The sequence below is a fragment of the Poromitra crassiceps genome (genome assembly GCF_964638095.1).
Source record: "Poromitra crassiceps genome assembly, chromosome: 2".
Classification (NCBI taxonomy): Eukaryota; Metazoa; Chordata; class Actinopteri; order Beryciformes; family Melamphaidae; genus Poromitra; species Poromitra crassiceps.
In genome coordinates this window covers 57,064,806-57,190,214 of record NC_139624.1, presented here as the reverse complement: position 1 = coordinate 57,190,214, position 125,409 = coordinate 57,064,806, and the positions used below count along the sequence as shown (strand labels likewise).

General features: G+C 45.3%; 3 protein-coding genes and 1 pseudogene across 6 annotated transcripts in view; 1 reads left to right on the top strand and 3 right to left on the bottom strand.

The window, feature by feature from the left end:
* The window catches only part of foxm1 (forkhead box M1), a gene marked incomplete at its 5' end in the record, with an annotated part of 4,382 nt that extends 2,820 nt beyond the window's left edge, over positions 1–1,562 (bottom strand). Inside the window, one exon of the mRNA XM_083662580.1 lies at positions 1,470–1,562. Within this exon, the coding sequence (XP_083518706.1) occupies positions 1,470–1,562 (93 nt within the window). The remainder of the gene's footprint in view (positions 1–1,469) is intronic.
* A 5,545-nt stretch (positions 1,563–7,107) lies between these two features.
* On the top strand, positions 7,108–76,458 carry tulp3 (TUB like protein 3; the record flags this gene model as incomplete). Its single annotated transcript, XM_083653534.1, has 12 exons — positions 7,108–7,166; positions 15,083–15,124; positions 32,017–32,068; positions 52,808–52,970; positions 53,783–53,998; positions 68,206–68,339; positions 70,183–70,374; positions 71,062–71,174; positions 72,507–72,624; positions 72,724–72,822; positions 75,613–75,784; positions 76,325–76,458. The coding sequence occupies exons 1-12, from the start codon at positions 7,111–7,113 to the stop codon at positions 76,456–76,458; spliced, it is 1,491 nt and encodes a 496-aa protein (XP_083509660.1). The 5' UTR covers positions 7,108–7,110.
* Positions 76,459–80,383: 3,925 nt separating this feature from the next.
* Positions 80,384–95,904, bottom strand: LOC310799970 (protein mono-ADP-ribosyltransferase TIPARP-like; annotated as a pseudogene). The gene is made up of 7 exons: positions 95,824–95,904; positions 95,248–95,714; positions 85,988–86,156; positions 85,567–85,789; positions 82,191–82,461; positions 81,450–81,794; positions 80,384–80,500 (listed from the first exon to the last, which is right to left on the bottom strand). The product of its transcript is annotated as a protein mono-ADP-ribosyltransferase TIPARP-like (transcript).
* A 13,941-nt stretch (positions 95,905–109,845) lies between these two features.
* LOC310772527 (E3 ubiquitin-protein ligase TRIM35-like) lies at positions 109,846–116,215 on the bottom strand. Of its 3 annotated transcripts, XM_083632359.1 has the most exons (7): positions 116,175–116,215; positions 115,498–116,002; positions 111,330–111,425; positions 111,004–111,234; positions 110,872–110,894; positions 110,647–110,792; positions 109,846–110,531 (listed from the first exon to the last, which is right to left on the bottom strand). In XM_083632359.1, the coding sequence occupies exons 2-7, from the start codon at positions 115,924–115,926 to the stop codon at positions 109,987–109,989; spliced, it is 1,470 nt and encodes a 489-aa protein (XP_083488485.1). In that variant the 5' UTR covers positions 115,927–116,002; positions 116,175–116,215; the 3' UTR covers positions 109,846–109,986. The 3 variants fall into 3 exon arrangements, with proteins under 3 accessions (XP_083488485.1, XP_083488483.1, XP_083488484.1); XM_083632357.1 differs by having other exon boundaries at positions 115,498–116,180; XM_083632358.1 differs by having other exon boundaries at positions 110,647–110,780; positions 115,498–116,180.
* Positions 116,216–125,409: the final 9,194 nt, after the last annotated feature.

The following is a 125,409-nucleotide window of genomic DNA, read 5'->3' as shown; positions in this document are numbered from 1 at the left end:
TCTCACTCACTTTCATGTAAGCACCTGCTCTCCCTTTAGTCGTTTTACACTACAACAGACAGCAACACAGGCATAAACGCTGAACTTATTATTATTATGGAAAACCAGATTATGATGAAAATCAAACACTTTTGAAGAGAGAGCGTATGAAATAAGATTAGAGCTGGGAAGCATAAACTGTTTTTTAATGCATTTTGTTGGTGGTATAAACACAAGACAGCCAAATCCAACAATTTCGAAAATCCCATTTCTTGCCACCAGGGGGTGCTGCAGCACCCTCAGCACCCACCTTCCAGCTCCGTTGCGGCCTTCCCCCACTCTGGGAAAAAGCTCCGAGCAGGTAGAAGGGGGCGTGGCAGCGCAGGGGGTGGGGTGGTATGGATTAGGGACCATGGTGAAAGTGCTGCAGCCCAGGCAGCCAGAATTAGAAAAATGATTTCACTATTATTTAAAGACTTAAGACGTTGTTGTGCTTATTTTTTGTCTACTATTGTAAAATAATACTAGGCCTATTATCATGAAAAAGTATTTGTAAAAAAAAAATATATATATATATATATATATATATATATTTTACCCTCTCTGGCGCCCCTAACGGCTCAAGCGCCCTTAGCATTTGCCTAGTTCGCCTAATGGACGGCACGCCACTGACTGGGGTTGTGGGGTGTTTCGGGTCTGTCAACATACACCCTCGCCCAGTTGACCCAGCCGAGGCCGATTACGACCCGCGTCCCAGAAGCAGCCGCTCACGGATCAGCCTTCCTACTCTGTCTGCAACGTTGCCCGCGGAAGGGTTGATCATGCCCAATCCGCTGCAATAGAGTTTAGTGCTACATCGCAGTATTGCAAGACCTTCGGTGCATGGAGGTCTAAGGCTCTGTGGGGTGATTCCAGGCCGGGCACCTCCTTCGTCTCACCAGAACCTCCCGCGGAAAAAGGCAATCCTACCATGCCGTACCATGGGCAGGGAGGATGCCTCAAGGAGGCCTGTGCGCTGCACGTCATTCACCTGCGGCGAGCACCTCGCTCTAGCCTGAAGGACCACAGGCCGCGCCGATGTTTACGCAGATTTTCAGGAGGCTGATCCGTAGCGTTTGTGGATTTCTCCCTCACGAGAGAGCCAGGCTGGGGTGCTAAAACCCATCCCGTACCGGATGCCGTCTCTCCGACAAGTATCACGTGTGAAATTCTTGTGCTGTAGACTCCGTTTACAACATAGTGCAAAATAACAGGGCATATGGGTGCAGGAAAACAAGAGAAACAACAAGCAATAAGGTAGTAAAGTGATAAGACAAGTCAAAGACAGTGACATATTCACTGCACATAGGTGCAAATGGCATGTACATACTTTAAACATACTTAAACATAATTGACAATTTTGGTGGAAATCGGTCAAACGGTCTAGGAGGAGATGTCGAAAATGTGTTTTCCAAACTTTTCAAAATATCTCAAAAACTTTCCAGGCAGACCTTGAGGCTCCCACTGAGAAAGCTGTACAGCAGGTTCACCTGAACATGGAGGAAAAACTTGCTTGAAAATCGGACAAACCGTGTGGAAGTCATGGCCTTTAACGTACAACCTTTAATTATAGCGCCACCTTCAGGCCGATAAAAAAAAAAGTCTTCCGCAGAAACTAGCCACGCCCACTTTGGCATGTGCGGCACCCCCCTTTGCTCAAATCACACAATAGCATGCAGGGTTTAAAATTCGGCACGGGATTGCGAGAATCGCACAACAAACGTTTGCTGAATACGGACGAGTGGTCGCCGTGTCGGACACTTAGAGGGCAGACTGTTAGCTCAACGTTACCTCAGGCAGCGGGTTAGCCTCCCCGCTTGATAAGCAGCATATTTGTTGTGACCAAATATCACGCATTCAAAGCACTTCATACTCCCAGAGCTGGCGTAATCCATATAAAAAACCCTCATGTTTTACCCAAAATGAAACGTCCAGGTTTTGTGTCGGTCGGTGGCTCTAGAACAGACGGCTAACATTACAGTGGCTAACCGGAGCTATCGTATGGGGTAAGTCCCTCTATAAACCATAATATCTGTGTCGTTTCACCTTTGATTGAAAACCTGATTAAAGAAAATGTGATTTTATGTAATACATAAAACATCAGTCAACATCACATAATGTCTTTTCTTTAATCAGGTGGAAACACACAGACAGATAGCCTAATGGTTTACAGTATAGTGGGACAGACTGCCCATGCCTGCCCATTCACTTCAATAGAACTCAACTCTTCAATGCCAAATTTGTTACAGCTTTGCAAGTAACATGACAGTAAGAAAGGCAGATGTGGTGAGCAAAGATGGATGATTTAACTAATATTCCAGAGCTCTGACTTAACCAAATCTAACTGACATCACTATTGTGAACACAAAACAAAGAACTTCTGATATAATATGATGAGTGTTTTATTAAAGTGTATCACTCAATACAAAAAAAAAAAAAGGCTTTGATAGAACCAAAAGCCTATGGCTCCTAGGTCTCTATCGTTGCATCGGCCTATAGACTGCACCCAGCGCCCGGCGCAGCGCAGATTAGTGGGCATGGACCGGCCCACTCGATATTTTTGTCTTTGCGCTACAGGCGGCCTTAAGCATTATGACCACGCCTTTTAAGCGTAAAATTATGCACAATCTGCTCATTGGAGAAGTGCAGTAAACAAATCACAAGCTTCCCTTTTAAGCTCCAATTCCACGGAGCGATCCAGTCCGGTCAGAAAAGCCAAGCGCTCTGAGCTCCCCCCCTCCCTTTCATCCCCGTCTGTCTCCAATATATTATTCCATAGCCTACTATTATGCTTCTCAAACCTATCTAACTGCAGTTTAAATACTGCAAGCATGTAAATATGCTACACTATAGCAAGATCAAAGTGAAAAGAATGTTCTAAACGCATTGGCTAGAAAAATATAGCCTATCCCTATGTGGCCTATGTCATGATGAGATTAGATTGGTGAAAGTTTGTCCAGATTAGAATTATATCGTTTTCTCTCGCTACCTTTTCTTCTCCAGTGCTGCAGATGATGCACATAAATATAGCCTACATTATGTAAAGTCATTGCATAAATGTGTTTTTATTGTAAAAGTAAATGTGAAGTAAGCCAAGTCTTATTGGAGCGGAGCGGACATCACAGTAGAACCGTGTTACGCCTGTCTCTCATCTAAATCACGTTATATCTGCGAGGGATATATATACCTATATACCACCTGGGTTGCATATATGTTTCACATAGGGTTGTGTTTGGATTTCTATGTTTTATTTTGGCCAATATTGAAATGTTCGAGAATTGCATGTTGTGTGAACAGAAACATTATTTCTATCTACCACTTTAGAGAGATTTGAGGGAGTGAGAGAGAGAGAGGGGGAGAGAACAGCTTTTTTCCATCTGTCTTTGTGCTGCGCGAGAGAGGGAGTGAGAGAGAGAGAGAGGGGAGAAACATTATTTCTATCTACCACATTAGGCAATTTAGGCTAATTTGGTTGATATTTATTCTCGAAATGTATTAGCCTCAATGCATGCTGGGAGATTGGAGGGAATGAGAGAGAGGGGGAGTTAACAGCTCTTTTTTCCATCGGTCTTTGTGCTGCGCGAGAGAGGGAGTGAGAGAGAGAGAGAGGGGGAGAGAACAGCCTCTGAATGACAGGGGCTCAAAACTACGATATAACAACTTTTTTCCATTGGTCTTTGTGCCTGTCTGACGCGCGAGAGAGAGGGAGTGAGAGAGAGAGAGAGAGGGGGAGAGAGTGTGAGATGGCAGAGGAGAGCTCCGCCAATTACACACAATAGCCTAATATAACCGGCGCGCTGAATAAGGCCTGGTTTTGAAAAGCGATAAGTGCTAAATTAACGCCAGGGGGGAAGATATCGTTAGGCCGGTATTTAAGGCCGAAACGCCCATTCTGGCCTGTTCTGGCACTGCGCCACGCCTCTTCGGCGTAAAGCGCATTTCGGGGCCTAAAACCTTGTTGCTATCTTCCAGAGGCAGGCGCAAGGCGCGTCTTTTTGCGTTTAACGCCAGTTTTTGCGCCTAAGGCCACTGGGAAGATAGAGCCCCTAGTCTGCAGATAAAACACATTGACAAAAGCCATAGTAATTTAGACTCAGGTGTGCATAAACTACAGGAACTTCCTTTTTTAAATACAGAAATGTGAAATTAAGGCTTATCGGACATGAGAAACAAATATTTGTCAGTTATAGTATCGGCTGAAAAAAGCCCCCCCAAAGTCTATAGATCCCCCCCAAAATCTATAAACCCCCCCTATCTGAAGAACATAAGGGGGGAATTCCCCCCCAGTTTGCAAAGTGAATTTTAAGCCCTGGCATGTCCGAAATGCCATTCTAGATGAGGCTGAGCAGTTTAGGACTGATTATGTGAATGGACTTGATTTACCGCTATTACAGGCTTACACCATAGACCCCGCCCACTTTCACCAATGATGACAAAACTTCTGATTTTTACTAGGACATCCTCCTTGATATCTGCCAAGTTTCGCGATCATTGGACAAACAGGTGCAGAGTTACGGCCTTTCTTGTGTTACGTCACGCCCATTTCCTTCTGGGCTTGAACCCCTAAAAACAGGCAGTACCTATGTAGCCACGCCCATTTGACCCGGTTGTGTGGTCGTGTGATGACTTCTGGCTAAAAAAAAAGAAAAAGAAAATGGCTGGCTGCTCCAATATCATCTAACTCATCTAATGGCAATGTCTAAGAATGCAACGCCATGTAACTGGCTCGTTATGTCTCGCATTCCAGAGAATTACGTTAACATCTGCGGGTCTCATAGACGTAAATGGCTCGCGCTGCGCTCGGAGGAGAGAAAACTATCTGAAGCTTTCTTTGTTGGAGTCCAGGTATGTTTTACAAGAAAGTGTCATTGTCAACGATAACGACGATAACGTTATCTGACCTGGCTAACAGTGGATACTCGCTTGCTTGCTGTGTACCGAGCTCAAAGTAGTAGGCTACATTCTTTGTTTTACCCCCTGCACTGTCCGCTACAAAAACAACTCTCTTCTTCATGAGGTTCTTTCATATTTTGCGCCGTGACCGCCGGAAGTGTTAATACGACCTGGAAGACTTTGGCCCACCCCCCCTCTGAACATAAGGTGAATACTAGGGCCCCTCGGGCTCGGGCCAGGATGCAGGGCTCTATCCTGCAAGACAGGGCTAGGAGAGTGGGAGGGTCGTCACACTTTTATGTGTTTTAAAACAGAAAGTGCATGAAATCCATGACCAAAATAGCCATACATTCTATTTCTCATACATTCTCATACATGTTGTCATTGTGCTACTTATGGTTGGAATTCTAGTGAAAATAAATTCTTACCCTTTTTGCTGGCGAGTTGCATTACATTAGCGTTGTAGGTGGAAAGCATTCATCTGGGACCCTAACTGACTGAAAGGGTATTTCAACACTTGTAGCCCATTGTTTTGAGCTGGATAATTGCTCCCGCAGGTGAATGATTCCCATGCTTAACATCAGTTGACTTTCATGCCATTTTACCCCTATCCCACAGGACCACCACATACACACAAACACACACTTCACTTTCTCTGCCCTTTCTTTCTTGCACTCCTCCTGCTAGCCTAAGCACAGAAAAAGAACGGGAGGCTCTGATCTCCTAGCAACTGGACTCGGGTCCCCCACACTTTGCCTGTATTTAGAAAGGGTCATTTACAAGTTTCTGTTTATTGAGTTAGCTACCTAAAAAAAACCTCAGTATTAAGAGGAACACAGACTGGAAGTTATTCATATGCTGACATTCACTCATACCGTAATGTTGATGACTGGGCATGATTTGTTTCAGGAGAGATTTAGGCTATTTAAAGCTTATTGAATTCCCATTATTTCATAATATGACAGAGTTGAACATGATGTCTGGCCTCTGGGTTTGCAATGCCCCACCGATGGTATGAGTCAGAGGAAATGAGTTGTTGCTGTTGGCTGAGTTTCTCACAAACATGTAGTCAGTCTAATAGTGGAACTTTTAGGTGACACTAATGGAACTTTTGAGAAACTGCCAGCCAAAGAGGAGTGCCCCAATAACTTCAGCACGAATGTGCTCAAACAGATGACGTCACGTCACAATCCTGTTCCAAGTAGCTTGATTAAAATGTGAGTAAAACCAGAAATCGTTAATATTAGATGGAGATACACCACTGCAGGCTCCACCAATAATAATAAATGGTACTCTGCTGGTCTCCTAAATGGTCACATTGTCACCTCTCCCCTTGAAGTATTGTGGAAGAGAGAGCCTGGGGACACAGGGTTAGTGCTGCTGACCTAGCAAGCTAACTTGAGCTAGAGGTCGTGAGTTCCCAAACTCCACCCAAACCACACATTATAAACACAAAGCTGCCCCTTGTTAGCTCAATCTAGTTGTACCTAAGTATGTACATGTACATTGTAACATGTACATTAGATTAAAAAAAATCCAACCATAGATTTAGCTACTACATCAACGAACTTCACAAACTAACATGAGTTCCTGTTGCCAAATCTCGTGAGTGTGTTGCTGAGACAGACTGTCTGAAAAATGCCATTTTAGTGTCCGAATGTTCAGAAGATATTTGGCTTGCAGAAAATGGGCCCAATATTTACTTTGATGAATATGGGGGTGAAATAATCTGTCATAATCTGAGATCACGTTCACTTCTCCGATTGACTCCAATAGACTCAGGACCTGCCGCAAATCTCCTAAGTGGGCGTGGCCTTCACGAGACCTCCTGGGGTGTTTTGCTCTGATACTGACCGTCTCTGGTAACACTCAGAGCTTGTTACATCCCCGTTGAAGTGTTAAGGCGTGCCACTTTCATCTACCCCTACTGTAGCTGCATCAAGCGTAGCCTCAAGTGAGGAGTCATGGCAACAGCTCCTAGCCTCCGACCTCAGTCCGCCTCAGGAGTCAGTGCTGGCTGTCAGTCCCCTGGGTGGAACATAGCTCCTCTCTCTCAGTGAGAGAACAACAGGTCTTGGAGCCTGCGGGGCTGACTGCAAGGTAGGACCGTGCAGTGACTCTGGACTCTGCTCTGGCTGAATATCGTCGTAGATACTGTAGATAGCCAAGCCCTGGACGAGCATTCCTGAAGCAGCATCCATGGACACTGTAAAGAGTGGAGGATCTCAGCCTGTTTACAGTCGCTGGTCGTACAGGTACATAATGCTTAGTGCTATCTAGTCTTAGTGATAAAAAGCAGTTATGAAACTTTCTTTTTTGACTTGTGGCTACTTTAGCTGCAGTCTCCAGAGTTAGAGGGCTGAATTGGCTCCAGCAGGAGGAGACAAAAAGTTAGACACATTTTTGCTTGATCTCTCCTACAGTAGCTGTACTGGGTTTTGCTTGATCTCTCCTACAGTAGCTGTACTGGGTTTTTGCTTGATCTCTCCTACAGTAGCTGTACTGGGTTTTGCTTGATCTCTCCTACAGTAGCTGTACTGGGTTTTTGCTTGATCTCTCCTACAGTAGCTGTACTGGGTTTTTGCTTGATCTCTCCTACAGTAGCTGTACTGGGTTTTTGCTTGATCTCTCCTACAGTAGCTGTATTGGGGTTTGCTTGATCTCTCCTACAGTAGCTGTACTGGGTTGTTGCTTGATCTCTCCTACAGTAGCTGTATTGGGCTTGGCTTGATCTCTCCTACAGTAGCTGTACTGGGTTTTGCTTGATCTCTCCTACAGTAGCTGTATTGGGCTTGGCTTGATCTCTCTTACAGTAGCTGTACTGGGTTTTTGGGGCAGAGAATCAGTGGGGTGGCCTGTGCCAGGAAGAGGTCAGCTGTATTGCAACACTTCCTCCAGTCTACCCCATCCCATGTGGCCATTTGTATGGCTAACCTGCTGTCAAGGATCTACCACTTGCTCATGTTTCTGCAGCCATGTTGTTACTTATTCAGAGCATCAGCCTGGGACTCTGTGCTGTAACAAGAGTTGGTGATTTGTGTCTGTGTGTCTGTGTGTGTGTGTGTGTGTGTGTGTGTGTGTGTGTGTGTGTGTGTGTGTGTGTGTGTGTGTGTGTGTGTGTGTGTGTGGGGTAGTGTGTGTGTGTGTGTTTGTGCGCACGCTCCGTTTTCTTTTCTCTTTTTTGGATGCTGTTGGTGGCTCAATTGGATCGCTGTAACCAAGGATGTGCTCAGAATATTCATCTCCTGGATTACTGACATGAAAGACTTAGATACTTGAAATGACCGCCTCTTCTTTGCATTTTCTTAGTGAAGGCCCAGGAATGTCTCCAGACTCATGTTAACAGCACGACTCCTAAAACCTCCTCAACCTTTTCCTTTATCACAGACCTTGTTTGGCAATGTCAGACTTTTTATTTAGTCAATGTGTTTGCAAATGTTTAGTACAACCACCCCCACGCCCACCCCTCTTTTTAAAATACGGTCCAACTCATTCACTTCTGTATGTTTTTCTTCTTACTATAATCACAAAATGTCTATCCGTTTGAGCACATTTATCTCCCCAGCCATTGCTCCGATCACCTCCCAAATTTGCCAAAACCCTTTTCAGGCATCTGGAATGAATCCGGTGCAAAAAAAGAAAGAAAAACAAATCCGCCAACGGGGGGCACTAAAGTGATATTTTTTTTAGTTTTTAGGCCTTCGCAGATATCGTCTCTGCGTTGTTCAGCTCAACAGTCATGGTCAAACCAGACATACCTGAGGTCTTTTGACTGAGGCCCTGGTATGACCAGGAGGGCTGCGCTCTGAATAGTCAATCCCTGACAGCACGGGTAGCGGAGCAAAGGTCAACTGGAAAACACTGACCGAAGTTTAGAATGATGTGATAACCACTGATGATGTCATGTCATGCCCCTTCTTCTTCTTCTTCTAATGGCTTTCCGGCAGACTGGATGCCTTGCGGCACATTGCTGCCTCTCAGAATATTACACAAATTCCAGACTCGGGGGTCCACCCCCTCCTCAATGTTCCTCCCTCCGGCTGCCTCGCTCTCCTATCGACCGCTGTGTTCCTGACCTCTCTGCCCTCGTGCCAGCGCGCCGACCTCCCTTGCTGCTCGACGGCTTCCGCTTCTAATCCTGCTCGACGGCCTTCCCATGCCCCGCCCCCCTCCCAAGTCAATTGTCAAGTGATGTCATACCCACTCACTGATGATGATGTGGATGACATGGCATGAGTTGACATGTTTGGTCACAACAACAACAGCAAAAGTGCACCCATGGCGCATGGCGTCCAGAGTCTCCACCCTAGAAATCGAGCGTGTGCTCTAGTAGGCTACAGTATTTATTTATTTATTTATTTAGTTATTTATATATATATATAATATATACTATATATATATATCCACCTTATTTTTGAATGCCCCACTGTAAAAAAGAAGCGTGGGTACAAGGTCCGGTTTAACGTGACTCATTGTTGCCACTTGCCATTTCCTTTGTTATACTCTGGCTGCAGACCCGAATTATAAACCGGAAGCTGGAGTCCGTTATAAAAGTTATAAATATAGTCACGTTATAAACAACTAACCAACGCTGGAGGTCCGTATGTAAACTCGAAATGTGTGTTACTCGAAATGGTTAAAAGTTAAATCAATTTGGTGGCGTTTTACTGCCATGTAACATAGCTAGCTAGCCGCTAACATTAGCCACAGTTAGTAGCCGACTACCCACAATGCATTACGTTATCCCAGCACCCGAACGACATGGCTGTAGAGCAGAATGGCTCTGCTGTAAAAGGGTAAAATCCTCATAGACGTTTTTTTTGTCAGGGGCTGGGGGGTTATCTAAATTGGTTACACCGGAAATAGAACCCATACTTAACGTAAGGCAAAATGGCCGCCAAAAATAAGGTGGATATATATATATATATATATATATATATATATGTGTGTGTGTGTGTGTGTGTGTGTGTGTGTGTGTGTGTGTGTGCATGTGTGTATGTGTGTATATATATATATATATGTGTGTGTGTGTGTGTGTGTGTGTATATATATATATATATATATATACATACACTAGAACTCTTACGTGCTTGCCCGCTCAACTGGCAGCACCCATTTCTACCTACCATTCCTTGTTGGTTTGTCCTCGCAGACGCTGCCCATGCAATTGTGGGCCGCGGACCCTCACCTTATTATAGTAGTGATATATACTGTATAGGGGCGTCCGGGTAGTGTAGTGGTTTCCCCGCCTACCAACACGAGGGTCGCAGGTTCATATCCACGTGTTACCTCCAGCTGGATTGGGGGTATGTGTTCTGGTCGTTCCACTAGCGCCTCCTCTGGTCGGTCAGGGCCCCTGGTCGGGGTGGAAGGGAAACTGGTGGGAACAGCGTGATCCTCCCACATGCTACGTCCCACCGGTGAAGCTCCCCGTCAGGTGAAAAGAAGCGGCTGGCTACTGCGCATGTGTTGGAGGAAGCAGAGTCTCGGCTCTCCTCAGATCGGCAGAGGGTGGAGCAGCACCTGGGACAGCCAATAGGGCAGCATGGGGATAAATTGGCCAAGCAATTGGGGAGAAAATGTGGGAAAAAATCTGAAATCTATATAATCTATATAATTATAGATGCCAAACAAACAATGGACGAAACTGCGAGCTGCGCTCTGATAAAGAGATCCCTCTGGCTAATGCTTTGCAAGTTTTTAAAATAGCTTTGTCATCTGAAAGGAAGTCATTAACTCAACATGTCCTCTTTTCAACCACTAGGCATCTCGTGCGCTCGATTCTTAGGCTCGCCCGCTGCGTGGGCTCACCCGCCCTGCAGCTCGCCGAGCTTGATTGATTGATTGATTGACTTTATTTGGTGATAAAAACAGGACATAAGACAACATATCACCGAGGATAAAAACACAATAAAGCCCGAAGGCTTATTTCCATTGTGGTCCCCATGGAGACAAGACAGACAACGTAAATACGTGTAACAAAGAAGTGCAAGTGGGAACATAATTTAAAACTAATACAACTCCATTAAAAGATAAATTACTAACTCAGTTTATAATTTACCAAAATAAAAAAATAAAAACTAGAACTAAACATATCAATCAATAAAATAAAAGACCAGCTATACCATAAATAAATAACCAATTCAAGAACTAAAAAAGACAGGATAAAACGGTTTAAAGTGCAGATGTTTGTAACCATTTTTTTAAGCCTTTCTTAAAAGTGCAGATAGACTCACTCAGTTTCAAGCACGAAGGTAACATGTTCCATTGAGTCGCTGCATTATATTTGAACGAGTTCCTCCCCATCAGGGTCCTAAATCTGATAGGGATGAAATCAGTAGAACTGCCTCTCGTAGAATACTGGTGACGCTCACTCACACAAGAAAAGTAGCTTTTAAGATACATAGGAACAAAATTCTTAACAATCTTAAAAGTGAACAGCAGCTTGATGTATAAAGTGCGCTTCTCAACTGTCAGCCAATTAAGACTGTCAAAGTGAGCTTGGTCCAGGTGGGTACGTGGATGGACTTTAAGAATGACTCGAATGAACTTGTTTTGAGCCGTTTGTAATTTGTTTTTGAGTTTCTGAGAGAGACCAGTATACCAGCAGATGGCAGCATAGTCAAAATGACTCTGAACAAGTGCAGAAGCCAAAGAGTGAAGGACTGGACTGGTGAGAAAGGCAGCTTTCCTGGCCAGAAACCTGACATGCATGTTAATTTTGCCAAGGACTTTCAGAGCCATATACCGTAAATTCCGGACTATAAGACGCACCGGTCTATAAGCCGCACCTTCAAAGGTGACTATTTTTTTCTTCTATAAGCCGCACCGGACTATAAGCCGCGGGTGTTTTGATGTTTAATTACCATAATAAAGGCTTCGTGCACAGAGGGGATTGTCGGGAAATAGATGGCTGTTTGGGGAAGCTCCCATTTATTAACATTTCAACAAAACAAAAGTCAGGTCACTAATCCCCAGACAAAATCACACATTGTGGTATTTTTTGTTTTTTTTACAGTGCACACAGTGTCCGCGGTGTGGTGAAAAGAGGGCAAGAGAGGAAATTAAAACAGAAGTGGATTTATAGTTAGAAAGAGTGCTAAAGAAGAGAGAATTCCGTTTTTTATTTTTTTATTTTAGTTACTCACAGTACTATTGACCAGTCCAACTCAAAAGATATTCGGCAGTTTCACTTTGAGCTCTTGTTCCGCCGCTGTCCATCAATGGTTATGACGAGTCTCGCTGGGTACAGTACGCCAAAGCGATATCCATTGACTCGATGATGCTGTTGTATGTTGCGCGTTTCTGTTGCACCAACGCGGACGGTGAGGGGCTTCTTCCCCGCAGCCTGGAGGATGAGTTGACGGTCGGGCCAGCGGAGTAGGCAGATGAAGATGGCCCTCGGTGGCAGGCCGGGGTCTGGACGTGGCCGAGGCGCCCGGTGTGCGGGAGAAAGGAGGAGGAGGAGAAACCGCCACCTCCACAGCCAGCCACCTCACACACCCCAACTGTTTAATAGTGCCCGGCTCGCATGCCTCTCGGTCGGCTGGCCGGACAATATGCACCCCGCTGCAGCAGCAGGCAGCTTCGGGAGGTTTTCTCACTGTGTTCGGGACTTCGGCTCTAACTCGGCCAGATGGCTGGACACGAGTGAAACTCTTCACGGTTGCATTATTTTCTTTAGTGAGTGAGTGGATGGACTTCTGCACGTTTTCAAACTTGTTTTCAAGCTGCTCAAAACCTCTGAGCGATGTCGGACTTAATCGATAGTGTTTCACGGAGTAAAAGTTTAGCCCAAGCGGTGTATCTCCAGCCTCCAGCAGGTGAGTCATTTCCTCATTCATGGCGTGATTGCTTCGTCTTTTTCTTTCTGCTTACCTGTGTTGTGTTATGTTATGTTATGTTATGTTGTTAAAAGAGGGCAAGAGAGGAAATTAAAACAGAAGTGGATTTATAGTTAGAAAGAGTGCTAAAAAAGAGAGATTTTTTTTTTTTTTTTGGAAAAAATCCATAGATAAGACGCACCGTTATATAAGCCGCAGGGGGCAAAAAAGGCCAAAAAACGGGAAAAAAGCCGCGGCTTATAGTCCGGAATTTACGGTACTCACCTGATAGGTATTTGTCTAAAATGCAGCCAAGGTAGCTTACCTTATCCTTGGCATCAATTTGAATGTCACCAATCTTGATGACGAGACCGGGCGATTTAGACAATTTAATTTTAGAGCCGAATACAATGGCCTCTGTCTTACCTCAGTGAAGAGACAATCTGTTGTCGGACAGCCAGTCACAAACACTCTCTAGCTCTGCACTTAAAGCTTTCTCCACAGCAGATTTCTCCTGGTGCGACACCATTAAAACAGAGTCATCAGCATAAAGAAACAAATTACAGGCAGGTGAGGTCGCCGCTCTAAAATCATTAATATATAAAAGAAAAAGCAGGGGTCCGAGGATACTCCCCTGCGGCACCCCCCACCCCATTTCTTGAACTTCAGAAAGCGTTCCGTTAACGTCCACCCTTTGAAGACGGTGGGTAAGATATGATTCGATCCAACGTAATGCTAAAACACTAAAACCCATTGCTTGCCCTGCAGCTCGCATACGCAGCTCGTCCGCTATGCGGCCTTGCCTGCTTGACATCATGGATGACATCACTGATGACATCACATCATTATTAGGTAATTAAGGCAATTGCCTAATTAAAAAATGCAGCTCCGTCAGCTCTTTACACCTCCTGAAAGTTTCAGCCGGATCACACGTAAAACAGCATAGCTGTGGCCGGCGAAAAATTCTTGAAACAAACAGAGATTGCCTATACCTGCTCCAGAACAAACAGTGCACACAGGTGAGGAGGGAGAGACTAGAGAGACACTGAATGGTCTGCAGGCTTTTAAACCCCAAGGAGTACACTGTCCCAGGTGCAGTCCAGCAACGATCCACACCACCAGGCTCCTGTAACACAGTGCCAGGAGAGTGGGAGGGGCATCACAATCTGTGTGGTACCGGCACATGCATAATATTATACTATGTACGCATACCATAATACTCTACACAAAGCACACATGTCCTCGTCTTGATGGACTCCTCACTGCTTGTCAGCCTGTAAATCTGTACAGCACAGTGTAAAGGATGGCCTCCAATTACACTGGAGACAGCTACAATTGGCTGCAGTGTTTTAATCAATGCCGGCGGAGGTGCGCGGTTGACGGAGCACACATCTCCATGGTTACCTCAGTGTGACACACAGGGAAGGGACAGGTCCATGGTTATTGGTTACCTCAGTGTGACACACAGGGAAGGGACAGGAGCGTCATGTCCTTCTCTTGTCACCTAAGCTGTGATGGACTAATGAAAGATTGATCACTCACAGCTGTGACGAGGCATTCTGTGTGTGTGTGTGTGTCTTCCAAGAACAGGTGTGGTAGAGGACATTCTCTTTGGTCCCCCGCCCCCCAGATTAAAGTGGTCAGGATAATAGTTCATGGAGCACCTACTGACCTACTGTCTGTTATTTTACATAGCACCTGGTGCTGTCTTCGGACAAAAATGATCAGCTTTATATGCTTCTTAGTTTATACTATAGTATGCTGATTATACTGGAGGATTACTCTAGTCTAGCCTATAGCATAACCTCTACAAGAGTCTATTGTAGTGATGAAACGGTATGAAAATTTCATATCACAATTATAGTGACCAACATTTTCACGGTTATCAGTATTATTGTGGTATTGTTTAAATGTGCTGAAAATGTCCCAAATGTACTGATACAATCACTGAAATAATTACACACAGTTTTATTTTGAGACTGTTGCTAACTTTGGTTGATGATGGACAGTATTTACCGTGTTTTTCAAAGCGCGGTAATTTAACACGGGTTTGATGATAATTAAAATTTGAAACGGTAATACTAACGTCAGGAATTGTATCAAGGTTCATCATTAAACCGGTTATCGTTTCAATTATCGTTATCGTTATTAGATTATTGTAGAGTCTACAATAGACTTTTCTTCATCAGTAGACGACTATGAATTAGTAGTATAGGAGAATAATGGAGACTTACTCATGCCCCAAACTATTTCTTCTTTTCGAACTTATTCTAACTTGTTTTACTCTTATTATCTACATGTCCTGTGCTGCTGTCTGCCCTGCTGCCAAATTACCCGGTTCCCTGAAGACCCTCCAGTTCTGCCAGCTTCTCATCTAACTCAACAGCAAGGTAGGCAGCAATACCCCCTACACACACACACACACACACACACACACACACACACACACACACACACACACACACACACACACACACACCATCTACCTTGAAAGTGTGACTCACCATCGGTTACCATGCACTTGATTTGGCTGAGAGAAGATTTTGGGCACGCAGAAGGGCTGTGTTGGTAAATCCTGTGTTGCAAAACTGTTGATATTATGTTGATATATTGATTGATATGATTGATTGATAGAATGACCTGCAACATTGGTGTTTGTGTGGTCAGGCGTGATGGTTTGGAGTCAGTGTTTCATCAGTGATTGACGTGATGCTTGCTGAAAAAAACACTAAGCTTCATGTTTAGATTGACTGAGCTCTAGCTGTAAACTGTAAATCTGGCAGTCCTAAAGCAAAGCCCCCACTGGCAGCAGTAACCCCCCACCCTCACACACACACACACACACACTATTCACCTTATGTAGCCCCGCCCACTTGACCCATTTGTGTTACGACTTCCTGTTCAAAACGCCGGCTGTTTTACCTGCTCAAACCAGAGATCGTCTCTGGTCAAAGCTAGTGAATCACTGGAAGCAGGCTGCGGGGATAAGCTCTGCAACAGGAAGTGTAAACACAATCAGTTCTGATTGTGTTTACACTAGGGATGCACATTTTCAAGGGGCCATGGTGGCTCAGTGGTAGAGCTGTCACCTCACAGCTAGAAGGTCTTGGGTTCGATTCCCATCTGGAAAAATCGGGAAAAAAATATTAAAAGGGATGCACATTCTCCACAAATTCCGGAATCGATCATTGGTAACGTTAACGATCAATCAATCGAGTAATTGTAATTAAAAATAAAAGAAATTCCAAACAATAACAAATGTGTTTTTTCCCTCAATAAAACCTTTATTTATACTGCAGCAACATATTGTATATTTCTCACAGCATTGCATAGCATAGCCTACACCAGGGGTGGGCAACTATTTTTCATGGGGGGCCACATGAGAAACCCAGATTGTTGCCGGGGGCCGAACAAATATTGTCATGCCATAACCCATGGATGGGCAACTTTGATGATAGAGAGGGCCAGAAAAAAATGTTCTCGCTACCAGTTTTTGCTGAGGGCTGAACGGCGCCAGCGCGAAAAATTTTGGGCATTTGAAGCCAGGTTTAGAGGAATAACTCATTTTAAATTAACAGTTGTGATGTCATTATTCAGTCTTAACCACCAATATTTGATCCTTTTCTCACTCACTCCTATGTCACCACCTGCTCTCCCTGCAGGGCTTGAAATTAACTTTTTTCACCACCTGCCAATATGGCTGCTAGATTTTAAAGTTACCAGCCAATTCGAATTTCCACTAGCCGAAATGTTTTTCTTGAAATAAACCAGAATATGAGTGGGTTAATTTAAGCATTTAAGTATCAGTAAGTGGCCTGGGATTCTCAAAGCCTGTGTTGAGGGTCACACAAGAACAAAAATGCACTCTTGAAGCTAAATAAATCCAAAACCAACAAGTTAATTATTTAAATTTCTACTTCAATGTAGAACAGTAATTTCTTACACATGAGATTACTTTGAGCCTTTTAGTCATAAATATTATTGAAAGATATTCCATATTCCAGACTGAAATGCTATAACAGAAGAGTATTGGCCAGAATGACATGAACATTTGGACACTTATTCAGCGGGTATCTTGCATGTTGCGTCCAGATGCACTGTAAAAAAATTTTTTTTTTTTTTGCAATTCCATCGCGGGCCACACAGGGGGCGCGGGCCGTATGTTGCCCATGTATGGCCTACACTATGAAACATATAAAAACGTAGAGGCATAACTTTTAGACATGTCAACATTTGCCCAGAATCCACGCCGCAGCCGCTGCCTAGGTCCAACAGGGCCTCACTTCTTTTTTCTTTTTTCAATATATTTTTTTCCAGATTTTTTATCCTCTGTTAGTGCTAATTTTAATTTATTTATCCTGGTTGCTGCTCCACCCTCTGCCAATCTGGGGAGAGCCGAAACTGGATCCATGCTTCCTCCGAGACATGGGCAGTAGCCAGCCGCTTCTTTTCACCTGACAGGGGAAGCTTCACCGGTAGGACATAGCATGTGGGAGGTTCACGCTATTCCAACCAGTTCCCCTCCTATATTGCCCAGATAACTGCAAGTATAATATGAAGACATAAAAACAAAAACATGCCTGTGTACAAAAGCTTCACAGCAAACTTCATTTAAAGTGTAACACCCCCAAAACACTTTTTTCCAGCTTTTAACCAATATATATGACTTTGGGGGTGGCAGAATTCTAGTCAAAATTTCCACATTTGAGACCAAACTGTTGCCATTGTACCATTTGTATCATTTTCAGCCGCGTAACTGGCATAAGTGCCCTCTATGGGTTGAACACTGCTTTTTTTTGCCCTCAAATGAATGGGAGATTTGATACGTCGTGACGTCACGATGAACCAAAGACTATGGGATTTCAAGATAGTTACTCCCCTACTCCCCCTGTACCCTTTCCCGGCTCCTCACAACTCCAAGCCTATTCCCATGATGTCACAAGCATTTTCCTACCAATATGGTGCTACAATACACACAGCTCATTGGCTGTTTGTGTCACTTGCAGTGTTGGGAACGTTACTTTAAAAAAGTAATTAGTTATAGTTACTCACTACTTGTTCCAAAAAGTAACTGAGTTAGTAACTGAATTACTCTATAATAAAACTAACTAGTTACCAGGGAAAGTAACTATTTGCGTTATATCTCCACCTTGAAAATGCCAACTTTTCATCGGATTGCTCCAGACTCGCCATTTCTGCTGCTTCCTCAAATCTGTTTGGTGTGTCTGTGTGTGTGTGTGTCGCGCGTGTGACGTGTCCTGGCTCGTGTGTGAAAACACTGGCTCCGATTGGCTACCATGAAACACATGACTGCCTTAGCCAATAATCGCTTATCTCGTTGTTAATGTCCTGGCTCGTGTGTGAAAACACTGGCTCCGATTGGCTACCATGAAACACATGACTCTGCCTTAGCCAATCATAATCGTTTATCTCGTTATGTTAACCCACCCGGTCTCCTCTTGACAACACTAGTGTAGGCTACGGGTAGTTTACTCAATCATTTCATAGTAACGCACCGCATTTAACGTACAGTAACGGGAACGGCGTTGTAACGACGGAAACAGTAATTAGTTAGATTACCCCGTTACTGAAAAAATAACGGCGTTACCTAACGCCGTTCTTTTAAACGGCGTTATTCCATACACTGGTCACTTGACCTGTTAATCACCTGTTAATTGATTACAATCGCCTGTTATTTTCCTACCAACTCCTATGTAACATAATACTATCAATAAACGCCACTATAATCATAAAAGGAAGGAAATTGCATTGTGTTGCTGTAAATCATTCCCAACCTTTTTCATACTAAGGAGCCCTAATTTAGTTCACATTGTGGCAATGGACCCCCATATGATGAGATTTGGTCTCTCAGATGCAAATCTGATTTTTTTAATTTTTTTTATGTAGCCTAGATATGATTTTGTCCAGAATTCCATATATATTAGGTTGAGAGACAACAGAGAATGCTGGAATCCTCTCAAGGACCACTGGTGGTCTTCTGTGCCCCTTTTCGCTGGGGACACACCGGTACACGGAGCTGCTGCTGCACTGACGCTCTGCCCGCCTGTCTGTGACCAGCTGCTTGCCCAGTCGTATGCAGCGCTTCACGCAAACAGATGCGGGATTCCCACAATCCTGTATCCAATTTCAGATACTGATTGTGCAGAAAGATCGCACACCAGCGATTTTTGTTTGTGTTTGTTTGTTGTTGTTTTGTGAGGGCTACAAAGGGAGGAGGCTGTTTCGCCTCTATGAGCAGCCGCCAGCTGGGCCTGAGGAGGAGGGAGGGGGGAGGAGGAGAATGTTCCAGTACCCCGCTGCAGCTCTACGCTGTGCTCTGCGCTCTGCGCTCGAGAGGAAAAGCAGAGGTGCACTAACTTTTGACAAGAATCACGAAAAAGGCAGAAATGAAAATTAAAAAGGGAGTCCATGGCGCTGTATATGGCAAGTTGGACAAGGGAATAACGTGGAGAAATCTCGCATTGTGATTACATGAGTGTGAGAGCGGGGCATTTGTCCTGACTATTGTGCTGTGCTGCGGTCTCGCGTCACTAGGCTCTTTTAACGATACTTAGAGAGCTACATACACACAAATGGGAGCCAATAAAGTGAATTTCTAGTTCGCCACTGAATGACAAAATTGATATAACTTTCAACCATTTTGAGCAACGCTGTTTCCATACAGGCCACCAGCGTTGGCTAGTTGTTGATATTTATAAAGATTTTGGAGCTCTCATAACTTTGTCTTGTGATGTTTTGGGGAAACTGCGGGGAAACTGTCATGGCGTCGATTTCCGGAAAAAAATCCTGAGCTGAGCACAGCCAAAGAGTATAGTATAGACAAGAGGAGACGTAATTTCTTAGTTTTTCCCATATGTTTTTTCAAATGCCATTTTGTTACATATCTGGGTGGTAAGTCCCCCTTTAAGGAAGAGTGCAGTGTCCTGTCTTGGCTTGTCTGAGGTTAAATGCAAATACAAAAAATCAAACTGCTTCATCTCCACCTTAAACTGCAGTCCTACTGATAATCCCACAAAGCACATTAATGTGAAAGCAATAAGCATAAGCCTACATGTTTCACTTTATGCTCTGAAATTGTAGCCTACGTGAAGGTTCCTGATTCTGATAAGTTCAACACCACCTCCAGCTCTGCAGGAGCCCCTGCTGCAGTGCTAGTGCTGCTTCTGCCTCCTTCTCCACTTTTGTGAAGAAAACCCCAAAAGCAATCCAACCCATACTTTCAGTTTAGCCACTACTGTTTACATTTGACCAATGGGATTCTTTATATAGCCTAATATAAATAAATAAATACAAATTAGTGTTAATTTAATTTATCTCGAATATTCTAGAGGCAATAGACAATTGTCTATGACTGATATTGTAGTTTAGGCCAAGACACAACATAGGCTCCTTGCTTTCCACCTCTCTGCACCTCTTTTCTTCTCCATTTTGGCACTATTGAACAGCAAGTCCCGCCCACCCGCGCTGGGTCGTAGCACCGATGAAAGAGCGGTTCGAAAAATGGGCTGCGCCTCCCGTGTTGTCTGATCGCAAAGTCGTTACTGATTGGAGAGAACTGAAACCATCACTGGCACATGACTGGCCAAGTGAACGGTTCCCTCCCATAACCAGCCCTCTGAGGAAAAGTCCCAGACCCAGAAGCCACTTCTTAACATGCAGTGGAATCCGTATTATAACCTGCTCCTAGCCGGTTGGCCTGCATGTTAAACAACAATTAGCCGGCCTATGCGCACTCCCGCGAGTCCGTATCTTATTCACCTCGACCGCCGGTATAAGATCCGCTTCCACGCAATCGCAGCTCATGTTAAACAGTGGCAGGTCATTATCCGCAGATCCGTCTGAGTGGGCGGGTGTGGCTCTTCGTGACTCACTTCACGTTCACTAGTTTATTAATTAATGAATCGTTCGGGCAATCGCTTATATCAACGAGCAAACTCACGGTTTCCTCAAGTGCTGCAAAAACGGCTTGAATTGTTTGGCCGTGTGATCCCAACGCGCTTCAGCTGCAGGCAGCCAGGTCCAGTGCATCAGGAGGGACGCTTACTGCTGCGCTGCTTGCTTGCTCCCATGTCAGAAAAAGCCAAACTTTTGTGGGGAGAAATACATTTAAAACTAGTCAGATATGACTTGAATGCCACTTGTAAAATAAATCACCCACAGTGATTGACGACAGTCCGACCACTATTTTGACTGGGCGGCTTTATGTAGCCTAACAAAGGCGAAGCGCTCATTTTTGGCACATTGCCACCCCTCGTTGTCGGAATGGACTTTTTGAAGTCTCCAGATTTGTCGCTAACGTGATGCAGCCAATTCTATTGTGTGAGGCAGCCATTTGAAGCAGGCAGTGTTGTGTGACTGTGCGTCCCCACTGCGGAGAGGATAGGAGCTGACTGACTGATAGGCTATCAAACTTTTGCGGGGAGAAATACATTTAAAACTAGTCAGATATGACTTGAATGCCACTTGTAAAATAAATCACCCACAGTGATTGACGACGGTGCGACCACTATTTTGACTGCCTCATTTTTGGCACAATGCCACCCCCTCGTTGTCGGAATGGACTCTGTTAAAACGGCATGTTTTTGAATGGAGTTTGGTTACAAATTCGCTAAAGCTGTGTCCTATCACATTTCTTGTTTTCGATACATGCTACCGCGCCGCCCCCCCGCCCACTGGCAGAAAAAACGGCTCATATCCAGTTGTTTCTTAACAAAGACCCCTCATGTTTAGAAAGGCAAAACCTGAAAATATCCTGCTCTCTCTAGTCTGACATGATCCAGACTCCATGTTTAAAAGGCACTAGAGAGAGCTCTGCAGCATGCAGAAACGTAGTGTATCAGCGTAAGAACTCACATGGGTCTGGCGTTGAGACTAGGGTCTCAGCAGCTTCTGACTGAAAAGTTAACTCATTCCAGCCCTGCCTGGCTGCCTGCAGTCTGCCTGCCTGCAATCTGCGCAACTAGGAACACATACTGGCCTGCTGTTCAGTGAGTGGCCTGGCCTACAAAAAAAAAGAAAAAGAAATTGCAGGCCAGGCCACCGGGCATTGGCCCGAAGAGCCCGATTAGCCAGTCCGCGCCTGCTCTTGTTCCCCATACACATCCTGTTCTACGGCAACTCTTGAGGGGACAAACACAGAGCCTCGCATACCAAACACTGAACAGTCTGTTACAGTGATATCATTGCTGAGGGGAGGATAATTGAAAAATGATTTGAAAACACCGTTCTACTGACAGAATGCACGTTGCTTTTGTAGAGTCAATTTTCACATGCTCGAGTAAATCCTTAACGAGCGAGTAATCGAGCTTCGATTAATTGTGTGCATCCCTAGTTTACACTTCCTGTTAGTCTCTCAAGCCAGACTGTCTCTTCTACATAAGGTGAATAAGAGTAGACTTAGCAACTTTCTCACAGTCTGCCTGCACACCTTTCAATTTCACCTCTACTTTTCCTCACCGTCTTTAATGACAGTCCCACATGTGTAATTAAGACTTACCTTCTTCCTCCACTCTCCAGCCCGGCCTTCTCTCTGTCACCAGCGCCTGCTCTGAGGTGCTGTAATGGCTTCCTAGCCCGGCCTTCTCTCTGTCACCAGCGCCTGCTCTGGTGTGCTGTAATGGCTTCTCAGCCCGGCCTTCTCCTTGTCACTTGCGCCTGCTCTGGTGTGCTGTATTGGCTTCCTAAGCCCGGCCTTCTCTCTGTCACTAGCACCTGCTCTGGTGTGCTGTAATGGCTTCCTAGCCCGGCCTTCTCTCTGTCACTAGCGCCTGCTCTGGTGTGCTGTAATGGCTTCCTAGCCCGGCCTTCTCTCTGTCACTAGCGCCTGCTCTGGTGTGCTGTAATGGCTTCCCAGCCTGGCCTTCTCTCTGTCACCTGCGCCTACTCTGAGGTGCTGTAATAACTTCCCAGGGGACCCAACTGTTTTGGAGAAGGGTCTACTAGTCATGCCACTTCAGGGCTCCAGAGTGCATGTATTTACACGCATTTTCCCACCTTAAAATCTGCCAGTGCGTATAAATATTTTCATAACACGCACTGGTGCACCCTGGAATTTGTAGCGTCTTGTAGCGTCTTCTCTCTCTCTCTCTCTCTCTCTCTCTCTCTCTCTCTCTCTCTCTCTCTCTCTCTCTCTCTCACCCTAACCTCGCGTCACCAGGCTCTTCTCGGCGAGAAAGAGCCTGGCTTCCGTTCACAATTGATTTTGTCACCCTACTTGGTTCCAGCCTAGAGCCCGCCCTAGACAGGAAGGGCAGTGTTTCTAGGTCGTCAACTTTTACGTTAACTTGACAATTTGACACAAGTATCAGAACGGCAAACAACAAAACAAAAGATGGACGTACCGAACGAAGTTTTTGAAGAAGTTCTTTTAGAAACATTGCGGATTCACAATCTCACATCTTTTAAGCCAATACAGAAGCTTTGTATCAGACAATTAATCGAGGAAAGAGACGTCAAGCTAACGGCAACAAAGACGTTTTTTGGCGCACTTCCTTCCGGTGTTCATTCTGGTTCCGTGGTTTACGCCCCCATGACAAACAGCGGGGTGAAAGGTGCCCAGACTACTCTCACCTTGCTCTTGTACCACAGCGCGGTCAATCTAATCTCTCACATAGAAAGGACAGGGGAAATACAAAAATAAAACGTTTTCAATTGCTTCTGAGCGCTTTAGACTTGGGCCGAATCGTTTTACTTTGAAAATCCGACTGGAAGTCGTATCGTCCTTATCGCTATTAGAACACAGGACAGTCCGCAGCCAGCCATCCAGATGATTACTGGTGTGCGGCCAGACCATTGAGTTATAATATGAATGGAGGGAGTGTCCCTATCTCCTCCCTGTATGTTTTTTTGAAGCCAAAATCCGGCCAGATCAGTGAACCAGAGTCTGCGCAGTAGCTCCCTTGATTGAGAACCTCTGAGAGCTCCACGCCCCTCTGAACTTTCTTATGTAGAGCTGCTGTTTCTAGAATGCGCACAGTGCGTTGTGTATATATATACAGTCTAGCTCTGTAAATATGACACTTTAAGTTGTAATATTTTTTGTCTCGCCAAAAATAACCAGGAAGATTCCCACTATGAGATCAGTTTATCAAAATGACGCCTGTACGAAAATCTGATTTTGGTTGTCGGAGATTTCAGACCTCCGGGCTGCTGCTGACTGCTGAGTGCTCTCAGCGCTCTCAGCCCGGACCGGAAGTGGAGGCAGGCCTCACTCACCCTCAGCCTCACTGGGGGGATTGCTGTGTTGACTAAGCTAGCCTAATGTTTTCGTGGCATTTTGATTAACTTTATGATTTAATTCCTTTTGGAGCAAATGTTGGTTTTACAAATCTAACCTTGACGCTTTACGCAACGTTGTTTGCTGGTATAGTGTTGTGGGTAGTGCCGCCTACGTTCTCCGTTGTCGGAGATTGAGTTGTATCAGCCAGACCTCCGCAAGAGGAGCCTCTCAGCCTGGAAGAGGAGCCAGGGCTGCTTGGCTCTCACTCAGCCTCTCACTGGGGGAAATTATCGGATGAACAGCTCTGTGTTGATTAGCCTAATGTTTCCGTGGCATTTTGATTAACTTTATGATTACATTTCTTTTGGCGCGAATGTTGGTTTAACAAATCTAACCATGAGGCTACGTTGTTGTACCCCCCCGGTACAGTGTGTGGGCAGCCCAACCTAACGTTAGCCCAGTGAGTGCGTGAGCCAGGCTGCCTGGTCTATTGCCTGGTATATCGTTACTAAAGCCGTTTTCCCATATGCGCTTTTTACCGCTAAATGACCGGAATGTGGTCTAATGACTTCATGTGTGAAAGTTGTTTTCCGCTATAAGCGCGACCCCGTCATCGCGGACATTTCACCAGTTTCGAGCCAGTCAGAAGAGCGGTATGCGCGATCAGGGACACAAGTGTGAAACGTGTCAAGTCATTTGCCGGTCCTTCTCATGGGCGAGGTGTACACACGTTGCTTAATGTTCCAGCGGGCATAATCTAATCATTCGCGCACATTAAAGCAAACTGGCGAAATTATCTTGTGATAATAAGAGCGGTATGTCAGCTTCATGTGTGGGCGTGCTGATTTCCCCCTCTCCCCTCTCTGCTGCCTGCTCGCTCTCTGGCCAGTCCTTCAGTCCTCCTCCTTCAGTCAGCAGCCCGACAGGGACACAGACAGCTCTGAGAGTCTTGCAAGCCGCCAAACGCTTGTTGAGACAGCAAATGCACGAAGCGAAATGTGGAAGTATTTTGCTTACGTTGCCGACAGCGAAGGCAAGCCCGGACACATCAAACGAAGCCAGTCTGTAAAAAGTGCTTCAACGCGACGCAGGTGAACGGATAAACATCGAACCAGCCAGGCTATTTCTCTCAGACACGGATCCAAACTTCTTCAAATATTTCAGTTCAAAGACTGGTTAGCGAATGTGAAGGATACAGCATACTGTACATGCCCACATACGCATACATGGAGTTTTGCCGACACGTCACTCCCCACCCGCTCTGCAGTGCCGCCCCGCCCCCCAACATACAGGCAATTTCGCTGCTATATTCCCACATGCGAGCGCCCAGGTCTGAAGGGAAATTCCGGGAAATGTCCGATATTGACTTACAGGTAATTTTCCGGTACGCATGTGGGAAAACGGCTTAAGAGAGGAGCTTGTGAAGAACGAACATCCCCACAGTCAAAGCATTTCCCCCAGATATGCATATAAAAACGTTTGTTGCTTTAATAGCCTACAAAAAATAAAACGTCTGTTTGTATGTGATGCTAATCCGTTAGCAATGAGCTAACGGTGCTTGTGTACTACTAGTCCTCATCCATATACCCGGGACGGGAGTTAACGTTATAAAACACATTTCCTGCCAGTTAGACAACCTGGTCAATTCTGAAAATATGTGTATTATTGTGTTATTCCAGCTATCGTTATCGGTTGTTAAGTTATAGTAATATTAAGCCGATAAATAATGAAAAACAGCGGCTAACGCCATTGCTAGCCTGCATGTTAAAACCATTGTGTACCTATAACGTAGCTGGAGTAACTCGTAAAACACATTTTCTGAACTTACTTCAGTCCCCAACCAACGTTAATTCCTCGCGCACCTTTCTCAAAACAAAGTTATTTTTATTGCACTCCATTGATATGTCTGGTAGCCAGCACAGCCAACCCATGAGCCACCCCGACCTCCAGGCCTGCACTACCCAGGCTAAGAGCCCATCTCCCGGCCCCACACACCCAGCAGAGCCACCCGACCTCCAGGCAGCGTTACATAACGATGAAGCCGCGTGTCTTGTCTATGACGATAGATCTATAATGTGAAGAGCCTGTCCAGCCAATGACGGCTTGAGACTGGCTGCCATAGCTGTCAATCATCCATTTTTATCCCTTTTTATATGTCAAATAACTACTTAAAAACAAACTGATCAGAAAAATGACCACTTGCACAGGCATTAGCATGATAATGACTATCTAAAATGATACAAACCACCTTTGGAAAAAAATTATCTGACGTATACTGTGATTATTTCGGTTTTGATTTTCCCATCCACTAACATGGGGAGGCGGGCCTTGTGACCTAATACTGGATTCAACCGCCAGAGCGGCGATCTAACATGCAGCGGCTTCACTGAACCAGTCTGATGCCCAGTCCATCTTATAATAGGTCCATGGGCCAGACTCACTCGTACCGGAATCGGAGTCACAAACAGATGGAATTAAAATCTGTCAGATGGTGGTTTTGTATGCGGGAGACAAAGCTACGGCTTCAGCAGACGAGTTCTGACTAACGTTAGGTTGGCTGGCATGACAATGACATCTTAGTGTCTAATGTTAGCATCGCTAGCGGGATGCTAGCTAACTATTAAGCCAATTCTGGGATTACTAATGTTACCAACATGTAATTCAAGATCGCTAAAATGTGTTGTTGACAATATGACTATGCTGTCTGTTAATGTTAGACCATCTAAGAGCAGCTATCTGCTACGGTTTTTCACTGTCTGCAGTGCACAGTGAGACTCATTTCACAGCACACTGTGGAATATGTCACTAATCAGACAGTTAGTTAATTAATTATTATTATTAATTGTTAATTAACAAATTAGTTTTTCTAGATCCTGTCTGGACATGTATCCCCTAATTCTTGCTATATTTTTAAGATGATAAAAAGCAGATTTTCTAATTGACTTAATGTGGGAGTTAAAGTTGAGATCGGAATCAATAATAACTTTTTGACTTGATCCTTAGGCTTCAGGGATCGAGACTCAAGGCGTGCAGTGATTTTAAGCCTTTGTTCTTTGGGGCCAAACACGATCACCTCAGTTTTGTCTTTGTTTAGCTGTAGGAAATTCTGGCACATCCAGTTATTTATTTGATCAATGCACTGGCACAATGATTCTATGGGGGCATAGTCAGCTGAGGAAAGAGTTATATACAACTGAGTGTCGTCTGCATAGTTATGATAGGCTACTTTGTTTTTTTGCATAATTAGGCCTAGAGGGAGCATATAAAGGTTGAAGAGAACGGGCCCCATAATGGATCCTTGAGGCACCCCACAGGTCATCCTAGTTAGGTCAGATGTGTAATTGCCAATGGAGACGAAGTACTTCCTGTCTTGAAGATAGGACTTGAACCACTGGAGGACCGTACCCGATAGCCCAACCCAGTTTTCCAGTCTGTCCAATAAAATTGAGTGGTCAACAGTGTCAAATGCAGCGCTAAGATCCAGTAGCACTAGAGTCGAATTTTTGCCTGAGTCTGTGTTCATTCTCATGTCATTTATGACTTTAGTAAGCGCGGTTTCAGTGCTGTGATGGGGGCGAAAGCCTGATTGGAGTTTATCTAGGAGATCATTTGAGGTTAGGAATCTATTGAGTTGTAGGTAAACAACCTTTTCAATTATTTTGGCTATAAAGGGGAGATTAGATATTGGTCTGTAGTTACTGATTACCGATGCATCAAGGCTACGCTTTTTTAGTAGGGGTTTAATAACTGCAGTTTTCAGGGACTCAGGAAAAGTGCCGGTCACAAGGGATCTATTAACTATTTGCAATAGGTCCGACGACAGACAGTTATAAACGCTTTTAAAAAGCTTGTTGGAAGGGTATCGAGACAGCACGAAGATGATTTAAGGCCTTGTACAGTTTCCTCTAAGATGTCGTGGTCGATAACGCTGAACTGGGACAAATTTATCGAACTAGGGATCTGCGGGTAGGATGATGTCACAGCATTTCTTGGTGTGGAGCCACTAATAGCCTGCCTGATATTAATAATTTTATCCGTAAAAAAGGCAGCAAACTCATTACATTTGACAGTAGAGAGGAATTCAGGTGCTACACAGAGAGGCGGATTAGTCAGTCTATCAACTGTGGCAAATAGAGTGCGTGCATTGTTCACATTTTTGTTAATTATCTCGGAAAAGAACGATTGTCTCGACCTTTTCAGTTCGAGGTTGTAGGAGTGAAGGCTTTCTTTGTAAATATCATAGTGAATGTGAAGATTAGTTTTCCGCCATTTACGCTCAGCTTTCCTGCAATCTTTCTTTTTGCATCTAACGGATGCAGAATTTCGCCAGGGTGCTTTAATTTTGCCAGACAGCAATTTTAATCTAACAGGCGCCACACTATCAATAGTATTCAGAATTGTTGAATTGAAGTTATCAAGAATCTCATTGACAGAAGCTGATGTGGAAGGAGATAAAGAAAATGTCTCCATAAACAGCGCGCTGGTGCCTGCATTAATGTCTCGTCTTTTAACGGTTTGTGACCTATTAATGATCTCAGGGGAGATTTCCATTTCAAAAAAGACGCAAAGATGGTCAGACAACGCAACATCAATAGTCGACACAGAGGAGGACTTGAAGCCCCTAGTAATAACTAAATCCAGGGTATGGCCTCGGTTGTGAGTAGGCCCTGAAACATGTTGAGACAGATCAAAAGTATCAAGTAAGATATTCAGTTCTTTGGCAAAATTATCCGTCGGGTTATCAATATGAATATTGAAATCCCCAGCAATAGATATACAGTCATGTTCAATGAAAATTAAGGAGAGAAGATCAGCAAATTCAACAAGAAAGCTGGCTGAGTATTTTGGTGGTCTATAGATATTCAGCAGTAACACAGTAGTTGAGCATTTCAGAATAGCAGCAAGGTATTCAAACGATGGAAAGTCTCCAAATGCTACCTGCTTACATTGAAACATATCAGAAAAAGGTAACGCTTAAAATGTATTATTGCGGTGCCAAAAGGCGTGGTGAAAAATGTGGGTGCACCTAAATTATGTGCTGGTGCACCTAAATTAAAAAGTAAGGTGCACCGGTGTACCTAGTGTAAAAAGTTAGTCTGGAGCCCTGCACTTTTAATCTGTGCTCTAGAGAGTGCCGCAGGGATGACGTATTTTTGGAGGCCAAACCATGGATGTATTAAAAGAACTGGATAGGGGACGTGCCACGCCCACCCATGCATTCGGACGGAGGTTGCTCATTGGCGCATGAAGCCATCATGGGGGCTTTTTCTTCCTGGTTTTACTTCCTGACCATGCAGCCCAAGGCGAAGTGCGCATGTGTGCCATGACGTGTTCCATGACGTCTCCCACCCCTCCCACCCATGGATTGTATTACAAGAAGAAAATACCCCCGTATACGGCTCTTAGTGGCTTCTGAAGAAAAAAATGCCCCATAAAAAATTTGTTGATAATTAAAAGAGTCGTTTTATACTTTGAGTGACACCCGGAAAAAAATCCCCTGGGTTTAACAGCTGCCGGAGTCCCCATGCAAGTGGATGGGAATTTTCCTTTCTGGGCTGCATGGCGTCACGTGACTTGCAATACAGAGCTTCGCCAGCATGTTCAAATGGCTTCACAGCCCAGCGCTATTCCTGGGGGCTTGGGTCAAACACAGAAGACATGCACTTCCTGGTTCTCTCATCAAGTCAATGGGATTTTTGCATGGGGATTTCGGTTAAATGCCTGAAATAAGATCTGTGTGGTTAATACAAGTTTGTGAAACAGCGGCCTTTGTGTCAGCAAGATCATCTTCACAAATAAGGATCACTTTTATGATTTTTTAAGCCTTTTCTGAAAATCGCGATTTTTTTTAATCGATTTACGCTTCAAACATCACTGACACAAAGACAGCAGTTGCATCTTGTGTTAACCACAGACCTTACTTCAGGCATTTAACCCAAATCCCCCATACAAAAATCCCATTGACATTGAGAGGAGGGAACGGAAAGTGCTAACATGCGGTTCTTAGGCAAGGCTTGACTCATTCCTGCGCTACTCTCTAGCCAGCTTGGTGTCAAATGACTAAATGAATGAAGCCGTCATGCCTTAAGCCCAGACAGCGCACACTTAATGAGAGTGCAGCAGCATCACTGATATATACGTGTGTGTGTGTGTGTGTGCTTCTGGCTGCAAATGGGTTTCCGCCACTTGTGGCCTCTTGGCACTTTGGTAGCTGTCCTTCAGAGATGAGCTGTGATGTCAGTCAGCCTCAAGCTTGCTGCCCTTGAACCTTGTGTGTCATCATCGCCAGCATTCTTTCTCACACTGGAAGTCATGGACAGGCGATGGGATTTCGAGAGAGTGAGATGGAAGGAGGGAGGGAGGGAGGAGAAGTCTAATGAGCTTCCTCGATGGAGAAATTGCTGTTGAGATAGAGAGAGTGTGGTCTGAAGAGCTCTCATCCTATATCTAACCCGTTCTATCAGAACAGCATTGAAGCCTAGCACGTCACGATATGTGATATAAGATTGATCAAACAGGAAGAGATGAGCGCTATGACAAGAAATAGGACCAGTGACAGTGACCCACACATACGTCAGTCTATGTGCTTGACTTGCGTGTGTGTGCGCGCGCGTGTGTGTATGAGAGAGAGAGGTGGGTCTCTGATTGTGTCTGAATAGAGTCGTGCTTGTTGCCCTTCTCTCTTCTCTCTCTTCACTGTAGCTAAGCAACATGGGCCCACAGTCCCTTTAGGTGTCCAGGAGAAATGCCCGTTGGACCCAGACAACAAGGCACTCTCTCAGCTGGAGCTTTCTCCTTTCTCTCTCTGGCTTGCTCTTTCCCTCGTCGTCTTGACTCTCAATCACGTCATGTCTCATCTACAAGTTGAAAGTCGCTCTGCCAATTTGGCCTATTGATTTGCCATTGTGTGGTGAACCACTATATGAAACAATACTATATGAAACTATATGAACCTACAAATTTAGGTTCAGGTTGCATTTAGTCTCTTTACATTGCTGATCTTATCAAAGTTTTTTCAAAAGCTTTTCAACTTTGGATGAAAATGCTAATACCATTACTAAACCATTTTTCTTCTTGTTTTTAATAGAAGGCCATGCAGGATCCAAACTCGTTGTTTATTAACAGCAGCAATGCCCTCTGGTGGTGTATCACACTCAGTGCAGATGCTCTAAGTAAGAGATTCATGTGTGTGAAATTCCCAGCATTTATTACCCTGGCTTATGCAAGTATGTCAATGCCACATTCCGCTTTGCTGACTACTCTGGTTGCTAACTGTACTTCGATACAACAATAATTGGCTGCCACTTCAAAAATAATTTCAAAGTATTTGTCACGCTCACAACTAATGTAATAAAACATCTCACTTTAAGCTTACCCATCCTATGAGAAGTAGAGGAAATGGCTAGTTGTACTAGTACACCAAGATGCAGCTGTATCATAGTAGCTGTATAGAGAGCCAAAGTCACACCCAATTCCGGGTTAGGCATACGAACCAAGGGATTTCATTCGCCATTTTATTTTCCATAGACATTGCGTAAAATGCGTATACATTTTTTTTACTCGTTTAATCCAATCGATTCAGCTAATTTAGAATCAGGAGAGACATATACATTCCACTTGGACCAAAACTTAGAAAATGTGTTTTTAATCAAATTGTTTTTTTTAATTTTGGGTGAGAGTAAAATGTTCCATGGTCTCTCCTGAGATAAATATAGCGGAATCATTTGGTTTGACCAAGTCAAACTATTTTTATAAGCATTTTACTAAATTTCTATAGGAAGATAAATGGCGCATGAAATCTCTTGGTAAGCATGCTGAAGCAAGAAGTAGAGGAAGCAGATCAACTTTGGCTCTCGTGAGGGCAGGGCAGCGCTTTAGAAAGAGTGCTATTCTTTGAATTGAGCTCTTGGATATTCAGTGATCATAAATTCTATGATGGCAAAGTCACCTCATTATCATGGGTTTGCCAACATAGTTCAAGGACCCTCTCCAGTCAGTCAGGTTGACTTTTTATAAGAGATGTTTCTCCTTTTCTCTCCACAGTGGCCTTGAAGATGACAGCGGCAGTCTTATGCAGCAGAAGCTGGAAAAACAGGTAAGAAGCCAAATTTCAGTTGCACAGATATAACGACACATATGAACTTAACTTACTACGCTAAAGAGGACATCTCAAAATGCCTAGACTTACCGAATGCACCTCTGCAGTTGCTGGATCACGTACAGTTGGCGTCGCTCCAGCTAGAAGTGTTAATTTTGTGGCTATAGACAAAATGGTGCAGGTAGCTTGTGTGAGAGAGACCCGCGCAGTATGCGTGAGGAAGCTCGTGACGTCCCAATCCCCCGTCTGGGCAAACGAAGCGTTTGGGGGTGTGGCTTGGAGGAGACTGCTTGAGAGAGCTGTATAGGGACAAATCCAACTGTGGCAGTTCTGAGCTTGTGACCACTCATTACAGGGAGGGCTGACAGCAGTATATATGCATTTACAAGTAAAAACAGCTTTTGCACGGAATGGGACCTTTAAGCTTTCTTCCACACATGTAGATGGCACTATACCATAGGATGTGATATTGTAGGATTCACAAAGGTTGTACAGGGGTTATTAGTAGGGGACATAGCAACATGTTTACTGGGTGGAGGGCTTGCCTCTGTTGTAGTTGTGATTTGGCATGATGCCGACAGGGAGAAAGGGCGAAGATGACCTTGTGTTCTGCCACTCTGGTGCCACCAAGGGGAGCCCACTGTTGGCAGCAAGACTAGCTTCAACATGAGTGCAATGGTGACGTGCAATTGAATGATTACAGCGCTGGTTCTAGTCAAAAAAAGGGAAAAGAACAGCACTCCAAGTTGAAGACTTTATTGCCACACAGACGTTTCAGGCCAGTCACCCTTCTTCAGCGTGTGAAATGGCAATAACATACAGGTGATTACAGACTACAGCTGAGTCTAATTATAGATCTCCACAGCTGGCACAACACGTAAAAGCCAGCAGGGGGAGTCAGTAATGTCAGTGTATAAACATAACAATTGATCACAGAAATAATAAATCAACAACCATCATGTTCACTTCATAATAGCAGGGGAGTGAATCCAACAGGTCTCCCTCTGAAGGACGAATGTTTGAGATTTTCACCTGTTCTGTCTTGGAATTTGAATGCCTCTTTGTGTCCTTCAGCTGATGTGTTTCCTTCTATTCCACCCACTAGCTGACATAGCCCTTCCTCTGTCAGGCGATTGTTCTCTTGCACACCCTTCCTCCCGAGACTCGGTGAGACGCCTTATCCAGGCCCAACCTCGCTGTAGCGCTGCTTATCCAGGCCCAACCTCGCTGTAGCACTGCTTATCCAGGCCCAACCTCGCTGTAGCGCTGCTTATCCAGGCCCAACCTCACTGTAGCGTTGCTTATCCAGGCCCAACCTCGCTGTAGCGTTGCTTATCCAGGCCCAACCTCGCTGTAGCGCTGCTTATCCAGGCCCAACCTCGCTGTAGCGCTGCTTATCCAGGCCCAACCTCGCTGTAGCGTTGCTTATCTAGGCCCAACCTCGCTGTAGCGCTGCTTATCCAGGCCCAACCTCGCTGTAGCGCTGCTTATCCAGGCCCAACCTCGCTGTAGCGCTGCTTATCCAGGCCCAACCTCGCTGTAGCGCTGCTTATCCAGGCCCAACCTCGCTGTAGCGTTGCTTATCCAGGCCCAACCTCGCTGTAGCGTTGCTTATCCAGGCCCAACCTCGCTGTAGCGCTGCTTATCCTGGCCCAACCTCGCTGTAGCGCTGCTTATCCAGGCCCAACCTCGCTGTAGCGCTGCTTATCCAGGCCCAACCTCACTGTAGCGTTGCTTATCCAGGCCCAACCTCGCTGTAGCCTGTAGCGTTGCTTATCCAGGCCCAACCTCGCTGTAGCGCTGTTTATCCAGGCCCAACCTCGCTGTAGTGTTGCTTATCCAGGCCCAACCTCACTGTAGCGTTGCTTATCCAGGCCCAACCTCGCTGTAGCGCTGCTTATCCAGGCCCAACCTCGCTGTAGCGCTGCTTATCCAGGCCCAACCTCGCTGTAGCGCTGCTTATCCAGGCCCAACCTCGCTGTAGCGCTGCTTATCCAGGCCCAACCTCGCTGTAGCGCTTCTTATCCAGGCCCAACCTCGCTCTAGCGCTGCGGCGCACGTAGCTTTGATTTAAGCCGGGAGCCATATTCCACTATCTCTCAAACATTAGGCTGAGAGGAAGGGGGGACCAGATTGGTGAGTTCAAAGAGAGAAGGATTTAGTGCAGGGAGCCTAGCTTTGTGTGTGCGTGCGTGTGTGTGTGTGTGTGTGTGTGTGAGAGAGAGAGAGAGAGAGAGAGAGATGATCTGTCCCACTGTGGCTCAGCTGTGCCATGCACTGATTCAGCTGTGTCCAATCTGTCCTTACATAACACGTGCACACACTGCACACACACCAGTGTTGTAGTCAAGTCACTATGTGTCGAGTCCGAGTTGAGTATCTAGTCCCCATGTTCGGGCCTGAGTCCAAATCCGAAAGCCGGAGTCCGGAGTTACTGAACATGAGCGTGAATCCACATGTGGTGGAACACACATGCCTGCCCTACAGGAAATTGAATGATGTCACATTATCAATATAGCTATTATGCCAAATTATTAGGGCCTATTACAAAAAAAGAACAAAAACAAAATAAACAGTCTTTATAAATTAACAAGTCCAAGTCCTCGTCTCCAACTTCAGAGTCTGAATATATGAATGCTCAAGTCCAAGTCTGAGTCATCCGTGCTCAAGTCCAAGTCGAGTCCTGGAAAAGTGTCTTTTTCAGTCTTTTATTTTTTCAATATTTCTTTTATTTTAGAGTTTTCAAAACAGAACAGAACAGAACCAAAGGCTCAGACAAAGACAAAGACAACAACATACATATATCAACATTTCTACATATGTGTTGATACCAGCCATGTAAAGTGTCTGTGCTTACAAGAAATGTGCGTGGGATCATCCGTCACCTCTAACCTCGTCCAAATAGGCCAGGAACGCCCCAGACCTCAGAGAATTTCTTAAGTGAATTGATCCTCAGGAACCGGAGTCTCCCCATACGTATAACCGAGATCATGTCCGTCAGCCACAGCAGGAAGGAAGGTGAAGAGGGGGACTTCCACTCCTTCAGAATAAGTCTCTTGGCAACAGTCGTCCCCTCTGTCAGAGACTGTTGCACAGCCGTAGGGCATAGGCGCCGAAACCGTGGGTGCCCCGGGGCCCGAGCACCCATGGAAGGAGCCAAGCATCCATGGGGAAATAGAGGGAGCAGGAGCGAGAGAAAATGCGTACTGCAGCGGGAGTGAGCGAGAGAGAATGCGTACTGCAGTTGCCAAATGATGTTGCGTTTTGAAGTCTACCTGTTGTTGTTTTAAACAGGCACGTGTCTGTCGCTAATGGCAATATACATTGAGAAGGACAAATCCCCTGCTCCCAGCGCTCCTAGGAAGCAAGGAACTAACCATTCTACACTGAAACGGATATTGATGTTTTGGGTATATATCCCACTCTCATACCATGTGTGTATCACTTAGGGTGTCGAGTCATAGTCTATTTTTTATTTGCCTTTATTGAATGTTCCAAAACTGCATGCTTAACTAAGAATAGGCTAATGATTATTTCCACCCACCACTTATTTAATTTGGTTACTTCCATGTCAAAAGTTTGTAAGGAACAAAGCATGCTGGGAGAAATATGCACATGTGTTTGTCCAATGCTCCAATGGCATTGCTCTCTGTCAGAACTTGCTTGGATGTCCTAGTAGCAAAAGTAAAGCATAAATTAATAGCAGATGACGTCAGGGTTTAGTACGCCCAGATTGCATTGCTCAAAGAGAAAGGGGAAAACAGACAGGATGACAAAATATATTATTAGATATATCGGAGTGGGAACAAGTTGGATAAACTGTCTAAACTAAAGGCTAAACTGGTTTGGTCTGTCTGGGCACAAAATGATTGTGTAATCAGAGGGCCTAACTCAGGGCAGGGAGAGGTGACATGGAGGTGAGTGAGAAAAGGCGACTGAATAATTACATCACAACAGTCTAATCTTAATGATAGATAGATAGATAGATAGATAGATAGATAGAGTACTTTATTAATCCCCTGGGGGAAATTCTTGTGTTACAGCAGAAGCCAATGTCAGTACATCTCAGTAAAAAACACACAAAAGAAAAAGCCAATGTCAAAAATATGTCAGACATAGATACCATGTCAGAAACATGTCAAGAAAGTACAGCATTTAAGTTATCCTATCTACAATAATGTTAAATAAAATAAGATAAGAAAATAAATTGCACCTGTAATTAACAGCTGTAGCAAGCACACCTGTTCTATGTGGCCAAAATGGACATTGTGCAACATCATTATAATTATAAAGTGACATACAGCAACAGCAATGATGAAATGAGGGTTCACCAGCGTATCTATGGGAGGGGTGTGGAGGAGAGAGGGAGAGGGAGTGAAAGGAGGAGTCTGCTCTCCCTGCATGTACGCGACTTATTATAGAGGGGGGGGGGGCGTAGGGAGGAGCAGCGAGGATTCTGAGCAGCCGAAGATGGCGAGTTCTGCCTCTGGCTGAAGGGCTACTTTGTAGGCCTTAGAGTACCAGTCAAATAACTTGGCCCAGAATCCGGAAAGTGAAGGGCAAAACCAAAAAGCATGGGATAATGTACCCTCTAACACCTGACCTGACACCTATCACATAGTGGTGAGACAGAAGGGTAGATCTTGTGCAGCCTAGCCTTGGAATAATGAAGACGATGAGTGACTTTAAATTGGATCAGCTGGTGTCTGCTGTTAACTCATTGAGTGCCAGCCACTTTTGGAGAACGGACGCTCCCAGTGCCAGAGTTTTCAGAGCGTTTTCAGTGATTTCTCGAGGCCCACAGAATATTGTGTGATATTACTATGTAAACACCGAACACGCACAAAGAACGAACTGGCTCTATTGTATCATCAGCAAAAAAAAGTTTATTGATACCATTTTCCGTTCTTTAGTTATGAGCCGGAGAAGATAGGCTGTTTTGAGCAAAAAGACACTTTTCAAATTAGAAGCTGAGTTATTCCGCCTTTTGTGAAATGCAGCATTTCAAGCACATTCACTGAGTCTGAAGATAATATTTTCTGATGTAGTGACGTGGTGTAGTTGTGTGATGCCCTGCGTGCCCCACCCCCCTCTCCCCCCCTCCCCTCCTCAGCTGCAAACTCCTCCCCACACTACACAGCCTCACGCACCCACTCTATTTTCGGAGTGCTCCGTTTGTGTGTGCCGGGCGGCTCCCAGCGCGATAGAGAAGAGCCAAACCGGACTGCTGAATGGTTTGGCGTCGGGTGCTGCTTTTCTGGTGGCTAATCGTGTGGAGAAACTATACAGACAGACAGACAGAGACAGAGGGGCTCAGTTGTGTGCGCGGATTGACTCATGTTCGCAGCCAACGTCAGCTCCAGACGGAGCAATCTATATGGCTCTGGCTGCAGCATGCATCGGTTTCTCTTTGATCACGGCTTTTTCCTCCTGTTTCTCAGGACCTGTCTCTAATCTGGAGAGCACTGTCGCCACCTAATGGGTTTGTAAAATAGGTTATAGACCTCCAATAGCTACAATATTTGTACAGGAGATGCAGAAGGCTTTGATCGACGTCCCACCGTCAAAAAACGCATTGGACGTCGAAAGACGTCCTTGGCACTCTACGTCACTATTTAATTGGACGTCGAAAGACGTCCATGGCACTCAATGAGTTAATTGAGCAGAGTTGGACCAAAGACAGACTCCAGTCCCATATAATTTCAGACAAGTCAACACCAAGCTCCTCCTGCCACGCCTCTATTTTCACACATGAACTCCGGATCAGGTGAGGGCCCCCCACTGAGCCTGCCCCGGATGATACGTGAAGTGTACCCTTTCACACATGAGGCATGTTGCTTTCACACATGAGTAGCACCTCCGCAGAGTTTGTAAAGTAGAGAGGGGGCGGGGGTGGGGGTGGGGGAATTTGGGCATGACCACACGAGTTGTGAAAACGAAAAATACATAATGGGCGTTAACTGCCTAACGTTCACGGCATATAATCGTTTGCGCATAACGTTAGTAAGTAATTAATTAAACAACCCTACAACTCACGCCCAGATGCATCGATTTCCTCGAGTCGCAAGCACTACAAACAAAACAGGTCTTTGCTATGTTCAGTCCTAAAATGCATCCAACCTACTAGAATTATACAGAATACAGGAAGCTAGACGTTTTTACCTTCAAAATAAAATAAATGTTGTATTACTTAGTAACAAAAAATCAGAATGTCGACTCACTACGGGTTAAAATTGACTTTTCGAAGGGAGCAGATATTCTTCCAGTTTATCTCCGTTCTGTATCTTTCGAAACACACACAAAAAACATTACACGTGCATTTACTTTATTTAATTGCCATTATTGCGAAGGTTATACCCGGAAGTTTTCGTTTTATACTGCCTGACTTGACGCTACTTGGAATTTGCGGTTCTGCCATTGAATCTTCACAAACGCTGTGTACACGTTAAATCAAAGACATGAACGCAACCAGATCCAGATACCCTACCTAGCGATGTCCAATACTGGGAAGCGGGACGACCCTCGCGTCCAAAAATGCTTATTAAATGTGTGTGCTGTGCGAAGCAGACATGAAATCAGATCAGAGCCATGAGCCTTTCAATCCAGCAATCCGCAACATGTTGGCTGTCGCACACGGAGCAGGTTTGAGCTGGCATGTGTTTTTTGCTCGCTCATTCACATCGACTATTTATATAATAATAATCTGTCACGATGTCTCTGTCCTCATGCACTCACGAGCTGACTACTTCACGGAGCTCTGGAGGGGGGGGGGGGGACAATCCGCCCCTGTGTGTACCCTGAGCCCAAGACTTCCCTCCGGCTAGGAAGAGGCTCCGCGGGAGCGCGCATGAGCCACATGCACACATTCACACATGACAGCCATCCGCATGGCCTCTAGATAACTCCTGAATTCCAAACATGTGTGAAAGCAGCAAAGTGGGGGCAGGGCTCCAGAGTGTGTGTATTTACACGCATTTTCAAAAGGTGCACTGGTGGTACCTTGGAATTTGTAGCGTCTCTCTCACCCTGCTCTTGTCCCACAGCGTGCGGCGGGGTCAAGCTAAATCTCTCACATAGAAAGACAGGGGAAATACAAAAATAAAACGTTTTCAATTGCTTCTGAGTGCTTTAGACTTGGGCCGAATCGTTTTACTTTGAAAATCCGACTGGAAGTCGTATCGTCCTTATCGCTAGTAGAACACAGACAGGACAGTCCGCAGCCAGCCAATCCATTACCAGACTCACTCGTACCGGAATCGGAGTCACAAACAGATGGAATTAAAATGTGTCAGATGGTGGTTTTGTACGCGGGAGACAAAGCTACGGCTTCAGCAGACGAGTTCTGACTAACGTTAGGTTGGCTGGCATGACAATGACATCTTAGCGTCTAATGTTGGCATCGCTAGCGGGATGCTAGCTAACTATCAAGCACATTCTGAGATTTTTTATTTTTTTTATTTAACCTTTATTTAACCAGGAAAATCCCATTGAGATTAAGAACCTCTTTTTCAAGGGAGACCTGGCCAAGATAGGCAGCAGCAAGTACAAAAGTTACAGTTACAAAAATTTCACAGATAAAACAAACAACATAACGTATTGACTTTTCAAGCAGATCATGAAAAACAAGCACATGTAGTGGAGTCGGCCACAAGTACACTCAATTTGGATTTAAAGGCGTTCAAAGAAATTAACCCTGTTAGTTTCCAATCATTCTGCAGCATATTCCATGCTAGAGGTGCAGAGTGGACAAAAGCCTTTTTACCCAATTCAGTACGAGCATATGGAACAGAAAGCAACAAGTAATCTTGAGAACGGAGGGAGTGAGGACCAGCACTTCTCTGTGCAAGTAAGGCACAAATGTAGGAAGGCAGTAGACCAAGCAATGCCTTATATATAAAAGTATACCAGTGACTGAGCCTTCGGGTGACCAGAGCAGACCATCCTACCCGAGAATACAACTCACAGTGGTGTGTCAGTGATTTACAATTAGTAATGAACCTCAGAGAAGCATGATAAGCAGTGTCAACCATGTGAAGACATTTAGCAGGAGCATTCATATATAAAAGATCTCCATATTACTAACGGATTACTAACGTTACCAACATGTAATTCAAGATCGCTAAAATGTGTTGTTGACAATATGACTATGCTGTCTGTTAATGTTAGACCATCTAAGAGCAGCTATCTGCTATGGTTTTTCACTGTCTGCAGTGCACAGTGAGACTTCACAGCACACTGTGGGATATGTCACTACACTAATCACAGTAACGTGAACGTCCACAATCATGACCACCATTACATAATGTACAGATGTACAAACTACAGATGACTAAATAAATGGTTATCGAGTCATTCTTATCTGGTAAGACCATAGTGCATCATGAGAATGGTAGCCTACTTTAATTGAATTAAACTAAATTTGAATGTATCAGAGATTAATCATTGTGTCCTTAAATGTGCTCCTAACTTTTTCAATTTAGGAGCATAATGTAAGGTGATAATCACATCACAGACACCCAGTTCATAAATGCTGCAATACTTAAAATGCAAAGGCTTCTATCAGTGGGCCATAGGCTCAATCCCCACTGTGTTAACTCGGTTGGTGATAGTGACTTTAACAGACATTTATTGACATGAAAATCTTTGATCGTATCATTTAATAATTTGCCAATATGTGTACAAAATGACAAAGAAGGTAACACTTAAAATGTATTATTGCGGTGCCAAAAGGCGTGGTGAAAAATGTGGGTGCACCTAAATTATGTGCTGGTGCACCTAAATTAAAAAGTAAGGTGCACCAGTGCACCTAGTGTAAAAAGTTAGTCTGGAGCCCAAGGGGGCCCTGATGCAATCATCAAACGGACACACAAATCTGGAAATAAGATGCCTAGAGTGAGGGGGTTTAACAAAACGTTAAAAAAAAAAACTGGTTCAAAAATGTTCACTTGGGAGAGCTTCAAAGTCCCGAATCTTGGATCTAACCTAGTAGTAGTGTCTGACTTGTAGGTATCTAAGCCAGTGTGTGTTGGGCAACTCAAATTTCCTTCTTAGAAGATCAAAGGATGCAAAATTACCATCTATGTAGAGGTCCCTGATGGAAACCAGCCCCTTCTCACTCCAGGCATGGTAGATTTTGTCCATGGTGGTAAAAAAGAATGATTAAAACAAATTGGTGTGAGGACAGAAACATCAGATAAACTCAAAACACTTCTATTTTGGTTTAGAATTAGAGTTTTTCACAACAAAACTTAAATGTTGTAAAGTCCCATGCTGCTCTAGCTTAGAAAATAACATAAGAGGAGTGGGAGGAGAAGAGAGGAGTTCACAATAGAGCTGGCCTCCATTTTCAGCCACAGGGGAGCCCCGAGAATTAGACTGCCGGGAGTCCCAGGACTTTTTTTTAAGAACAAAAAAATCAGAAACAAAACAATGAAAAAATCCTACCCACCTTCAGAATGTTTTCTTTTTTAAATATATACAGTATCTATTAAATGTTTGTCTACCCCCATATTAAATCGTAAATATAAAACCACAACTACAACTACAACCACAACTACAACAATAAAACCGTTAAACAGTAATATGTGACTGTGACCGTATCCCTCTTTAAGCACTTCACCTCTGCCCCCCTCCCTCTCTCTCTCCCTCTGTCTCTCTGCCCCCCGGCCCTCCCTCTCTGTTCTGGAGCTGGAGCGCTAATAACTGCTGATTCAGTTAGCAACAGTGACCACGCGCACACACACACACACACACACACCGTGTGCTCGCCCGTCCGCACGCGCACACACACACACTGTCACTCAGTCTTTGGCTGAGACGCACTCCCTTTCTGTTAGGGGACCATAGTGCAGAGGAGGCTGATCCTCAGACTCTGTTGCAGACAGGGAAAGAGGGACAGGGAGACGGAGCTACATGCCCAGCAGGATTGCCGCTCGGGGGGGGGAAGTGTAGCTCTGCATGGCCTTGAGGGGAATGGGACCCGGAGTGTTTGTTCCATTTTGTTTAAACTTGTACACTTTGGCCCTACGCGTGTTCAGGATGTCAATGGAACGGGTTAGTAACTTCTAATGTTTCTGTTTCTGATATTTTATATGTATGTTTTTTTTATGTTTGAGGGTGATGACTTGAGTGCACCTGAATCAGGTGACCTGATACAGGTGTCTGCCTGTTTTTCCCTCCGTCTTCCTGTCTGTCTGTTCCTGTGTGTCTTTGTGAGATAGAAATCCGGACAGCGTTTCAGACACTTTGCACATGTGTTTGTGTCTTGAGAGTTTAAGTTGACCGGACGTTCATGCAATGCTTTTGTTTGCTTCTTCTGTTAACTTCTCAGTGTATGTTGTGTATCAGCTCTTCTCAGTCCTTCCAGGTCATATCACTGTTATCAGGTTCAGCACACACTTCCTCATAGTTGAATATCTCCTCAAATTAATGTATGCTATTTACATTAGGCCACTTTCCTTGTTTTTTAACTCCATGTTTTGGCTCAGACAGGAAGGAGCATGAAAGCCTGAATGGAGTCACATCCTGGTCTGAAAATGCCAAGTACCCCAGTCTTTACAAAGGAATTACAATGGACTGTCTTAAAATAGCAGTGTTCTCACAATTATACCGGGCGGGAAGACAAAACATACTAGTCTGACTTTGCCGGTATGAAGAATTAGCAGTCTGTAAGCCTACACCCCCCACCCCCCAAAAAAGGCCATCCTACTGGTAATGCGTTATTCAGTCTTCAAGTCCAAGTCCATTTTCATTCAAAAAATGATGATGTAATTCTTAGTTTCCAATGCAGTTTCACTTCTTTCAAATTGTCAGTACCTTGAAACAAGGCAGAAGAAACCAGACCACTCTATTGTTATCAAGAAAATACAATTCTTACAGCAACATTTTAATACACAATGCTAGCCCAAATTTTTTTTTTTCTGTAGCCACAATCCAAAGGAGAAAAAAATAAGAGTTTGAGAAGAGCTTCAGACTAGATCCATCTTCAAAATGAATGCCAGTTTTAAAATTTGATAATCAGCAAAGCCCTTGTCTATTTTTTCATCACCATTGTTGTGCTTCTGAAATGTTGGCAATATTTCCAAATTCACTTAGCACACTAATGATGTTCATTATGATAATCCTGCTCAATGTTTTATTCAGTTGTCATTTTTATTTCTAGCAATAAAGAGAGCCACATGCAAATCCTGGTCCTACAACATCCTTTGAAATGATAACGAATCTAGGTCTAGATAATAAAGCTCCCAGACCTCTGCGTACTTGGGTATAAAATAATTAATGTATTCAATAATACCCTTTGTATTCCTTAAAAAGACCACTTTATTTTGGCTCTTGTTTATGCTATTCAGTTTTCTTAGCTGTTGTTCTGTGTTCCATGCACATCCTGAGGCTCATACAGTAGGAATATATTGTCCCATCCATGTATTGTCTGGAGGACTCTATGGCTCTGGCGCTGTACTCATTTCTCAGGCATGTTCTCAGTGCTGGCACAATGACAGATGAGTTATGAAAGCTTCTTGTGCTGGCATATATGAGACAGGACCGACTGCCCTCCTTCCCAGCTCACTAAACAGCATCACTCCACAGGACCTCCTGTTCTCCTTCCCAGCTCACTAAACAGCACCACTCCGCAGGACCTCCTGTTCTCCTTCCCAGCTCACTAAACAGCATCACTCCACAGGACTTCTCCTGTTCTCCTTCCCAGCTCACTAAACAGCACCACTCCACAGGACTTCCTGTTCTCCTTCCCAGCTCACTAAACAGCACCACTCCACAGGACTTCCTGTTCTCCTTCCCAGCTCACTAAACAGCACCACTCCACAGGACTTCTCCTGTTCTCCTTCCCAGCTCACTAAACAGCACCACTCCACAGGACTTCTCCTGTTCTCCTTCCCAGCTCACTAAACAGCACCACTCCACAGGACCTCCTGTTCTCCTTCCCAGCTCACTAAACAGCACCACTCCACAGGACTTCTCCTGTTCTCCTTTCCTGCTCACTAAACAGCACCACTCCACAGGACTTCCTGTTCTCCTTCCCAGCTCACTAAACAGCATCACTCCACAGGACTCGTTGTTCTTGCTGTTGAGTTCGGCGCGCTAATTAATGCACTTACATAATCCATCGGCTGCTTTGACCACAGAGACGGAGGCTTGAGTGACAGTTGACAAAACATGACCAGGGTGGATTTGTTCTCCTCAGTAAAGCCTCAACACAAAGTCACTAAACTCTATCCCGCACAACACACCAAGTCAGCATAGTCACAAGTGAAGCAAAAGGAGTAAGAAAGCTCTCCCTCACATCACTCTGTTTGTGATGGATCTGAGAGTGCAACTGTCAACTCCAATGCCCACTGGCTCATTGCTCTCTCAAATCCTCTTGGTGTGGAGAGTTCAGCCATTCTTTGAAACAGACACCAAACAAGACTCTCTCACAGCACCCAGGATTGCAGCTTTGAGCTATTCAATGAACCCATTCAAGGCACTCAGTGGGATGTGAGCATGATTATAGGGGTTTGTGTTGGCTTTATTCAACAGTTTTGAGGTTATTTTGTTGCCTCTATATAGGGTTTATCCTTCACGTTATTTTTTCAGTTGTGCATGTCATCCGATATCTGCAAACCATTACCTGTAGTACTTCTGCATTGCATTGCAGTGTAGAGTGGCAATTCATCACTGCACTTATTGTTTGAATAGAGCATTTTTCAATGTCACACTTTTTCTAAGAATATTAAAATGATGCCCTTACTTTTGTTTATTATGCAAAACCTTGATTTGTTTATTCCATCATGTAGCCATCCATTCTGACCAGTGATGTCATTCATGCACAAATGACATCCATCACTGGTCCACAATTTAACTCTAATAAACTCAATAACTGTCAAACTAAATGAATGCCTGCAGAACTGTTTACAGTTCACGGATATACTACTGATTTTGTAATGATGCAAAGCTGGTTGAAAATCGATGGAGTGTACCTTTAGGCAAAATAGTCAGAGTGATGTACTGTAGTTAGTGGCAATCATTTTACACTGCCTGTTAATTTTCCCAGATTCTCACAAGGCAATGGAACCGAAATTCCTAATTTAGGTGGTATTTTTACATCAGGCTTTGGTGGTCTATAATAGGAAGGAGCTAAGCAAAGCAGGGATGATGACAGTGAGGTGACAGCGAAAGGACAAAGATAGATAGAAAGGAGGAAAATTCAAGCACTTCCCATTGACATTGGAATGTAGTCCGTTGCCATGGAAATGCTCCTTTGCCGTTGGGGCACTGACGACACAGGGCCACAGTCAGCCAGTAGTCTTTTTGTTGGCAAAGGTACAGTCATCAAAGGTGCAACACAGGTTATGTCATGACCTTCCTACGTCTGATGAGGATGAGTAAGGACACACTGATTTTGAACAGTTTAACATGGCTATACACAACCTGTCTGTTTGAACTGCCCATCTGGGGTTGAGGGCTGAATGTGGAGCGTTGTCCTTAAACCTATCTGTCAGTGTATCTTTCTGGCTGTTTCCGTTATTAGGCCACCGGTGCCAATGTCCAGGAGCAGAGAGGACAGCTTAATGCGTTTCTGACAACTGTATAAAAGCACAATACTAAAAGCCATTCTAGCTCTTCTCCTCCCTTCTGGCTGGAGTCTGGACGTGCTACGGTATAAAGACACTAGCCCTCCCTCTTACTCACACCTTCTGGCTGGAGTCTGGACGTGCTACGGTATAAAGACACTAGCCCTCCCTCTTACTCACACCTTCTGGCTGGAGTCTGGACGTGCAACGGTATAAAGACACTAGCCCTCCCTCTTACTCACACCTTCTGGCTGGAGTCTGGACGTGCTACGGTATAAAGACACTAGCCCTCCCTCTTACTCACACCTTCTGGCTGGAGTCTGGACGTGCTACGGTATAAAGACACTAGCCCTCCCTCTTACTCACACCTTCTGGCTGGAGTCTGGACGTGCTACGGTATAAAGACACTAGCCCTCCCTCTTACTCACACCTTCTGGCTGGAGTCTGGACGTGCTACGGTATAAAGACACTAGCCCTCCCTCTTACTCACACCTTCTGGCTGGAGTCTGGACGTGCTACGGTATAAAGACACTAGCCCTCCCTCTTACTCACACCTTCTGGCTGGAGTCTGGACGTGCTACGGTATAAAGACACTAGCCCTCCCTCTTACTCACACCTTCTGGCTGGAGTCTGGACGTGCTACGGTATAAAGACACTAGCCCTCCCTCTTACTCACACCTTCTGGCTGGAGTCTGGACGTGCTACGGTATAAAGACACTAGCCCTCCCTCTTACTCACACCTTCTGGCTGGAGTCTGGACGTGCTACGGTATAAAGACACTAGCCCTCCCTCTTACTCACAAAACATATGTGACACAACCTGAAAGTCAATGGATACATTTGACGAGTATGGGGTCCTTTTCTTTCCCTTTTTGAGAAACCTGAGACTGTCATCTCTGAGTTAAGCTGCATTCACACCGACCTATTAAAGTTTGTCGCTGGCGTTGAGTTTACATACAAAGTCAATGCAAACGAGCGATTGAGCATACATTCGCCTGGGAGAATAATCACTGGGCGTCCGAGCGGCAGAGACAGAGCGATAGGGAGAAAATACGCTCGTCGCTCAAGATGAAATATTCCAACTCGAGCGAAAATACGCTGGCATCAGTCGCTCGCTGTTCAATGCTGATTGGCTGCCGTGTGAGAGCGAGTCAAGGATCACTCTGGCTTGGAACAAACCGCTGGTTTATTGTGTGGCAACAAACCGCATTGACAGGCTGACAGCTGACATGAAGTGAAGTCTGTACTACCGGTATGCAGCTCGCATTAGGAGCACGCTGATAGGCTTAGCTTGTAAACAATGACGGTGGCTCGTAGTGGACAAACAGCATGACATTGCGTAACGTTATATCCCCCACATGTCCGTCATTTCGTGTGCCTGTTGATGAGCGATTTAAACAGAGCGACAGAGCGATTCCAAAGGGTTGACTTGAGCGACAGTGCGAAAAATAAATATCTCGGTGTGAATGCACCTTTAGGGATGTCGACGGTTAACCGTTAACCGTTTAACCGCCGACAACGTCATTGGTCGGTTAAGCATGTCGGTCAAACGGTTAATTTGCATATTAAATTGGCATACAACGTGTTGCCAATATGGTGTTTTTTTTTTCTCCTTCGCGGTAAGCAACAATGTTAACGTAGCTTAAGTAGTTACTGTAGCAGCATTATATAGGAATGAAAAGCTCCTGCCACTGCCTGAACAACATTCATTTAGAGAAAGGCTTTTCCAAATGCAAAAGCAGTGTGCATTGTCAGCACTGACTGTCTCTCTCACTGTCCGCCTCTCCCCCCGCGTGCGAGATGTGCTGATGTGCTCTGTGATAAACTCAGCTCCACACATGCGCCACACCCCCGCCCCCCCTCTGCTTTGACCAGACGGGAGAAGACGCCCTGCCCTGTGCAGACTACAGCGAGCCAGTCAGTCATGCTCCTTCTGTGTTCCAGCCGCTGTCATGAAACCATGAGGTTACTTTCAATGACATGTTTCAAAACAAGCTGCGTCTTCCACATCGATTCACTGAGGAATCCACACTTTTACCGTAAATTGAGTTCTCTCCGGGTCTGTCTGTCTCTCAGGTGTAATAATCCCACAACGATTACAGCAAGAGTGAGAATGCTCTTCTAAACACATCGGCTATTAATATATAATTATTTCTCTGCATCTCATATTAGATCGGTAAAAAGTTTGGACAGACTGCTTCATTTGTTCATCCTCCCGAGTCCCGCAGTGCTGACAGCTGTCAGCGTGCGGACTTGCTGCACTCGTCATGTCGTGCAGCCAGACACAGAGAGCATAATAGCCACCTACAGCCCTTGTCACAGATAAAGAGAGAGAGGGAGAAGCGTGGAGAGAGAAGCAAACTATTTTTTGCAGATCTCAAAAGCAGGTAAACCACTGTTGAATTAGTGAGAATGTCAGAAGGAGGAGAGAGCAATAAGCGCTTCGTCAGTGCGCCCTGCAGCGTGGAGGCTTGGGGCGGTGTCGTGATGTGATCTTCAAAGTGGAAATTCGTTCAATTAGCGACACGTTTCGTTCTGAGCTTTTAAAATTAGTTTCTGCTGGTTTTATTAGACTATTTCCGACACATGCAGTAAGATAATTCATTTAAGAATTGTGAGCGTGAGTATGGGTTTTTTCCCTCCGTATTTCCCCCTTCTGCAATGCGTGCAGCTCCTATCATAGCCTATCTGAGGAATGTTTTTGTTTAGATGGAGGATTAACTTGTCTTCTCGTTTTGTTAATGTGTTTTTTTCTGCTTGTAGATGTAAAAATAAACGCTTTATCATGAAAAAAATCAAGCATTTGTTGTGGGAATGGTTTAATGGGGCACAGACAGTCAAATAGCGCATTTTAATCTTCTCGGTTAACCGTCAGTTGTCGGCTAATGAGGGTCGGTTGTCGGTCAAGAAAAATTATGATTTTCGACATCCCTACTCTGAGTAACCGCTCCTAACATAATTCCTAACATAATTTTAAATATATATATATATATTTTTAACACTTTGATGTTTATTAAGTTTCAGTTTTTGCATACAACAGGTTTACATTGCATGTTGATCAATAGTTTTCTGTCAATAAAAAGGATAGAAAAACACAAACATAAACGGAAGTCAGATCAGGTATAAATTAAAACATTCAAGGTTACTGGTGTGTATTTTCTATTGTTTCATAAGTCAACCATTTCTCCCACTTTCTATCAAAATCATCCTCTCTCACTCTGATCTTATATGTTAGTTTCTCCATAATACATATCTCTTTTACAATTTCCAACCACTGGTCCGCTGTCGGGGGTTCAGTTTTGTACCACTTTCTGGTTATTGCTTTCTTGGTAGTGATCAGTAATATCTTGGCTAGATACCTATCTTTAACATCAACACAGTCATTTATATCTCCGAGATACATCTTCTTGAATTCTTTAGGTACCGGTAGTTCATATCCCAGAATGTTCTTAATGGTAACAGACACATTTTCCCAGAAAGAGTATAATCTTTGGCACTCCCAAAATATATGTAGGTGACCCACCTCTCCCTCCCCACATAGCCTCCAACACGGTTGCTGTGAGTTGGTCTGCTTACTCTTTATTTTTGGTGTATAATTTTAAATATTTACTTTATTATTTATCTATGCATTATCTTTTTGTCATTTGTTGTTGTTTTTTCTTCTTCTGATGTTTTTTTTTTTTTTTTTTTTTTTACATCTTTGTTTTGTCTTAGGTGTGTGTGGGCCTTTATCTATTCATTTATTTGTTTATCTCTTTGTGTGTGTAATTTTCAACACTAGCTTTCTGGTCAATGTCTTTTGTATGTGGCGATGTGTTTGTCTTTTATGTTATGTGCCTGTATATGTCAGTGGGATACCTGGGTTTGGGTTAATATGGGGGGGAATAACCTGTAAAATGCATATTATTTTGGAGTGTTCTACACATTGTCATCCAATAAACAAACCTTGGAAAGAAAGAAAAGCCATTATACCTGAGAGTGCTCTTTACTGTGATGGTGGATACTCTGATGCTGAAGGTACTTCTCACTGTGCGTCACCATCGATCAGTCCTGTTTGTGATAGTCATAGGGTTTAAGGGGAGAGTTAAAGCAATAGAGCACCACAGGAATGAGTCCAGAAGTAGCATGTTGGATCTTCAGGGGAAAAGTGAATGGGGTTTTAGAATTTATCAAATAAATGTAGGATGTATAAAATAAGGTCTGTGGTTAACAAAGGGTTATGGGAGTGGTAATTTGTGTTCAGCAGGATAATCTTCACAAACGTGAATCACTTTTATGACTTTTGAAACGTAAATGCGTTTTTTTAAGTAAAAAAAGTGATTCACGTTTGTGAAGATGATGCTGCTGAGCACAAATACCACTCCCATAAACTTTTGTTAACCACAGACCTTATGTTATGCATTTAAGCGAAATTCCCATTCTAACTTTCCCCCTGAAGATCCATCATGTCCTGGACTTCCGCCTTCCGTCTACAAAAATATGTCACCATCCCTGTGGTACTCTATATACATACTGATACATACTGGCCAGAGAATATCATTAATACCCTGTGGTACTCTATATACATACTGATACATACTGGCCAGAGAATATCATTAATACCCTGTGGTACTCTATATACATACTGATACATACTGGCCAGAGAATATCATTAATACCCTGTGGTACTCTATATACATGTACATACTGATACATACTGGCCAGAGAATATCATTAATACCCTGTGGTACTCTATATACATACTGATACATACTGGCCAGAGAATATCATTAATACCCTGTGGTACTCTATATACATCAGGGACCTCAGGAGGTCCCTGAAGATCATCAAAGACACAAACCATCCCCACAACAGCCTGTTCTCCCGGCTACCCTCAGGGAGGAGATACAGGGTTCCAAAAACACGCACAAATCGCTTGAGGAACAGTTTCTTCCCGCAGGCCACGAGACTCCTAAATATGCACAAATAGTGCAGTAGTCGTACCGCAGTACCGTACTGCAGCTGCTACTATTACGAATGCCTAACGTTTAATTGTAAATTTAAGTGTATGTTTAATAAGGTGCCTAACGTTTAATTGTAAATTTAAGTGTATGTTTAATAAGGTACATGCTATTTGCACATGTATGTATAAAACGTCGAATTTGGAATGTCTGAACACGTCTAACGTATGCACATGACATGTGCACCTATGTGCAATGAATATGCCACTGTCGTATAAGCCACCGACTTGTCTTATTGCTTATAAGATGCCTATTTCTTATTGCCTTATTGCTGTCTTATTGCTTATTGATGCCTATTTCTTATTGCCTATTACTTATTGCTGTTGCCTATTTGTACTATGTCGTAAACGGAGTCCACTGCACAAGAATTTCACACGTGGTACTTGTACCATGGAGTGACAATAAAAATCTTGAATCTTGAATCTTGAACATACTGATACATACTGGCCAGAGAATATCATTAATACCCTGTGGTACTCTATATACATATTGATACATACTGGCCAGAGAATATCATTAATACCCTGTGGTACTCTATATACATACTGATACATACTGGCCAGAGAATATCATTAATACCCTGTGGTACTCTATATACATACTGATACATACTGGCCAGAGAATATCATTAATACCCTGTGGTACTCTATATACATACTGATACATACTGGCCAGAGAATATCATTAATACCCTGTGGTACTCTATATACATATTGATACATACTGGCCAGAGAATATCATTAATACCCTGTGGTACTCTATATACATACTGATACATACTGGCCAGAGAATATCATTAATACCTTGTGGTACTCTATATACATACTGATACATACTGGCCAGAGAATATCATTAATACCCTGTGGTACTCTATATACATATTGATACATACTGGCCAGAGAATATCATTAATACCCTGTCACATTCACACATTGCTGACCAGTTGAGACACCTATCGATAGCTGATGACACAGGGTGATGAGCTTTTCCAAAGTACTTACTACATAGTGAGGAATGAGGATTAAAACACAATGTAACTTCCTATGTATAAACACCCCATTTACACCTGGTTTTTAAATGCGACCATTATCCAGATAACTTATCCGGACGGATACAGGTCGCATTTAAAAACCAGGTGTAAATTGGGTGTTTGTTATGCCTAGTCTGATCTAGGCATAACCCAGTACTTGCTCTGCCTTGACCAAAGTGAAGAAGAGGCAGTGTTTCTCAAGCCTGGCTAAATGATCCTTGACCTTCTTATGACATTTCATAGATTGCAGCCTGTTATAGATGATATTTGCCCTGGAAGAATGGTTTTCAATCATGTGCCATCACAGGAAATGTGTGCAACTTTTCCATTCCATTCAACACAACACTATTTATTAGTTATACCCCCCATCTCCTAGCCTGGTAAACCGCCCGTCACGTGAACTCATATTTCATTTGATTCTCCGTGACGGTCTGGACCCGCACAGGCAGTTAAGATGATTGGTCGAGCCATGCCGGCTCGACGAATCAGCGGCGGCCGTAGGCGGGCTCTGGCTCGTCTGGGCAAGTAGTGGGTACATGGTCTTTGTAGTTCTTTTCACTCGTCAACATGGCTGCCACCGCGGAAGTGACAGGCAGTCTGAATGAAATTGAATGTAACGTTCCCAATTCTATGTATTAAATTCTAAAAAACGACCCTCAACATTTGGGAAGGCTAAGCCACACAACTAGTTCGTTATAATCTAACTAAATGCTTCGAAGGTGACTTTACGACCGTGAGGACTCAATCAATGAATACCACGGAGATCATCCACAGGCACCTTCGGCGATCTGATTGGTTGAAGTTAACACCCACCAGCGGTGATAGACAGATGGGTCATCCAATCACCTGCCAAGTAGCTTGGAAAAAGTGCCCGCCTCCGTCAGCGGGTCTGGTGACTTCATTCCCAGATCGACTGGTTTAGTGAAACCTATGTGGAGCTATACCGTCCATCTGGCAGCGTCAGGTTACCCATCTCCCCCTTTCTGGTCGAAGTTCTGCCAACTAATGAAATCAGCTGGTGTAGTGTTTGGTTGGAATGAAGACCTGCATACTCTTGGCCCTTGATAGCACAGGATTGGAGACCATTGGAATAGAATGAAGTTCCTCACCATTGCTGTTGACCTTCTTATGACCCACAGAGGGCGCTGCTCGAACAGAAGCAGCGGAGAAAGCGCCAGGAGCCTCTGATGGTCCAGCCCAACCCAGAGGCCCGACCCCGGCGCTCCCGGCCGCGGCGTAGTGAGGAGCAGGCCCCGCTGGTGGAGTCCCGCCTCAGTATCACCAGCGATGTCCTCATTGACGGTGAGGGAAGCATGTTCTAACCGCTTCTTGTAGGCCCTTTTCACAGCGGCCGTTAACGATGGTTCCATTCCAGGTAGGCGTTCCAGTGCCAGGGCCCTCATTAATGTTATTGGTTACACCTGCTTTACTCCATGCTTTACCACCTCAAAACGGTTGCTGTGAAAAGGGCCCGTGACTGTCAATCAGGGAGGATGGAGAGGAGTGAAAGCTGGCGGTAGGTGATGCAGATGGACCCTGGCAGACCCATGAAAGAGCCAATCAGGGATCCTGTGATGGATGACATAGCTTTGACAATACTTTTAGTTAGAGCTAGAGACCACGGGAGGAGTGATCAGGAGAAGAGCTTTACTCTACATTAGCAGAGTGAATTACTGTAGGGCAGTGTTTCCCAAACTATGGGTCGTGACTCAATTTGCATCGCGGACCCGTGGGGGGTGCGTCACCAACTGGTTGTCATGGCAACTCATTATGTTTTTTGTGAGTTTGGGTCCCAGGGAGACACAAAATGTATCTTTTGGGTCCAAAGATGGAAAAGTTTGGGAACCCCTGCTGTAGGGTAAAGTTAAAGCCGGGATCACATGACGCCACTGTGTGCAGAGTTCTAGGCAAGGATCCCATGGTTAAAACATGTTGAGATCAAACACACAGGCTGAGGCCAATCAAAAGAAGCTGTTGATTGCTTTCACTCAACAACAGGCTGACTCTCAGATCCAGCCAGAACAGATTAGCTGCCACACTCAGACGAACAGGGCCAGATCGGTAGCACAAAATGAGCAACTTACAAGCTAACTGACTGTTTTCCCCTGCTATAGGTATTGATGGCCCGGCAGCGTTCTTGGGTACAGGAGACGCCCCGGATCTGGGTACGAAAATCCAAATACTCTCGGTGAACCAACCTCAGTGCCGACCCCAGTCCCAATCCCAGTCCCAAGCCCAGTCCCCTGCTGCTGAGGAGCCTGAGAGGGATGGGGACACTGAGACGCTGCTGGAGCCCAAGACGGACATCCATGAGTTGCTACAGAGACAGGGTGAGTCCTCCTGGCAGAACGTAGCTATCCTTTTTTCTCTAACTTTAAGCAGAGGGATGGTGAGACACCGTTTTATCATTAAAACATTTAAAACCCACAAAACTCTATATCAAGTCTACTCAGTGCACAGGGAAGATACTGTACCTCTTGGAGCTGAGAAGGTCAAGCAAATGTAACAGCCGCTGCGGCCTCGTTTGCACACCGTTGGGTTATTTGCCTAGCTCATTGACTCTGAGTCTCCTGATGCCACTCTACAAACACAAACTAGTAGCACCACACATCCTGTCCAGTGCACTGCTGCTTGGCCTGGGTATCTGATTCACTTCCCTGGGCTTTCAAAACAACACCTTGGAGTTTAGTAGGAGGTCTTATGACATCGGGTGAAAATGAAAGTGACAGGAGTAGAGAAACAGACAGAAAAGAAAGAAGGTAAAATAGACCCCCAAAAAAAGAAGTATGAAGTGAGAAGAGTGGTGAGGGAAGAGGAGGATGAGTGCAATCAGTGTATTTCGGGTCAGGACGACAATGATTCAACTGACGTCTGACAGCTTCAAGGTTTATTTATCCACTTTGCATTTAGGTCATGAGAGTGCTTTTAATTAAATTCCTCCAACAATAAAAACAAGTCTTTTCTCATCCCTAGTAGAGTCTGAAGCCCTCTGCTGCAGCAGTATGCAGCAGAGAGATTGATGGTGACGCAGTGAGAAATGGGTCATTTAATCATAGGCCAGCGCATCGTTCATACTGCAGTGCTCATCTATGGCATCAGTACAGCCGCTGCCACCTACCCTCTGACAAATAGGCTGTTAAACTTTGGCTGATGGCACCAGCCACTTGGCAGGTGTTTCTGAAGTGTATAGAAGAACCATTGTATTCAAGCCCAGATTTTGAACGGGGCAAAACCCAGCGTGAGTTGTGGAACTCCTCAAATAGAGATAGGGATGAAGGGAACATTTTGGATTGACCTGCTACTGTAGAGCAGGTAGAACAAAAATACTTTCCCCACCCTGAGTACATATAAACATGTTCAGTTTCATTTAAAGCAAGGAAAGGGTCTAAATGTTTTATATGTTGGTATTGCATAGCTGCACACTTGGTCGATGATGTGAAATTGATAGACGTTTAGTTGAGTTTTAATTGAATCTTGGCTGGAATGATCAAAGTGCAGGTTTTTTTAATGACCTTATCTGTTTCCTGGGCTACAGTGTGACATGCCACGGTAACAGATGTCACTCTCCTTCTCAATAATGCAAGGCCTCATTGTGAAGTCAGCCCAGTTTAGCACAGAGAGACATGTCCTCATGTCCTCAGGAGTTCCAGCAGGTATTTTTGGATCTCTGTCCTTGCATATTACCCCCCCAGCCCCTCAGGAAACCAAGGAGACAGAAATAGGAAGTTCTGAGGTACATTCATATTTGATCACCCCATTCAATCAAAAGACGTATTTTTGGCTGACTGCAAAATGTAATATTCTATTCCTCACATGCTGTGTGGTAATTATCGTGCTGACGAGTGTTTGCATTCATGTTGGCGTCCATGCTTGATTTATCAGCTTTGGGTCTGGGTGTTGAAAATGTTTCTGGTTAGCCTGTTATGAGTCCTCTCTGTCTGACATTTCCAGCTGGCTGATTTTAATAAGCTACTGGTATACATAACTTTGTTTGGGTGTTTTAATTTGAGCCCTGGACTCAGTTAGAGACAAGCTAACATTTGCAATCTGTATTTCATGATGGATCTTACGTTGGCATTGGGAGAGCTACATCTCCAGGGCTTCTCTCTTGTGAATACCCCCCATATAAATATTATGTTTGGCTTAGTTTATCTCTCATTATCCATCTTGTCCACCATGCATAGGACAGTGGTTTTCAAAGTGGGGGCCGGGGCCCCCTGGGGGGCTCCCAGGAGGCACTGGGGCCTCAGCAAATTAATGGGAATGCTTAAAAACATCTTTATGGGGAAGGAAATGATTCAGTTATATTTGTTAATACTACAATATAATAAATAAAGAATTAATATATTTTTACAAAATGTTATAATTATATTTAGTGTAGTATTAACAAATATAATTGAATCCTTTCCTTCCACATAAAAATCATATTTGCCATGCCCATCTGTCTAATTGCCTGCCAATCAAAACGTCATCACATTCATGTCATTTCTCCCTGGTGTGGGTAATATAATCTGGACCGCTGTCACCTCACAGCTAGAAGGTCCTGGGTTCGATTCCCACCTGGCTGGGACGCTGTGAGCGCTGAAGGAGTGCGTGCCCGTCCGCATGTCCTTGAGTGCCCACTGCCCGTTTGGGGTCGTCAAAAGGGCCTTTCTGTGAGGAGTTTGCATGTTCTCCCTGTGCCTTCATATAGGAACCTCTCACCAAAACATGAAATATCTTGGTCGCTGAAGTGGTGCCTCCTCTGGTCGTTCGGGGTGCCTGTTCGGAGGGAGGGGAACTCGTTGGCATAGCGTGATCCTCCCACGTGCTATGTCCTACCGGTGAAGCTTCCCCTGTCAGGTGAAAAGAAGCGGTTGGCTACTGCCGATGTCTCAGAGGAAGCATGGAGCCAGTTTCGCCTCTCCCCAGATCGGCAGAGGGTGGAGCACCAACCAGGATAAATACATTAAAATTAGCACTAATGGGGGGGGGGGGGGGGGGGATATATATTTTTTATAATGTATATAAATATATAAAAAAATATATATAGTCTGGAACAATGTTTGTAATGGAAAACAGAAATCTTGAATATGAGTTTGAGTTTTAACAAGCCTTTAATTAAACCTCTACCTACGATATATACATCATGTACGGCAACCATTTTAGGCCATCCTTGTCCGTCAGAGTATAGGCTATCGTTCCTCAGTCTAAGCGTTGTCAGTTGTCATGTCTCCTATAGTAAACCGTCGAGTGTGCTCTGAAACACCTTCAGTCCTCACACGAAAACGGTGTCATTCCTCCTGCCTCACTTATCACTCAAACTAGCTGTCAGGCATCACTCCTCACGTCTCACACAAAAACGTTGTCATTCCTCCTGCAGACTAGCTGTCAGACATCACTCAAACTAGCTGTCAGGCATCACTCCTCACTTCTCACACAAAAAACGTTGTCGATCCTCCTGCAGACTAGCTGTCAGACATCACTCAAACTAGCTGTCAGGCATCACTCCTCACGTCTCACACAAAAACGTTGTCGATCCTCCTGCAGACTAGCTGTCAGACATCACTCAAACTAGCTGTCAGTCATCATATGAAAACGCTGTCATTCGTTGTTTTTGGTTGTTCTTCCGTGGTGATGGGGAAACCGCAATAATGCCTCTGTGAAATGAGCAACAATTTCTTACAACTTTACTTTCGGTTGAGGGATTTTGCCTTCAAAATAAAAGCGTGTTTTATTTTATTTACAATAGATTAAAGTAGTAATCCATGAGACCAACATAATTAACATCGTAACACTAAGAGGAACATCTAGTTTAATAATCAAAGATTAAACTAGATGTTCCTCTTAGTGTTACTATGTTAATTCTCCTCCCACACAGAATTAACATAGTAACACTAAGAGTTACATCTAGTTTAATCTTTGATTATTAAACTAGATGTTCCTCTTAGTGTTACGATGTTAATTATGTTGGGTCTCATGGATTACTACTTTAATCTATTGTAAAAAAAAAAACACGCTTTTATTTTGAAGGCAAAATCACTCAACCGAAAGTGAAGTTGTAAGAAATTGTTGCTCATTTCACAGAGGCATTCTACACGGAAGAACAACCAAAAACAACGAATGACAGCGTTTTCATGTGATGACTGACAGCTAGTTTGAGTGATGTCTGACAACTAGTCTGCACTCTGCAGGAGGATCGACAACGTTTTTGTGTGAGACGTGAGGAGTGATGCCTGACAGCTAGTTTGAGTGATGTCTGACAGCTAGTCTGCAGGAGGATCGACAACGTTTTTGTGTGAGACGTGAGGAGTGATGCCTGACAGCTAGTTTGAGTGATGTCTGACAGCTAGTCTGCAGGAGGATCGACAATGTTTTTGTGTGAGACGTGAGGAGTGATGCCTGACAGCTAGTTTGAGTGATGCCTGACAGCTAGTTTGAGTGATGTCTGACAACTAGTCTGCAGGAGGATCGACAACGTTTTTGTGTGAGACGTGAGGAGTGATGCCTGACAGCTAGTGTGAGTGATAAGTGAGGCAGGAGGAATGACAGCGTTTTCGTGTGAGGACTGAAGGTGTTTCAGAGCACACTCGACGGTTTACTATAGGAGACATGACAACTGACAACGCTTAGACTGAGGAATGATAGCCTATACTCTGACGGACGAGGATGCCCTAAAATGGTTGCCGTAATCATGGCAGAGGACAAACAATTTTCACAAAAAACTCAAAAAACAGAACCAATGCAACCCCTCCACAAAAACATTTATTTTTTCGCCCTTTGACACAGCAACATCAAACAAAACAAAACCGACCGGTCATGGACAATCATACACTTTGTCAAGCCCTCCTCATCCCAACTCTGTGTTTAAAAAGCAGCTCACCTCCCTCCAGCCTGCACACAGCTTCCCCCAGACACCACCTGCTCTGAAACACATGTCCTGCATTATTTTGTAATACTAAGTAAGTAAGTAAAAGTTTATTTCTAAAGCACCCCTCCCAGCACGAGTGCACAGAGTGCTGTACATAATATGTCAGTCAAAACATTTAGGCCTATATGGCACTAGGGCATACTAGTAACATAGCATAACAAAACAGCAAAAGTAGGATAAAATCTTAAAAACAATATACAAACATAAAACCAAGTGCAAGAGGACAGTGAGGTGATGATCAGCCTAAGACTGCTCAAACGCCTGCTTAAATAAGTGCGTCTTCAGGTGTCCCTTGAACAGGTTGAGGGAGGCAGCCGATCTCAGGTCATCTCAGGCTCATACTCAAAGTCAATGGCTACTCTCGCCCTAACCAGAGCTTTAAACAAGACTACAGGGTCTACTTGGACATCTGCATCTAGTTTCCTCTTTCTGCTGAGGTACACCGCCATCTTTGCCTGCCCCAGCAAGAAATTTACAATATGACCCATCCTCTGTTTACTCTTGCCATATTTACTCTTGCCATACTGGAAAGCAAAAATAAAGCCAGAAAGAGTGAAAACAGCACCAAGAAGAGCAAACAAGCAAGCCAGCACATTGAAGAGAGGCCTGAGCCTCACACAGTCTTTGAAGCAGTGAAATCTTGAATATGAAGAAATATTGAATATGAAGAAATTAGAAAATATTTGAGATACAAATGTAATTATTCAGTTATTACATTAATAAAAGTAAGGAAATATATTCTGAGGTTATATGGATTTACCATATGGATGTGATTTTTGGCATTTTCAATAGTATTGTCAATGGGTTTCTTTTCTTCTTGCAATAGGGGGGCACGGCCAAAGGCTAATGCTATTTGGGGGGCCTTGGCATGGACACGTTTGGGAACCCCTGGCATAGGACATTGCTCTCCCACCCAACCCCTTCCGCTCCCGGGTTGAGCCTGCCCAGCATAGGTTAGTCCAGGTGAATGGCACAGAGGAGGAGGTGCCAGACAGATCAGAGGCCAGAACATCTCCCTCCTCTGCCAAGGAGAAAAGAGAGCCAGTGGTGGCACAAACGTATTCTGGTTGTTTCTCTTCAATGCTAATGATAGTTTTTAGCCCTACGATGGCATAAGCTCTATGTGTCCACTTTAAGCTCATACGGTTGAGAGTGTGCTGCATGGGGGAAAGATTGTAGATTCTGAATCTGGAGACGCTTCCATAAAATTCAATGACGCAGTTTAGACTCTTGTCTTGTCAGATTACTGGGCAGGAAAAACAATATTATTTATTCCTACTTTTCTCGAATGTGGATAATGTTCTTCGAACCTGACACCTGTCACCTTGGGTTCAAAAAGCGGCCAGAGAGAGGTGTTATTATAGATTATAGACAATATACAATGATAAGCTTCTTATGTTTGTGGAAGGAATGTTGTTGCCAAAGAACAAATCAATTCTCTCACTAAACCATCCCTCTCTGCTCTTGGAAAGGCAGTAAAGACCTGTTTCTATGGATGAATGGATGAATGTCATTTACTCTTTGTTGCTTTCAAACAAAATTGTCTGATGACAAAAGATTTGCCTGGAGTTATGGCACTGATGATAAGCAACACGATTATTATTATTATCCAAGTTGTTTGATGTCAAGCAATGCCAAATCATCTTTCTTTGCAATAAAAAGTGGGGTCGCCTGGAATTCAAATAGGGTCGCCTACATTTTTTTTTCTTTTTACACCAGATCCAATTTAATACTGTTAGTCCTTAATAAACACGACGTTTATATCTTTAGTCTTGATTTATTCAGAGTTGTCACAACACACCGGCACCGCCATTTCCACACAACAGACTGAAGCGCACATCTGCGCATGCTCACATAGACAAGGTGAAACTCCTATTACCGTAAGGAACACAGTAGATGGGAAATACAAGTTAACAATCTCCCTATACTTTTTAGAAAATAAAATAAAAGCCTTTCAAACATTTCACAACACAAAGGCATACAGTGACCATAAAGTAAATAAAACAATTCCTGAGTCCCTCCTGTGAGTATTCAGAATATCTTTGACAAAAGTGCAACCCTTTACCTATGCATTGGCTAGGCAAACATTTTGTGCTTTCAATAGTGCATGTATTTGTTTATTTTATTTGTATTAGTTTAGATTCCAAAGTCCTTCACTAAGTGCTTTCAAAAGCACCAGGGCCGATGCTCCCTTTTTAGTCAGACAGTCAGCGAGTTGTGTTTTAGTGTCTGACCAGAGCACCTTCTTGATTGTCTTGCTTTGGATGAGCTCCTTAATGCTGCTTATTTCCAAACGGAGTCTTTTCTCTGTGACCTGCTTGGTTGACTTAAGAGCATCAAACAGAGAGTGATTGTCCGTCACGCAGACCAATGGAGGAGCATTCAGTCCAGCATTACCGGTAGTGAGTTCAGAAAAGAGAGTGGCCAGAAAAACAGCATTGTCTATTCCATCTGACATAGCAAGAGTTTCCCCTGCAAGAGTGCTCCGTACCACACGTCTTATTCTCTTGGATTGCCAACAGAGAGGAGAAAACTTCCCTCTTTCTCCCATGAGGGTAATCAAAGTCCCTCCCTGTGTACCTCCATCTGGTAGGTTACCAAGAGAAGCATCACTGAAAACAATTAAATTCAGAGCATCATTGTTTCCCAAATGCTGAAACCTGAGGGTCACCTTTTCAGACTTAAGCTTACGGATGACCTTATTTGCATCATGAATAGACTGCACAGTAGCATTTTTTATATTGGATGCCAAACAACAAGAATCAAACATAACATCAGGTCTGGTCTGCTTAGCAACCCATAGGATCTGTCCTATTTTTGATCTAAGCTGCTCCTTTTCAGTTTCACTGAGAGGAGCATCCCTCTGTATAGCACGTGCTGGTTGCATGTGAAGAGGTTGTAGATTTTCAATGTAACTGTGCTGATGCACCTGGACCACACCATCAACAGTAACAAAATCCATTCCTACATAGCAGAAACTGTCATGTTCCTCGCGTCCAACATGGAACGCAGACTTCAGTAGAGGAAGCACATTCGTTGAAAAGTTTTGGGAACCTGCCCACAAAAAATCATCTACATGACATGCAAGTACTCCAGTGACCTTGCACTCCTCATCCAACCAATAAAAGACTGCTGGATCCACCTGTGACACTTTACCACCTGTGCTCAGCATGATTTCTTTCACTTTGTTATACCAATACAGTGATGCATCTGCCAGACCATATACACATTTCTTTAGTTTCCATAGAACATTTTCACTGCCTGCCTCAGGAGGAGGGCGAATATAAATATCCCTGGACAGCTCCATGCCCTGCAAGAATGCAGATTTGATGTCCATAGAATGGACTTGCCACTGATTTTGACAGATCACTGCTAGCAACAGCCTAAGAGATTCTGAAGCACAGGTTGGGGAATCTTTCTGCAGCTCTTGAATATTAAGCTCTTCAAAACCTCTGGCTACTAGTCTGGCTTTAGGTACAATACCATTAGGAGTTTCTTTGAGAGTACAGACCCATCTAGTGGAGACACACTTTTGACCTGTGTCTTCAATTTCCTCAAAAACATTATTATTGTGCCAGTTCTTTATTTCTTCTTGTTTAGCTGCATCAAATGAGATGTCTTTTGTGATGAGTACATCAGCTTCCCTGTCTTCTGATTCAATGTTAAGACTATCAACACGTGACATATCAACGGACTCCTTTTGTCCATTACTGCCATCAGGTTCAAGATGTTGCAGGTTATACCAATTTTTGTGTTGTCCTGTAGCTTTGCCTGCTCTGCCTAACACTTTGGCTCTATGTAGACCACTGTCATTTCTGTTCATAAATGTTACAGTCTGGCCTGGTTGTAGTTTTACATCTGCAAGAGAGACAGGGTTACCACAAACATTTTGTTCTGTTTCAGTTTGTGTCACATTAGCTTGTGTCAAGGGTGGGTGCACCACTTCTCCTGTATTTAACTCCCTGTCATTGACATCCTGTTCATTGTCTGTATTTTGTTCACTATCTGCTGCTTTGTTTATGATGCCTCTCACACTTTCTGTCTCTTCGTTAGCATCATCTTGTACAGTGTGCTTATCCTGATCCTGTGTGTTCACCTTAGAAAGCCTAGAGTGGTGCACTCTAACTAGAATTCCACCATGCCTTATGAACACAACAGCTCCATCCTGACCAATAACTACGCCTGGTCCCTTCCACTCTGTACAGTCTGCTCGTTTGTAATATACTTTGTCTCCTGTCTCATATTTGTCATCTGTGGGTCTGAGCTGCTTACGCAGTGCTCTCCTTATCCTCTCTGAACATTCAGCTTCAGTGAACGCTTTCCTAGAAGCATGTAAGGCTGAGATGTGCTCTCCTACTCTAGTACTTACGGTAGTGCCCTCTAGAGCAGGTAGCCTATCAACTAATACAGAAGGGAGGTTAGGATTTTGACCGAATACCAGCTGATGTGGGCTATATCCATGAACATTGAGCATACTGTTCTTAGCCATGAGGGCCCAGTCTAGGGCAGTGTGCCAGTCACATCCATTTTCTCGTTTCACCTTCTGGATAATCTCGGTCAGAGTTTGATTATGTCTTTCCAGTAGTCCGTTGCTCCAGGGACTGTATCCCGCTGTTGTTTTTGTCTCGATGTTGAAGTTTTCTGCCATGTCTCTGATCTCTTCATTATTAAATTCTCCCCCATTATCACTGTATAATCTCTTTGGGGGGCCATGGACACTTATCCATGTGTGAATGAAGGAGTTGACTATTTCAGAGGACTTTTTCGTCTTCACAATATTTCCTGCGCTGAAACGTGTGAAATGGTCGATGATATGTAGATACCATACACATGGTTCCAACTCGTGCAGGTCCACTGCTACAGTTTCGTTATACTCCGAAGCTAAAGGCAAGCCTACAGCAGGCTTCGGCTTTGTCTTGCTGTACCTCTGGCAGATGTCACAGTCATGTACGATTTGTTGCAAAATAGTAACACATTCTTTGTCTTTATTTCCCGAGCTGTGGATGAGCCTCTGCAGTCTGTCTGCTGATGCATGGCCAAACTGTTTGTGAAGCTTCAGAAGAACTTTGCGTTTCTCATCTGGAGACATGTTTTCTGTTACTGTAAGGACCTCATCTTCAGTTTGGCTCTCTCCTGTATCTTTGTCTCTAATGTCCACACAGTAGTGCCCCGAACTGGTGAATTCAAGAGGTATCTGTTGTTTGAACATCACTACTGTGTCATTTTTCATGTCCAAAACGGTTCCTGCCCTTTTCAAAGACGTTTTACTCAGCAGTAGTGGTATATCAACTTTGACTACTTCAGTTTCGACATGACATTTTGTTTGTCCTATTTTGGCAGGTAGTTTGACTTTTCTGCTGGAATGTACTATGTCCCCAGCTCCGAAGCGAAATGGTCTGCAACTGGGAACTTCTGTATCCAATAACTGCTTGACTTGCTCCTGGTTGAGGTCATCAACATAGCTTTCTAGCCATTTCTCCCCACATACTGTACGAGTACAAGCAGTGTCAATGATAGCTGATCCCAGGGATTCAGCCAGGAAAATCTCTGAGTTAGACATGGAGGCTTTTGTAAACAATGTGATATTGCATTCCTCTACATTTTCATCTTCAGTTAATCTTACTTGTTCATTCTTCTTGTGCGGACAGTCTCTAGCCCAATGAAACGTGCTCTGACAAACGGCACATCTTGACCTCTTACCGAATTTATCCAGTGGATTGGTACCCGGTAATGGTTGCCGTTGTTGTCCACTTTGTAACGTTGTATTCCGTCTGTGGAAGGATCCCCTTCCTTGCGTTCGCTGTTCTGTGAAGAACGCTACGTCCTGGTTCACTTGTATTCCACTTGACGAGCCTGGCGTTTTCCCTCCAAAAATCCTGTTCAGCGCTGATTTCATTGAGGAGAACGTTAACTCTGTGCACGCTGTCAGTGCTAATTGCCTGTTTTTCTCGTCTAGACAAGCAGTGTCCAACAATTTAAAAGCTAACACAGCATCAGGAAGTGTCATGTTATACTTTTTCATCCGGTTGTATCGCTGTTCAAAGTCGATGATGTAGTCCGCCATCGAAACGGAGCCGTCTTTGTTGATGCCCTCAAAATGCGAATACGCTTCGTACGCGCGATCCTTTTCTTCCTTCAGGAACACGCTGTCCAATTTATCTATTAATGTTGCCATACCGGTATCACTGTCCAAATCCGCTGCGGATATTTCCATTGCAGTGTCCCGAGCTCTTCCTTCAAGCCCCAAAGCAACAGCGAGTGCTTGTTTCTTTTTGCCGAGTTCGGTAACCCGCATCCATATGTTGAGTTCATTTTTCCAACACTCGTACGGCCTGGCTTCATCAAACTTCGGCGGAATCCTATAGTTAGAGGCCATCCTCTAACCATCCTCTGCTACCAATGTTAGTCCTTAATAAACACGACGTTTATATCTTTAGTCTTGATTTATTCAGAGTTGTCACAACACACCGGCACCGCCATTTCCACACAACAGACTGAAGCGCACATCTGCGCATGCTCACATAGACAAGGTGAAACTCCTATTACCGTAAGGAACACAGTAGATGGGAAATACAAGTTAACAAATACTACCGAAGATGATTAGGGTCACTTGCGATTTTAAATTTTTTTTACTTATTTTTTAGGTCTGAGACTGAGTTTAAAGTGATAATCTCTAAGATTTCAGCTTTGTTCTCTGGGGTGACACCTATGGCGATGAGTGGTAATTGCAGGTGACATCCAAACAGTGTTGCATTATGTGACATTACTAATGTCACATAATGTCACTATATACTGCAAAGGCTTCCATCAATGGACCATAGCCTCAGTTAACATTGTGAGTGACTCTGGACCATCGCCTCAATTAACATTGTGAGTGACTCTTGATTATATATTTTTTTATGAAAATCTTTGAGATTATAACTTTAAATCAGGATTCTGATTAAAGTCAGAATTCTCAGATTAAAGTCAGAATTCTGTGGGGAAAAAGAAGCATACTATGTGACATCACTGACGATGTCACTAGCTGTGTTTCCATTACAGTTTTTTGCTAAATAATTGCGATATTTCTAGAACTTCGACAAAGTACAATTGCGACTTGCAGGCGTTTCCATTGAAGTTGAGTTTGAAATCAGTGACGGCGCACACACCTGGAACGCAATTACCCGTTACCAGCAGCTGCCACAGTGATTACGCACGGGGATCTGCCCCATATCCCGTCCCCTGCATGCTCAAATCCAACCAATGGTCAATGCAAATCACAACATGAAGTTACAGCGCATACTGTATAAACAAGCCTTATTGTCACTTCAATAGACAATGTAGAGTGGCAACATGTTGCTGGCTGCGGTGAATGCAGTGAGCGCAACAGACAGATGAAAAAACGAAATAAAACTGGTCCGATTTAGAGATGGAGGGGGAAAAAGGCTGATTTGGTGCAATAATCAGAATGTCGTGTATTATAACATTGCACCTGAAACATGTATTAGCCTACTCACTGTATTCACTTCAGTCAGCAGCACCGGTGTGTGCCTTTCATCCCCTCATCTCGCCGCTGTGCCAAATGCGCACAGCACACACACAGGCAGCCTGTCACCATGGACCGGTTTCTGCCATTAAAAATTCTCTGTTCTTCTCCCCTGGCTCCGCTTTTGCACAACACTCGTCTTTCTGCTAGGTAGCGTTGTTTCAAAGTTTTCCACTTGCTGCGGAGGTTTTGCCACGGCTTATCGAACCCTTTCTCCTTCATTTCCTTACAGAAGATGGGTCACATGACGTGCAAATGCGGAAAATGTGTTTCCATTACACTTTTGCGATAAACTGTTATATCGACACGTCTTAAAAATCACCTCATGAGAGCGCAAACACTTTTTGCGATATTTGGGAGGTTTTTCGAAATGTACGTGTTTCCATTACCTGATTTTTATTGCGATATTTAGATTTTGCCCATTTCTGAGGGTAATGAAAACACAGTTACTGATGACATTATTGATGGTGTACCAGAATTTGAATGTTGCGGGTCCCTAGATTTTTGCAACGTCAAAATAGGGTCACGAGCCAAAAAAGGTTGGGAACCCCTGGCCTAAGGAAACTAAATTTCTCCCAGTCAATTATCATCTGTGGTTTCAGAAATGACCAGAATTTAAGGTATTTAGAGACTGAAAGACTCCTGTCTTGTTAGAAATTGCTGGGGTTTAGTTTGTAAACATTTGTAAACAGCTTCTCAGAGCCAATCAGGACTCTGCTATTTCACATACCCCCAGGTTGGTCCCGCCTACATTAGTTAACCTTTGACTGGTTGTTTTTGAGACCCTTTTGACAAGAATTGATAATTTTTATTGGGTGAAAAAAATATGATATATCTCCCACGATTAATCAACAAGTCTACTACTTTTTGGGAGTAGTGGATGACTAACATGCAGTAGTGGTGAATGCCATCATACTGTAGGTGGTTTAGTTAGTTTCACAAGGCCTCACTCATCCTTTCCTTCCTCCTGTTGCTTCTTGTGTCATAATAGATGTGAAAGCTGTCTGGCCCATGAAAAAGAAATACGCCTTTGAATATTTCAGAGAAAGAGAAAAGGGAGTGATTTTAACTGCATAATGGACTATTTCACCATAAGCCTTTACCCTTTACCATTGCTGAGCTGTTGCATCAGTTCTTGAGAATTCAGTTAGTCGTACATCAAAGACCATTAAATAAGACACATAAACTGTAACAGAGTGGAGGGAGTCTCTTGCGCTTCAACCCCTCCACATAGGGAGGTCGGTGATCACCTCCCACTCTCCTCTATCCAATGAGAAACTACCATCTCATACTGGAGGCTTTTTAACTGCTGAATGTTTCTGCCTGTACTGTTTGACTCTGAAGAAGACGCTGTGTGCGTCGAAACGTCAGTGCTTTGTACCTATTATTAAATAATTTCTAGTGATTTCGTGTGCTCCAGTCCTCTCTTTGGGTTCAGTCTTTACTGAAGTGGCCCATTGAACCTTTTCCACAAAAACTGTAACGTTAGATACTCTTACTCCTCGGATACAAATCCCCACCCCCCATGAAAATTAACGAATTTCTTCGGAATAAATGAAATAATCTTTGAGAAAAGTATATTAAATTATGTTTTTATTTAACCTTTATTTAACCAGGAAAGTCCCATTGAGATTAAGCATCTTTTCTTTTTCAAGGGAGTCCTGGCTAAGACAGGCGGCAGCATAATGTTTTGTATTGTCATTCTTATGATGGTTATTTTTGTGTGTCAAGGACTACAGATGGAAATGAGCTTATTGCTAAATCTGGTGCCACCCATCTTTTTATTTCCCTTTTTCTAAATTAAATAAACTAAACTAAACACTGGTCATAGACAATAGACATGCTGCCATCTTGGAAAGGGGGTGTTGTCCATGAGGTGCCTGGGCACTGAGCCTCGGTCATGCCCATCGTGAATAAGATTCCCAGCATGAAGGTGAATCATTGAAGCTTTTCTTCTTCTTCTTTGGTGTTTTATGGCAGTTGGCATCCTTGATGTTGCATTACTGCCTCCTTCTTGATTTATCCATCCACTGTTGGCTTACATTCTGTACGATCCTTCTCATTGAAGCTCTCTCACACCGCTCCCTCCTCTCCCTCCCCAGGTCTGTCTGGCAGTATGAAGTTCGATGAAGCCAGTGAGGACGAGGAAGACGTGGAGGAAGAACACACACGTTCTCTGTCCCCTAACGTGGACACCACCAGGCCCGCTTCCGCCACCAGTGGCAAGTCAAATTCAGTACGTAATAAATTCACTTGGCAACACCCTTCTAACCAACGATACTTGATCTGTGTTTAGATTGCTTTTGGTGTTTACTGTGGCTACAGTCAATGGAAATTCAATCTATGCCAGTATACTCCTCAACTCCCCACTCATCACCATATACTGTGTATATTAACTCATTGAGTGCCAGCCACTTTTGGAGAACGGACGCTCCCAGTGCCAGAGTTTCAGAGCTTTTTTCAGTGATTTCTCGAGGCCCACAGAATATTGTGTGATATTACTATGTAAACAATGAACACGCAAAAAGAACGATGAGACTCTTTTCTATCATCAGCAAAAACAGGTTTATTGATATCATTTTCCGTTCTTTAGTTATCAGCCGGAGAAGATAGCTTGATTTAACAAAAAAGAGCAGTTTTTTTCTAGAAGCTGAGATAATGGCTCTTTTGTGAAATTAAACATTTCAAACACATCACTGACTCTGAAGCTAATTTTCTGATGTAGTCACACCTCAAAAATAATTTCCTTCAATAAAACAGTGAAAGCCAGAGAATTTTGTTTGGCAGAATAATATTTTTAGCTGCAACCACATGGACATGGAGGAGCTCAATTGTGGGAGCAGATTGACTGCTTCAGGCACATCTGACGTTAAAACGCTTCATGCATATCGATGCATACGGATGCGATGCGATTTCCGTTTCCCCAACGACTTATTCTCTGTTTTTCTCTGCCTTTCTGTTAACCTGGAGAGCACTGTCGCCACCTAAGGGTTCTGTAAAATAGGTTATAGACCTCCAATAGCTACAATAGTTGTACAGGAGCTGCGGAAGGCTTTGATCGACGTCCCACCGTCAAAAAACGCATTGGACGTCGAAAGACGTCCGTGGCACTCTACGTCACTATTTAATTGGACGTCGAAAGACGTCCATGGCACTCAATGAGTTAAAGCCCCTGGAAACCCAAATCCACAATAACCTTCTAACTTTGTAATTTAGGGTATTATGTGCATAATATTAGTAAGCATCTAAAAGTATCAATCCAGTTTCAACAGTTTCAATCCAAATCCTAAATATTGCCATTACGTTTTTGTACTGTTCCAGATGTTGGGTTTGAAGTGGCCATGGTTATGCTCCAGACTTATTATACAATCAGCTCTGTGAACCAATCAGGCTGAAGTGCCTCTACCCTGAAAAAAGAAAAGAAAAAGTACAGTGCTGGGGGGGGGGGTTGTGGGGTTAGCATTGGGAGCACTTCAGCAGACAGAGAATACTGCTTAGTTTTTCATGATTTTGAAACCTAATTTTATTTTTTATTTACTGTGATAAATGTGTTTTTTATTTAAAATAAAAAAGACAACAACAGAAAACACAAGCAACAACAACGAACAATAGAACTACTAACAATAGAAACTAAAGTAATAATGAAACATACAGTACATTCCAATTCAAAAGGCTAATAACAGTATACTTTGAAAGAAAAAACAAAAGAAGAAGAAAAAATTAGAAAGCTTTCAATGTGGAGTTCGGGACCACCAGGGGGCCTGACTATAGTGATGTCACACAGCTGTTATGATAAATCACTGACGATGTCACAGGCAGTAGTAATGAGGTCATAAATCACCAATGACAGCAAGTGGGATGTGATCAGCGATGACGCCATCAGTGATGTCATTCAAGCAGTCGTGACGCCATCAGAGGTGCCACCAGTGAGCAAAATTTGTATATACTTTGCAATGTCTTTAATCATTCAAATTTGGCTGAGTGGTTAATAACAAATTTTTCTGTGGTGTGACGAACTCAAAACAGTTTTATTTTTGGTTTCCAGGGACTTTAACAATTTGTGTGTTTATTCTCTCAAGGAGCTGGTAACCTCCGGGTCGCCCACAGGGGAGTGCTCTCTAATCGATGTGGACAACCTGGAAGAGTTTGTGTTGCGTCCCGCTCCGCGCGGCATCACCGTCAAGTGCCGCATCACCAGGGACAAGAAGGGCATGGACCGTGGCCTATACCCCACATACTTCATGCACATGGAGAGAGAGGACGGCAGGAGGGTGAGACCATTGGCCATAGGCGTTTCAGTTGAAAGGAATGTTTTGTTGAAGAAGTGTTTTTTTTAGACGTATACAAAGAAAATCAATTTGATTCTTTTATCTTGCTTTGTTATACAATTAAAGGGAAAATTAATCAACACTAATATTCAATTTGCCTTTTATGTTTCATCAACGAACAAGGTCGTATTCATTCGCAATAGCTGCGACCACATAATGCAAATTTCCGAAATCCAGGAGGCAGGGGGAGCCCACCCTACTCTGCCTCTACCACCTTGCATTTCGAAATCCTCGAAAATGTGACTCGACGCAGCTGACGTGAACAGCGTGAATATAATATAAAGTAGATGGGGAGATAACAGGAGAGAGTGAAAGCTATGACCACTTGGTCATATGCACTACATTCTCTCCTTGGGCTAACTTCTAGTCATTGAAATCCTAGTGAAATCACACAATTTACTCATTTTGCTGGGGACTCCTCTGCGACCCCTCGTCAAGCTGACGTTCGACTACATGGGACTAGCTGCCACCGGCAAGGCTCCAAGTCGAGGCTGAAACACAAGTATTTTTTCCACTTTAGCCACAGCGGTATAGCGGTGCAATCACAGGCGTGATGATGACTAAATAGATTTGTCTCTTTCTCTCTCCCTCTCTCTCCCTCTCTCGCCCTCTCTCCCCCTCTCACTTCAGGTATTTCTGCTGGCAGGAAGAAAGAGGAAGAAGAGCAAGACATCCAACTACCTTATTTCAGTGGACGCCACTGATCTGTCACGGGAGGGGGAGAGCTTCATGGGTAAACTGAGGTAAAAACACGTTTCCTCTTCCATCCACCTGTGCCCACGAAGGAGGACTTCGTTCTGCGGGACCGTCTGGCCTCCAGTCCTGGGTGGGCCCTTTCAGATTTAACAAAGGACATTAGCCAATCAGGGACCTGCCTCGTAGTTGACATCGTAACCAGCCAATCAGGAAAGCCGCTGGCAAAACAGTAATGGCTGCCTCCGTGGCTGTCCACCTCGAGGAGTAACGTCAACGTTCGTAGAGTTTAAAAAGCCATAAAATGCAGTTATTGCAGAAATAGACTCAATAACAACAATTAACCAAGTACAGGAGTATGCAACAGCGGCGTTTGTTGGCGGAAAATATGTTTTTGCTGTTCTCCCGAGTGGATTTGGATTTGACTAGATCCAACGCTGATTGGCTGAAGGAGTTGTCTGTCGAGGCAAGTACTTCCACCCACTGAAATTGCTGTGCACAGCGCTGAGTCCAGACAGATCCACCAAACAAACAGGATGTGAGTTCACGGATCCAGATGGTTTTAACCCAGTCTAATGGAAAACTGCATTCAGTGCTGATAATAAAAAGTGGTTCACACAACACACACTTCACTGTATTGGCTGCCACTATGAGCAATTCAAAATACATACTTCGGCATGCGCTGGGACGCGTCATCAGTGATGTTAGCTGGGGTCGTAAGGTGTTTCGGGTCTCTCAACATCATACACCCTCGCCCAGTAGACCCAGCCGAGGCTGATTAAGACCCCGACCCGCGTCCCGGAAGCAGCCGCTACGGATCAGCCTTCCTACTCTGTCTGCAACGTTGCCCGCGGAAGGGCTGATCACACCCAATCTGCTGCAATAGAGCTAGTGCTACACCGCAGTATTGAAAGACCCTTCGGTGCATGGAGGCTCAGGCCCTGTGGTTTTCCTGGCCGCGCTCCTCCTTCGTCTCACCAGACCCTCCCTGGTAAAGAAGGCAATCCTACCATGCCGTACCATCATGGCGTACCATGGGCAGAGAGGATGCCTCAAGAAGGCCTGTGCGCTGCACGTCATTCGCCTGCGACGAGCACCTCGCTCTAGCCTGAAGGACCCCAGGCCGCGCCGATGTTTACACAGATTTTCAGGAGGCTAATCCGTAGCGTCTGTGGATTTCTCCCTCACGAGAGAGCCAGGCTGGGGTGCTAAACCCATCCCGTACCGGGTGCCGTCTCTCCGACCGTCAACTGTCTCTCCAGCAAACAGTACTTATATCTAACTTATGCCGCTCCCATTGTCTTAATTGTAAAGAAGGTACCGAGTTGGGGGGAAAAGGCAGAAAAGTGTGAACAGGCCACTGCTCTTGTGTGTTCTTACAGGTCCAACCTGATGGGTACCAAGTTCACGGTGTACGACAACGGCACCAACCCCTGCAAAAACCCCGGGACACTGCTGGAAGAGAGCAACACACGGCAGGAACTTGCCGCCATCTGCTACGTGAGTTAAAGACAGACACACACAAGCAATGCATTTGCTTCGTCCCGTTCATTCATAAAATGTATGTGATATGATCCCAGTCTCTGGTCCATTTGACAGGAAACAAATGTGCTGGGATTCAAAGGCCCCCGGAAGATGACTGTCATCATCCCTGGCATGAACATGAACTTTGAGAGAGTCCCAGTACGACCCAGCAATGTGAGTCTGATGCTCCTGGATTCATCCTGTAAAAGCATCTAAATGGCGAACTGTATACAACCTACATAATGTGTTAGTAGCCAAATTATATCATATTCAGGGACAATTCTCCTAAACACAATGCTTTTGTTTTAGCTCTCATTTTTCATGAGTTGAAATAAAATATTTCTTTCTATGTACACAAAATGCTTATTTCTCTCAAATCTTTCTCAAATGTGTTTAAATCTTTGTTAGTGCCTCGGAAAAGTATGGAATTAGATGTTAGTCATTTCCAGGTCTGGATACTTATGGGAAAAAGAAGAGAGTATGGAAAAATAATTGTGTTTCCAGACTATTGCCACTATTCTGTTTTCTAAAATATAAAATTCAGAATTTCAAAAAATAAAATAAAAGGATGATACAAGCAAGAGTGTTTTTCATGGCGTTTGGAGCAGACAGTCAATGCAGCCAAAATGTTCTCCACTGTGTGAGTGAGAGCGGGCCAGAAGCAGCTTGATGTGGTCTAAGGCAAGGTGAGAAGTATGCCATGTGACTGAACGCACACTCCTACGCTGAGCTGACTCGACTGTACCTCACAGCCTGCAAAACAGTTCTGCCACAAGAGCCTTATAACTACCACATCCAGACATCCACCACAAATATCTATATAATACAGCAGTATCTAAAAATAATAAATTAATTCTTATCATAATAATAAAATCCTGTACATTGAACTTGTCTGGGTTTGTTGTACTACTTATCTACAAGCTTCTGACAATTATTCGGAAACATAATAGCACAGATACTGTAGTCAGAATCTAACATGCATTTTGACGATTGGATTTTAAACCATTTCTTTACATAATGATAAACACCTAGCTATTACCGTGTGTGGGCCAATGCAAAATAATGAAAGGAAGGAAAAAAAACTGCACTTGTTGATCAAATCAAACAGACAAGGAGAGCCTACAACTGAGATATGAACAATATCCCACTCTCTCTTGCTATCTCTCTCCATCTCTTCCTCACCTACCCGTCTCTTTCTCCATGTCCCTATCTGTCCCCAAGTGGACACATGGACGGAAGTCAAAAGTAGATTACTGTAGGGCTGGGCAGAATAGGCATATTATGATATGAGACTAGATATGGTGTTCGGTATCTAATATGGTGACATGACATGTATAAGCGCTGTCTTTTGCTGCTTAAAGGCTGCATTACAGTAAAGTGATGTCATTTTCTCAGCTTACCAGACTGTTCTTGATGTTCAATTATTTGCCTTTACCCACATCATAGTCATTATATCCACATCACTGATTATTATGTATCAAAAATCTCATTGTGTAAATATTTTGTGAAAGCACCAATAGTCATCCCTACAATATTGATGCAATATCGATGTTAAGATATTTGGTCAAAATATTGATATTTGATTTTGTCCATATTGCCCAGCCCTACATGTTCATTTGACTTGCACCTGAACATTTTGCCCACTTCGTATATCTGTGTATCACCATTCAGCCTAAAAATACTAAGATATGATTGGTCCATGTCACCCAGCCCTATGCCAGAGAAACTGGGGCTTACCCAGATCAACATAATGCATGTGGGGCAAAAGGTTGTTGTTTCAATCCCTGCATCAGCCTTTGGCTTCTGAAATGCTCACATGATAAGCTGCTGATTGTAAGATACCAGCAATGATGCCTCTTCATCATCAGTAGTTTGAACACTGATATAAATACGCTGATGAAGCAGACTGGACAGTCACTGGCTCTAACTCAGTGAGATAAACAGCTGCTTGGCATGTAGTTGTTACTTTTCGTGCACAAGCTCAAACTCACCATCTTAGTGAAAAGTGCAGCTGTCTGTGGGTTTCTCTCTCAGAATCCGCTGCTCAGATCTCTGTGGAGGCTGAGGCTCAAACCCAAAACCTCCAAACTGTGGTGTGGCCATAGGTGTCATTTACAATGGGGACATGTCCCCACCACTTTTCAACACAAAGCAACGCCCTTGTGTACTCAGAGGAGGTCTGAAAATTCCACAGAGAAGTTTGGAAATTTGAGTCTGGAAATGTATGGAATTTTGAAATTGAAAATGATAATCCATCCACCTGACGGTTGTGGCAGATCAAGATGCTAATTAAACAGTGTAATTATTGCACATGTGTGCCTTGGGCTGGTCACAATAATGCTGCATTCAAATGGGGTCGTGTTTACCGTGTTTACGAGATGAGTCCATATGAATGCCCCCCTCCTGTCGTATTTACGACTTTGGAAGTGGACATTTTCAGAAAGCTCCAAGTTCACAATATCGTGTACATGACTTCCCATGTCGTAACCTCGTCATAACCATGCCGTAACCACAAGCTCACAACTTCCATTTGAAGGCAGCATAACACATTGGAGATGCATGCAGTCAGCATGCCAATTGCACGCTCCCTCACAACTTGTGACATCTGTGTCATTTTGTTGTGTGATCAAACTGCACATTTTAGAGCGGCCTTTTATTGTGACCAGTCCAAGACACACCTGTGCAATAATCATGCTGTTTAATCAGCATCTTGATATGTCACACCTGTCAGGTGGATGGATTATCTTGGCAAAGGAGAAGTGCTCACTAACATGAATCTAACAAATCTGTGAACAGCAATTGAGAGAAATAAGCCATTTGTGTGCATAGAAAAAGTTTTAGATCTTTTATTTCAACTCATGAAAAGTGGGAGTAAAAAGAAGAATTTATATTTTTGTTCAGTAAATGTGACATAAGTGTATGCGTTTGACATGTATACTGTAAATCACTCTGTCTGTATTACAGGAGCAGGAGAGCCTGCTGAGTAAGTGGCAGAACCACTCACTGGACAACCTGATCGAGCTGCACAACAAGGCCCCCGTGTGGAACGACGACACACAGTCATATGTGCTCAACTTCCATGGTCGCGTTACTCAAGCCTCGGTCAAGAACTTTCAGATCGTTCACGACAATGACCGTAAGTCTCAGTCTCTCTCTGTCTCTCTCATTAACAGAACCAAAACATTTTAGCTCCAAATCATTTTGCACTAAGTTGAGTTCCATGAAGAGGGAGCAGAGTACATGATGACGCTACTTTTCCTCTATTTATTTGTTTCATCATTTATGCTCTTCTTCTCTATTCCCTATGTCAGTGGTTCTCAAAGTGGGGTCCGGGTACCCCAAGGGTCCTTGAGGGGGTTCCAGGGGCCCCCCAGCAATAAGGGGAATCATTTATTTTCACTATCATTCCATCCATAACACAATGACAGCATGTATATGACTATTTTGGTCATGAGTTTCATACACTTTCTCTAATAAAACATCTAAAGCAAAAATCGTATCAGATGGGGGACCCTGCGACAAAATCTTATCAATTTGGGGTCCGTGGTCTAATTTGTGTCCTTGAGATGAGAAAGTTTGAGAACGACTGCCCTATGTTACACGTTTTCTCCACTGCCCATGCTTACATGACATTATTGATTAACATGAGTATCTCTCTGTTTCCCCCCGGCCCCAGCCGACTATATCGTCATGCAGTTTGGCAGAGTGGCAGAAGACATCTTCACCCTGGACTATAACTACCCCATGTGCGCTCTTCAAGCCTTCGCCATTGGCCTGTCAAGCTTTGACAGCAAGTTGGCCTGCGAGTGAACCACCACCAGTCCTACCATGACTAGCTCCCTCACCACCAGTCCTACAATGACTAACTCCCTCACCACCAGTCCTACCATGACTAGCTCCCTCACCACCAGTCCTACAATGACTAACTCCCTCACCACCAGTCCTACCATGACTAAGTCCCTCACCACCAGTCCTACCATGACTAACTCCCTCACCACCAGTCCTACCATGACACTCCCTCACCACCAGTCCCACTTTCCTGTCTCCCCTCAAATCTCTCATCACAGGACCATTTGGGATTACATTACATTACATTACGTCATTTGGCAGACGCTTTTATCCAAAGCGACTTACAATAACACACTTTTTGTCAGCAATAGAGCAATCAGCTATGGAGCACAGTCTATGACAACTACAAATCCTGAAGGAACAGTGGTACGAGTTTTTAGTTTAGGGTTTTTTTTTTTTTTTTTTTTTTTTTTTTTTTTTTAATTAAATAAAGAGAGAGAAAGAAGAGAGAAAGAAGTTAGATCAAGAGGGGCCCAGGTGGAGCCTGAAAAGGTGAGTCTTTAGTCTTTTCCGAAAGATCGGCAGTGATTCAGCAGTCCTGACCGAAGGTGGCAGCTCGTTCCACCATTGGGGTGCCAGGGAGGAGAAGAGTCGAGATCGGGATGAGCGACTTTTGAGCGCCCGTAGCGAAGGAGGAGCGAGGCGACCTGCACTGGTAGAGGAGCGAAGGGAGCGGTGAGAGGTTTGGAACCTGACCATAGATTGCAGGTACAGGGGAGCTGACTGGTGTACTGCCCTGTAGGCCAGTACCAGTGTCTTGAATTTGATGCGAGCTGAGATGGGAAGCCAGTGGAGGTCCCGGAAAAGGGGAGTGACATGAGAGAATTTGGGTTGGTTGAATACCTGCAATACCTGAATACCTGGGATCACTGCACGCACACTCACACATTCACCAAGAGTTAAAACACCCCTTTGCAGAGGACTGGGAGCCATTTATATGGTTGTACCTGGACATTTGTATGGTCATAGTCCCCAGCAAACCTGCCTCGGAGGAGAACCATGTACAGTAGCTGCCGGTGACCCATGATGTCTTCTTTCAGTATCCCAGCTCTTCACTGGACTCTGTTCACACTGATGACACAAATTATATGATGCTGCAACCCCGTCTCACCCCATGGCGTACAAACATGGGTTTCCACTTTCAAAACATGGTGGCGTGGCATGAGGTTGTTTCCTGGTTGAAAATGGCGCCAGTTTCTTGGTTATGTTTAGGCAAGTAAAACTACTTGGTTAGGTTTATAATATGGAATGAGGTTAAAAACGACGCTACCCGTACGCCAATCCCACCCCTACACCCTTAGTTGGCAGTGGCCGATTTCAACCTGAGACTTTGGTTACTCAAACAACCACCAGAGGTCGCTGCGAGGCGACCTCTGGTGGTTGCCTCAGAGCATATCAACTGCATGCATTGGAACGTTTGCTGTTTTAATGACACATAATTTGAGTCTTGAGGAAGGAAGATCCCGCACACTGCTGTTGCTCAGCATCACAATTTATTGATCAGCACACGTTTCGGCCTCCCTGGGCCTTCGTCAAGTCTTTTACAACATGTCTGCCACAATGATGTTAAAAAGACAATGCTCCACCCCCTCCACTCCTGTGACACATCATTTGAAAGTGGAAAGTCGTATTATTTGTATGTAGAATGAAGACGCTGATAAACAATCACCCCTTAAAAACGTTATCATCAAAGCTCCTTTGTCAAGAATATTTTTTTTGTCTCTTCCATGCTATTTTAAAGAAGTAGTTTTAATGTTGGTCTAGCCATTCTGTGCATATGCACATGCATACAAACAAAAAGGGAAAAGAGACACAAAGGAAAAAGAGACTGCTCTGTTATGTATTTCATCTGTGCTCGAGACAGGCGCTCTTACGGTGCAAAAAGAAGACCCTTTCCTCAGCTCCTCTTTATAGCCCTAGCCATTATTTGTGACGAGCGGTGACATACGTATGTACTGCAGTACTGGATGCCTTTTCTGTTGCTTGTGTTGCCTTCAAATATGATTTCACTCAGTCGTTACATGTCTTAAATGTGGCTGTGAGTTTTTTTTGATCAGTCATCCACTTATCGGTGATTTTCAAGTCCTATTCATCCAGTAACATGTCATCCATCTCCTGTTTGCCTGTGGAAAGTGCATTATTCAGAGAAGTATATTGTATGTCTTAATGTTTTTGCGTTTTAGTGAACAGTAATTTTTTTATCACGTGATATTGTGACATTCTTTGTCTTACCAAGTTGGATTCTCACAGAAAACCAAGTTGCACAGTGAAATAGAAAAAAAAATGATTTATTATATTCTTATATAGCCTACTGTAAATTCATGCCTTATTGTTTTGATCTCTTCCAGTTGTCTTTAAACAAAACACAGTCTGAATGTCATTTCAAGACATTTGGATTTTTAAAATATGGCTGTTGCTATGCCAAACAAAGCCTAATCCGATCATGGCTACACGTAGAGGCGTGGTTCTAGACTAGAATTGCTGTAGACATTTCCAGGAACTCCATAGTTTTAAGACTAAATGTAATCCTCACTTAATGTAGAACATAGGTAATCCTAATCCAGCTGCCTCGCAATCTTACAACACATCTTGTGATATTAAGCTGCAGCCTCTTTTACTTCTCAGTTGTCTTAAAGTTGAAATCCTCCTCTAACTCATGTGCTTCTCTTTACCTCCTTTGTCATTTGTATAGATCAGGGGTTTTCAAAGTCGGGGGCGGGCCTCGCCAGGGGGGCTCCAAACAGTTTCAGGGGAGGCTCAGTGAATGGCAGTGAAAAAATATTACATTAGTTATGCAAGTTAGCAAAAGGAGGTCACATGGAATAGCCTAAATGTGTGATTTGGTGAAAGAGATATTTCAGAGACACAATTTTACTATTTCTCGGACTGGTATAGATCTACTAAGGGAAATCAATAAGGGATCATGGCTTTTAGCTAGATTCACCTCAGTGTGCTTCATTAAGACTAAGTGTCTTTAATATTTTGTACATTCAGTGCATGTCTGTGAACAGAACTGAAACATATTTTGATGGTCATTGTTGCTACAGAACCGACAGGTAAATCATGGAAAGTGGCAGTCCAACCTCAGAACTTTAAAGAAAAATGATTTTCAATGGGGCATCACACTATTAATGCCGTTTTTGAGCAGGGTGTTTCCCTCGCATAATCAATTACCATTCTCTTTAACATACAATTTACAAATACCCGCTTATTTTTAAAATGTTTAAAATAAAAACAAAACTGTGTGCCAGCATTTTATGGAAGTCATATTTTGTCATGTAATTTAGAATGATGAAGAAAGTGTGCAATGTTTTGAAGAGGAAAAAAGGTTTACATAAAATATTTTGAAATATCAGATGTGCTTTTACTACAAGAGACTTGGTAAAATATTCCATTTTGGAGATATGAATTCCGAAATATGGCTGTTATTTCAATAAATGGAAATAATATCAATGGATCAGACTTGCTTATCACTTTAATATACTGAAAGATGAATGTATTCAGTAAACAGTGTATTTTCATAAACATGGCAGATTTCAAATGTCATCCAGAACATCTTTTGAGAGCAAAACAAACTTAATTTCAGTGTAAAATGTTTGTTTGGTAACCAAAATAAACACATTTTGAAAAATAGCAAGTGCTCGCTTTCGTAAATTTGGAGATACATTGCAACATTGCAATTCCTCTGCTTACATGTCTTCATTGTTGTGAAGTAACTGCATTATCTTTATATATTTATGTAGTTAAGCTGAGGACAGCAACTACTGTAAGCTAACATTTCCCTGGCCTGGGAGAACAGCTGCAACCTCAAATGATTTACTAACAGTTCTGGCAATCTTACATTTACACTTCAAGATCTATCTGTACAATAAACATCAACAACCTACTAACATCCTCTTTTTTGCCCCAGATCAATCACTTTGGGCATCTCTCTGTACTTGATGAGGTAGTACGGGTAGCACTGACAGCTATCAAAAACTACAAACATGAGGGATTGTCCAAGCTGTTAACACATTCACTGCCAACAGTTTATCCAATACAGTAGGTAGCTTCTGCCAAGGGTTTTTTTGAGGATTCTGGCTCATCTTTCAAGAGCCGAGGATTATTTTCTGCTAGGACTTTGTGAACACAAAATATCTCAAAAGAACTAATAGAATGTGTGCTTTCTCTGTCTAAAAGAGTTAGTTTTTATCATGTTCTGTTATGTAGGCATTAGCAGTTATATACAGCATGGTTTCAGCGTCTGAGAAGGAAAGCTGAGATAAATGCGTTTTTGTGAAATTCGATAGAACAGGCAGAACAGTCACTTTAACCATTTATTTTTGGCATCAGTGAGACATCAGACATCTAAACAATAGTTCTGAACATTAATTTCCTCCAATATAACAGCACCCCCACCCCCCTCTCCTTCAAACTCCTCCCTCCGTGGGTGTGTCTCTGGTGGCTCTGCAGCGTGTGTCACAGGCGAGTCTCTGCTGCCTGTCTGTGCTGCCTGGCGGCCGCTCGTCGGGCGAGTCTGGATCGGGCTCGCTCGTTTCTGGGGTTTCGGTTGTGAGCTGGGATGAAGCTGCGTGCGATTCTGGGCTTTCTGCTGCGTGTTTCAAAGTGTGTTGCACCCAGAGTCTATTTTTGGAATCCCCCACCGTTGTGCGCCAGCTCCCAGCGCGAAAGCGTTTTCGCCAAACCATTCTCATGAGAATGGTTTCCTCACGCTTTTTCCTGCTGTTTTTGCTCGGCTTTCTCTAGTCTGGAGAGCACTGTCGCCACTTAGTGGGTCGGTGGAATGGGTTGTACACGTTCGGTGCCTCCCATATTTTTATAGGAGATGTAGGGGGCTTTGATCGACGTCCCACCGTCAAAAAAAAAAAAAATCTTTTTTGACGAGTTAACTCGTCGACGGCAGTCAACCGTTGTTGTTTTTTTGACGAGTTAACTCGTCCAAGGCAGTGAACGTGTTAACACAGGTGTCATAGAGACAGTACTTCTTTGTCTTGGTGAGGGGCGGGGGGCGGCGGTACTCAGCTCTTCCCACGCACACCTTCCCCACCAGCACCTTGGCCAGGAACATTTGGCGAACCTCGTCGTCCCCCACCTTTGCTGAGTAGGTGTTGGAGTAGGAGGCGGTGCAAGCGAAGTAGGAGCCATAACCGTAGGACCTGCCGTTGACCCCGGGCATCCGTGGGTCGAAGTTGTTGTGGCAGATGTCGTCCACAGCGTCGGCCCTCGTGCCGTGGAACAGATGCCTCTCCAGAGGCCCCTTCATCTTGGTGCGGCGCTTCAGCATGTGGGACTTGTACCTTCAATGGAAAGCTTCAAGTTCAAGTGTTTTCATAATATTGCAAGTAACATGCCTACGCAAACATGTCTGAATATACTACTATTAGTAGTGATAGGTGCAGTGGTGGTAGTAATGACTTGAGTGTACTGTGGGTTTCAATTCATTGGTTTCAATTGAAGCGTCCTATGGGTTAAATGCTATTTCAGAGGATTTTCCACCTTCCAAAACTAAAATTGTTAAAGAAACACAGAATACTTGTAATTTATTGGTATGAAAATGGTCACATTTTAAGATGCTGAATATTGGCATAAGAGTTGGTATCAGACATTAAAAACTATTAGTTGAACCCTACTTACTTAGGTCACTGGCCTAATCCATGTTAACACACACAAGAAAAGACAAACAGCAGCCGAACCTTTGGAACTTGTCCCAGTGGAGGAGGTTCTGGACTTGCTGTATGCTGACAATCTCCACCTTGGGCTCGAGCAGGCTCTCGTGGAACAGGTTGTGGATCTTCAGGTAGGCCTGCGTGCGTACTGGGACGTCCACCAGGCTGTACCCCCCCTCTGAGTTCAGGCTCCACACCGGGGGGTACCAGCAGCTGAACTTCTCCAGAGGGTCCACACTGAAATTGGCCACAGGAGGCTCCCCAAGGGGCTGGGGGGGGGGCACTCTGGATTCCTGTCCTGAGTGTGGGGGGTTAGAGGAAGAGGAAGGGAAAGACCAAAGAAAGGGTTAAAATGCCCTATTTTTATTTTTATTTTTTTATTTTTTTTTCTGATTTTAACAAACAAAAACAAGAGCATGGCAGCTCAGACACAACATTGATCTGGACAGTGACAGAAGGTGAAAGAATAAACAAAAATAAGGGAGAAGAAAAATAAGGTCAATCTCCAGAGACATGATGCGCTGCATGATTATTTGGTCCAAATTTCTCTTCTCTTAAATTTTTTCCTTTTCTGTTCCTTTATACCAGAACGAACAAACTCCAACAGAAAAAAAAAAAAAACACAACAAAAACACACGCGTACACACACACTCCAATGCTACAACATGGTGATTGTGGTTGTAAAAATATAAAAAATAAAAATAAATGAATATTGTGAATAGGATCCTGCATAGGGGGATCCAAGGGAGGTCAGTCAGGCGAATTACCCGCCGTCCCTGATCACATCGAGGTAGGCCAGAAACGGGTCCCAAACAACAACAAAATTTCCAAGTGAGTTGGTCCTCAGGAACCTGAGTCTCTCCATCCGTATAACAGTAATCATATCCGCCAGCCACCGCTGAAAGGAGGGTGGAGAGGGGGACTTCCATTCCTGCAAAATTAGTTTCTTGGCAACAATTGTCCCCTGTGCCAGAGCTTGTTGCACAGCTGTGGGGAAGTCCAAAGAGGACTCTGAGCAGCCGAGGATGGCGAGCTCTGCCTCCGGCTGAAGGGCTATCCTGTAGGCCTTGGAATACCAGTTAAATACCTTGGTCCAGAATCCAGTCAGTAAAGGACAAAACCAGAAAGCATGAGACAAAGTGCCCTCGGATACATGACACCTGTTACACAGTGGTGAGACAGATGGATAAATCCTGTGCAACTTATGGTTAGAATAGTGGAGACGGTGAGTGACTTTAAATTGGATCAGTTGGTGTCTACTATTAACTGAGCAGAGTTGTATCATAGACAGACTCCTATCCCATATAATGTCAGACAGCTCAATGCCAAGTTCGCCCTGCCACGCTTCTCTAATCCTCTCAGTCGAGGCTGTAGTGCAATTATCAAACAGGCATACAAATCTAGAAATTAGACGTTTGGAGTGAGGAGGGCTCAGCAATACATCAAAGAAAACATGTTCATTTGGGAGCACTTCAAAGGTGCGAATGCTGGATCTAACATAATTTCTAAGTTGCAGAAATCTGAGCCAGTTCGTGCCAGGTAGTTCAAACTTCCTCTTCAGTAGATCAAAGGATGCAAAATGGCCGTCTATGTATAAGTCTTTGATGGAAACTAGACCCCTCTCACTCCAGGCATGGTAGTTTCTGTCTGACCATGGGGGCAGAAAAGAGTGACTGAAACAGATTGGCATGTGAACAGAAACGTCTGGTAGATTCAAAACATTCCTAATTTGGTTTAGGATTCTAACAGAGTTTTTCACAACAAAGCTTGAATAAGGTCCCAGGGTTCTCTAACTTAGCAAACAATATAGCTGGCAGTGAAGAGTTGCCAACAGAGCTGGCCTCCATTTTTAACCACAGGAGCGCCCCGGAAGTCAGATTACCAGGCGTTCCTTGAAGCAAAAACATTAGAGCTCTAACATTAGCAGCCCAGTAATAGTGCCTAAACACTGGTAAGGCCAGGCCTCCTTCAGACTTGGGTTTTTGCAAATCAATTTTTGAAATTCTATGATTCTTATAGTTCCAGATGTAAGACATAATTATGGAGTCCAGTTTTGTAAAAAAAAAAGCCACTGTGAGAAAAATGGGGAGGTTCTGACACAAATAGAGGAACCGGGGAAGTGAGACCATCTTAATTGAATTTATGCAACCAATCATAGACAGAGGCAAGATTAGAATGCCCTATTAACTTGGCAACAAGGCAATATGACACCATTCCAAAGGCAACATCTCACCAACTAACTATGCATCTGAAACTCATAGACAAGTCAGAGCAGGTGTGATGCATGTTTCGATTTGGCTTCAACCGATATATTGCCATATTTTTTATAATAAAAAAAAAGCTAGTAATACCCAATATTTTCTATATTCAACATTTTATTTAGCCATTTTCATGCAAAAAAGTGTTTCTAGGGTCAAATTATTTTTGGCAGAAATGATAATCCTGATAATGTGCTAGATATTGTGATCAGTTTTTAAATCACATTATTATTTGTGATGATTTGAATATAAATTATTTTACTGCACTTTTATAATCTTATCAACATCTTGACTATTGTAAGGCAACCATTTTAGGGCGTCCTCGTCCGTCAGAGTAGCCTATAGGCTATCGTTCCTCAGTCTAAGCGTTGTCAGTTGTCATGTCTCCTAGTAAACGTTGAGTGTGCTCTGAAACACCTTCAGTCCTCACACGAAAACGCTGTCATTCTTCCTGCATTACTGTTTCACTCCTCACGCGTCAGTCATCGCACAATACGGCGTCACTCATCAATCATCAGTTCATCAGTTCAGAGCACACTCGACATAGTTTACTAGGAGACATGACAACTGACAACGCTTAGACTGAGGAACGATAGCCTATACTCTGACGGATGAGGACGCCCTAAAATGGTTGCCGTACTATTGTCATTTAACAGCTGTGATACAGTTATACACAATTAAAAGCTGTTTCACACCGGTGCAAACACAAAAATGTGGGACAGATTTGCATAAGTGTGTGGAAATCTTCCACATGCAAAGCTTACACACCGGTCCGGAGTGCCACTTTTGCATTCTCTGAAAACTACTGCCTGCTATCAGCTGTAGCCTGTGGCGGACTTCTTTGTACCATTAAGCTTATCATTAGCCTACTTAGCAAGAAAGCTACATGATGATAGTGTAGGCATTGGCATAAGCCTATTATAACGGTACATTTGATATAATTTTAACAGTACAAATAATAAAGCTTCGAATTTCGAATGGGATTATATAGGAAGATTGACAGCCCCAGTGTCTCCAGGACCCCATCCCCCACCCACACACACACACACACACACCATAGACATTCAACTGTGAAATACTGACCAATTTTAGAATGAAGGTGTACTAGTCAAGCATTGTATCCATTATATCAACGTAGATAACACTGGCCGATGTCCGCTTTTTAATATTGGCCCGATACTTCAGATATGGCTCCATGGAAGCAAGGGAGCGGTAGGCAGGCCTCCAGCAAATTTCTCTCTGGTGTCCTGTGGTGACGTTGATCTGGGTCATAGTGGTGAAGTCCACCTGGTACTCCTGTGAACCAATGTAGAAGGAACACTCTGGCTCCATTTCCTTCATCTTCTCCCGCAGCAACTTGGACACGTCCTTTGAAGAGATATACTGTATCAATATCAATGTGCAAGAAAGACTTTTTTTTATGGGAACCAGTTACTGAAAAATGCACTCAACGGTGGAATCCAAATGGAATTCAAAATGAGAATGGCCATTAGAGCAAGAGGCTGTGGAGAGTAGAAATATAGATCAGTGGGAGAGGAAGACAGTGGGAGAAGTAGAAGCCTTCACCTCCTTGTACTCTTCATAGGTGAGGTTGTTCCACCAGTAGATCTGCCACTTGCTGGGGAAGTAAGGGTTCTTGATGGGGCTGTCAGTGTTAGCCAGTCGTCTAACCCTGTCGTACTTGTTGGGGTTGTCCAACTCCATCGTTTCAAAAGTCAGGTTGTAGGAGTCGTTTCTAAAAGGAAGGTAGCACACGGCAGCATTGTGTGATTATGGGTCAAGTCGGTCCAGTTACTTTCTCCTTGTTTTTGTCTGAAGGAGAGCTCCCATTTATCATCATCAATACAATAAAAATCCTGAGCTGGACATTCAATTGCCATACAACACACGTAGTATATTCAGAGTATTTAATAATATTTTCCAAATTAATTATCTATCTATATTTTTCTTTCTATATAAAAGCGAGCTAGGGCTCTGTCTGCTTATCTGTCTGTCTGTCCCACTGATGACATCATCATAAATGTCATAAATTCACTCACACACACACAAGAGACAGACAGACAGACAGACAGACAGACAGACAGACAGACACACACACACACACACACACACACACACACACACACACACACACACACACACACACACACACACACACACACACACACACACACAAAGTCCTAGTGATGATGTCATCAGTGATGAGAAAAGACGGCTCGCAACACAGGTTTCTTCTGCTCCCATGGACAACATTTAATAGACAAACCGTTTTGACCCGAGTTGGATCTTCGTCAGTGTCACAATGACATCACTGATTATGTCATCAGTGATGTCATTAATTGCCCTAACGGTGCATTCCTTTGAAAGTCGGGTATCAGAAGTTCTGACGCAGTATTTCCGTGTTCTGCTCTAAATGCCTTCCAGTGCATCCCACATCCCAGGTGTCTGGAAGGTAGCATTAGGCTGAGGCTATAGTTCAGTGATGATGTCACTGATGACATCATCAGTGATGATGTCATCAGTGATGATGTCATCAGTCTGAGGCTCACGACAGACTGAGGGAGGGAGGGAGAGACTGAGGGAGAGGGAGAGAGAGACTGAGGGAGAGAGGGAGACATTGCGGGCACGCCAATAGGGCAGGCAAGGCCACGCAGCAGCTGAGCTGCGGGTGAGGTCGCGCAGCGTCCGAGCTCCGAGCGTGCGAGAAGCCTAGTTTTCCTATATTATCCAAACACCACACATCACTTTGGTTTTATTTTTTCTTATTTTACATTTCACTTGTTAAATGTGTTCCATGACACATGGGCCGTTAAAATGAAATTGAAACATGAGCATCAATGAGATAGCAGCATCCATTCTTTTATTCCTTCTTGACACTTTTTGCAGATGTGCGATTCTCGAGATCATCATCCAATAACAAGACAAGTTCAAGTTAGTGCTGAAACAATTATTATAAGTTTTATAATTGATTAGAACTTTTGGTAATTTATCAAGTAATAATGCTTTACAAATGCTACAATTGACATGCTTTCCTCCATTTAATATCCTACTAATATAATTGGCAAAAGTTGGAGCGTCACGGAGACCCACAATTGCTCAACTGTGCATGGCAGTGTCTGTGAGCCCGCAAAGTGGGCAAGGCCTGGCGAGCACGTGTAGCATGCGAGCTGCATCTGGGTGAGACCTTGAGGGTAAACCAACGAGGCACGGTAGAAATGAGTGATGAGGAGGAGGCACTGCCAATTCAGCTAGATGCTAGAAAGAGAACGCCATTTCTAGTAATTTGAAAATGAATACTTCTAGGTTTTTGTTCTGGTCAGTGGTCAAGCTACACAAACAGTTTTTTCTTTTTCTTTTCCGATTGCTGCTGCTGTTGCTCCCCCTCATCTGCCGATCTGGGGAGAGTTGTAGACTAGCACATGCTTCCTCTAATACAAGCAGTCGCCAGCCGCTTCTTTTCACCTGACAGGGAGGAGTTTCACCGGCAGGACATAGCACTTGGGAGGATCACATCACACTATTCCCCCCAGTTCCCCTCCCCCATGAACTGGTGCCCTGAACAACCAGAGGAGGAATTAGTGCAGCAACCAGGACACATACCCTTAATCTGGCTTCCCGCAGACATGGCCAATTATGCCTGTGCTCTGGTAACTTGTGATGGCCTTTTGACATTGTTTTTTATGTTGTTTTTTATTCAGCTTATGTTCATAAGCGGGGGTGGGCCAAATTCTTCCGGGTTGTGTTAACACTTCCGCTGGTCACGGCGCGAAATACAAAAGAACGTCAGAAGAAGAGTTGTTTTTGTAGCGGACAGTGCAGGGGGTAAAACAAAGAACGTAGCGTACTACTTTGAGCTCGGTACACAGCAAGCAAGAGGAATATCCACTGTTAGCCAGGTCAGATAACATTATCGTCGACAATGACGAGCACTTTCTTGTAAAACATACCTGGACTCCAACAAAGAAAGCTTCAGATGGTTTTACTTTGTTTCGAACTCAAGCTCTCACTAGTGCCTAACACGCTGCGTACGCAGCCCTATGGAAGACTGTCATTTTGCTCCAAAATTACTTTTCATTAAAACCGACCACCCACCCGTAGGTGGCGTGGTGCCTCCCTGGGGCTGACGTGGATCCACGTGACTACGTCACGTCCTGTCAGTCCAGGGGACGTCACTCATCGCTTCTTCCAGCCGCTGAGAAGACGTGTTTTCTAAAGCTCCGCGGTTAACTCTGAGTTAGCGCTCTTAACATAGCTTTAGATACTAGGCTCGTTCCGTCTTATTTGCCCACCTTAAGAGGTTTGCGTGGAACGGGGTAAAAGCAGGCTTCGGGGACCCGATCCTGTTCTCTCCACCGGCGGCGTCGGAACAAGTCATCTAAAAGCTAAGAGTATCTTCCTTAGTTAACTGTTTATTGCTACCGCCGTGTAGTTGTGCTCGCTACCGCCGTGTAGTGGGTTATTGCTGCCGCCGTGTAGCTCTGCTTCGCTCCCCCGGCTGGGGCAGCGTTTGAGGGCTGACTTAAGTCCGCGCTCAAAACTGTTAGGCTAGGTTGCATACGTGCTGTTAGCTTACAGTGTAGCACTAGAACAATAGGCTAGCTAGCCTGGTTCTTGCGGATAAGCTAGCGTGCACCCGTGTGGTTAGCGTCCGTGTGCTTGTTTAGGCGCCGCCTATATTGTCAGAGCGTGCACATTACTCCAGGAGTAACGTTAGATATATAGTTAGCGAGTTGCTCAGTGCAGCTAGCTTGGACTAGCTTGTAGCACTCCAGCTATCTGGCTGCATCCCCAGATGGGGTAACGCACCCAGTTGTCAGATAGCTAGCGTGCACATGTGCAGTTAGTGTCTGTGTGCTAACTACTTTAGGCGCCAGCTACCTCTGTGTAGGGCGCGCGTTAAGCGAGAGTAGTAGCTCGAAGCCATGCTCTTCAGTTAGCTAGATAGCTAGCTTGCTCCCGTGCAGCCAGTATCTAGTGTTGTGTAGCACTCCAGCTTCTTACCGTCGCAGGCTATAGCTTACACGGTAACCCCGTTATTCCTGTTAGCAGAGAGAGGGGGGAACAGCTAGGTGCTGTGTTAGCTGTGAGGCTACGCTGGCCGGTTACGACCGGCACAATGAAATGTATGTGTGCACTGCCTAAGGCCGTTGCTGGGACCTACATACTGCTTGTAGTGTAGATATTACTGGCGTTGGCCCCGAAGGGGGCACTCTGAGATTTAGCTGAGCGAGTTCGCTAGCTAAAAAGTTGTGTTGACCGCTTCTCTCAGTTCTTATGCCATCTTAGCCAGCTTGCTTGTCTGCTAAGTGTTGCTTGCCTCGTGCAAATAGCATCTACTAGATTGTAACTCCCTCTGAGGAGTTTCTTCTGAGATTGACTAGCTTCGCGGGCTGCTGGCCTCTGCCTGCGGTCACGCTTGCTTCCCCGTGTTACTCAGGGTAGAGACTCGCTGCACCGGCTTGTGCGCAGGCTTGTGTTAGCGCACGCTTGTCTCTCAGTGCTTACGCTAGCTTAGCTAGTGGCTTGTTCACGCCTGTTCTCGCCAGGGTGCGGCCCGCGGGAGCTTGCTATTAGTGATTAGCTTCCGGCTTTCTCTTGCTACTAGCAGGGAAAGTCAGCGAGGGGATGGGCCGTGTGTATCGCTACATTGGCCGAGTATGAACCGGCACGATAAGTGCGTGTTCTGCCTTGGGCATGAGCACGCTGCACAGGCGCCTTGAACCCTCGGTCTTGCAGCTGCTGGGCTATCTTCACGAGCGAGCCCTCCAAGGGAGCAGTTCGTGGGGCGATGCCCAGGGCCGCAGCTAAGCTCTTGAGAGCGGACCAAGGTCCGCTCTCAAAGGAGTGTGAAAGCTAGCTTGCATACGTGCAGATAGCATTAGTACTGTTTAGCACAGAACGACAGTATTGTTGCAGATAGCTGGCGTGCACCCGTGCAGTTAGTATCTGTGTGCTAAGTACATTGGGCGCGAGCTACCTCCGCTACAATAGAAGTACCGCCCCTTGCTGGCGCTACGCGTCCAGCAGGGGTTACAGCTCGCCAAGGTCTGGGCTCAGTGCCAGCCTTTGGCTTGTAGCTCTAAGGACAAGCCCACCGCCCTTGGTGCCCGAGGCCCGGGGTGGTTGGGAGCTCTCCATGGGTCGCACTCCCTTGTTGGAGCCCCCCCTGCAAGCGCAGGGAGCCTGGCAGGGGGCACAGCGCACCTTGGTCCATGGCCACGGCCTGGCCTCGGTTGGCAGCGCTCAGGTCAAGCCCTCCGGTTGGCTCACCAAGGCTGGGCTCAGTTCCAGCCTGCGGCTTATAGCTTTAGACCCACCGTCCTCGGTGCCCAAGGCCCGAGTTCGGTCGGGAGCTCGCCCAGGGTCTCATACCCATCATCAAGGCTCGCCTTGGTCCATGGCTACGGCTTGCCCTCGGCTAGAGGCTCCTAGGACAGCCCACGATCAATGGCACCGAGGGCCCATTGCTGGTCGGGAGCTCGCCTGGGGGCCGCGCTGTCGGACAAGTCCACGTGCGGCCGGTCTCGAGAGAGAACGTTACCGCCGCAGTCCCCCCAGCCTGCGAAAGTCGCACGGCGGGGGGGGGGGGACTTCGATACAACAGCGCGTCAGTAGGCGTAGCTTGCGTAAGAAGTTCTCCCCCAGCATGCACAGCTTCTACGGAACTGACCATGCGGCGGGGGGGCGTAGCCTCTCACGTCCCGCCCCCCCATCAGGGTACCGGATCAAAAGGTCCCGGTGCCCAGCAATATGCTCATGACGGGTTCCGCTCCTTTGGCCACAAGAGACCATCTTGTCCAACAGGCTCGATGCCTGGGAGCATCTATGTTCCCCGTCCCCATTACGGCGCACCCTCCAGAAGGGATACGCTCTACAGTTTGCCAGGCCCACACCCACGTTCGACGGGACCCCCGATCCGGCCGTGGAGGGGGAGGCCATGGACATACTACACAAGGAGGTTATTCGTTCCTCGCCAGAGGGGCGATTCGCTCGGTTCCCAAGGCAGATGGGCGCTTGGGTTTTCTACCACAGGTACTTTATCGTGCCCAAGAAGGACGGCTCTGCGTCCAAAATTGGACCTTCGGCGTCTCAACAAGACGCTGAGGAAGTCCCGTTCCGAATGTTCTCTTTCCCCGCCTGTTCAACGAGTTGAGACAGGGGGATTTCTTACTTCCGGGGATCTGAAAGGTGCGTTCTTCCATGTCCACGTGGTCAGGAGACACAGGAAATACCTGATGTTCTCCTTCCTGGGGAAGGCTTACGAGTTCTGTGTCTTGCCATTCGGCATGTCTTTGAGCCCGCGAACCCTCACGGTGTGCGTGGAGACAGCCTTGGCTCCCCTCCGCGCGAGGGGGATCCGCATCTTCCTATATCTCGATGACGTTCTCTTAGCGGCCGACTCGAGGGTCCGTGCCACGGAACATACCAAGGTGGTGACCGATCACCGGCAAACCTTAGGGTTTTTGGTGAACAGGCAGAAGAGTTGCCTCGTCCCAGCGCAGGCAGCGACCTTCCTGGGGCTCGAGCTAGACTTCCTGCGAGCCTTTCGCCAGAGCGACAGGCTCGCACGGTGCGGACAGCAAGCCAAGGACGTTAGGTCTGTGCCCTCGGTGTCAGTGCATCAGTGCAGTGATGTTGGGCCTGATGGCCTCAGCACTGCATGTGCTCCCGCTGGGGAGGCTACACATGCTCCCGTGGTCCAAATATGGTTTCTCAGGCTTCGCCTGGACTCGGCCGGGGACCGTCGTCGCAGGGTTCCTCTGACAGGTCAGGCCTGGCAGGCGCGGGCCATATGGGCGGACCCCCATTACCTCTCGAGAGGTACTCGGTGGGGCCCTGTCCCGCTCAGGATGGTGATTCGCACAGACGCCTCCCTCTTGGGAGGGGGTGCGATTTGCGGGCATTTTTCGGCGAACGGCCGGTGGGAGGCTCAGGAGCTTCGCCACATAAACGTGCTAGAGCTGAAGGCGATTCGCCTGGCTCTGCTTCAGGACAAGCCCACCATCAATGGCGCCGTGGGCCCATTGTTGGTTGGGAGCTCTCTTGGGGACTGCACTGCCGGACAAGTCCGCGTGCGGCCAGACTCGAAAGAGAACGTTGCCTCCGCAGTCCCCCCAGCCTGCGGAGGTGACACTTCCAGCGGCTCACACATGGGCACCATGTTCTGATTCGCTCGGACAATATGGCAGCGATCGCCCACCTGAACAAACAGGGCGGTGTGCGGTCGGGGGCGCTGAACCATAGCGGGGGTTCACCTGTGGGTGTGTCCCCATCTCCTTTCAGTGTCAGCGGTCTATCTGCCGGGACGGCGGAGTTACGACCGGCCTGCTGTCTCGAGGCAATCCCCGTTATACGGAGTGGTGCCTCCACCCTCGGGTGATGGAACAGGTTTGGGCCAGGATTGGTCGCGCCTGCGTCGATCTCTTGCATCGCGGCGCGCGACACACTGCCCACACTGCCCACTGGGGCGGCTTTAGCTCAGGAGGTAGAGCGGGTCGGCCAATGACGCAAGGGTTGGCGGTTCGATCCCCGCTCCCTCCCAGCTGCTGTCGTTGTGTCCTTGGGCAAGACACTTAACCCTCCTTGCCTCGTATGATTGGTATGAATGTAGTCATGAATGATGGTGGTTGGAGGGGCCGATGTGTGGCTGCCACGCTTTCGAACCACCGGTACGAATGGTGTGAACGAATAATGATTCTGTGAAGCGCTTTGAGCACTTGGAAAGGCGCTATATAAATCCAATCATTATTATTTATTATTATTATTATCACTGTGGTTCCCGATCCAGGAGGACAGCCCCCGTTAGGTCATGGCGCGCTAAAAGCGCACGCGTGGCCGAGGGAGGGGCTCTATGCGTTTTCCCCGACCCCCCTGATCCGTCAGGTGTTGGACAGGGTGAGGGAACAGCGCCTCCGGCTCGTTTTAGTCTGTTTTGGCCCAGGCAGACATGGTTTGCGGACCTGGTCTCCCTGGCGCAAGATCCGCCCTGGGCGGTGCCGGTACGGGCCGATCTCCTATCCCAGGCGGAGGGGGAGGTGTTCCACCCCTCCCCAGGCAGGTGGAAGCTAGCAGTCTGGCTCCTGAACGGGACCAGTTGCTAGCCCAGAGCTTGCCTGATAATGTGGTATGCACTATGCAGCAAGTAAGGGCGTGGATCCAGTGAACTGCAGTGTGCGACCAGTTCTCTGTTTCCTTCAGAGCCTGCTTGACGCGGGTCAATCCCCGCAGTCGCTTAAGGTGTACGTAGCCGCGATTTCTGCTTGCCACATGGGAATTGAAGGGAGCCCCGGGGGGGCGTACCCTTTGGTCTCGCGCTTCATGAAGGGGGCGCGTAAACTGCGCCCGCCGTCGCGGTGCGTTTTTTCCCAAATCGGACCTGGGTACGGTGCTGGACGGGCTAACGGGTCATCCGTTTGAGCCCTTGGACTCCGCCGATTTAAAGGTTCTGTCTTTAAAGACCGCGCTGCTGCTGGCCTTGTCGTCAGGAAAGAGAGTTGGTGACCTGATTGCCCTCTCGGTGCAGCAGGCCTGTATTGTTTTGGGAATGATGGGCGCAGGGTTACGTTGCGACCTAACCCGGCTTACCAATCTAAGAATATTAATGTCAGCTTTAGGTCTATGGTCATAGACTTATCAGCATTCTGTCCCCCGCCGTTCAGTTCGGGTGAGGAGTGACGCTTGCACATGCTGTGCCCAGTAAGGGCGCTCTCGGCCTATTTGGCCAGGACGCGTTCATTGCACACTCCAAACCAGTTGTTGGTCTGCTTTGGGCAGAAGGCCCAGGGTGGGCTCCTTTCCAAGGATCGCTTATCACACTGGATAGTGGAGGCGATCGCTTTGGCATACTCTGCCGTGGGTAAGATACCCCCGGAGGGTATCAAGGCGCATTCTACGCGGGGTGTTGCGACATCCTCTGCGTTGTTGCGCGGTGTTCGGTGGAGGACATGTGTGCCGCGGCCTCATGGTCCTCTCATCACGCGTTTGTTAGGTACTACAGTCTCGACGTGTCGGGTGCGCGGTTCGCGCACGCGGTACTGTCGGTGGCAGGGAAGTAGTATCGTTGCCACTCTAATATGTCAGACGGTCAGGCATGAACGTTACCATACGGCCGTGGTTCACCGATGCCTTTCGGGTCGCCCTGTGGGGTGCTCCCGGCAGCAAGGTCGGTTGAATTAAGGCACTAGTGAGAGCTTGAGTTCGAAACGAAGTAAAACGTTAGGGTTGTGATACAACCCGGGTTTTACGAGTGAGAACGAGAGCTCTCACTACCCAGCCTTGCTGCGTCTTGCTGCGTTGATGCGTCGTTGGGTGCGTCGGATCTCAGCTGGCTGGAAGAATGAGTGACGTCCCCTGGACTGACAGGACGTGACGTAGTCACGTGGATCCACGTCAGCCCCAGGGAGGCACCACGCCACCTACGGGTGGGTGGTCGGTTTTAATGAAAAGTAATTTTGGAGCAAAATGACAGTCTTCCATAGGGCTGCGTACGCAGCGTGTTAGGCACTAGTGAGAGCTCTCGTTCTCACTCGTAAAACCCGGGTTGTAGCACAACCCTAACGTTTTCTCTTACATGTTGCATTCTTAGACATTGCCGTTTGCTTTTATTTGGTTAATTCAGAGTTAGATATCGGAGCAGCCGGCCTTTTCTTTTTTTAGCCGGAAGTCATCACACGACCACACAACCGGGTCAAATGGGCGTGGCTACATAAGGTGAATAGACTGATCAGTTAATCTAAATAATCAATAGATCAATCAATAATGAAATGCTAAGAAGTTGTAGCACTAGCTGACATCACAAATCTGCCTCTGATCCCGCCCTCACTCACCCATCCTTGATGTAAATCGTCGTCTGGGTGACATCGCAGTAGATCCTCTCCAGCAGGAGCTGGGAGCGAGGGGGGAAGTCGACCCACTCTTTGGTGGACCTATGGCACAGCTGCCAGTGGAAGGGGTAGGGGGTGTGGTGCCTCTTACACTTCTCCGCTTCACGACACACATTCAAGAGGAAATCGTCACAGATTGGCATGTCGCTGTCGATGTTGGTGTGGAAGGCCAGAGAGACAGTTGCTTTGGGCGGGGCGGGCAGCTTGGTGGGGGTGCATAACTGGGCAGACTGGAGCCCTTTCTTGGCAGGGGTGCTGGGATGCAGCTGGGTGATGAGAGGCGCAGGGACGATGAGCGAGGTGGACTTCACCAGACTTGGGGCTATCTTCGGGTTGGGCAGCAGCGGGGGGGGGGGTTGAAAGCAGGTGAGGAGGGAGACCCTGTAGGCGTCACCTTGCTGAGCTATGGGCTGGATGATGGTGGGAGGAGGAGCTGAAGTCTGTGTCAGCTTGGAAGTGCTTTGTTTCTTGCTGGGTCTTGCAGTCGTACCTGGCTTAAGAGGGGCTCAGCACAGTGACCTTGTTGGGTGACATGGATGGGGTTTTAGGGGCTGAAGCGACTGCTGCTGCCCTCTTTCTCTTCTGTTCCCAGCTGGACATCCTATAGAGGAGTGCTTGATTATCTGATTGTCATTTCACTTTTAATGTCAGGGATATAACCTTAATGGAGCCTCAACCAACGCTAACCTTTTGATTTGTAGCCTAGTAATTTACCCACCTTCTATGGTGACACAATTAAGATATACATTGAAATTCTGAGTATCATCATAGCATGCTTTTCTCAAGTTGATTTTTGTTCACGGCGGTGGTTGTCTCATGAAGATAATCAAATATATGTGGAGCCGGGAATAAAGGGAAACGCACAACTTCACATGCTATTTGTGGGGACTTTATTTTCTCTTCTCGAGTTGTCCTCAATTATGGAGTGGAATAGGTATTGACTTCAAAAGTTAAATTATAAACATTTAATAAAATAAACAAAATAGTTCAGTGTGGCACAGTATGTGGCAGGATGACTCACAGTACTGATACTGGTTCAATATGCACTACGCACTATAAACACAATACGGCAGTGGCACCTCTATAAACAGAAGAACATAGAAACATATTCATCACATTTGCCATCATGTAATACATTCTCCAAAACCTTTGTGGTAACAAAGTTTAGCAGCCATTTCAGTTTACAGAAAACAAAACAAAATAACATTCATTCTGCTTTAACAGTTTATATAGAAAATACAAAATACCTAGGCAAACAAAAGAAATAATCATTAAATTGTTTCATACCGACAGCACAGTTAGTAAACTGCTCTGCTCTGCACGTGAGGTTGAGCTTTTCAATCGACCAGCATCGGCAATTCTATCAAAACAATTACACAAAATATCGTCTTTCACATGGTACATCATACAACATTAAACCCGTATCTAACAGTATTTGTGCAAAATTACATCAAAACATTAGATGATTAATGTTCTCACCAGTGAAACAGGTAACACCTTCAGCAATCAGAAGTAGCATGGTCTGTTTACTTTCGCATTTTTACCCAGAATACCTTGCTCACGCAGCAGCTATGAAATGACCCAATGACGGATCAACGCCCTCTGCTGTCCAAAGTAAGCATCACAGCTGGTCAAAATAATCATTGTTGCAATTGGAGAACTTTCTTTACATGGATTTCATTTAACATATTATTTTACCACCTGGTTACATATAAACAGGTGGGTAAGCTATAGTTTTTAGCTACAAATAACGCTAGCCTCGACGCCAGACTCGGCCTTCATTCTTCATTGAGTCTCGCGTTGAGGCTAGGCTAACGCTTACCCCGCTCGGTTTTTCAAAGACAGAAAAGTTGATTTTATGCAACAATTTGGAAGAGGCCAGGAAATGTATTTAAAAGATGATGATGTTGGGCATCGGCTAGCGTCTTCACTTCACATGTTTGGCTCAGGTAAGGGTTGCTTTTTATACCTAGACGTGAAAGCGGCAGATTGTTTGATGGGAAATGCGTTGACGTTTGCTGGGCGCTAATGCTCAGTATGAGCGAGAAGCGCCCGGCTAGCGGGGTAACGCTAGCTACCGTTATAACGTGAGGCCTGTAATAATTGGTACTTCACCTTGCCGTGGAGTATGGCAGCTTCGGACAAATGATTAAACTATACTCTGGTGTGTTTTCCAAATATTAAAGGTCCCATTCCGTGCAAAAGCTGTTTTTACTTGTAAATGCATATACAGTATACTGCTGTCATCCCTCCCTGTAATGAGTGGTCACAAGCTCAGAACTGCCACAGTTGGATTTGTCCCTATCCAGCTTCCCCCTGCAGTCTCCTTCAAGCCACGCCCCCTAACGCTCTGTTCACCAGACGGGGTATTGGGACGTCACGATGGTCCTCAAGCATACTGCGCGGGTCTCTCTCACACAAGCTACCTGCACCATTTTGTCTATAGCCACAAAATTAACACTTCTAGCTGGAGCGACGCCAACTGTACGTGATCCAGCAACTGCGGAGGTGCATTCGGTAAGTCTAGGCATTTTGAGATGTCCTCTTTAGCGTAGCAACCGTTAAGTTAGCGATAGCTTGCAACCTAGCGTGCTGGTCCACAGACGCTAATCTGATTGGCCGCTGGGAGCCTGGGGCGGGCTCTCCCTCAGTGGCCAATGGGAACTGTTAGTTCTGAATATATTATAGAAACAGACCATTGTTGGGAAGCGACGAGATGAGGAAGTGAGAACTCCGTCACAACAAACGGGGTTGCTATATTTTTGACAAATTAATCCAGAATCATGTTTTATGGACCAGAGACACACGTTTTTAAGAGGTTACAGCTGCACGAATTGGGACCTTTAAACCTAAGGTCTAACACAATTAAGCAAAAACCTTCGCTGACGCACAGACTTGACGTTGACAGCTTACCTCCCGATATTGCGCGCTCGATTCATAGGGTGGAGACTGGAGATGATGCACCACTTGTCCTCTTTCCCCTACTTAATACTCCCACCAGTTACTCTGGAGATGATACACCACTTGTGCTCTTGTCCCTACTTATACTCCCACCACTTATAAATCCTCAGCCAGGCGGTAATGCAACATAAAGGATGCCAACTGCCATAAAACACCACAGAAGGATTTATTACAGTACTGATGACATCAAAAATTGCTCCAGTGACATCACTGATGACATCACAATTGCTCAAGTGACATCACTGATGACATCACAATTGCTCAAGTGACATCACTGATGACATCACTGATACATGACAATCATGACATGAGAATCGTGGCACACACCGCCGCCCACCCACTTATGTTTCCTGTTAGGACCACCGCAAGGCATCAATCAGTCTGCCAGAAAGCCATTAGAAGAAGAAGAAAAAGACTTTCAGGAAAGTCCAATAGAAGAGGAGAGGGGATTGGGTTTTACAGAATGTAGGGAAACAGTGGATGGATAAATTCAGAAGGAAGCGGTAATGCAACATAAAGGATGCCAACTGCCATAAAACACCACAGAGGAAGAAGACGTTCAGGATTCATTTGCCCAAGATCTTCATGCTGCAGATGCCATCAATCACCATAAATGCAGTGTGAACTTACGTACCAAAAACAAATACCTCAGACCTTTGATGAAGAACATGGTTGTCCAAAGAAAAAGAGCAGACAGCTATTTAGAACAGAATGATGATGAGCAAATTGCACTTGGAGATCTAACTGAAAATTGAACAATACTTTGAAGTGGTGATCAAATAATCATTACAGAAATCAATGGCAAACCAGAAGTGGTTACATTCAAGCCGAAGACCTCAAATATTTTGAGTGCATTTTTGCATGCATCTAGGAAGGACAATTAGTGATGTTGATTAAAAAAAGGTGTGTCTTGTGAAAACTGCTGCCAGACTGGTAAAGACTGACATAAAAGATATCAAGATTCCCAGAGATGCATATCCCTCATGTGAAGATATATCATCTGCCAAAGGAAACATGGAAACCCTTCAGCTTCTCCTCAAAGAACTGTTTGCTGGCAAGAACTGTGAGTTAAACATAGCTGCAATAGGACAGGCCATGCGGGCAGCAAGGGCAAGAGTTTTCTTCACGCCATTATAGACAGGACTTACAAATGCATCACCAATTTGGATCTAGATTTTTGGTGGAAACACTTAGTAACCTTGGATTATGTTCCTCATATCAGGAGGTGAAAATGTTGAGTCAAGTGCAGCTGTTTCTCAAGGAACATACCTCCCTGGCAATGTTCAAAGCCACTTCATTCAGTAGGCTACATTGCTGATAATGTTGACCGTAACATCAGAACCATTGATTGCCACAACACATTCCATGGTATGGGCATTATAGCTGGAGTTACACCAGAGAGCCAAACCAGTACCTCTGATAGCTGTGACATAGCAGCAGTTGGACACATCAATATCCACATGTGGAAATCAGAGACCCCTGGCCTTTCATCCATGTCCTATGGGAGGATTGAGAATGCCACAGGTGGGTGATTCTCATGAACATGGTACAACTCTTTTTCAAACTAGTAATAATGTATCTCAATTCTGAAGTGTGCCTTTATTACTACTATCAGATTAGTAATGATGTTGTAATTTCCACTACTGTCTGATGTGAACCAAAGTGCCCTTCTGGGACATGTATTAAACTGATTGATTGATTGATTGATTGATTGATTGAACTCATAGCAAAACTCAAAGATCAGTGTGTACAATACCCCCCCCCCCCCCATTTTAGGATCTAATTTCACCATTCAATTTGAAATTATAATCCACTAGGCATCTTGCGCGCTACGCCTGCCCTGCAGCTCGCCGAGCTGGCCCTGCAGCTCGCATACACAGCTCGGTCGCTACGCGGCCTCGCCCTGGCTGCTCCTTGATGGCATACTTCAGGGATGCTGGATCACCTGTCCTGGAGCTGACAACATACAGCTGTCCATGGCTGAAGACTGAAGCCAGACTCCCACTTCTTTCAGTGTCTGCCCCTGGGACTTGATTTTACTCTTATAACATCACTGATGATGTCACAACTGCTTTTATGACATCACTGATGACATCACAACCTCTTATGACATGACTGATGATATATATACCTCTGACATCACTGATGATGTCACAATTTATGACATCACTGATTACATCATCACTGAGACTGAGACACTGTGTGTGTGTGTGTGTGTGTGTGTGAGAGAGTGGATTTATGACATCACTGATGATGTCATCAGTGGGACAGACAGACAAACAGACAACAGAGCCCTAGCTCCCATGATAGATAGATGTGCACTTTTTTTAAATGTATTTCCAGACATTTTTAGAGACACTGTGAAGGAATAAATGCATTACCGTAACACATTTTTAATTGGAAATATGAAACAACAAACTTTTTTTTTCAATGGCAAGCACTTCAATATGCTCAAGGGTAATCGGTATCACCCAAAATGTGTATGACTAACAAATACGTTGTAGCTAACATTGTGAGAAATGCCATGTTGTATTACTACTCATGACTACATACATGACAAAATAAAGATCTGTTCTACTTAGAGACTCAACAACCATTTCTGTGGATTCCTTGCCCCCCAAAATGTGGAAATAGACACCAAATTTGTCTAGGTGTAACCGGTGAACTTCTGCGTTGTGTTTGTGATTGAAGGAAGGACCCAGACAACCGGAGTATCTTTGTCATCCGTGTATTGCTGACTGACAAGACAGAAAAATAAACAAAATAAATCTCCACTCCACGTCTCCCAACCACAATCCTCTCCCAACAGGAAACAGATTAAAGAGGAGTCACCACATTGACTCATTGATTGACGGCATGACGTTAAACAATGGTGAAAACGTATCAATATGTGTGAAACAACACATTAAACATACCTGACAAGACAGAAAAATAAACAAAATAAATCTCCACTCCACGTCTCCCCACCACAATCCTGCACAAATTAAACCAAAGGAAAATGCGGAAATTCAGCCGTCAGATTTCACTCGTCAAAATACACTTATACAAGGATCGATACACTGAAATCTACCATGTAACAGACGCATCCATACATCATAAAGGTGAGACTAACAAAAATATAAATGAAACATCAGAGATTATAGGATGGAATGTGATATATTATTGAGCAAAAATATCACCCACCTCTCCCAACAGGAAACAGATTAAAGAGGAAGAGGTGGGGCGTAAACAGGAAATTAAAGAGGCACTGGGAAGGAGGAATTCCATTACTAGCCAGCATGGGTGGGGTTGGAAGCAGAAAGAAACTGCCAGGTATATACATTAAAATAACAGAGATAGACAATAGATTTAGTGTAATTATATATGCCATAACAATTTTGTTACATAGGTCTAGTTGGAGTCAAGATATATGGCCAAAATTTGAATAATGGCAGCCATTTAAGAAAAAAGTCATTTTAACATACTTCCACTAATGGGATTTTCTGGGATTTTTACTATAGTGTTTAGGGCATCAATATAAACATAAAAATGTGAAAATAAATTCTGTTGCAATTAGTTTAAAGGTCAAACCTTATTTTCCCTAGACTACATGGGCCTGGTGTAGCTACTCTGTGGGCCTAAGAAGACCTTCAGAGCATACAGTCTCTCCCTCCTAGTATAGCTTTTAGTGTTGTCTAGTTATTTTCACTTAGTTTTAGTTAATACATTATTGTTTTAACTTTTACTTTGGTGTATGACCCCTCATTTGTTACTTCCTTGAGCCAGGTTCGGGATATACATGAGGGGAGTCACATGCCAAAGTAAAAATTAAAACAATAATTTTTTAACTAAAACCACATCATCATCAGTATATACATGGGAGCTGGGGCTCTGTCTGTTTTACTTCGTTTCGAACTCAAGCTCTCAGTCTAGTGCCTTGTACGCTGCGCACGCAGCCCTATGGAAGACTGTCATTTTGCTCCGAAAAATTACTTTTCATTAAAACCGACCACCCACCCGTAGGTGACGTGGTGCCCCCCTGGGGCTGACGTGGTTCCACTGTCAGCCCCGGGAACGCCACTCATCGCTCCTTCCAGCCAGCAGGAGGACGTGTTGTCTAATAGCTCCGTTGTTAGCTCAAAGTTAGCGCTCTCAGTAGCTATTAGAATAAGGCTCGTTCCGTCTCACTTGCCCACCTTGAGAGGTTTGCGTGGACGAGGTAAAGCAGGCTTCGGGGACACCGATCCTGTTCTCTTCACCAGCGGCGTCGGATCAAGTCATCTAAAGCTAAGAGTGTCTTTCTTACAGTTAACACCTGTATAAGAGGCTACCGCCGCGTAGCGTGCTTAACGTTTCCCCGGCTGGGGTAGCCAATATTAAGCTTGAGAGCCGACCAAGGTCTGCGCTCAAAAATTGTGAAAGCTAGTTGCATACGTGCGATTAGCGTCAGTACTGTGTAGCACAGAACAATAGGCTAATTAGCAGGCTGCGTCCCCAGACAGGGTAACGCACCCAGTATTGTGGCAGATAGCTAGCGTGCACACGTGCAGTTAGTGTCTGTGTGCTAAGTACTTTAGGCGCCAGCTACCTCTGTGTAGGGCGCGTTAAGCGAGAGTAGTAGCTAGAAGCCATGCTCTCCAGTTAGCTAGATAGCTAGCTTGCTCCCATGCAGCCAGCATCTAGCGTTGTGTAGCACTCCAGCTATCTTACCGTTGCAGGCTACTGTTAGCTTACACGGTATAACCCCCGTTAATTCCTGTTAGACAGAGAGAGGGGGGGACAGCTAGGTGCTGTGTTAGCTGTGAAGCTACGCTGGCCGGTTACGACCGGCACAATGAAATGAATGTGTGCAACTGCCTAGGGCTTGAGCACGCTGCACAGGCGTTGCTGGGACCTACATGCTGCTTGTAGTGTAGCTTTTACTGGCGCTCTGAGATATTAGCTGAGCGAATACGCTAGCTAGGTGAGCTCGCTCCACGAGTGTGTTAGCCGCTTCTCTCAGTACTTACGCCATCTTAGCCAGCTTGCTTGTCTGCTAAGTGTTGCTTGCCGTCGTGCAAATAGCATCTACTAGATTGTAACTCCCTCTGAGGAGTTTCTTCTGAGATTGACTAGCTTCGCGGGCCGCTGGCTTTCAGCTTGTGGTCACGCTCGCTTCCCCGTGTTACTCAGGGTAGAGACTCGCTGCACCGGCTTGTGTGCAGGCTTGTGTTAGCGCACGCTTGTCTCTCAGTGCTTATGCTAGCTTAGCTAGTGGCTTGTTCACGCCTGTTCTCTCGGGTTAACAGGTTGTGGGTATTGTTGCCTTCCCTTCGGGCTGGGCTATTGCCGCTTACGTTACCGTTGCACGCGCACGTTCGCTAGCCTCCGGGTTGCTTACTGTCTAGCCTGTGCTTCTTGCTAGTTTGCTAGCTTGCTTAAAACGGTACTCCCGCTAACAGGGTGCGGCCTGCGGGAGCTTGCTATTTAGTGATTAGCTTCCTGCTTTATCTTGTGCTACTGAGCAGGGAAAGTCAGGGAGGGGATGGGCCGTGTGTAAAACTACATTGGCCGAGTATGAACCGGCACGATAAGTGCGTGTTCTGCCTTGGGCATGAGCACGCTGCACAGGTGCTTTGAACCCTCGGTCTTGCAGCTGCTGGGCTATCTTCACGAGCGAGCCCTTCGTGGGAGCAGTTCGTGGGGCGATGCCCAGGGCCGCAGCCAAGGTCCGCTCTCAAAAAAGTGTGAAAGCTAGCTTGCATACGTGCAGATAGCATTAGTACTGTTTAGCACAGAATGATAGTATTGTTGCAGATAGCTGGCGTGCACCCGTGCAGTTAGTATCTGTGTGCTAAGTACATTGGGCGCGAGCTACCTCCGTGTAGAACGCGCACGTTTACTCCGGCTGGAGTAACGTTAAAATGGTCTACAATAGACGTACCGCCCCTTGCTGGCGCTACGCGTCCAGCAGGGGTTTCAGCTCGCCAAGGTCTGGGCTCAGTGCCAGCCTTTGGCTTGTAGCTCTAAGGACAAGCCCACCGCCCTTGGTGCCCAGGGCCTGGGGTGGTTGGGAGCTCTCCATTGGTCGCACTCCCTTTGTTGGGGCATCCCCTGCAAGCGCAGGGAGCCTGGCAGGGGGCACAGCGCACCTTGGTCCATGGCCACGGCCTGGCCTCGGTTGGCAGGGTCAGGTCAAGCTCACCGGTTGGCTCACCAAGGCTGGGCTCAGTGCCAGCCTGCGGCTTGTAGCTTTAGGCCCACCGTCCTCGGTGCCCAAGGCCGAGTTCGGTCGGGAGCTCGCCCAGGGTCTCATACCCGTCATCAAGGCTTGCCTTGGTCCATGGCTACAGCCTGGCCTCGGCTAGAGGCTCCTAGGACAGCCCACCATCAATGGCGCCGAGGGCCCATTGCTGGTCGGGAGCTCTCCTGGGGACCGCACTGTCGCACAAGTCCACGTGCGGCCGGACTCGAGAGAGAACGTTACCTCCGCAGTCCCCCCAGCCTGCGAAAGTCGCACGGCGCGGGGGGGGGGGGGGGGTACTTCGATACAACGCACCCACGGGGCGCGTCAGTAGGCGGAGCTTGCGTAAGAAATTCTCCCCCAGCATGCACAGCTTCTATGGAACTGACCATGCGGCAGGGGGGGGCGTAGCCTCTCACGTCCCGCCCCCCCATCAGGGTACCGGATCAAAAGGTCCCGGTGCCCGGGTTCCGCTCCTTTGGCCACAAGAGACCATCTTTGTCCAACAGGCTCGATGCCTGGGAGCATCTATGTTCCCCGTCCCCATTACGGCACACCCTCCAGAAGGGATACGCTCTACAGTTTGCCAGGCCCCCACCCACGTTCGACGGGACCCCCGATCCGGCCGTGGAGGGGGAGTCCATGGACATACTCCACAAGGAGGTTATTCGTTCCTCGCCAAAGGGGCGATTCGCTCGGTTCCCAAGGCAGAGGTGCGCTTGGGTTTCTACCACAGGTACTTTGTCGTGCCCAAGAAGGACGGCTCCATGCGTTCAAAATTGGACCCTCGGCTTCTCAACAAGACGCTGAGGAAGTTCCCGTTCCGAATGCTGTCTTTCCCCGCCTGTTCAACGCATTGAGACAGGGCGATTTCTTACTTCCGGGGATCTGAAAGATGCGTTCTTCCATGTCCACGTGGTCAGGAGACACAGGAAATACCTGAGGTTCTCCTTCCTGGGGAAGGCTTACGAGTTCTGTGTCTTGCCATTTGGCATGTCTTTGAGCCCGCGAACCTTCACGGTGTGCGTGGAGACAGCCTTGGCTCCCCTCCGCGCGAGGGGGATCCGTGTCTTCCTATATCTCGACGATGCTCTCTTAGTGGCCGACTCGAGGGTCCGTGCCACGGAACATACCAAGGTGGTGACCGATCACCGGCAAACCTTAGGGTTTTTGGTGAACTGACAGAAGAGTTGCCTCGTCCCAGCGCAGGCGGCGACCTTCCTGGGGCTCGAGCTAGACTCCCTGCCAGCCTTTCGCCAGAGCGACAGGCTCGCACGGTGCGGACAGCAAGCCAAGGACGTTAGGTCTGTGCCCTCGGTGTCAGTGCATCAGTGCACAGTGATGTTGGGCCTGATGGCCTCAGCACTGCATGTGCTCCCACTGGGGAGGCTACACATGCGCCCGTAGTCCAAATCTGGTTCCTCAGGCTTCGCCTGGACCCGGCCGGGGACCGTCATCGCAGGGTTCCTCTGACAGGTCAGGCCCGGCAGGCACTGGCCATATGGGCAGACCCCCGTTACCTCTCGAGAGGTACTCGGTTGGGCCCTGTCCCGCTCAGGATGGTGATTCGCACCGACGCCTCCCTCTGGGGATGGGGTGCAATTTGCTGGCATTTTTCGGCGAACGGCCGGTGGGAGGCTCAGGAGCTTCGCCACATAAACGTGGTAGAGCTGATGGCGATTCGCCTGGCTCTGCTTCAGGACAAGCCCACCATCAATGGCGCCGTGGGCCCATTGTTGGTTGGGAGCTCTCCTGGTGACCGCACTGCCGGACAAGTCCGCGTGCGGCCGGACTCGAAAGAGAACGTTGCCTCCGCAGTCCCCCCAGCCTGCGGAGGTAACACTTCCAGCGGCTCACACATGGGCACCATGTTCTGATTCGCTCGGACAATATGGCAGCGATCGCCCACCTGAACAAACAGGGCGGTGTGTGGTCGGGGGCACTGAACCATAGCGGGGATTCACCTGTGGGCGTATCCCCGTCTCCTTTCAGTGTCAGCGGTCTATCTGGCGGGACGGCTGAATTACGGGGCCGACCTGCTGTCTCGAGGCAATCCCCGTTATACGGAGTGGTGCCTCCATCCTCGGGTGATGGGACAGGTTTGGGCCAGGTTTGGTCGCGCCCGCGTCGATCTCTTCGCATCGCGGCGCGCGACACACTGCCCACTGTGGTTCTCGATCCAGGAGGACAGCCCCCGTTAGGTCACGACGCGCTAGCGCACGCATGGCCGAGGGAGGGGCTCTATGCGTTTCTCCCGACCCCCCTGATCCGTCAGGTGTTGGACAGGGTGAGGGAACAGCGCCTCCGGCTCGTTTTAGTCCGTTTTGGCCCAGGCAGACATGGTTTGCGGACCTGGTCTCCCTGGCGCAAGATCCGCCCTGGGCGTTGCCGGTACGGGCCAATCTCCTATCCCAGGCGGAGGGGGAGGTGTTCCACCCCTCCCCAGGCAGGTGGAAGCTAGCAGTCTGGCTCCTGAACGGGACCAGTTGCTAGCCCAGGGCTTGCCCGATAATGTGGTATGCACTATTCAGAGTGCTAGGGCTGCTTCGACCCGCACTCAGTACACGTACAAGTGGCGGGTCTTTTCGCGTTGGTGCAAGTAAGGGCGTGGATCCAGTGAACTGCAGTGTGCGACCAGTTCTCTGTTTCCTTCAGAGCCTGCTTGACGCGGGTCAGTCCCCGCAGTCGCTTAAGGTGTACGTAGCCGCGATTTCTGCTTGCCACATGGGAATTGAAGGGAGCCCCGGGGGGGCGTGCCCTTTGGTCTCGCGCTTCATGAAGGGGGCGCGTAAACTGCGCCCGCCGTCGCTGTGCGTTTTTCCCAAATGGGACCTGGTTACGGTGCTGGACGGGCTAACGGGTCATCCATTTGAGCTCTTGGACTCCGCCGATTTAAAGGTTCTGTCTGCTGCTGCTGGCCTTGTCGTCAGGAAAGAGAGTTGGTGACCTGATTGCCTTCTCGGTGCAGCAGGCCTGTATGGTTTTTGGGAATGATGGGCGCAGGGTTACGTTGCGACCTAACCCGGCTTACCAACCTAAGAATATTAATGCCAGCTATAGGTCTATGGTCATAGACTTATCAGCATTCTGTCCCCCGCCGTTCAGTTCGGGTGAGGAGTGACGTTTGCACATGCTGTGCCCCGTAAGGGCGCTCTCTGCCTATGTGGCCAGGACGCGTTCATTACGCACTACAAACCAGTTGTTGTTCTGCTTTGGGCAGAAGGCCCAGGGTGGGCCTCTTTCCAAGGATCGCTTATCACACTGGATAGTGGAGGTGATCGCGTTGGCATACTCTGCCGTGGGTGAGATACCCCCGGAGGGTATCAAGGCGCATTCTACGTGGGGTGTTGTTGCGACATCCTCTGCGTTGTTGCGTGGTGTTTCGGTGGAGGACATGTGTGCCGCGGCCTCATGGTCCTCTCATCACACGTTTGTTAGGTACTACAGTCTCGACGTGTCCGGTTCGCGGTTCGCGCACGCGGTACTGTCGGTGGCAAGGAAGTAGTATCGTTGCCACTCTAATATGTCAGACGGTCAGGCATGAACGTTGCCATACGGCCGTGGTTCACCGATGCCTTTCGGGTCGCCCTGTGGGGTGGTTGAAGGGCGGTTGAAGGGCGGTTGAATTTGGCACTAGAGTGAGAGCTTGAGTTCGAAACGAAGTAAAACGTTAGGGTTGTACTACAACCCGGGTTTTACGAGTGAGAACGAGAGCTCTCACTACCCAGCCTTGCTGCGTCGATGCGTCGTTGGTTGCCTCGGATCTCAGCTGGCTGGAAGGATGAGTGGCGTTCCCGGAGCTGACAGGACGTGACGTAGTCACGTGGAACCACGTCAGCCCCAGGGGGGCACCACGCCACCTACGGTTGGGTGGTCGGTTTTAATGAAAAGTAATTTTTCGGAGCAAAATGACAGTCTTCCATAGGGCTGCGTGCGCAGCGTACAAGGCACTAGAGTGAGTCCTCACTCGTAAAACCCGGGTTGTAGTACAACCCTAACGTTTGTCTGTCTGTCCTACTGATGACATAATCAGTGATGTCATAAATTCACTCTCTCACACACACACACACACAAAGTCACAAGAGAGACAAGAGAGAGGGAGAGAGAGGAGAGGGAGAGAGGGGGAGAGAAAGAAGGACATTGTACGCTCACCAATAGGGCAGGCAAGGCCGCGCAGCGGGCGAGCTGCGAATGCTGCCAGCTCGGCGAGTTGCAGGACAGGTGAGCCCGCGCAGGGCGAGCCTAGGAATCTCGATGCCCCCCCCCCCCCCCCCCCCCCCCATATCTTTACTTTTTGTTTTTGCTCCAAGTGAAATGTTTTATGGTCACTTACGATTCAGTAGGTCACGGGGTGGCTTGGATCCAGCCTTAAAACCCATTATATAAGAGGGTTGTTTCTGTCTATGGAGAAAATGAATGGGAAACTCACCCTCTTTTACCAGCTGACAGAATGCGGCTGGTATTGTTTTCAGTGAGTCTGTGTCTGTGTGTATGTGCATGTGTCATCATGGCAAAATGTGGTCCTGTCCTGGAGACACCTAATAAACCCTTTCCACAGCAACCGTTTTGAGGTGGTAAAACAGGAATTGAAGTAGGTCGTAGGTGTAACCAATACCATTAATGATGGTTCCATTCCATTTAGGTGTTCCAGAGCCTGGGCCCTCATTAATGTAAATTTTTTTAGACCTGCTTTTTTACTTCATGCTTTACCACCTCAAAACGGTTGCTGTGAAAAGAGCCTATTGTAGCGGGAAATACCTCAGAAGCGGTTTTGAGTACATTGCCAATGCTTACATACTGTCTGTGGACAGATTTTGTCAGTTGCGATAGCATCACAACCATGCAAGATAGTGGCTAAACTTTACAGGTGTGTAGTTGAGATCACAATGAAAGCGGAGTTCGAAGAAGGGTATATCTGAGCAAGGGGGCCGGAAGTAGCCCCCCCCCCCACACACACACACACAAATTACACCACAGACCCACAGGGTGACAGGACCTTTCCTATTTAGTTCAAATAGGGCTGTCAAGTTGAGTGTGTTTTGGCATAGGAGTATCGAGTATGTTTTGATGAAAAATGAAGTTGAAAAAACTGAAAAAGAGTTCTGAGTACAATGAAGGCTTATGGTGGAATACTACTAAAAGTTTTATACTGTAGCCCAGCAAGTCTGCATCTAATCAGGTACAGTATGATTTCAGATTCTGAGGCTTCTTCCTATACTTATATACAATTTGGACCAGCTTCCATTCCTTTTGGGAAGAAGAAAACTAAGCAGCAGATAATGTGGATGTGAGCAATAACAATACCTGCAGTCAAATCATTCACATGCATGCACAAACACGTTTGTTCTTAGGTTTTATTCAGTGATACCATAGGCCAAGGTTTGTGCAATTCATTCTTCAAAAATAAATGGTAGACAACTGTCTACAACACATGAAAGAGTATGATTTTTAGTCATAAAATCAAAAAGGCAAAGCGTCACATTCACACAGGAATATTCTCAGCTCCATTAGCTACATGCTCAAAAATAATCAGCAGCTTTCACAGAAAACTCCACTGGTTCAATCTTCAAAGGACACTGCTTACAACCCAACCAGAAATAAGGGAAGACCTTCTCGGTGAAGGCCTGCTTGAAGGTGTAGATGTGTGTGTTGTCAAGCGGATCATAGAAAGAAATCCTCCCCTTGTCGCAATCCAGCTGCACTCGGATTCTCTGGGGCTGCCTCTTCAAGCTCAGCCTCGTCAAAGGAGAAGTGCCCGCAAAGTACATTTTGTGGTAAAAGTACACCGACAAGTAGCCGTTCTTCAGCACGGAAGACACTTTCTCCTTCCTCTGGATGGATTCTTTGGCCACACCGAGAACCCAGGCGGTGTTCTCTCCCACTTCCACATCCCAGACGTGCTTGCCTGAGGTGAAGCCCTGGTGGGCTAGGACGCCGGTGTCGGGGTCGAACCTCTCCGGGTTGTCGGGCAGCTTCTGCTTCTCATCGCTGTCACTGACGCTGGTTAGATCCTCCGACAGCTGGAGCCACGGAGCAGCAGTGTTGGGGTCCAGAGTCACCGGGGCTGAAGGCAACGCAGCAGATTATTAACTTTCTGCAATGGCTGGAGTCTGACTGCAGTTCAGTCAACATCACAACCTTCTGCTATTAAATGTCTCATTCCTAGAGTGTGTACTCACTGTATGTCACAATCATCTGCATCCCCCTCCACACATTGTACTTGAGGGAGCCCAGGTATTTGGCCACATCTATGAGCGCTCCTGGAGCCATAGCTGGACCATAGTCTGTATGTATGCTGTCTGTATGCTGCATTCTGCAGGAAACACTAGGAAACACATTAGGCAAAATCTGTATATCACACTTGATAATGTGAGAAAGAGAGAAATACATAACATGCTTCTTACCTTGTCATCGTCTTCTTGCATTTCTGAAAGACAAAACAATTGCAAATTAATCAGAGAACTCCCATCTTCTTACAGGCTCAACATACAGTTAGCGTTCATGCATTCTGCTATTCCAAACGTGCTCAAACGTACGTGAAGGAGCGAGATGTCCTCCAAAGCCATCTCCTCCTCTATGGCTTTGATGGAGTCAGACACAGAGGTTATGTTTCGGCTCATTTGTTCAATCATCTCCCTCATCACTTGACTCTTCTGCTCTTCCTCGTTCTTCAGGGCCTCCATCCTGGCCTCTTCCTCGGCTTTTAGGAAGCGCTGAAGCTCCTCGAACTCCTCGTGGGCCCGTCTTTCCACGAATCGTGCCTGGACCTGAAATGAAAGCTGTGTTAATGTGGCCTGTAAACAAGCGGCACAGGTTACAGTGTGATTTCTTATATGATGCACTGGAAAGCACAGCACTACACCTGAATGTGTGTCACAGTATCCTCATAGTTTTTCTTCATTTTCTGATAAGCCTTTCTCCTTGTCTGCAAAGAGCTGAGGGCAGACCTCATTTCCTCCTGTGCAGATAATTCAGGGAAGAAAAACACTGTTTTATAAGCCTGTTGCTTATGCTTAGAAACACATTATCCAATATTTAGACTACGGTAATAACATGCTTTAAAGACAACAGGCCCTATCTTCGTACAGGCGATATCCCCTATTAGCGCTTGCGCACCTGTTTGCGCATGCCTTAACGCAACAGTCCGCCTTCCGCATTTGTCCAGGTGTTATGCCGAGTTTTGCACCCCCGCCCAGCAGCAAAAAAAAGCATCCCCACCTCACGGGAGCATAATTGTAATGATTTATACAGAAACATAACTGTTTAAAAATGATATAATTGTTTGGGTAGACGTGACCTCCCTGTTTTTAAGTTAAAACAGCCCCAAAATCTCGTGAAGATGCCATACTCGCGGGGGAGCATAATTTATCACAACGGGCACAAGCGCAGATTAGAGGCGTGCCAAATAATTTATGCACGGCACTAACGGGATTTGGGCGGTGTTAACCACCAGAATTATTCACAGGTGTGGCCTGGCAATGCCTGGGCGTTACATCAATCAGATTCCCGTCTCGCAGTCCATGTAATACAATTTGCGTGAGGCATGCTGTACTTCTCCCCAGTGGTGTAGTCTACGTGATACGCAGGTATATGCCGTATACACACTGCGAAATGACTCAGATTTGCGTATGCCCACTGAGAAATGCGCTATGATACGTATCGTTTTCACTTTCCATTCATAAAATGGTGTGTTACAAAGCGCGGACTTTTATTAATAATTTGATGTGTTGAATTGCACCACGCTACCTGTAGTAGTTAATGCTTCCCTATGAACATGTGTGTCTGTCCTCTCACTCTCCACTCGGGACTGACTCTGGCTTCACGCGCTGCCCATGCAGGCTCAACTGCGCAAGAAGGAATACTCCATTCATCTGTAGAGCGCGGGGGGGTCATAGATTGAATGTGATTCTTTTGTAAGTGTTTTTGAACCTTTTGCAGGTAATTTCGAGGTTAATGGGTCGAATCTCTGCCCATTTCCGGCCGAAAACACGCCCACTTCCGGTTAAGCTCCCCCCCCCCCAGCTTAACCGCTTAACCGGGGGGGTCGGTTCAGAGTCAGTATACCCTCTGAAAAAGGTAGACTACAGCACTGCTTCTCCCCATGTGTAATTTGGGTAGGTGTAGGCCTATTGACTATATTATCCCTATCTCATGACACCATCACATCATATACCTGTTAAAAACATCTGAGTTTTGATGCAATTCGCGTTATTTTGTTGACTGGGGTGGGACTAGAGCTGGGTATTGGTTCAAATTTCAAGAATCGATTCGATTCCGATTCACAAGGTTGCGAATCGATTAATTTCGATTCGATTCGATTCCGATTCGATCGATTTCAATATGTTTCAAAATGTTTTTTGATCTGTACCCTGAATTACATGTCCAGTTATGTAACACAGGGGTTCCCAACCATCCAAGTAGATACACGGGGAAAAAAAGTTGCAGACCTGTCAATTTTAATGGTTTTAGTTACACATATATTTACTCACCAGGTGGTGACAAAGGGTAAATAACAGCCTTTTCATCTGTCAATAAAGACACTTTCACAATTATGCACAGTGATTTGATTTCAGCCTATATAATTTCTAAAAGTAGATATTAATGATCAAACATTTCCATTCATGTAGCCTATAGTATTTATGTTTTTGTTTCAACTACAAACATAAATAAACGTCAACTTGAAACTATGTTTCAACTACCACACACAGCATAATATTTTAGCCTGTTTATTAAAAATAAATAAATAATAATAATAATAAAAAAAAAAAATCGATCTCTGGACATATGAATCGATAATCGAGGATTAAAATAAAAATAGATTAAAAATCGGAGAATCGATTTTTTGAACCCAGCCCTAGGTGGGACAATAGAAAACGTGTTTGCAGCGGGTAAACGGCGGAGACAAAATAAAAGATTGGAGGATTTACAGTGGACTCAATTAAAACTCGACTCGTGCCGAGGCTTGTGCCAGATCGGCTGTGATGCCAACGACCCTTCCGGGTTGCGATATTTTTTTTTGGATAATGGCGAAGGCTATGCGAAGGCATAACCCGCCCCTCTCTGCCTCTGATTGGCCTAGCGTCAAACTTCCATCCAAACCTATATTTAGTCTATGAACACATTCGCTGGCTATCCTGCATTAGGCTACAGTACATCTCTTTCTACAGTCTGTGGTCAGACCGTCAGACTCAATGGGTCAGACTCAGACAGACAGCAGTTACGCTTGCTAGCCTGCATGAAACACGCCAGTGTGTTTATGTTTTTAATATAGTCATACAGTATATCTATGGTTTATAACGCTGCCGCTACTCTTGGCAGTGCACGTATTATAGAACAGACAATTGATCAAGGGTGATATAAAACAGGGTTATTTACAGGGAACTAGCAAGCGTAACTGCTGTCTGTCTGAGTCTGACGGTCTGACCAGAGTGTAGAAAGAGATGTAATGCAGGATAGCCAAGCGAATTTGTTTGGATGGAAGTTTGACGCTAGGCCAATCAGAGGCAGAGAGGGGCGGGTTATGCCTTCGCATAGCCTTCGCCATCATCCAAAAAAAAAGTATCGCTTCCGGGTTATAGCAGGTGAAGGTGAATAGCCTATTGCAAGTAGGCTACAATGTACCAGTTTTCTCAATTCATTTACCATAACCCCTCCTTGCGATGTGATAAAAGTGTATCAGTGAATTATAGTTGATTGCCTCGCCGAATAATCTGCTGGTTACCCAATTTTAGCAGCAGAATTTGATGTCCTGGCGTGGCCTGCACTGCGCAGCGCGGAGATTATGGTGCACGATCAAGGGGGTTCCTCTGCCTTTCCGACGCCCTGCCACTCCGAACGTTAACTTCCATTATTCGGACTGGCGGTCGTTCACCTTAGAAGCCGCAATGCCGACCTTAGGTTTAGGCGTGGGGGTGGGAGAGGTTAGGTTTTGGGTTAGGGTCTGGGGGAGGTTAGGTTTAGGCATGGGGGGAGGTTAGGTTTGGCGTGGGGGCTGGGAGAGGTTAGTGAAAAACGGGGAATATAGATCCCCTTTCTGAGTGGCAGAACGTCAGAGTGGCAGCACGTCGCATGTAACCGCGATCAAGTGCAGCAGTGTTTTTGCACCTAACGGCCACATTCCACTGAGTCCGTGTTCGGTCCGTCTGCGCTGCGGTACGGCTTCGGAGCCAATACGTTTCCACTCTAATCATTGTGTCAACTCCCACCTACTCCGCTGCGTTGCGTGTCTACTCCGTCCCAGCTCCGACGATCCGGAGCTCTCCGAAAAAGATACGCAAGGCTTCTATTTTCCACGGATGTCGGAGCAAAGCTGCAGCAAGTTGGGCGGAGCCAGGCATGGAGTCAACAGGGCAGAGGTGTTTACAGCATTCAATATCAAGCCAGAGGACAAACATGTATGAGGAAAAGTTAATCATTGAAGTGGAAAACCACAAAATAATATATGACACGACACATCCTTTTTACAAGGACAACACCAAGCAAGTCCACCCCTCCTCTGCTTCTCCAGTTGGGAACAATGATCTTCTGCCTGTTTGTTGTTGTATTTATCCCACATACAAATTGTCTCGCGCGATCTCACCGCAAACTTGTCGGTCTCGTCACTCTAGCTGTCTGGCGGAGCGGAGCCGTGACGTGCTCTGCACGCAGCCGGGTAAGTGTTGGCGGAGCACAGAGCACGGAGAAAAACCGGAGCACAGCCACAACGCAACGCAAATGCAACCAGTGGAATCCCGGCGTAAGAGGTGGTTTTCAAAGCTCTTAGTGCAAAGTAATTGCGCGCTGCTGACGATAGGATAATGCCATCTATCCCCACGTTTTAGCGCTGACGCCTATACCCAGTACAATTATAACAGGCATGCGCTTGTGCCCAATTTGCATTGCGCATGGAGTTAAACGAGTGCAAACACAAAATTACCGCTTTTGGGAAGATATAGGGCCCAACAGCTCATAATTGATGATCTGAATTGTCAGCCTGTCATTAACAGAAAATAACATTGTCATTATTCCCCATAAGAAACCTAGATCTTTACCTTCACATCCACCATGGCCTCGCTGACAGGGCAGCAATCATGCTGCTTGTGCTTCCTTGAGGTGTGGCAAACCACACAGATGGGCTCCTTATCTAGCAGGCAAAAGAGCTTCAGTTTCTCCCCATGAAGTGGGCACATCTCCCCAGGATCGCAGTACAGCTCTCCTGTCTGTGCCGGGACCTCCAGTGCTCCTCCGTCCTGGACGTAAGCGTCGCACAGGTTCTTCAGGGTGAGACTGGCCACAGGTTCGTCCAGAGACTCCCTCCTGCAGAGAGGGCAGTCGTGGCTCTGTCCTTGCGGAGCCCAGTACTGCTGCAGGCAGGCCGCACAGAAACTGTGGGTGCACTTGAGCACCACCGGGTCCCTGAAGATATCGCAGCATATGGGACAGGAGAGCTCCACCTCTGGGAGCGAGAGCCTGCCAGCCATTCTGCCACCCTCACTGCTGCTTGTGTTTTCCTCCCAAATGGAAAGTAGAGCAAAGGGCAGATGCAGGGTGCAGGCACTGGACAAACAGAGACAGCACTTGTTTACAATAGTTACATCCAGAATCATTGCTTATACATTTTAATCTAAGTATTCACTTTACTTTATCAAGGCTGCTGGAATTGATAACACTTCAAATACAAATGTATTTATAGTACATTTAATAGAAGAAAAGTTACAGTGAAACTTACCTGACACCCAACTCCAGTAGAAGCTGCGTCTCTCACAAGCTAGTAGGCTAATGAAATGCGTGTGGACTTCCTGCTTCCTGTTTTGCTGAGTCATCCAAACAAGGCGGAGCCAAGCAGGCAGGCCGTTTTACCTTTAATAACACACTCGAAACAGCTCAGTTTACTGTGCAAATATTGTCTGAAGCTGCTGATCCATGATCTACACTCGGCAATAATGTAAGCATTTCCCTCGTGCTCAAATGAATCATCATACCAAACTAAACAGTGCTGTATAGAACTATAAACATTAGAGGGTGTTACAGAACATTAAAGATGCAAGTAATGCTAATACATCTTTGCAAATATGAAATGTGAATTATACTCTCTATATGCAAGCATTGCACAGTATTGATTGTTGCCAGCCTATCCAAGATGGTTTGTAGTGAGTATTGAGAACTACTGTAGCAATCCTATGGCACCATCTAGTGGCGATTAACAGCAAGCGGTCTGTTGGAATATTCCATTATCCATTCCACTATGCTATCATGTCGAAATGTAGAAAATCTTGATTGTATGGAAGATGCTGCTCGTCTTCACAGCATGCCATGGTAGGTAGTTAGGTTTTCAATGAGCTGAGGCTTGATACATGCTGTGTTTGGTTAGAGCAGAATACAGCTGAACCAGGTGCTTCTCAGTTTGAGGACAGCAAACCTGTCAGCTGTTTTCACTAATAAAAGCTGCAAATGTATCAGTTATTTATCATAACTATACACTAGCCTATTCAGTGGGCAGTAACTATCTACCGTGTATATAGGCTAGATAGTGTAGATTCTACACTATCTAGCCTGCACTGGGCAGTAACTATGTACACATGATCTAGCATATGCAGTGGGCAGTGGGGGAAATGTAACTTCTTCATAGAGGTCATATTAGAGGTCATGGTCTGCAGTTTGTTGAAAAACAGAATACAAAACAGTCTCACTGGCCTAATGTGCTTTTCCCACATTTGGTCTCCAGGGTTGAGCACAGTCTCACTTCCACCCTAATTATTAATTAGCACAATTTTATGCTTTTTTTAAATGTTCACTTGTTTCTAGCATTTTAACATTTTGTCCAATGCAACTTCCAGAGAACCAAACTTTATGGGATAGTCTCTCTTATGACTAAAGTTAGCCTACTTTTAATTGAGCTTCATTCTCTTCAGCTGGATGACAATAGCCCCTTTACTTTTTTGAGAACTGGCAATACCGATGGGCTGTTTGTCATCCATGAGAGACTGTTTGGGGTTTCCAGCAGAGGTTCTGGTTGTTAATTTCACTTCCTTCCTGGAATTACATTTGTTAATGCTACTATAAGGTTAATCAATAAAGTGTTTACTTTCTTTGGCGTTAATTGCAAGGCACCATAATCACACTTTAAACTTAAGCCTGTCATACCTGTCCCACATTATAGTCACATCAGAAAATCACATGAATTCTTGTGGTTTGTGATGCACAACACCTGATGATTATGGTGCGAGTGTTGAATTGAAATTGAAAAATTGAAAGTTGAAATAGAATTAGCCATGCTTAATTGAGGTTTTTGTACATTGTGTGTTCGATAATGCTCATAATGTGCTTATACTCCCACATGTTTTATAAATATTTAGGCCTACCCAACATTTTCCCCTACACACAATTGCTACAGTCCGTTAAAATGGCAGAACTGAAATTCAGCTATTAGTGTTTTTATTGGGTAGATCTTCAGCTTCGTCCTCCTGCAGCTGTCCTGAGAGCAGGAACACTAAGTAACAGTATGAACATGTTATTCATCTTTTCTGTACATCCTGGACTGAGGAAAAGTCATGTAAAAGTTGACCACACCTTTTGCCATGAAATGAAACCAACAAGCCCATTTCCCCGGGTGTTGTAAATATGCATCACCACTAGATGTCAGAATGTACCCAGTTATGGAAAAGTAATGGTGAGTTCAGCCACATAAGGCAGTGAACTTCTGCTGAAACATCCAAGGGGATTTGAAGTGTCCTTTATGCGTACATCAAAATGACTCTAAAGAGGCGAACACCATGGTAGATGTGAGATATAATCAGTTTTATCTGCCCGTGATACGTCCTTAGAAAAATGCCCAGAGTTCCTTCAGGATGAAGCCGTTAAACACACACAATTACCTGGATGTCGATGTGATTGTCCGTCTCTCCTCCCCCCGTAAATTGGCTGTCAGTCCGGTGTGACCTGGGCTAATGGTGATTCATTATTGCTCACAGGCCGCTAGTGTTCGCAGAGCTTCATTGAAGCCCGTGGGGTGGTGGGGGGGGGGGGCATCTGTCAATCTCTCATTATCTAATGAGCACGGGCAGGCGACACACAGCAGAGCTGTCTCTTCGATTGATGATACCTTACCTGACATCAGCCTGACAGAGCTGCGGAAGTTGCACGGCGAATGTAGCCTAACTGTCACCCGCAGATGCTCTCTCTGGATGTATGTAGCCTAACTCTCACTGTATGTCATAAATGCCTATATCCTCTGTTTTGGGAACATTGTTTGGTTGCAATAACATATTGGTCCACTGCGTGGCGCTCCTTGTTTTCTATTGGCTTTATGGCAACAAGTTATTTTACGTTACTCTCCTTCTCAGTCTGCCTCATGGTCTGCCTCCATGCAAGACGCAAGTCAGATTCTTCTCTATACAGTAACAACTTGGTGTGTGTGAACTACTGTATATCAAGCATCTACTGTACATGTGTGTAGAGACATAGCGCCGTAGAGACCAGGCATTATATGGTCGACAAGTTAGCAGTGAATAAACAGTATTGAGTGAAATAATCCCACAATTGCCGTGGCCTGAGTCTGTTATGTTATATGAAGCTGGCTATCCAGGAGGCTAATAACAGAAGCTACACAACACCACCAAACTTGTTACATCACCCGCAGACGCTCTCTCTGGATGTATGGATGAATGTAGCCTAACTCTCACCCGCAGACTCTGGATGGGACTCAAGGACCTATTAAAAAACTGTCAGAGCAGAACTGTCACATTTATTTCACCCTCATATAAACCTATTTGCAAAAACGTATGACAAAAAGTCAATAGTCTGGTCTGCTGTGCTACGCAGCAGTTGGGCAGGGCAGTATGAGGGAGAGAGGTAATGAGAGAGAGATCGAAGTGTCTCCTATGTCCTGGCTGTGCATGGATACTCGTAGGATGGGAGACTGGTGCTGGATGTGGTGTTGGAGGACCAGTAGGAGGTGCTCTTCCCTGTGGTCTCATGAATAATCTCCCCGATGCCCCACGGCAGAGACAGGGACTCGGTCCTGTGAGTGCAGCACCGTCCTTCGGAGGAGACGTTAAACCCGAGGTCCTGACTCTCTGTGGTCATTAAAGGTCGTCACTCTTGCAGGGTCGGACTGGGACTAAAAAACGGCCCTGGACTTTTCTACCAGCCCACCTCAAACAGCCCGCGGCACAGAACATCGACGCACAAACGCACAAACACAAGAGCAAGCCAAAATGGCCAGGCCGACTATGACTCTTCGTAAGAGTAGGGGTGTAACTCCGGTACCCTGGCTAAATTCCTGCACAGGCCTTCGTTCAATCATGGCCATCTAACCATTTTGTAATTTGTCATTGGTTAGATGACCAATATCCCCTGATATCTGAAGTGCCATCTAGAAAGGCAATATAAAGGCAGTGGTGGCCTAAATGTTAGAGAAGCGAGCCTGTGACCGGAAGGTCGTCGGTTCAATCCCCGGGACCGGCTGAGTGGCGAGCAGATCAGACTGTGGTTGTACTGGTCGTACTGGTCAGCTTCCAGGTGTGAATGTGAAAAAAAGAGCATTGCTCTCAGTGAGACTCCCCCTGTATAAATAAAGGTTAAGGATTAGATTATGCAATCAATTATTATTTTATGGACAGAAGGTGTAGGCTATGGCAGAACTATCTCCTCAGAGTCTCCCCGTCACGTCACTGTCGGCTGAGTGCGCACACACACGCTGCCTCGTCAACGTACACAAATACTGTGGGCTTCCATGTCAAAGCTGTTGTCATGTTAAAGCGCCATCAATAGCGGCAGCTTGCATTCTGGTTGTTTAGCATTTTTGCTGCGTCATGCCCCAGTGCGCCTGCGAAACAGCACAGATATATTCTGTCCAGCTAATTTTGCAACATGACTGTAATCCTACCAGCATGGAGCAATACTTGGAAAGGTAATGATGTTAAATCATCCATTGAATATTGCATTTGCTGCAGTGAAAAGATTACAATAAGTAGGCAGCAGCTGAGTCCGTGTGTAGGGTGGAGAAGATATGACAAGATTATCTCCGAGTTGAGTCATAGCATAATTGCTACCCAGAGAAAAGAAGAGTGACAGGCGGCACCAGGACTGAATTACACTTCATGCCATATCAATATTTGATCTTTTCAGAGTAAAACAGTTGTGACGTGTCGACAAATCATTTTCATGCTCTTCACATCGTGACTCTCGAGCGGTAAGATCCAGCCGTCGTCGTCGTTGGGAAACCCACATCCATTTCATCAGATTTACTCCAGCTTCACACATGAATTGAGGCCTCCATATAAATTGGATTAAATGCACAATTTCACCGGGGGCACTGCGAGGGGCTCTCACCAAAGTCCAGCTACCTTCTTCCACTCACATATTGATTCAACCCTTGGTAATGATTGAGCAACTTTTGACAACCATCTCTCACACAGAGATACCGTGAGGAGCGGAGGAGCAGTGTAAAGAAAAAAGTTCAGAGTAAGGGAATTTCAAGTAATTTCCCTGGCAGCCATTTTAGATTTGGAGGTGTGTGGGAGGGGTAGACTGTCGGAAAAAGCCCAACATGCATGCACCCCCCCCCCCCCCCCCCCACACACACACACACACAAACAATGCAGCCTAAAGGGCAGTTTAGAGTCCAGCGATTTATGGTCGTTGCAACTGACCATAAACTGCCCTTAACACATAAACAGACATGTATTGGAGTTGAATTGGATCTTATTGGGGTGGCTGGTGCAAAGTAACCTGACACTGCCAGATGGATGGGTTAGTTGTACATTCTGTTTGTGAACACAGTACCGCCCCTGTCTGGCAGCGTCAGGTAAGGTGCAAAGCCTGGGGCTCAGAAACCTCCTTGAGTGAGTCTCTGGAAGGTTGCCATGATTCACACGGAAACCATAGTTATTGTGTTGCTCTCTCTCTCTCTCTCTCTCTCTCTCTCTCTCTCTCTCTCTCTCTCACTCTCATAAAAACAACACACACACACACACACACACACACACTATGAAGGTCCATAAGTCTCAATAAACATGCGCAGCTACGACTGAACGTGTCACACAACGCATGCTTTGACACCTGAGTAGCATAGTCAATTTCGTTACGCGTTCACACACACACGCGTTCGCAGTTTTTGATACTACGCGACCGGATCTGAAGTGCCAAACGACTCAATAAACATGCGCAGCTACGACTGAACGTGTCACACAACGCTTGACGTGTCATGTAGTTTCCCCATTGACTTGTAATGGTCATGCGTGTATGCGTGGGCTTACGCGCTCTGACTGCGCAACCCGCGTACATTTACGCGTAAAATTACGCGTAAAATTACGCGTTCCTGTTGTGCGCGCTGCAGATACACTTCCGGTTGCGTAACACTCAAAACTGCGAACGGGTGTGTGTGTGAACGCATAACGAAATTGGTTCTATTATCTTCATGCGTGCGTTTACGCGCTCTGGCTGCGCAACCCGCGTACATCATTACGCGTAAATGTACGCGTAATGATGTACGCGGGGTGCGCAGCCAGAGCGCGTAAGCGCACGCATGAAGATAATAGAACAATTTTGTCACGCGGGCACATGCACGCGGACTATGATGTGCACAAACTACATCACGCGTAACGACAAGCTGCGTAGCACAGCTACTTCCAGCGTGTACACGTGTGATCAGTGTTGGAGAAATTTCGTTACGCGTTCACACACAGACCCGTTGGCAGGTTTGAGTGTTACGCAACCGGAAGTGTATCTGCATAGCGCACAACACTGCGCGTACATGAACGCCTCGCGTAGTTCTCTTCTGTTTTATTCTATTTCTTTCTATGTTACATTTTCATCCAGTAGATGGTGCCAGTGACCAAACCAACCAGTTGATCAAGCATGTCGCTAGCAGGTTACTGTCCCAAGATTGCTCGCAGACTATTCTGTGGTCAGCACCAAAGATTACCCACAATCCCTTGGGCCCACATTTTACAACATAAATCGCCCATTAATCCTCATAAACAGCATTTAAAACGTGTAATAATGGATACATGAGTTGGTAAAACTGTTTTTATAGTTGTTTTATTAGTTGTTTTATTTTATTTTATTTGGTGAATGAATGACACCATGTTAGAGACGCAGACCCAACAGCTGTAGTATAAATAGGTTGTGTTGGGATTGCCGAGTTAGATTAAACTGACCCCTTGCGGCTGGATGGTAGAAGCAAGTTGTCAACTGGTACAGTCCTGACAGCATGAAAAACTCTTTTACCGACTCATATCCATTATTACACGTTTCAATTCTGTTTATATTGTTATAGTTTCATCTGACTGCTGTACATGATGACTTGTAGGAATATGCACGAGACTATGTTTTAACTCCAATGAGCTACGCTCGGTGTTTATTACAGCCCTTTTTTCGTTCATAAACTGATTATTCTGAGTTCAGTAATTCTCATTATCAGTTTATTGTGTTATTGTGTCATTCTAGGTCTATTCTTTGATCACACTGCACACAAAACCACGCAATTCATAAACAGATCATTTTAATCATGGCTCAGAAATGTTCAGGCAATAATACTTCAGGAAAATAGATACTAATCATTAACTAATGACTACCTACTCATTAACTATGATTAACTAGTGATTGACTAATGCCAAATTTTTCATTAGCTACTCATTAACTGGCTATTAGTTAATGGTTAGTTTACTAGTAACTACTATAGTATTTGTGTACGTTATTGTAAAGTGTTACCATATAATAGGCTATAGCTACAAAACACAAAATAAAAAACCAGGCGATCTTTCAGCATGTAGCATAACGTTTTTTAAATGGCCTCTGAAATGTTTAGGCAATAAAACAAATAAATAAATAAATAAAATAAAAATATAGCCTGAATGAGGAATAAAGTTAACAAAAACAGAGAGCAGCAGGCTTTTATAATAGGCAACAAAATAAAAAATAACAACTTCACATGTTGCTGTTAAGGAACAGCAGAGCATTAACACTTGCAGCAGCTCATATTAACAATGAAATACTGTCAATAAAATAAAATACATCTGAAACATTAATAAACATTATAGCAGGCTATGTGATTGTGACGCTGTTCACTTTCAGAAGCAGGACAGCTCCTCTAGCAACATGCTTGATCAACTGGTTGGTTTGGTCACTGGCACCATCTACTGGATGAAAATGTAACATAGAAAGAGATAGAATAAAACAGAAGACAACTACGCGACGTGTTCATGTACGTGCAGTGTTGTGCGCTATGCAGATACACTTCCGGTTGCGTAACACTCGAAACTGCCAACGGGTGTGTGTGTGAACGCGTAACGAAATTTCTCCAACACTGGTCACACGTGTACACGCTGGAAGTAGCTGTGCTACGCAGCTTGTTGTTACGCGTGATGTAGTTTGCGCACATCATAGTGCGCGTACGTGTGCACGCGTGACAAGATTGACTATGTTAAGTCACGCAGGCACACACACGTTGCTGCGCATGTGTCAGTGAATAGTGACGTCGATAGGACTCCATACACACACACACACACACACACACACACACACACACACACACACACACACACACACACACCCTGCTCCCTCTCTCTCTTTCTCTGCTACACCCCCAGCCTCTGCTCCTCTTTAAACTCTAGCTCAGCAACAGAGAGTGATGACAAATTTGTTTTAGCCGGATGAATCCGCTGTCTGTAATGACCCAAATCTTTATTAGGTTTTTGCAGCGCTCCACACAATCAAAATGCTATAGAGAGTCAGGAAATAGTCCCGGCATCCAGGCCCGCAGGAAGTAGGGGTGCTGCAGGTGCTGCAGCACCCCCTAGATTTTTTCCAAATTTTTTTTTTTTTTTTTTACAAATGTAATTAAAAATATTTTGCAGTGCACTATGTTCCTTTCTTGTTTAAGAATGTTTCGGGAAATGAAAATGTAGCCTATTTAAATAGAATTATCAACAATAACAATCAAGGAAGTTACATGCTTGTAGGCTAGAGAAGAAGAAGCGCGCATGCTGTGTTGAACCAACCAACAACCAATACGAATTGTTTAATCTGGCAATAAAGAAATGTGAACTTGACATGCTATTTTTATAGCCTACTCAAAAATGCACCTCCCACTATACAGCAAAGTCAATGTTTCTTGATATATGCCATTCAGATCAGAATAATTAGTCTAGTCATTAAGTTTGCTGATAATATTTCTATCATGTTAAGTCTGTGTCATGTTAACTGGTGTATTCAGAGCAAATAGGGAGATATAGAGCATTATCATCATGCTATATATTTCCCTCTTTGCTCTGAATGAGTGAGAAAAGGAGAAAATACTGAATAATTACATCACAACAGTATCCTAATGTTAATTTAAAATTAGATATTCCTCTAAATATGGCAAAAAAAATGTAAAAAAAAAACGTCCCTTCCTCCCAGCACCCCCTGCTTAAAATGACTTCCAGCGGCCCTGCCGGCATCAGGGAATTGCTCGCAATCATTTTCCGCCGGAATTGAGTTGCGTGTTACTTGTTTTTTTCCCTTTTACCTCCTCAGCTTTTCGTGTCATCTTGAAGTGGCGAACTGGGACATTACGTGGTAATTCTGTCTTTTCCCCCCTGCAGTGCGAGGGCCCGATTCAGGTCAGGATGCCTCAGCTGCAGATGGGGCGAGTTGGGTCTTTGTGATGACTGTGGTTGGACCCGGGTGATGCATTGACCGTCTCCATGTGGGTCATCATGGCCTGTGGTGGAGACCGGGTCAGGCTTGTCACCATCGATGTGTCAAATCCACTGTGGCATAACATGAGCGGCTGCAGGGGTGTGGGTGGTGGTGGTGGGTGAGGCTGAACGGCTGCGGGGGTGTGAGTGGTGGTGGTGGGTGAGGCTGAACGGCTGCGGGGGTGTGGGTGGTGGTGGTGGGTGAGGCTGCGGGGGTGTGGGTGGTGGTGGTGGGTGAGGCTGCGGGGGTGTGGGTGGTGGTGGTGGGTGAGGCTGCGG

What these genes read in the sequence shown, in the direction of transcription:
- LOC310772527 (XM_083632357.1), bottom strand. Translation starts at nt 116,052, where the DNA reads ATGATTCTGGATGTAACTATTGTAAACAAGTGCTGTCTCTGTTTGTCC. An exon ending in TGCAAGAAGACGATGACAAG is followed by an intron (nt 110,793 to 110,871) that starts GTAAGAAGCATG and finishes TGTGTTTCCTAG; the next exon opens with TGTTTCCTGCAGAATGCAGC. An exon ending in GCAGATGATTGTGACATACA is followed by an intron (nt 110,532 to 110,646) that starts GTGAGTACACAC and finishes CGTTGCCTTCAG; the next exon opens with CCCCGGTGACTCTGGACCCC.